Here is a 144,179-nt window from a genome sequence, read left to right on the forward strand (position 1 = left end):
GGTTTGAGCATACCATTAATCCAATTTTTAATAATATCATATTATTGACTATTTAAAGTTTCCCTTTTTTGTACCTATTGAACTTAACCCAAGGTCACTTTTCTTTGTTGACTGGTTCTGATAGATTACAGTGCTGAGCTGTTATATATTTCAGTATAACAATAAAATAAATGGAGACTGACTCTTGGTTTTTGCCTCTTATATATCTAACTAGCCCTTGGGGAAGCCTCTAGGGTGAGGAGGTATCTCTGAATTTTCAGTGCCAATGAGTTTCACATGTGCTGAGGTTTAAGGCACAGGTATGTGGGGGGCAGGGGCGTTCTTTCTATTATGCTGCTTCGGAACACTTCCATAGCTCTTTGCCAGGACCACCCTGCCTCAGCGATCTCTATACAAGATCATGCCCTCTCGAAGGCAAGAGCCCAAATGTTTAATGACTATTGAAAATCACAACTACTACCTATCCTCCTTACCCTCATTCCAGTTTTCGTTTTTATTTCTTTGACAAAGAGTCTCATGCAATTCTAGGCTGGCCTCATCTTTGCAGTGGGGTTGAGGGGTGACCTCAAATTCTTGATCCTCCAGCCTTCACCTCCACAATCTGGGAGTTATACTCCACCACACCCAGTTAATGTGGTGCTGGGGATCCCACTCAGGACTTCATGCGTGCGAGGCAACTATGCTGCCAACTGAACTACATCTCCAGAACTCCAGGGTTTTCCCAAGGCACTTGGGACCAACTACCATGCAGTGTATTGTGTTAATGTTTCATGTTACAATCTGTTTTCTCTACTAAAATGCAAGTATTGTTCTATACCAATTTCTGTCCTTGTCTTTTCAAATGAGTTCTGTATGACCTGCTTCTAGAACAGTATCTTGCCATAAAGGGAATGCTCAGTATGTTTTTCAGATGATTATTAATCATCTTTCATCAGATGAAGATAAGAAACGTTGAAACCAACCAAGAACAGGAGTTAATCTTGATTGACAAATCTCCCTTGAGAAATATATATCTAAGAAGATATTAAGCAAGATGTAAAGACTGTTGTAGATTAAGAAGGCTACATGAAGGCATCACTGGAAGCTGTGCAGTATAAAGAGATACTGGGTTATAATAGTCATGTGTTGGCCCATTTGTGGTGTTATGAGAGAGTGCTTGAGACTGAGTAACTTATAACAAACAGAAATTAGCTGACAGTTGTGGGCAAGGAAATCCAAAGTGAAGATGCCAGCATGTTTAGTGTGTGGTGAATGCAGAAATCTAAGATATTTAATTCTGAACCATCTTGATGGTACTCAGCATCAGTTTTTAAGAAGATAGACATTCAATTTATAGGAGCCAGTATATGAGGAAAAAAATTTTCCTGAGAAAAATGGATGCCATCTCTCACTGAGGCCATCTCTTGTCATATTTCATTAAGCATTTGTTTCAGGAAGACCCATTCAGTATACAATCTAAAATCTCTTTACAATATAAATAAACCCCTCCCAACATAATTTAATTCTGGGAAGCAATGTAGTCTGTGATATACCACAGAGGTGGCCATTTTCTGATTTGTCCTGCAGTTATGGGGGACTAGCCAAATATACACAGGATTACTGCACAGCTCCTTAAAGGGATTTTCCCTTTCTTCCTCTGAGCTATAGTAAAATTTGGATGTCATAACCTCCAGAGGTGATCCTGGAATGAGGGGTAACTGTAAGCAAGGAATGATGCATCAGAACAACATCTCAATCTGCAGTGCCTACTTCCAGACTTGCTGTAATGTGGACCAAAAGCCCCATTGCAGTAATTGGGTTTTTTTTGTAACCTTCCAATGATCCATTCCCCATTCACTCATTCATTACTCATCTCCGAGACACTGACATCCAGTTGTGTTTGGCCAAATGAGGCACCTGACAGGGGTCAGTGTGAGAAGGGACTACGATTATTCCCCTATTACCTCTGATTACATCATTTCTGGTCTGCCAGAAGCCCATTGCTCTGGTGGTTATGGTACCTGCCCAGAGCCTCCTCTTCCAAGTCCTCAGGTCATGATGGATTCCAGGAAAGATATATTTATGTCCCTTCACCCTGGGTATGGGAGGCAATGGATTCCTGCTGATCAACTCCAGAGCGCTTCACCAATCTGCTGTGCTTTCTTTAGTATCATCTACATCTATAAATAGTGGCTTCTTCCTACTTTGTTCCTTTAAACCCCTTTGAATGTGTCATGTGTTTCATGCTGGGATCCCCTACTGACAGAGCTTTGTGTTTAGGTGCTCTGTGCTATGTGCTAAATCTAATCTTAACTGTGACAGCCTACAAGAGCCAAGTGGTTTGAAAAATAACTATATTTAGACTTTTAAGATTTACACATAGTTCACAGAATGATCACTTTCTGAGTATGACCTTTGCCTTAATTTTTTTTTCTCTGCAAACTGAAGCAGGGTTCTTTTTTTTTTTTTTAATTTAATTTTTTTTTTTTAAGGGCCCAACTCTCTTTTACTAGGTGTCTTTTGGAGTTGTCCTTCTTAATCTCTGACCTTATCTTACACTTATCAGCCTAATTTCTTGCCGTCAATCCCCTTCTATCTGATATGTGTTTACTTACTGCTCAGGCAAGATGGGCTATTGACCTTTCAGTGAGGACATTAAAAACAATAGCAATCGTGTTTATTAACAGTACAGAGTAAAACATAATGAGTTTAGTTCTGATGTTTCCGTGCATGCTTTTGATATAGTTCGGTGAAATTTATCCCTCTGTGTTTTGGAGTCTAGGATCTGGCTAACACATTTTAAGAGAGGCATTTTAACTGGAGCGTTAAATAAGTAGTCCTGAAGAGTAAGAGAAATAAGAAGCATGTCTTATAAAGTGTGGTTGAAGGACTTCCATACTTCGCTAACATCCTGACACAGCATGGAAAGTTTTAGAGCAGGCAAAGGCAACAGAGGTTTAGGTGTTTGGTGAAAAATGAAAGGTGTGGGAAGATCAAGTAGAAAGTAAAGAATGCTGATGGACAGATAGAAAAATGGGGAAGGCAGAGAGAATGAAGAGATAGTTAAGATGTACATCATCACGGCTCAGGTAGCAGATTGGTGGGCTTTCTATTGAGCTTCTAGTTCCTGATTTTTGATTTCTTGTTCAAAAGGATGTATTGAGTGACTTGTAAACTAATCTTACATAGACCACATGGTAACTGCTATCTCCACAATACTCTTTGTAACACAAGCGCTACAAAGCACTCTATCCCCTGCCCACTGTCTTGGTGCCTACATAGTCATGAGTAGAGGCTGCAGGAGAAACACCCTACACGGTGCATCTCTGGGCCAATTTACCTTCCTGATCTCTGTCCAGTTTCAGTTGTACCCTGATATAAAACAGGATGATCTGAACACTGAATGTCCTGCTTTGGAGTTAGTTAGTGGGTCCCTTCATCTCCAGAAAGGGGCCACCAAGACGTGGAGCAAGAGGCTGAGTTGGAGTGTGAAGGTTGCTTATCATATCAAAATCTATGGTTGTTTTGGCTTAATTTTATGTGGATATTTACAAAGACTTTCCTCAAGTCTCCCCACATTTTAGACTTCATCAGATGACAACCAAACTATTCATTGAAGAAGAAAAAAAAAAGATAGAAGGGACAAAAACGGAGGGAAGAAAAGATGTGGATGAAAGATGACAGTTTAATTCCTAGCCAGTCCCTTTCAGCTTCAAGAACCTCAAAAGGAGACCACTGAACTAGGAGAAGTAAGCAATGCTGCACCTAAGAAAAGCTATCAAGGTAGCAGCTGACAGGTGAACTGTGAACATTGTCTTAAAGTGACTTTGCACAGAAGCTTGCAAGAAGAGAGGGGCAGGGCGGAACAGAAAACAAGAAGACCCACAGGTGGAAAGAAGCGCTGATAAAAAGAGTTAATACACAATGTTATTGATCACCTAGGCCATATTCGTACACTGTGATAAAATACCACAACCAAGACATCTTACAGAAGAAAGGGGTTTGTGGGGCTCATGGTTCCAGAGAGATAAGAGTCAGTGTGGTAAGAAAACATGACAACCAGCAGCAGGCTTGGTGCCAGGAGCATGAATGAGAGAGCACATCTTCTGTGGAAAGTAGGATGCCAAGAGAGTCAACTGGAAGTGAGGCATGGTTATGATCTTTCAAAGCCAACCCCCAGTACTTACCTTCTCCGGCAACGTGCACCTCCCAAAGCTCCCAAAGCTCCCCTCTGGGGAGCACATATGAAAACATCTGAGCCCATGGGGGACATTCCTCACTAAAACCAGCGCACTATTTATGAGTAAAACTTTAGTAGGAGCAACAGCATCCTCATCCTGCCTTCTGCCTTCTGTAACTTAAGACAGTTTAATTTGTCCTTACTGCAACTTGCTTTGAATCCGCTGTCCAAGATGATGTTACTTGGCTGTTTGCTCACCATGTGCCTTTACCTGGTCTCCTTATAGGGGAGAATCCTACACAAAAAGGTCACTTTTATCTTGGAATGGTAGTGGTGGTGAGTGTCCTGAAACCCTAGCATCTCTCCCCTCGGGTTGACGTGGGGGCTCAGTGTATTCAGATTCTGCTGTTAAGCTGTAAAGATGGAAACAAACATTATGTGGTAGTTCCTTGGCTTATTTAGGCATTTACTTATGGAAGTGTTTGTGTGCATGCATGTGTGTGTGAATGTGTGTGTATGCATGTATGTGTATGTGTGTGTATGTAATTGGGTAAGGGTTTTTTTTTACATGTATTGTAAAATGTATTGTTAATCCTCATCAGAAATTAGCTATTAGAAGTTTGTGAATACAGAGAAATATTTCTGTACTTTGAATGTTGTCCTTTTAAAATTTTTATAGAGCATCTGCTATTTTTGAGAATAAAATTTTAAATATGCTATTTGTTAATTGGTAATTTAAAAACAAAACAAATTATAACAAACCATTGAGGAACTCTCCAGGACTTCTTAATCTAAACTTGGTGTCAGGAACAATACAATCCTAGGAAAAATAGAAAGTCCAGATTCCTCACATTTCATCCTTCGAGGCACATGTTTGGCCCCACGATAGCTGCAAAATGACTTAAAACAGTGTGTGTGTGTGTGTGTGTGTGTGTGTGTGTGTGTGTGGTCTGTGTGTCTGTGTGTGACTGTGTGTCTGTGCGCGCGCAAGTGTGCGCGCATGTACTTATTATGCAGTTCTCCATCATGAGCTCTAGATGACATGGGTCATATTACAATGTCAAATGGACATGACTGCGTGTGGCTGAGTTCTGTGAGTGTAGCCTGTCACTGTGGGGCACAGGCGTCTGCCTGTCAACGTTCTCTAGCCTCTCTGCTGCATGCATTTGTACTTGCACTTTTGTGCCTCACACCGTGTCTAGCCCCACCTGGTCAGTACTTATGAATCCATTCACTGTTTGATGCTGCATTTGCTTACTTGCCCACTTTCTCAGGGATACAGCCTGGGTCCTAACTTCAACTGGGTTTCATTTGTTGAGAGCAGAATACCCTTCCTGTGAGCCTCTTCAGAGTGGCAGCATCAAACAATTACTGACGCTGACAGAAGAGAAGACCTACTTAATTGCTGTACAAAGGTGGTTTTCAGTCCTGTTGCTGGGGACAGTTGTCCTGCCAGATTAAGTGACAGTTCCTCTGGAGCTGGCTGCAAACCCGGTTCTGCCTCTAGTGGTTCGGTAGGTGGCACTGCTGCTCTCTCTATGAGCCGAAGGTGGCTGCCTTGCAGAGATTGTGTTTCAGCAGGCAGGAATGCAAGCCAGCAACTCAGAGTAGTAGCCTTTTAAGGCAAGTGGCAGCAAGGACCCATTATCAGTGTGACAGCAGCAGCCCTGTCATCTGTCCCTGCTTGCAGTAGGTTTTCTAGGATGGGCCTTAGAGTCTTGAGAGTGAGGTTGGAGATGCCGCAACATGAAGGAAATGGAGGGGACTAAAATAAGCAGGTCATGAATCAGATGTCGGGTTCCCTGCAGACACATGGGAGGTAGCTGTGAAGCACACAGGCTCCTCTCCTGAAAAATCTTACCAAAATGCCATTTTACTTACTTTTCATCTTGGATCCAAGCTAGTAAAAATCTTTTAGACTGTGCTGAATTGGTTCAGAACTCTGTCTTCTTGTTCGCTTTAATTGCTAATGCTTTGTTTTCTTGCCGATATAAGAGTATTAGGCCTTATAAGACAGGATCTCTGCTTGGCATGTAGTCATTGTAATTCTTTATTCCTGACAGCCACATCTCAGCTGATGCTGTGGACTAAGTGCTTGATTTCCTCTGTTGCATTTCTAGGTTGAAATCTTTACCTCCAAAATGATAGTACAGAAGACTGCGGTGTTTGGAAGGAAATTAGATCACAAAGATGGAGCCCTCAGAAATGGGGCTAGTATCCTTACTGAGGGAGACCCTGGCGAGCACTCTCCTTCCTTCTTCTGTGTGAGGTTACAACAAGATGGCTGCTGGTGAGGTGAGGAAGTGAGCCCTCACCAGACAGAAAATATTCTGCAACATGGCTCATGGACTTCCTGGACTCCATAATTGTGAGCAATATTTTCTGTTTATAATACACACACACACACACACACACACACACACACACACACACACACTTACAGTAGCCCTAAGGGACAAAGACAGTCAAAAGTTTGCTTCTTTTTCCTATCTGACTCAAACTTCTATCGAACTCATGTGTAAGTAATAAAATAGTATGAGTCAATGGAATCTGTGTTTTGCTAATAATTTAGTTAATGAGATAATTATCTGCCTTATTAACAAATATGTTCCTTTAAACCTAAGTGAAAACAAAGCAACTGTTGGGATGCTCTCTAGTTGTCAGTCACTGCAGTTGCAGTTGGGTTTGACAAGTGCTTGGCATGTATGCTGCTGCCACTTTCCTTCCTATAACAGGCACTATTCACATCGCTGTACAGCTTCCTCCTAAGCCACATGTGGCTTCCAATCCATTGTCTGGCTTCACTAATGGCATTATTTCCATTGTAATGGGTTTGATAAAGATCAAACTTTTAGTTAAATTAATCAAACACATACTTCATAGTTGGTTCTTAGAGAAACAAGAACTCAGGCCAATTTATGGGGAACCATTTAATTTGAGTTTAAAGAAAACATGGTGAATTATCAGAATTTTAGGATGATGGAATTGATATTCAAAATACAATCTTTTGCATGTATTGTATGCTTGCATGTAATCTTAGCATTTGGGAAGACAAAACTGAGAGAAAAACTATAAATTTGAAGCCAGCCTGGTCTCTCATTAAGGTCCCATCCAGCTTAGACTACACAGTAACATTGTCTTAAGGAAGGAAGAAGGAAGGAAGGAAGGAAGGAAGGAAAAGGAAAGAAATGAAGGAAAGAAGAGTTTGGAATTTTGCAGGTGGAACTGGTTGATGAAAAAAGAGAAATAAAGTGACCTTCAGGCTAATTTTCTCCCTCAAGGCACTTGACAGAGAGGCTGAGGAGCTCGTTAAGGCTTCCTACAGTTTCATGCACCACCAAGAACCCAAGAACAAAACTTGGAGTTTAGAGACAGCCACTGGTTTAGGATCCAGGCAGCAACATTCCAGGATCTTAATTGGGACCCTAAAATGACCCCAACACAGGAGACACCTCTGAAAAGGCTGGAGGCCAGCTTCAGGCCCCTCAATTTACGATTGGGCAGGTTAAGCTACTCACCTTCACATTCACCAAGTTTTTTGGGGGGGGGGAGGGGATGGAAAATAGCCTGAAATCAAGTAATTTTTTCTGGTACTGGTATAGGCAAAATTATTGAAAATCTATATAAAGTTTCTCAAGCACTCAGATGTTGTAATAATTAGTCATGGCTTTTAAATAATTGTGCTCAGTACATTTAATTAGATAGTTAAAACAAGAAAAGTAGAACATAAGTGAGGTGGAACATCTGTAACTAGAAACTATAAATACAATTAAGAGCTCAAAGAAGTGTATAACAATGGTTTAGGTAATAAAGACTGAGGGACCCTTAATTAATTAAATGAGGAATCAGAAGATAGTAGAAAAGGTATTAAGTGGAGTTTAAATGCCCTAAAGCCTTATTTGCAGCAGGAAGTTGCAAATACAATACTGTTCATTAGACATTATTAAGTCAAAGATGAATGTTGAAATCCCTATGGTAACCACAAAACATAATGAAAATTTATGACTAAACAGTTAACAGAGAAGGAATAAGATGATAAAATAAGTTAGTGTTTCAAGAGAACGTAAAGAAAGTTGAAACACAAATTAGGTGGGGCAGCTATAAGATAAATATGCTATTAAGTTTAATTATATATTAATTATGTTATACATAAATGAATAAAAAGTCAAGTAGACAAAGACTGTTGAACTATATAAAGCAGGACAAAACTCAATTCTATGTTTTACAGAATTCAGAAAAATTGAAAGCAGAAGAATTGACAATATTAACACACGCAAATGTTAACCATGATATATATATATATATATATATATATATATATATATATATATATATATATATATATCAGATGAAGTAGACATTCAGGCAACAAACTACTAATTTTAGGAAAGGATATTTCATAATAAGATTCTCACTTCCATGCAGGTTACCACAAATATAAATTCATATACAACTGGGAATATGTAAGGTAATATTTAAAAGAACAAGATGGATAACTATGAAAGTCTGAAATAATAGTAGGAACTTTGGCTCACAGATCAAATGGCCAAATGGATTAATGCAGCTGTAGGTTTGAATGGCATAGATTAGAGCAGCAGTTCTCAGCTTGTGGGGTCGCTACTGCCTTGGGGGTTGAGCAACCCTCTCACAGGGCTTGTATATCAGATAGTCTGCATAGTAGATATTTCCATTTTAGTTCATAATAGTAGCAAATTAGAGTTATCAGGAAACAATGAAAATAATTTTATAATTGGGGGGTCACTACAACATGAGGGCCTGTATTAAAGGGTCACAGCACTGGGAAGGCTGAGAACCACTGCCTTAGACAGTCCTATCCATGCGCTCTGATGGTGGCGCAGTTGTCAAAACTACCATGTGCTGGACTATGTAGCTTTAACATATTTCACGTGATTTTAAATCATACACTGTATTGCTGATGAGCATAGCAGCGTTAATTCGTTAATTAAAAGCTGATACATAACCGTCTCGGATGCTTTCATAAACTATGTAAAAGAAAAGATCATAACCATTGAGATGTAACAAGAATAAATTAATAAAGGAGAAAAAAATGAAAAAAAAAAAGAAAAGATTAGTGAAAATATTTGGAAGTTATGAGATAACATTGATTAAAAGTGCTGGCATATATTTAAAGCCATTCTTTGGGAGCCTTAAATTCCTGTGCTAGCGAAGAGAAATGAGGATTTAGTGCCCCGGAGAAGACTTGCCTAGTGTGGCAGTTTGAATGAGAATGCCTCCGTAAGGCCATGGATTTGAATGCTCAGTCCCCAGTTGTTGGAACTGTTTGGGAAGGATTAGAAGTGTGGCCTTGTTGGAGGGAACATGTATCACAAGGGGTGGGTTTGAAGTTTCAAAATCCCATACCATTCCCAGTGTGGCTTTCTCTGCCTTGTGCTGGTGGATCAAGATGTAAGCTTATTGCTACTGCTGCAGCCCTCTGCCTGCTTGTCTCCGTCGCATTGCCTGCCTTGATGGCCATGGATTTAACCCCCTGAAACTGTAAGCTCCAAATAAACTATTTTCTTCTATAAGTTGACTTGGTCATAGTGTCTTGTCAGCAGACCTTGGGTTCAGTTCAGAGGACTGAAAGTCCAACAAAATGAAACAAGCTACATATCAGGGTACAAACACAAATTGATGAGATAAAAAAAAAAAACAACAAATGTACAACAGAGGAAATGGAATACAGAAAATCAACAGTTAATAGTTGGTTTTGAGAACAATGTTTTGTGGCTATTGATCCTCTGATAGTGATAAAAGACCAGGGAAAGACAAACATTACTGCTTGAAATGAGGGCAAATGTAGAACCACTGAATTTTTAAAATTAAAGAGCATAGCATAAACCATTTGTGCTAGTAAACATGAAAATTGAAATGCAATGGATTAATTTCCTTAGAAATATAAAAAAATAACAAGGGAAACACACAAAAAATCAAAAATTTACTTTAGAAATCTAAATTCCTAATTTAAATCCTTTCTACAATACTCAGATCCAGATAGCTTAACTAAAGAATTCTTCTAAATATTTAAGGGAAAAGGAACACTTATATAAACAAACCTTCCCTCTAAAATACAAAAACAAGACATGCTTTCTAACTTGTAATAACAAAGGCATTCTAAGAAAAGAAAATTATAGGTAATCTCCCATGAACATAGACAAAAGGTTGCTAAGCAAAATATTAGCAAACTAGTTACATAAAAGGAGCATTACTTCATGACCAAGTTGCCTGCATTCCAAAGATATAAAATTAGATGAATAATTGAAAATCAATCACTACAATATACCACAGGAAAAAATGAAGACAGAAAGTTTTTTTTTTAATTGAAAAACCATATCCAATCATGAAAATACTAAGAACAGGAAGTTATATCCTTAATTTGATAGAGAATACTTATAGAAATTGCACAACAAACATTTCAACATTCCATCTAATAATAAAATGTAAAATTTCACTTGGAATTAGGAATAAGCAGAGCCTGCCATCGCCTGTGTTATCAGATTCTCATCCAAACAAGCTTTAAGAGACAAGGAGAGGTAGAATTTGAGGAAACCCCGAGAAAGAGTGGGTGGAAGGGTTCTAGGAGCCAGAGAAGTTGAGGACACCAAGAGAGCCTGACCTACAGAATCAACCAAGCAGGGCTCATAACAGCTTACGGAGACTGAAGTGGCAATCGCTGAGCCCGCATGGGTCTGAGCTAGGTCCTCCACATATACTGGATGTTCTTGGGGGGCTCCTAACAGTGGGAGTAGGAGTGTCTGACTCTCTTGCCTGTTCCTAGACCCTTTTCCTCCTACTAAATTGTCTCTTCCAGCCTTGATATGAAGATTTGTGCCGAGGCTTATTGTAACTTGTTATGCCTTGCTATGTTCCATAGAGATCCCTAGGAGACCAGCTCTGTTCTGAAGGGAAACAGAAGAGGGATGGATCTGGGGAAGGTGGGTGGGGAAGTGCTGGGAGTAGTGAAGGGAGGGAAACTGCAGTTGGGGTGTATTGTATCAGAGGAAAAAAATTAAAAGATGAGAAATAAAGTTATTGTTTGTAGATGTCATGGTTGTCTGCCTAACAAGTCCCAAAGCACCTATGGGTAACCGTTAGAATGTGTTAGTGAATTTGATTAAGATGGCTAGCTATAAAATTAACCTATAAAATATTCAGTTTCATGCAACAACTCAAAAGTAAAACTTAAATAATTACATATTACAAAATAACTATATATTACAAAATAGCAAACAGTTAGAATGAAACCTAATCAAAAATGAACAGATTCCTCTAAGACTGTACCATGTTATTGAGAAATAATCAAAGAATGAAATAAATTAATATATTGTCATATTCATGATTGGAAAACTCATTATTGCAAAATATGAATTCTCCTCAAATTGGTGTATAGGTTAAGTTCATTTTCCATGAAAGCCCCACTGTATGTATATGTAAACTGGCAGTTGATTTTAAACAACATATGGATATAAAGAAATTAAGCATGTCAATACTACAATAAAGATACTGGAGATAATTAGAACTATATTGAGGAAAACTATGTTAAAAGTGGAATGCCAGGAGGAAGACATATAATGTCAGCTATAAAGCTTATAAAGTAGCAATAACTAAAGTAATGTGGTTTTAGTACAAGAACAAACAAATCACTCAAACAGAATAGAGTCTTAAAAAAGACCTGTTTACATATGACATTCAATAGATGAGAAAGATTCCACTAAAAAACAACAGAGGAAAATATTTTGTTTAAATAGATGCTTGATCAGTTGCCTCATCGTATATGAAATTAATATGGATGATATCCTGTGCCACATTAACCCCCAAATCAACCCCAGGAAGATCACAGATCTAAGTGTAAAAGATAAAACGAAAGAGCTTCTAGAAAATAACAAATGAGATCTTCACAATTTGAATGGGACATAAACAGGTTAGCAGACTGGGTAATATTAAAATGGAAAAGTTCTGTTTATCAAATTGTCATTGAGAAGCTTTAAAGGGAGAGCCACAGAATTTATTGACAACTGTATCAAGCAATTAAGTCCACAGGAAACGGCACCAGCAAACATGATGCTTTCTGATAAGAAGGGGCAGCTTCACCACTGCTGTTACTTAAGACTGAAGCTGAGAGGAATAAAAAGCAGGCAGGCTGGTATTGTAGTTTATTGTTGTTTTAATTGCCTACAGACAACACATCACCTGACGTGGATCCATCATCTTCATTGTTTCTTCTGTGTTGTTTGCTTTGCTTAATGCTCTGTAAGATTTCTATCTGTGTTCTGGATATATATTTCTTGTCGTATCTCCTAAATGTCTTTGTCATTGTCCTTTGATTTTGTTTATTGTTTATTTAGGTCTTTCCCTATAGCTTTTGAAGATTATCAGTTCCTTGAATGGCACACAATAGACATTGCTTTGAATTACTCCCAGATTGAGTTATAAGAGTCTTGTATCAGTTCCCTAATAATGTCAGAGGAGCAGGCAGATGATCCAGCTGTGACAGCACAGCGAGTCAATACTGGGTATTTTTAGGAGATGAATTATATCACAGGAAAAAAAAAACTTTCCCCACAGAAAGAATGAGTCATGGGCATGACAGATTGGCGCGTACTATTTGCAATAAACTCTGGCTTGCCCCCTTCTAACTCACTGATTAAAGCAGAAATGGATTAAAAACTGTTTCTCTTTGCCTTTAGTTTCGGGGAACATTCTTAATATCCAGGGGTTCAGTTATAAGTGCAGGGTGGTGAGACAGACATTGAGGAGACTGCGATTCTGCCTTCAACATTGTCACTATAATAAGAGACTGTAGCCAAGGTGCTATTTCTCTCCCCAAGGAAGACAGGAGTGAAGACAGCTTGCTTGCCAGCAGTCCCCTGCTCCTTGCTCCAGCTGCAGATCTCTGTGAGGAATGGCACAGAGTATTTCTCAAGACATATTCTCTGCCTTCCTGGGGATGAGAGCTGTGATAGTGATAGTTGTCACCTTGGACTGGTGGCATGTGCAATTATTTAATGAACAGCTGCCACTGTACTGGCAGCCTCACCCAACCTGACTGTTTGTGTAAAAGGCAGACAGCCAACAAAACAAAACACAAGCAACCAAACCAAACAGAACCAGTAAGCTTGGTGAAATTGTAAGCCAAGGAGGATTTATTTTATTTTATTTATTTTTAATTTTTTGTTATTTATTTATTTGTATTCATTTTTTAAAGGAGGATTCATTGAACAAATCAAAGTGCAGCAAGATATGATCCTCTGAAAAACCTGTTAACCACATGATCAGAATAACATCTTTAGAGTGGAACTTTTAGTCCCCACTGCCCAACACACACACACACACACACACACACACACACACACATTATATACAAAATATAACTACACATACTTATATAAGCTTATGTTATTATGCATATATAGGTCCATATCTGGTCATAAATGCCCATAAATAACTATATACCTACAATATCCCTCCACAAAACTACACATATACACTAGCACATATTATGCATACACTCATACATGTCCTTATGTGCACACACAAACAGCCATGTGAACTATTAGAAAGCATTCATTTTCAGAAGAATAATCTCCACTTGGAGATTTGAGTAACCCATTTGTAAGAAAAAAATATTTAAAAGGTTCATCTTTGCATTTTTCATTGCTAAATGCTGTAAGGTGAGGGGACTGGCTAGTCTTTCCAAGTCTTCTTCTTTGTTTTGAGCTCAAAGGGCAGGTGGTTGGAGTCCTTAGGGCTGAAACATTTCCTTTAGTGTTGTTTTTACTATCATCACGGCGCTGGCACAGAAACTCGCATGCGGGAGAAACTTGGTGTATATTGGAAAATCCTTAATCCTTCTGGTGCCTGAGTTTTAAAATTAAGAGGGTGGGGATTTCTTGTGTCCTTTTCCTTGCCTGGTCAACGATAGAAGGGTCAAGGCCATGCATACTCTTAGAGGGAAACACTCCTCCAAGACCAGGAAACTTCACCTACATTTTTGTTCTTGAAGATTCAATCAAAAAATCCTCAGAGGTCATCCAGTGCAAGAGAGCTAGTCAACTGTTGCTGTGTACGGACCCGTAAGGTGTGAATTTAAGGGAAGGAGGGCCTTATTTTTCTGTGGGTCTAAGAGGTGTCAGTCCACCACAGCAGGCCAGGATGCTGGAAGAGCTCCCATCATGGTGGCCAGGAAGCAGGCGGAGAAAGGATGCCCTCAGTGCCTTGCAGTCTCTCTTTCCCTTTTTATGCCATCCAGGCCCCTAGCCTATGAGATAGTGACAACACTTGTTTAGGGCTGCTCCATCTTCCTGCCTCAGTTGGTCCCCTCTGAAAAGGTTCTCGCAGCCTCAGCCAGCAGCATGCTTCAATTTCCATCCTGTCCAGCTGACGGTGAAGATTAGCCATGACAAAGTCTCCTCTTCGTAAGTAAGCTTCATACAAAGGTATTTCCTTAAACCGCAACACTGACGTTCTCATTTTATGGACAAATGAATGGATGCCCAGAAATTTTAGGCATTTCTCCAAAGTAACCCAGCTAGCAGCAGACCAAGGACTAGGAAGGAATCCAATAGCGATTCCTGCAGTAGTAACTTCTATTAAACTCTGGCAATGCTATGCTAGGGTAACTCCTTGGTTAAAATGTTAAGTGAACTGAATGTACTTAAGTTCTCTCTCTCTCTCTCTCTCTCTCTCTCTCTCTCTCTCTCTTTCTCTCTCTCTCTCTCTGTCTCTCTCTCGCTCTCTCTTGCTCTCTCTCTCTCTCCTTTTTCTTTTTCTTTTTTAGAATTGCAACTCTGCTTAGCCAATGCTACAACTTTTGGAATTATCTCATAAAAAGGAGTTTGATTCTTTTTTAAATTTTGTTATATTGCATGTGTATGTTTCTAGAACTGGCTAGGTTTTGTTTGTTTGTTTTGTTTTGGTTTGGTTTGGTTTTTGAGCTATTGCCAAGTTTTGCTTTTCTTTGTTTGTTTTTCCTTACTGGCTTGCTCCGTATGACTTGCTCATCCTGCTTTCTTATAGAAACCTGGACCTCCAGCCCTGGGCTGGCACCATCAACACTGAGCTGGGCCTTCCCCCACCAAGCACTAATTAAGAAAACGCCCTACAGGCTGACCCACAGCCCAATCTTATGGAGGCATTTTCGAAATAGATGTTTCCTCCTCTCCGATGACTATAGTTTGTGTCAAGTTGACATAAATCTAGCCAGCACATGATACAAGCATGGGGACCTGAGTTCGGATCCCCAGCACCCATACTGGGCACAGCAGAATGTGTCTGCAGCCCCAGTGCTGAAGTGGGGGAAGGCAGAAACAAGAAGCTCTTCCAGGCTTGCTATGGCAAACTCAGCATTTGATGAGAGTTTAGAAAATAATGTGAAGGGCTGGTGAGATGGCTCAGGGAGTAAAAACACTTGCTGTGTGAGCCTGATGACCTAGCTTGATCTTGGAACCTCTGTAAAGGTGGAAAAATAACTTCATAAAATTGTTCTTTGACCTCCACATGTGTTCTGTGACACATGCACATCTGCACAAATGCCATATACAAGTATAACAACAACAAATGAAAAAATAAAATTAATAACCACAACAAAAATAAGATGAGGCTAGCCTGGGTATGGTGGTGTGTGCCTCTAATCCCAGCACTTGCTAGGCAGAAGCAGGAGGATCTCTGTGAGTTCAAGGGCAGCCTAAAACCCTGTCTCCATTTTTTTTTTATTATAAGGGAGTATTCTCATGGTTGATAACATTTTTTTGGTTGATAACATTTTGGGGTTCAAATATACGGAAATGCAAATTATTGAGGCCTTGTGAAAAGTTAATTTGAGCCTACTACTTCCCTCATAAAGGGTCCTTGTCACTTTATGATGGGAATAGATGTTAGAAGTTAGAGACATCATCTTTTAGTGAATTATTTGTACTTTATTTTATGTTTCTTAAATATTAGATAAAACCACAGATTTCAGAAGGAATGGACTGAGGAGCTTTCAGGACAAGGGCTCTTTCTCCTGGTTCTTAGTCTTGGTGAAAAGCAGCCTCAGTTTTTTTTTTTTTTAATTACCACATGCTACTTATGTAATATGAGAGAAGGGAGAGAGAGAGAGAGAGAGAGAGAGAGAGAGAGAGAGAGAGAGAGAGAGAGACAGAGAGACAGAGAGAGCTATTTTTAAAATGTCAGCTGGGCATTGTGCATGCTTTATATCAGTGTTCAGGAAGCCCGGGTATGTGGATCTCTGTGAGTTCCAGGTCAGCCATGTTTATATAGTGAGAACATGTCAATAACAGCAACAACAACAACAACAACAGAAGGCACAAAGGCCAGGGGCTCTGGATGTAACCCAGTGATAGAGCACTTGTCTAGCATCTGTGCGGATCCTACCTCACACCAAGTCAATACCTGGCAAAACAGGCAGACACATTGACAGAGAAAGAAAGAGGCCTACAAGAGTATATCTAACCCTTGCTAATCGATCTTTTCAAACCCTGCCAAGGAATTCTGGACTCAAAAAGTCCCTTCCAGATCAGGGTGGACTCAGCCAAAATAAATAAATAAATAAATAAATAAATAAATAAATAAATAAATAATAACCAAGAGGCAGGATAGCTCAGGCTTTCAAGTCTTGTTAGAGAAAATTCTTGGAGTAGTCACAAGGACGGAAGACAGGAAAAGCTAGGTATCTTTTCTTTGCCCTTCCTCGCTTCTAACTGAGAGAACATTTGCCAGAGGAATTGAAAACATGGTCTCCTGGGAGACGGCTACTGAAGAAAACCATGGAAGCTCAAGAAAATTGTTGAGCAGCAGTCCTGTGCCCAGGCAGAGAGTCTGTTGGGTCTTTGTTATTGTTGTTGTTTTGTTTTATTTGTCTCTTTGTTTCATTTATTTCATTAACTAAGGCATTTTAAATCTATTTTCTGTTGCTGTAACAAAATGCCCGAGACTGAGTAATTTATAGAGTATAGGTTTATTTGGTTTGCAGTTCTTAAGGCTTAAGAAGATGGTGCACCTGACCCCACCCCATAAATAAATAAGTAAATGTAATTTAATGATGCCATATCTGCTCATCAATGGAGAGGCTTACTTGCTACATTGTGGCATGACAGCATGTACCATGTGATTAGAAAGCAGGGCTAGCTCGGGTCTCTCTTCCCCTATAGAAGCCACTAATATCATGATGGATGTCCTAGTCACAGCTTCTAATCTCAATTGCTTTGCAAAGGCCCTACCTCCACTCCCATGTGACTTTGGAGATTAAGCTTCTGGCACTTGTGTTTGCAGAGAATGAGGTCAAACTAGTCACAAGGGCATCCTGTTTGTAGCTCTTCTGTCACAGATCACAGTGTTCTTTACTGTAGCCTTATTTATTTCCATGATATCTCCCTCTCCCTCTGTTCCTTGGCTGCTTTCCCCTTTATGCTCCCAAAAGATTTACTACATATGCATTTTATTTAAAAAGCCTAAACTCAACCAAAAATAGAATAATGCCATATTTTAACTGGGTGTTGATGAGTCATGGAAGAATAAACAAAAATTAAAAATTAAAAGAAATCTACTGGAAAACTTGGGAGAAATGCATTCTTTTTTTTTTTTTTTTTTATTAATTTATTCTTGTTACATCTCAATGGTTATCCCGTCCCTTGTATCCTCCCATTCTTCCCTCCCTCCCATTTTCCCCTTATTCCCCTCCCCTATGACAGTTCCTGAGGGGGATTACCTCCCCCTCTATATGATCATAGGGTATCAAGTCTCTTCTTGGTAACCTGCTGTCCTTCCTCTGAGTGCCATCAGGTCTCCCCCTCCAGGGGACATGGTCAAAGGTGTGGCACCAGAGTGTGTGAGAACGTAATATCCCACTCTCCACTTTACTGTGGAGAGTGTTCTGTCCATTGTCTAGATCTGGGTAGGGGTTTAAGGTTTACCGCCTGTATTGTCCTTGTCTGGTGCCTAGTTTGAGTGGGACCCCTGTGCCCAAATCTGCCTATCATAATGTTCTACTTGTAGGCTCCTAGGACCCTCTGGGTCCTTCTACTTTGCCTTTCTCTCATGAATCTCACATCTAGAGTCCCACTAGAATGTCCTCTCCTCTGTCTCTGTTTCCTGGTAAGTGAAGGCTTTCGTGGGACATGCCCGTTGGGCTAATATGCAGATATAAGTGAGTATATACCATTTGAGTCTTTCTGCTTCTGAGTTAACTCACTCATTATGATCATTTCTAGCTCAATCCATTTATCCACAAATTTTGGGAATTCCTTGTTTTTAATAGCTGAATAGTATTCCATAGTGTATATGTACCACAGTTTCTTTATCCATTCTTCTACTGAGGGACACTTAGGCTGTTTCCATGTTCTGGCTATTATGAATAGGGCTGCTATGAACATGGTTGAGCAAATTTTCTTGCTGTGTGCTGGAGCATCTTCTGGGTATATTCCAAGGAGTGGAATAGCTGGGTCCTGAGGAAGCCCTATTCCCATTTTTCTGAGATAGCACCAGATAGATTTCCAAAGTGGTTGTACTAGTTTGCATTCCCACCAGCAAGAGAAATGCATTCTTAATCGGAATAAACATTATATTGTTACATTTAAAGCGCAATGGTTTCAGTGTTTCTAGAAGGATTTGGCATCTCTAAAAATGGTTACATGAACTTGATAAAGAAGATATATATTTTTCTTCCTTTCAGAGCTTATGAGTTGTTATGAATAGTAAGGCCAAGTTTGAACAGAAAGAACTACAATAAAACATTCTTTGACTATTAAAATAATTCTCCCAAAGCCTATATTAAAGCTTTACAGATTTCAGGGAAATTACAGCCTCTGAAACTGTGCCAAAGGTACACACAGTTGTGAAAGATGTGTTGCTGTGAAACTCTTTTGGATGAAAATAATAAACGTTGAGCGTTAGGATATTTAATTTATTGGATGTCAGTGCCTCTTGCCTTAGCTTTTGCTGAAACCTAACTGTGATGATCCTACTCCGTTCTTTGAAGCTCAACTCCCATAAACAGAGAGAAGGGATTATTATAGTGAACATTTGGATTTCAGTTAATTGAATGTCTAATTTCCAGTAGTGTTGAACTTGGCTGGATACCAATGTGCTTATAATATGCAGTCTCTGAAAACACCCGAGTTCTCAAATAACGGCATGCTTTTTTCCCCTGATTTTTTTTTCTCAAGTGGTATTTTTGTTCTTTCCCTTACTGTCTACTTCAAACAAATTTTATACAGTTTTATAATTCTTTTAACATATGGCTGCTGCCTACCAGCTCCTTGTGTGCCTTGGCAAACAGCCACGTGCACCACTGAAGAATGAGTTCTGGATGAGTTTTCAAGAATCATCTTTTATCCATTTTACTACCTGAGTTCAACTTCTTAACATAGAGTTATATTGCACAGCCCTCTCCACCAGCTCCTTCTGTCTCCCAGCTTCCCACCTCTTCCTGTTTCCTTAGCATAGGCCTCTTTTAGCCTAGGCAGGGCAATTTATGCTGTCAGTTTTATTAGAGGTTGTTGTCAACAATGAGAGTTTTAAAACTCGTGCAAACAATCCCATGTGCTTTTAGCTTTTGACTTCTCAGCTGTTGTCTTTGAATTATGAGTAGAGACTCCCCCTCTTAAAATTTTGTACAAAATCCTTTGAACAGAAAATGTGTTGGCTTTGTAAGCCTTACCACTCCTACTGAGGGTTTGTATGGATTTCTATTGGAGAAAAATATATTTTACTTAACATTAACTGCAATGTGGGCCAGGCATAATTACTTGATACGGAGGAGAAAATTTGGAAGGAAGAAATGCTTTGAGATAGAGACAAGGTGAGAGACAGCAAGAAGTAAGTATTTTCTTGAGATATCAGTAGCCAAAGAGGCAGGAACCAGGGCCAGCCTCTCCTAGGTTGAGGCCACTCAAACCCTTCAAATCGTAGATTCTTTCCCTATTTCCAACCATGTGCTCACAGGTAGCCAGGAGGAGGCTGCTTCATCCGAGGGAAGTGATGCTAATGAAGTTGGGAGAAAGATGGCTGAGAGGATCAAGAAGCATTAGAAGAAGGAAGCAGCCTCCTTGTGCTGGTCAGAGACGCCTGTGGTCCCCGGTGTGTACATGCCTTCTGCACAGGCAATTTCTGTCACTTCATCAGTTGGTTGAGTTTATTTATCTCAAGTTGGGTTTCTTTTTTTTTTTTTTTTTTACTGCCAATATAGTGATGGCCTAAATATTTCTGTTCTGAGCTTATTTCTGATTCATAGAGCATTGGTCTGCTGTAGTCCAGAGAGAACTTTTTGATTAGCATGTAAATATCTTGCAATAAAGAAAAATCTGTAAGGAGTGAACTATACTTGCAATGTATGATAACTTTATATACATGTATGAAAATATGTGTATGTGTACACATAAACATATCCACACATGTACACATGTGTAGTGTATACACACATAAGCATAATGTATTTTATGCTATTTAAATGGAACCCCAGCATTCATTATACAGATCTTACTGAGTTATTTGTGGAAATAAATGTAACATCTCAGTGTATATATGTTGCAGTGGGAGTCCTTAAATACCAAATCTACCAAATCTTACTGCTAATAAACTGGATTAAGGCACTAGCTTAATGGAAAAGAAATGTATATTTGCTCTTGATGTGTTTGGCTGCCGATGTGAAAATTATACAATCACAGAGAATTCCCAAGTTCGTTATAAATCGCAAACAACAGCAAAGGCTCAAACTGTTCTTTCTGCACAACATTAAAAATGTCTTGACCCTAACTAACCCTCTTCCTAGTCCTCGAGGTGTCTTTTCACAGACATTCTGCTCTGAGGAAGATGCAGTCAGGTTAACAGCCGGAAACCTCGATAAGGCTTAGTCTACTCCATCCAGAAGGACCTCAGCCTCTGTGGGGAGTCCAGTGGAAGGGCCTAGGGTGATGTCTGTGACTGATGGTGCAGGCTGCTCCCTAGACTGACAGCCAGGCACCACAGCAGGATCTCCCTCACTCTCTGGTGATGGTGGAGGAGCATGTTTTGTCTCCACTACAGTTGGGGAGCTCTGGGCTGGGCACAGTGAGGCCTGATCAAACCCTTTTGCCTCTGGCTGCTGAAGCTTTAGGTCCGGGAGGTTCCCAGCAGGGAGACCCTGGCTTTGGAGCTCTGTCTCTACAGGTGTGCTGTCTGTAGGGGGAGGGGCAGCCTCACAGACCCCTTCGGCCCTGGCCTGAGAACCCTCAGGAAGCTGAGGACTCCCTGAAGCAGTGGAAGGGGTCAGACGGGCTAGTTCGGACTGCTGGGGGGTGATGTCACTTCCGCCCTGAGGAGAGTTCACTGCAGCTTGTCTTTCATCTGGTTGGTCCAGCGTGGACTCTGGATGATGAAGGATGGTTAACGCTGTGGCCAGGTTTTTCACGGCGTTTTGAACACTGTTGGCTTCCTCGGCATCCATCTCTTTGTCTTCAGAGACATTTGACTCTGGCTCTTCATCAGAGGTAGGCTGACCCTGGTCTTCCTTTTCAGGCATTTTTGCTTCTCTGATTTTTTTGTAGAGTTCCTTTCTCTCTTCTTGTAAAGCGCGACACAGGTTCTCCAGCCTTTGGATTTTCATCACAAAACATTCATATTCTTTAGCTCTCAGGGCTTTCTGTGACAAACACACAAATAGCATAAGAAGTAAATTTCCCAGGATGCTGTCCTGGGAAACCATTCGTCCCATAATTTGTTTGCTATGTTTGAATCAACATTTAGGGCTATCACTTTGTTTTCCCGTTGTTTAGGGTGTGTGTGTGTGTGTTTGCACTCAATATTAGACTGTGGGACCAGAAAGCCATGCAATGCGGGGAAGTGGGTCCAGAGCAAGAGTGAGGCTGACATGTGTCCAAACCCAAAAATCTCATCCTGAGACCAGTAGGAGTAGGTTTGCTTCCTCTACACTCTGGGCCTGCATGTCCCAGCCCACACAGCCTGTACGACAGGCTCTGCCACCCTTGAGGAAGTCACGTAGCTTGGTGGCCAGGTTTCAGCCTAAACGTTCTATTTCCTTATAAGGACGTGTCCAGCTAGCAGCTGGCATTCCTCTTCACGCAAATGAAATATTCCCAGCACCTTGGCCCCAGCCAAGGATGTACACTCACCCCCAAAACCCCTACCTACTCCCCAAGGTTTTTATAGTCCTTATTCATCCTCAATAAAGAGATCTGTTTCACTGAAAACCGACAGGAGAGGCTGTTTCCCCTGCACTCAACCGACTGAGGTCCCACGTAACCCATCTGTCCCGGCTAAGTTTCATTCCTTCCAGCCTTGCCCAGTGCACACTGGTGCCTGGACACCCGAGGGGAAAAGCAGACTAATAGAATTTTAATCGCTAACGCCTGTTCTGGGGGAAGGAAACTTGGTAAGCTTTCTTTCTGCTTCAATGAAGAACCTCTTAAAATTTAACCTACATGAATCTTCTGTTTCTAAGAATCGGGAGGCTTAAGCAAAGGGATTCCATGAAATAAGATGAACTGGGACTTCACCCTCAGCAGTGCCTCGTGTATTCTAGGAACTACGTCTTCTTGATAAAACGGCTATATGCTAATCCTAGCAGCGATTTGATTCGTGTTGATGAGTCATGACCACACGTCTTGGGAATTGGTTGCAACTTGGGATGAATAGTTAAAGTGGTAATTATAACCGGAGAAACTCGTCACATACTAATTCAAGATGCTGGCCGCTTAAATTGTCCAATTCTTCTTTTCTCTGGTAATAGCGGCGTGAGTATGAGCCGGCACCTGCTCCTAGTCATCTCACTACACACACCCACCCTAACTACCCTGTATGCGTAAGACCCTTTTCACTTGTTAACTTAAGGAGATCTCTACTTTGTAACTCCTGGCACTCAAGCTGGAGCTTCCACACCATACCTCCACGCTGAGTGAGAGCTGCAACATCTGCAAGTCTTGGCCTACCATCTCATCAGCAACCTAGTACCCGTTGGAGGAGTTTTCAAAATGATTTCTTCACATTTGTCTATAAAGCACTCTATATGTGGGCTACCTGGGCTGTTGTCTTTTCCCAGCACAGTCAAACCATTAATTGTACTTTCTGGGTGCTAAACAGAAATTTGAGGTCAAGTAAGACCTTCATCAAGACCTTTACAGTCCAGGGCTGGAGAGTTGGCTAAGTGGTTAAGAGCATCATATGCTCTTCCAAAGGACCTGGGTTCAATTCCCAGCACCCACACGGCAGCTCACAACTGTCTGTAACTCCAAGATCTGACACCCTCATGCCAATGCACATAAATTAAAATTAAAAAAACAAACAAACAAACAAAACCTTTGCAGTCCAGCAGGCAGAGTGTCACTCTAGGGACAGCTTCCTATTCAATAACCCTGTGACTAAGGTTTACAAAGATCTTTCCCTGTAGATTTCTAAAAGATTCTTGCTCGTATTATTTTTTACTATATTTTGATATGTCACAGCTCCCTTGAAATGCAGCCTGCTTTCACACACGGTCATTTGCACTCCTGGGTTATACTGACTGTTTTGCCAGGGTTGGGGAAAGGGAGATAAAAGCTGAGAGAAGGGACTTCCTCACCTCTTCAATCATGTCCAGCAAAGCTTTGTTACAGTTCTCAAATCGAGCTTTCCACGTGGCTGTGTCCCTCTCCAGCTTCTTCGTTTTCTTAGTCGTCTGCAAGGATGAGAATGTCTTAGTGTTAACCCTGAAGAGTTAATGTGTCAAGGAAGCACTTAGCTCAGCATGTGACACCAAGGGTACTCCTTTTGCTATCAGCTGCCGAAGCAAACAAACGCTGCATGTCAACAATGAGGATTGCACAAGAGCAATGACTTATTTCTGAGTCCCCTAGATCACTAAGGAACAAACTGATTTGCACTGGAGCCAGTTCTGGAAGAACGAAACTGCTTGGGAGCGCGCTGCATTGGTGTTGGCTCTTCTTTCATTTAAAATTCAAAAAAAAAATCTTACTGAGAACCATAAATAAGCTTGCAATTTATATCATTTGCTTTATCAAATAGAAGGCTATCACGATGAGAAAGTAGACGTTACTTTTAGGCAGTAAACTGTAGATAATAATTTGTGTACATGCAAAAGGCTGCTTGCCACGTTCTCTTGATGCGTGTTTATAGGGGGAAGGGAAGTTCCCAGAATGTGATGATTACACATTCATTTAATCTCTGAAGCAGCCCAACAAGAAAGACTTCATTTTCATCCCTATTTTACAAATGGTGAGACTGAGGCTCAGGGACATGTGTTAATATCTCAGTGAGTCAACCAGAGAGTCAGACTGGAGATACCTCATTTCCTGCAACAAGGAAAGTGTCATTTAGTCACCAGGCCCTAGTATGAATGTGGAGGACAGAGAACTGATCGAACCTTTTTTGATTATGAGATTATTGGACATTATTTACTATAGGATCTCCTCTCTGATTTATAAATTGGAGGTTAAGCTCAAAGTCAGGAATTGTTCCCTTTCATGAGCCACACCTCCGTGCCTGCCCTCTTTCATATTTTTATTTCAGTTATTTTGAGACAAGGTTTCATTCTGTAGTTCTGGCTGCCCTGAACTTGCTGTGTAGACCAGGCTGGCCCGGAGCTCACAGAGGTCTGCCTGCCTCTGCCTCCCTAGTGCTGTGATTAAAGGCGTGCACCCACATGCTTGGCTATGTGCTTGCTTCTTGAGCAAAGCTGTCTGAGGCACCCACTGAAGCCTGAGGCTGAGCCCAGACCATCAGCTCTTGCTGGAAAAGAAGCTAAATGAGTCTTGAATGGATTTCTTATTTGGGTCACGTTAGCCTGATTAGGCATTTGTAAAGCTTAACTTTAACAATTCGATGGAAGATATAAGACCATATTCAGAGCTACACAAACATGGGTACCAGTTTTTTTGTTGTTGTTGTTCTTTATTGTCAGGGAGTTCTTGAGTAAACTAATATCCATAAATGAATTTCAGATTAAGAACAGTTGATTTAATATCCCAGCCTCAAATATGCAAGTCTGAAACAAAATTCAAATTGTATAACTCTAGAATGAAAAGAAATATCCAGAACCAAGAAAACTAACTTAACAAACATTAGTGTAAAAGGGTATCTCACTAAAATATATTTTGAAAGATACTTTCTACACTTATAATTATTGCCAGTGCCTGTATAGAAACATTATTTGTGTGTGTGTGTGTGTGTGTGTGCATGTGTGTGTGTGTGTGCATGTGTGTGTGTGCATTGTGTGTGTGTGTGTGTGTGTGTGCATGGATTTACCTGTGGATATGTCCATGCTGTGCTGTACTTGTGGATGCCAGAGGACAACTGTTAGGGATCAGTCATCTTTAGTCATCTTGCTTTGAGGCATGGTCTCTCTTGGCCTCTTGCTGTGCTTCCTATGCTAGGATAGCTGGCTCATGAGCTTCCAGACTGTTCTCCTGTTCCTACTCTCCATGTTGCTAGACAAGCTCTAAGATCACTGATGTACCCCACCTCATCACATGACTCTCGGGCTCTCAACTCTGGTCATCAGGCCTGCACAGCAAGTGGGTTCACCCTCTGCCCACAGAGACCGAATGTGGATGCAGATTTTCTGTCAGGAAGATACTGAACTGAATAAAATGTTGATGCTATGTCCATTGATAATATTTGTACCTTATATTTGTAAAAGACTCACAAAAGCTTTTAATGCACCAACTTATTTGCACTCTACAGTTTTGTGAGTTGTACAAAGAGATCAATTTATAGAAAAAATAAAACTCAGGAGATGTAAATAAATGGTTCCAAAGAACTTGGAGGATAGTTACAAATGTAGAATTTGAATTTACTCTTCCATCTTCTTATTTGGGGATCCATCAATTATATCACAATTATGAGAAGGAGTCTATCAACTCTAATGTATTAATTTTGGTATTTAAACCTTTTTTAGCCTATACAATTGCATTGAATCATAAAACGCACTGGAGTATTTTAGCCAGAGAAAAATGAAGGCAAAGAACTGTCTGCCAAAACAAAAAAGGTCAATATTCATAGATATGCAATACTCACTTTATCCATTTCCTGCTTGAAAGTGGCAAACACTTCATTGCTTTTTGTCAGTGTATTCTGGAACTCCTCAAACCTTCCTGAGTAGAGAGTGAGCTGTAAACAGAGGGAAAAAAATACATCGATTTTAGGGTTGCTTTCAGAGTGCTTCCAGAAAAACAACATGTCACTGTTCATTATTTGAGAAGAAAAATGACTTAAAAATATTCGCAGCACAGGGCTGGTCACAAGTTTAGTTATTTTATTTACTACAAGGTCAATCTAGGTTGCTGAACATGATTAAAAATCTTCATTTAAAAACTGTGTCTGTCTGTCTGTCCTCAGATGTCTTCTTCTCCTGTTCTCCACCTTGCCAATCAGGAGAAGATCTCACGGTAGTGGTACAGCTTGTCATTTAGCTGCGCTGGCTGGCCAGCCAAGTCCAAGCCTTCCTGTCCCTTCCTAGTCCTCAGTGCTGCAGTTACAGGCGTGTGTCACCACACCTTTCTTTCACACGGCTGCAAGGGACTCAAACTCAGGTCCTTACGCTTTTCCAGCAAACACTATACCCACTCAACCATCTTTGCAGCTGGGATGTGTTTCCTTCCTTCCTTTCTTCCTTCCTTCCTTTCTCTCTCTCTCTCTCTCTCTCTCTCTCTCTCTCTCTCTCTTTGAGAATTTCATGCATGCATGTATGTTATGTGTTCTGATTAAATCCTCTGTCATTCCCTACCTTCCAGTTTCTTTCTTATCCCCTTCCACAACTTTTCCCTTCCAATTTCTTATGCCCTATCTTCTTTTAAAAGCCTATTGAGTTCACTTAGTGTTGCCTAAATTTTTTTAAATAAAATTACAGCTTTATTGTATCATATTTTATAAATATTTATTGGTCACTGAACATATGTATGTACCACATATATAAATATATTTATTTAACACCTGGGTCCTGCTTTTGAGGGACTTCCTAGTGGGAAGACAATTTGGCTAAATGACCAAGTCAGACAGAACCTTACTTGTCTTGGATTTCCTATATAATCAACTTTTACAACCTAAGCTAATGAGTAGCTGTCATTTTAAGCTGTCTATGCTTCCATGCCTCTGACCCCACAGTAATGCATGTGTGTTTTTGTACATGTGTTGTGATACCCATTTGCTGAAAACAGAAATAGGGATCAAAAGCAATCTTATAAATAAATATCTTCCATAAATGTTGGAAGGAGCGTTTGGATATTACTTGACAGTACTTGTTTGTTTGTTATCTGGATGGGCTGGGGTCAGTTGGAGTCAGTGACTTATTCCCTTGTAAGACTCTGCTAACAATTTCCTTAAAGTACTCCATTCTTTTCCCCGATGTGATGCTTTCTGTGCCATTCAATAAAGACAGAGCAAAAACACAGGGACAGGGATAGATTCCAACACAGCTTTCAGGCAGGCAACAGATTTAGGCTCATGCAACAGACAAACCATGAAAGAAGACAGAGTGAAGTAGAGAATTCACATCTGGGCTCTTTGGACTGGAGAGATAGCTCAGAGGCTAAAGGCTTGAAATTACAACCAGACCATCAAACCCAGACTTACTCTTGGTTAAACAATAGCAAGGGGAATTACTTTGATTTCTTTCCTTCATGAGACACTAGCACAGCACTACTGACTCACAGTTTATCATTTTTTTAAATTTATTTTTTATCTTATATGTATTCATATTTTGCCTGCATGTATGTGACTCACAGTTTATTATTTTTTTAATTTATTTTTATTTTATATATATTATATTTTGCCTGCATGTATGTCTGTGTGAGGTTGTCAGATCTTGGAATTACAGACAGTTGTGAGGCTGCCATGTGTGTGCTGGGAATCGAACCTGCATCTTACAGAAGAGCAGTCTGATGGTCTTAACCACTGAGCCATCCCTCCAGCCCCCACAGCTTATTATTAATGTGTTCAAATTGATGCGCAGAGACGATAGAAAATAATTATTTTAAAATGCTTTTAGTATGTGGTGTGTTTGTGCGCGTGCATGTGTATGTATGTGCATGTGCCACAACATGCTTGTGCCAAGGACTGCATGTGGAGATCAGAAAACAGCTCTCAGGACTTGTCTCTCTCCTGCCACCCTGTGGAAGAGTGCCACGAATCAAACTCAGGTGGTCACACCTGTGCCAAGAATTGGGTATTGCCCTATCATCTCTGAATTTTACTACATTATTCCAATTGACCACTTTTCAATTGCTATGCTCCCAAATTAAGTTGCATAAAAAATACACAGAAAATGAACCTCCCCTAACCACGTGAGGTATACACATCAACATTGCTATGCTCATGTTATTGTACAGCTAGTCTCCAGAATGTTTTCGTGCTGCAAAATGGAAACACTGTACACATTAAGCAACTTCTCAGATCCCCTCTCGAGTGGTCAGGTTTTAATGTTCTCCTCTTCTTCCTATTGGACATAGACGGTGCAATTTGAGTGGTGTATCCCTTGCTCAGGAAACCGGAAGCAGCATTATCTTATTCTAACTAAAAATGTTGTACTGTTCATTTTGTTAGCAGATATTTATACTATAGGGCTGGGGTGTGATTAGCATTTTGACATAGTGCATGTTTGGTTTGACAGGAGCTATTCCCACTTTCACTTTGGGATGTAAGAGAAACATGGAAAGGCCATGCAGAAGTCATGCACAGTGTTTTTTCTTGCTAGGAACGGAAATAGAAGCAAACTACCATGGTTAAAAGTAACAAAAATTGCTGCAGTACATCACCTTAAAATGGGCTTAAGGGCTCAGTTGTTTTTTTTTTTTGTTTTGTTTTGTTTTGTTTTTTGCATTTACATTTAGTTATTTGGTTTTGGAGGGGCATGCACGCCATGTGAGTGCGTGGAAGACAGAGCCTCACTTTCCAGAGTTGGGAGCCAGCTCTTTCTACCACATGGGGCCCGAGGATTACCAAGCAAGGGCCTGTCCTCACTAAGCCATATCAAGCTGGTCCTCATATGTTCCTTTACCTGAACACAGAGTCCTAATTAGAGTAGGAAATGGAAGGAACTGTTTCTAGAAATTGTCTTACTAGCACTGTGAGGCTTGATGTGGGAGCAAGTCCTGTTTACAGAGTTCTTGCAGAGGGCCTCCCCCTGGTCTAAGGATAAAGAGAGGACATCTGAGTCTAAAGACTATGATTATACTTTTTAAAGAATTTACTTCCCGATCATTCCCCTTGAGTGGTTTTTTGTGTCTGTGCTGTCAGATACTGCTGACATTCCCCATTTGCTACTATCTTCATTCTTACTGATCTGATGACACTTCATTAGTTATGACAATTGTATCCCACTGGTCATCTGTAGTGGCTGCTTTACTGCCTTGGTTTATGTACCTGAAAGCCAAACACAGCTTTTCTACCCAATGCACCAGTGTTGTCTTATGACTGACAGTGACTTCAGTGTAAGGCAGTGGTTCTTAACCAGTGAGTTATGACCCTTTTGAGGGGTGCATATCAGATACGTATGATCAGATACATTATGATTCATAACAGTAGCAAAATTACAGTTATAAGGTAGTTGTCAAATAATTTTATGGTTATGAGGGTAGAGGTTGGGGGAGGTCACCACAACATGAGGAACTGTATTAAGGAACTGTACTAAGGAACTACATTAGGAAGGTTGAAAACCCCTGCTCTAGGAAAACATGTGAACTGCCCTTTGTGTTTTTCTTGCTCAGGTCTTAGACATGAGCATCAAGGCCTTGACGTCCTGCTGTTCCTACTTTTTAAAGGACAATTAGAAACAAGGCAAATATGTGAGCAGAATAGGGTTTCCAAGTTTATGTAAGTTGAAAAGGGTCACACAGCATCTCTGTGTGATGAGCCAGTGCCCTGATCTTAATATCTGGACTCATTGCAGGATCCGTGTGGGAGTCGGGGAGTCAGGAATACCTGGTACATCCTTCTCCTGTTTGAACGGGTAGAGTTGAGGAATTAGATCGCATCTTTTTGTTTTTATTTCCCACATCACTAAGCTCTTAGATCCTTGGTTCTATGAGACGCCTCAGTCAGTAAAGTACCTGCTATGCCAGCCTGAGGATCTGACTTTTGAGCCACAGCACCCCCGTTATCGAAGCCAGGCATAGCAGAACACTTCTGTGATCTAACCACCAAAGGAGTAGAAACAAGGGGATCATCGTGGGGCTTGCTAGCCAGCTAGTCTGGCCAGACTGCTGAGCTCCAGATTTGTTTTGAGGCATGTCTCAAAAAAAAAAAAAAAAAGGTAGACAGGGAGTGAGGAATACACTTGATGTTGGCATTTGGCCTCCACATGCACATGAACAAATGTATACACTTTAACACACGTGGACACGGACATATCACAGAGACACACCCAGGACTCTGAGGGAAGCTGAACAAATCGCTCTCTAGGATAGAATCTAATATCAATCTACTCTTTTCAACTTCACTATCATCTTTTAGCTAAGTAATTTCTTGTAATAGACAATGTAAACAATGTCTAGTGTCAAGTAGTGTCTACTGTTGCTCTCAAGATCTGGGCTGTTGCTGAGCACAGATGGACCAGAAGCTCTGGGTTGATTCTCTCTCGGCTTTCTCTAGGAAGGCAGAAGAGTCACACTTCTTTCCCAGTGTCCATAGCCTGGAGACCCACGACCACATGCTGCCCCTGACACTGTGATACAATGGGTTCTACATCTGACTCAAAAGGCAGTGCTGAGTTTGTAATTCTGAACCCTATGATTGGGGAAAATCCAGAAACATTATGTTTCAAACCTCTATCTAATTAGTTTGAAAACTTTTCAAATAGATTATATTGAGGAAAACAATTATCCACTGCATTGTCTGTAGGCATTGTGTGAATATGCTTTAGGAAGGTGTCTGTGACAATGTCACCTTAATGTGTGTTTGCTATAATTTGTTATTTTAAGTTTATTCTTGATATACTTTACAAGAAAAAAGTATTTACTGAATTTGCTGTTTCATACAATAAGAATGCACTTTTTAAAAAATAATAAATAGGATTTTTAAATCAACATATAAGCATTTCCAGTGTTAATGCTGCCCCACGTGGAAGGTTTCTGATGTCTTCTCCTTGTATCGATTGCCTCATGAAACTCACCATCCCTTTAGAGTTTGGGCTTTTCCCCAACAGTAGGGCTGGAGTCCTTCTCTGGCCTGTAAGAAGGAATGTTTCCCAGGAGGGCCAGAGCCTAATGGCAATAGGGAAGATAAATAGGCCTGGCTTTTGCGTAGAGCCAGCTGTGGCAGGAGGCTATGTTTTTGAACCTGAAATAGGAACTCTAGTAGTCTAATAAAAAAATATGCCAGTGACACTTGAAGCCAAATCAGAAGGACTCCTGACTTTCCAACCATGCCTAGTCATTCAGTATTGACCAGGTCAGTCTTTGTCAATAGTTTGCTCTCTATTTTTCTCATTTTCTTTATATTATAGATGGTATCAAAATGTGAAGACTTTAGGATTGACAGCCATAAATGGTAATTTTGCATTTTTTTTCTCGCCTCAGTCAGGCAACGGATCAGGTGACAAAGAAGAAATGTGACAGAGCAGTAGGAAGCTGGAAATCAGCTTGCCATGACTGACCACAGTAATGGCATCATTTGCCTACAGACCTCTTGGCTTCCCAATGTTGGTATATATCAGCTCTTTTGCATAGACACAGCACTCTACGTCCTGAAATATAATGACTGGGAAGTTGCTCGCTTCTCATGCTGCATCCCCTGTCACCTGCTAAGCTTTGTGCAGAGAATCTTGGCTCCTAGTTTCTTGGTACCAGAAGGAGGCTACCCCAACCCTTCCTCATGTTCCTTCACCTGAGCTTGCAGCACTGTCTCCTGTTCCTTGAGCACTTTGGCTTGAAGTTTCCACTCTGCTGCCTGGTTCAGCAACTACGAGAAAAGAGAAGGCAGGGGAAGAAAATCTAGTTGTTTTTAAATTTGCCATTTGTTAAATTGCTATACATATACATATATATATCATATATGTATAAAACTAATGTTCCTTTTATACCATCTCCTTTAGATGTTTTTTGAGAGGAGGGACGTTTTGCAAAATTTAAGTTGACAAAGTTGAAATTAAGAAACACTTAATTTTATATGTTTAATTCCCAAGGAGACTAGAGGAGATAATTTTTAAAAATTAAGTATCCAAATCACCTGTGAATCACACAAAATCTAACCTCTCACCAATCCCACTGGTTAGAAGCTTCCCAAGCAATCCTCTCCTGCAACTATCATCAACCTTAGTTGAGCATCTCCAGACTTTCCCACCTGAGCATGGCTGTTGGCAACTGGTCCACTTTATTAGCACATAGTTATTCCCCATCACAGCACATATGATGCGTTAAAAAATATATACACCCCCCCACCCCCCCACCTCCCACCCCCCACCCCCCGTCTCCCTAGTTCATGACAGCACTTCACACATGTGTCTAACTTTCCTTAGGGCATCACTTAAAGGTAGATTTCCCCCTTTGGAGAAGATACTCTAGGACGTATAAGGCCTGATTGAAATCCGTGCTTTTCTATGAGCTGAGAGGGTTTGGCTCTCAGCTACTCATCAGCACATTTGAGAAACGGAGAAGCTCGATGGGTTGCTCTGAAGTCTGCCTCTGGCACTAAGAGGCCTCATCCCACTCCCTCGAGGAAGCCTTTCACGTGTAGCCACTGTGGTTAGACACAGTGGAGCAGGGCAGTGATGGGTGAGCAAGTGGTTTTAATTTGAGATGTACGTTTACCTGTTCATCAGTTTTGATGTACAGCTATAGTCTTTGGTTTAGGCTTGGATCTTTGGATCAGCGCTCACAAGATTTTTTTTTTTTTTGCTTTGTTTCATTAAATAAGAATCATGCCTACAATGTGCCATGAGGAAGATTTGATTGATTCAGAGACTTGTACAGTAACCTAGATTAGTAGTAACATTTACCCTATTGGTCCTATGAGAGGCCAGGGCACTGTGGAGTATAAGACCTGCAGGCCCCTCTGGCCATCTGAGGGTGTGGCAGAGCTGTGCTTGCCCTGTTTTGGAACCAACAGTGCCAGCCTGGTGGATGTCTCTGATTATCCTGTTTGCATGGAAAACCCCCCAGATTGGAGTTGATATCTCACCTTCCAGAAGTGAGATGCCATTGCTACAAGCTGAGAACTGGGGGGTGGGCGAGGGGTGGGTAGGCTTTAAAAACTAGCCATGAGGGTTTGTGGTCCAAATTCGCTTTTTTTTTCTGTCATATTTGAAAACTAGTTGTTTTGCAGTTTTCTATGTTGACAAATTAAGTGATTCGAGTCTGGCTTCAGTCAAACAAAAAGCTTCTGCTTGTGCGTATGTATGTATGTATGTATGTATGTATGTATGTATGTATGTATGTACGTACGTACGTCTCATTGTTGTCCTCTCTGGTTTAATTGATGCTTTTACCTTGAAGTAACGTTCTCCACAGCTAGAGATGACTCCCAGGAGGCAGATCCTTAGGAGGCAGAACATGGTTCTTACATCCCCCCTCCCATCTGTCTTGATCACTCAGTCCCCTCCTTCAGCCCCATCTCAGTTTCTCCTCGTTTGCCTAATAACTTACTATTTTCTAAACACCCTCCCCGCTTGCTTGCTACTGCTCCTCTCTTCCTACCCAACCTCTAATCTGCCTGGTAGGAGATGGCCCTTCTCTGTCTTATTCACAGCTATAATCTAGCACCTAAAATGCTCTCAGCAGATAATAGCCACTTGAGGAACACTTGTTGAGTATGTTGAATGACTATTTTGCGTGAATAATGGCACAGGGCCACTGTTTCCTACTGGGCTAGCCCATTTACTTCTCCGTAGATGCACGGGCTTTTGTGTGAGTGAAGTGATCTTTAGCCTTCGTCAGACAGCTTCCCTAGAGAGCCTCTGACAAAGAGATGAATCACAGATGCACACTGGTTAAAAGGACAAGTACATATTCCTTTTCCCGTCTGTGCCGCTCCTCTGCTTCCTGCATCATTTCTTGAGCTTGTTCAAGTTTCGCATCCACCAGCTTCTGCTGCAGTTCTCTGTGTTTAAATATCTTGTCCAGATGCTAAGGAAAAAGAAAGCACAAAAGCCAAGCCTATGTAGAAACGTAACACTGGAAAACAATTCGCATGAATACAGATGTCCCAGTCTTTAAAATTCTAAGGAATAAACACCCTAGCCTCACTGGAGGCTTTATATTAAAGCCATAACTTAGCGAGAGCTCCCGACTTACTTCAAAAGGTGGAGGTGCCAGAGGTCAGCAATATTATTACCTAAAAGGACCAATACGATTTTTCTCAATTTGGAGGCCAGTTGCTATGATGCTACTCATTATTGCCAGACTCCCAGATGGTGCTGTGCTGTAGTCTAACTTGGTACTGTGGCCTTTTTCGTGACTGTAGAACTTCTTTTAACCACAAAATGAATATAATTTATCATAGTGAATTTTCAGCCTTAGAGAGCCAGCGTGGGACAACTTGGTTGTTCTGATGCTGCTGTAACTTTGATCTGAATGTACCCCTAAAGGCCCACTAGGTAAATGCTCCATATCAGCTTGACACTATGGGGACGTGGTAGAAAATTCAAGAGGCAGAGCTTGCTAGGACGCCATCTAGTCTTTGGCAGTTAGTGCCTCCCTTCCCAGATGACATGAAGTGAACATCTCAGCTCCGTCACACCTTTCTCACCACGATGTTTTTTCTCTAGGCCCAAAAGTGATGAGGCCACTTGCTTCTGGCCTGAAACCTTCAAATCTGACTAACATGTAGAGATGACATGACCTGGGCTCATCCATGAACTGATAAGCAGCCATTCTCTGTCCTCTAGGCTACCTCTGTTTGAAGGATATGTTTACTCTTAGAATACCCTATCAGAAAGGGCACATGTGAGCTGTTGTATTGGGCTTTCCATAGAACCAGTGCTGGGAATATACAACTAGTATTTAAGGCTATTCCTGTCTGAGCTCTCTTTGAGAAGAGCAGACCTTTTCCATTTGGTTCTTCCTTTCTTCTATCCCGGGTGGACTTGAACCTTGTGGCAAGAGACTATGGTAGCTAGGCTACACAACTGGCTGTGAGGGATTCCTGATTTACCCAATTCCTGTGATCATGTGCTGCTGACTCAAACATTATCTGCTTGATAAAAATCTTAGCATATTACCAACCCGGCTGCTTGTTTTCTCATTAGTGTAGAAATCTCTGTGACCGTAAGCGAAATTTTCTCTAGGCCACTGCTTTCATACATAACATTCAAGCATAAAACATGGAAAGTATAGTGCGCTGGTTAATATTAATAATTTAATTCCCATCAGGAATCACCAGGGAGGAAAGTCTCAGGGCATGCCAATGAGGGGCGCTGTACATTGGGTTACCTTCTGGGCTGGCCTGCAGGGGATTCTCTGGCTTGGTTCAGTTAATTGAAGTGGCGAGACCCACCTTAATTGTGGCTGATGCCATTTCATGGCCTGGACTTTGAACTGAATTAAAGTAAGAGAGTGATCTGGGCATGAGATTCCTTTATTCTGCCTTTTATCTGTGGATCCAGTGTAACCAGCTGGCTGCCTGCTCTTGTCACCATGTCTACCCCTCACTGCCATGCTTTCCTTACCACAGTGGGATAATCCTTCCTGCCTTCTATAGTGCTTCTTATAAGATATTTGATCACAGCAACACACAAAGTAACTTATAGAAATTGCCTTTTCTGTTTGATAATAAAGTTGAGGCAAATGACATATTGTGTGCAAAGAATACGACCTAATACATTGCTTGACACAAATTAAGCACTAAATAAATGATATTATAATTACTGCATTATTTATGCTAGTATCAGCTTGTTAATTGAGATGACATGGTGAGCCTAATAAAGAGAGTGGAGTTATCTTTTGCCTACATGGAAAGGGTTTTTAAAAGACCGAAGTATTGTGCAGGGTAACTGTGCCCACAGCCTACTACTTTCTGGTTACGGCTTTTATTTAGACGTGAGCTCAGCCAAGTGTTTTATAGGATTGTCTGGTTTTATTTTGGTTAGTAAAAGAAATCTATTCTTAGCTATTAATCGAGTGAGAGGGCTGGCCATGAATTTCTTCTTTCCCAACCTCCTCACGTTCACAACTTGGAGCTGGGCCTGTGTACAGTCCTGCAAGCCCTTTGATGTGGATCTCACCTCCTCTCTGAGCTCATACTGGTCAATGATGCTCTTCAGTTTTTCTGCAAGCTCCGTGTTCTCCTGGCAGAGCTTCATATTTCGCTCACTCTGCTGCTCGATCTGAGTCTGGATATCTGTTAGGGTGGTCTGAAAATGACTTGTGATCTCTTTCCTCTTCTCCTCTTCCTCGCGTGCCCGCTGGAGGGTTTCCTCCTGTGGGTGAAGAGAAAGGCATTTTGTGTCCGTGTAGAAGTGCCCATGGCTTAAAGTACTCAGGGTAAGCTCCTTGAAAGGAACAGTGTGCAGAATAGGTGGGGTGCTTCGTTTCAGTTCTCTGTAGCTAAAGTTGCCAAATCCCCAAATAAATGTATGAACCGGGCTTCAGTGGTGAGCGCAGTCACTCGGGGCAGTGGCTGTGCACAGTGATGAGCAGGCTTCCTTTAAAGATGACGAGTTTCCTACTGAGTGAATGACCCGTAGTGACTTCTGGCAGTCACACAGTCACACAACTTTGATCTCTTAGTTGTAGCCTGGAAAAAAGGCCACTGGGATTTACTGAGTGATGGGACACAGACCATAAGTTGTTTGTGTGTTTGGAGGAGGGGTGTTGGATTTGGTATGTGGTGGAGCGCAATATTAAAATATTATATATTAAAAATACAACTATAAAATATTCTATAAAACCATGGAATATTAACCACATAGTTGTAACACCCAGATTTTATAAGTGATCATAATATAAACTTTTTCTTTTAGGTTTTATTTTTATTTGTATTTATGTTTCTGTGTAAATGTATGTCACATTCTTTGGGGCACCCAGAAAAGCCAGAAGACAGCATCAGATCCTCTGGAACTGGAGTTACAGGTGGTTGTGAGGTACCTCACATGGATGCTGGCAACTGAGCTTGAGCCCTCTGCAAGAGCAGCAAGTGGTCTTAATGAGAAAAATGTATTATCAGGAAGTTCTACTACAAACTATTCAAAACTATAAAAGGGAATCTTTCCAAATACACTGGATATTTTATTTCTGGACAGAACAATCACTTAATGTATCAACTGGGATAACTAAAATATGTGCAATGTAAATTTTGAATTAAAAGGTAAATTTGAAGTCTCTTTAACTCTAAAATGAAACAATAAAACATTTATTACCACCCCCTTACCATTTTTTTTTAACCATCGAGGAATTAGAAATTTGCTTTTATATTATTTCTGTTCTCCTTTTCTCTTACGTCAAAATTCCACATTCATCACTAACCACTAATAAGGTGCCCAGATTCCTCTATCTATACCAGGAATTATCTGTGTTGTAATTGTTCCTTTCATCCTTTTATAATAAAGGGCTTGCTCTTGCTATATTATCCCAAAGATAGACACATTTACACTGCTGACAGATGATACACACATTTCGGATTCCTTTCAGTCCTGGTTAATTGTTAATAGGAAAGCTTGCTTCATTGTTGGCAAGTAAAATTACTCTGCATTTAGTTGCCTACCAACTTCAAATTATGTAACAGGATTTAAAAGGAGAGAATTATTTTAGCAGAAGTAATTGCTCAAGTCTTTATTAGGAGAGCACAATGAGATCAAAACAAAAACTGATCTGGAAAATATATGATCTAGAAGTATTTTAATTTATCTCCCATTTCCATCCCTCTTATATAATATTAACACATTGCCTGACTTCTTGGCCATCAGAATTATGATTTCATCATATTGTAGCTTCTCAGAGATATTATAAGATACTTATAAGACCACTTGAGATAAAATGTATCTTTGTATACAAATACTTACTACATATGTCACTAAAATGAATTGCAGCTAGCAGATAAAGAGCAACTGGACATACTGTGATGGCCATCGCCACCTCACTGCTCCTGATATGCTTAGAAGTTCCCAGATTATGAATTATATGACCATAGACCATAATCTTAATTTCATTTTAATTTTTTAAAGATTCTAAGTGTGAGTGAAAAAAAAACTATGCCATGCTTCTGAGAAAGTCTGAGATTTTCCAGATCTTAGTAAGATATTAAACATATTTCAAGCTACCGAGCTCTGGCTTATTAAATGGCTGTTTGAATGTCATATTATATTGCCCTCTTTTAATATGAGGAAGAGTCCAAGGTCTTGTGAGGTAGCCCAGACTATCTTGTGATCGTCCTGCCTCACCCTCCCAAATACCAACATTCCTGTTTTTTTTTTTTAACTAAAATAAAAGAAATCTCGCCAAATGTTAATAAATTGAGTTATTGATAAGGAATTTGTCATCTCTTGAACAATGTCTGAGGCAATTTTTAGATTAATCAAATGTATTATGCAAAGTGGAAATTACTAATGCAAAGAAGACTTTGAGACAAAAGATGAAAACAACTTTACAGGTATCATCATATACCTTAGAACTGATGTCATGCAAGGCACGTAATCCATAGGAATTTGGTAAATGTTTATTTAATGATTAATACATTATTAATTTGTGTACAGACACATGAGAGGCTTGTACTTGATGATTTCTGTAGTCCTTTCCACATTAAAATTCTGTGATATTCTGATAACAACTACTACTTATTTCTTTACAAAAACTATGTTCCTTAAACCATCTATCCACATTGTACTAGAACGTTCTTCTTCAATATAGTTTCAGGTTCAAATTTACTCCTTCAAGTATCTGTAGGAGTTGCTGAGAGAAACACATGTCTCAAACCTTCACTGGCCTCTATCTAACTTAACCTAACTTGTTAAGGTTTGTATTTGTGTTTAACACACCAAAGGGGGAAAAAACCTTTAAAAAGAATGTAAAAGTTAAACTGTGTCAGGGTGGAGAGACCTGACTACGTATTCAGCTGTCACTACTAGCATGGACGAAGAAGGTCATGCCCAGTTTAGTCTTCTACAGAGAACATCTGTAAACTCTGGAGGCCAATTGGCACTTGATGTAATGTAATGCAAGTTTCTTGCCTTTTTCCCTTTTAAGTTATTTCAGCTTGTAGGAAGATTAAGAAACAAGATGAGATGTGTTAAATTTCCCTAGAAAATCTTCCATCTTTCAGATAAGAGTGAGAGTGTGAAAATTTGGGAAACTGTAACCACTGAAAGATGAGAGGTAAGTTTCAAGAAAAGAGTCAGAGAGGAAGAAAACTCTGAACTCTGTGGAGAAAGTACTTCACTGTCTGAGTGACACTGATCTGCACTAGCAGTCCAGCTAAGGAAAGAGAAATTCCGTGGACATTTGAACAGCTGTCCAAGAGACAAAAGTTTGTAGTTTGAAGCTGACTATACTAATTGAATTAAAAAATAGTCAATATTTTTAGCAGGGTACAGTGATGGCTTAGACATGTAGTGTGTACTCCAAAAGCTCGTGTGCTGAAGAGTATGTCCTTCAGATGACTGGTTTTTGAGCAGTGGGTCTACCATAACAGTGCCAGTTCCATCAATGGATTAATCTATTGATGACTCATAGATAAATCTGCAATTATAGCTTCTGGGATCCATCATCCTTTTCTGGCCTCTATGGGTAACTGCACACATGTGGTGCACTTAAATACATGCAGGCAAAGCATTCATATACATAACATTTTTTTTTACAAATTAAAAATAAAGAAACCATTAGTAAATACAAAGGTTCTAAATGTTAAAAAAATTACTAGAAATATCTTGAAAATAGTCATAGAAAAATGACAATGTCACGTGAGGGGCTGTAACAGCTCATGTTATTGTCACTGTCATCAACAGAATTATGGAGTCCAGAATAAAATAGAAGATCTGTAAACAGATCCCATCAGTGAACAGTTTCAACATCCAATAATTACAGTTCTCAATAGAAAGAGAAAATAATAAATAAGAGACATCTTAAAGATAATGGACAACCATGAGAAGTGACTGGCAGCAGAGCTGGAGTCTAACAGCCCCTAACAGGGAGACGCTAGGCTGACCGGTAATGGGCCAGACACGACACCAAATTTTTAAAAAACATCAGGAAATTCAAGTATCTATGAAAAGAGAAAAACACAGTTTTTCTTTTCATTTTTCAAGGAATACAGATGATGCTAAAGACAAAAGCATAATATTGTCATCTCATAGGCTTTATAAATGCATATAATTTAGACATATAAAACTCTAGCTTAGAGATAGGAGAAATGACCCAGGTGTCGTGGCACATGCCTGTAATCCCAGCACTCTGGGAGGGCAAAGGTAGATGAATCTCTGTGAGTTTGAGGCGAGCCTGGTCTACAAAGTGAGTCCAGAACAGCCAAGGCTACACAGAGAAATCCTGTCTCTAAAAACAAAAAAAGAAAAAAAAAGATGAGAGAAATAGTGGAACTTAGTTTCAGTGTTTCTACATATGTGATGTGGATAATATTAGCCCTGGATAGACTAGGAACAGTTACAAATGTTGATCGCAACCGTAGATTAACCACTGTAAATAATAATGCAAAGAGGTATAACTTAAAAATCCAAGAGACAAGTTAAAAATATGACTTAAAGAATCTTCAAATAAGGAGGCAGAAATAGAAGAGAGGAACAGAAGAGAGAGGTACAAAGTTTGTTATAAACAAGTAAGCTCGGTGTCTATTTACCGTAGTCATATCAGTCATTATGTGCTAATGGACTGTCTCCCCAGTTAAAAGCAGATGCTGTGCATATAAAAAGAATCAATGTGCAGCCTTATCTTGTCTTTGTGAGTTATATTTTATAGACCCAGCTAGAAAATGAGCAGATTATAAGAGATATCCTGTGCAGACAAACAAACAAACAAATGGTTACGAAAACTTAAGAGGCTGTGTTGATGTTAGATAACGTAAATATCAAGATAAACACAACCAGGAGATGTTCATGATGATAAACTCATCGTGTATTCGGTGCTATCTCAGAAAAATGGGAATAGGGCTTCCTCAAGACCCAGCTATTCCACTCCTTGGAATATACCCAGAAGATGCTCCAGCACACAGCAAGAAAATTTGCTCAACCATGTTCATAGCAGCCTTATTCATAATAGCCAGAACATGGAAACAGCCTAAGTGTCCCTCAATAGAAGAATGGATAAAGAAACTGTGGTACATATACACTATGGAGTACTATTCAGCTATTAAAAACAAGGAATTCCCTAAATTTATGGATAAATGGATTGAGCTAGAAATGATCATAATGAGTGAGTTAACCCAGAAGCAGAAAGACTCAAATGGTATATACTCACTTATATCTGCATATTAGCCCAAGGGGCAGGTCCCACGAAAGATTTCACTTACCAGGAAACTGAGACAGAGGGGAGGACATTCTAGTGGGACTCTAGATGAGAGAATCATGGGAGAATGGCAAAGTAGAAGGATCCAGAGGGTCCTAGAAACCTACAAGTAAAACATTATGATAGGCAGATTTGGGCATAGGGGTCCCGCTCTAACTAAGGCACCAGCCAAGGACAATACAGGCGGTAAACCTTAAGCCCCTACTCAGATCTAGCCAATGGACAGAACACTCTCCACAGTAGGGTGGAGAGTGGGATATTACTTTCTCACATACTCTGGTGCCTCACCTTTGACCATGTCCCCTGGACGGGGAGAGCTGGTGGCAATCAGAGGAAGGACAGCAGGTTACCAAGAAGAGACTTGATACCCTATGATCATATAGAGGGGGAGGCAATCCCCCTCAGGAACAGTCATAGGGGAGGGGAATAAGGGGAAATTGGGAGGGAGGGAAGAATGGGAGGATACAAGGGATGGGATAACCATTGAGATGTAACAAGAATAAATTAAATAAAAAAAAAGATCAAAGGTGAATGTGAATAAAACTAACATCAGTGCATTACATACAGATTGATGCATTTGAGAGAAGCAGACTGTTCAGCAGCTAGTACTGGGATTGTCCTGATGGTTCCAAAGCCAATTGCTGCTTATGGAATACTGCATGAACATCTGAACAGAACTCGTTCCGAGCATACACTGGTTGTTCATCGAGAAAGACTATACATGATGGGCTATACAAATTAAACACCCTAGGCATGGATAAATAAAGATAAATTAGTATTTTGGATTTGGATTCTTATCTTGACGCTTCAAATATTCATGGCGTTAAAACGCCTGATTAGAATAGATGAGTTTCCTCATCAGTAGAGATATGAAGTCTCGTAAGGCCACTTGTGCAGAACAGTTCACACAGAATGCAAAGTCCTACAGGGTCAAAGCTACACTTTTCTCCCTTTTAAGTCTTTTCAGTGACACATTTCCCACCTATCTGATTTAATTTCCATTTCTTTACTGTTTGACATTGTAAGCACAGAACACTACCCCTTGAGTTGAAGGTCTCCCTCTAACCTGGACTTCTGGTGGTTCCTAGTACCATCACTAAAAACGCTCAAATTCTCGCTGGGCATGGTGGTGCAGGCCTTTAATCCTAGCACTCTGGAGGTAGAGGCAGGTGGATCACTGTGAGTTCGAGGCCAGCCTGGTCTGCAAAGAGAGTCTGGGAAAGCCAAAATACTAATTTATCTTTATTTACCCTGTCTCAGAAAACCAAAACAACAACAAACAAACAAACAAACAAACAAACATAAAACCAAAAATACAAAAAAGAAAGAAAGAAAAGAAAAAGCCCATATTCCCATTCCAACTTGTAGTGTGAGAGGGTCACAATTCAGCACACTGGTTTCCCATTTCCCAAACATGACAGGATAATTTAGCAATGAGGAACTACTATCTTTTCCTATTTGTAAAAGTGGTTAATGATAATGTCTGAGTTTTTTTTTTTAAAAGTATCTCCTTGTAAACACATACAGTAATAACCTCCTTGCACGAATATCATCTGATTCATTACTATGTGTCTGAAACTTTGGGATCTACCACCAGAAGGGGGAATGTGGATTCAAACAGACTGTTTAAAAGAACCCTACATCTTACTTTTGAATGGAGCTGGTAATCAAAGTAGATACACTGCTAGGGACCATGCTGTAATTAATGAAACCCGTGTAGACATAATGAAGTGATCAGTTTATTATTTTCAGATTGAATAATTAGGTCTTAAAGAGCTCTACAGTGTTTTCTAAATAGCTTTTCTCAGACAACTATTGGTAAAATATGACTCTCCACTTTATCATGTCAATTAGCTTTACGTCTATGCCTTGTCGTGTGGAATTCATTATAAATATATAATGTTGAATTTTCACACACAAAAAAAAACTAAGAGGAAACTAATGTATGGAGAGATGGTTCAGGAGTTAAGAGCATTGGCTGCTCTTCCAGAGGACCTGGGTTTGATTCCCAGCACCCACATGGCAAAGCACAGCCTTCTGTGATGCTAGTTCCTAGGCCTTCTTCTGTCTTCCTTGAGCACTAAGCACGTTTGACATGCATTGACATGTATACCCAAGCACATAAAGTAAAAATAAAAATAACTAAATAGTAAAGTAAGGACCATTGATAATAATAAACCTCTTGGGCTGCACTGTTGTCGCTGTGTATGCACCTTGCATGTGGAATCTCATTTGCTTTTCACCCTTCCGACCACACAGTCAGATGATGGGAGAACCATTCATGAAGATAGAAATAACTAGAAAATCACAAATGAGCATGTGGCAGAACTAGTATTTGACTGCACTGCTCTCTGGTTCTAACTCTTGCTCTCTCCAGATTGTGGAGGCCTGTGTCTATTCAGCCTGCTAAGAAACGTGTGCTTCCAAGCCAGGGTGCCACATACCTTCAGTGTCTTGTTGTGCCTCTGCAGCTCACGACACAGACTCTCGAGTTTGCTGCGGGCAAGGATGGCTCTGTTGTGCTCGCTCTGCAGCTGGTCTTTCTCTCTCTGGGTTTGTGCCTGCTGTTTCAAGAGGAGCTTTAGCTGCTTTTGCTCAGTGCGATGCTCATCCAGCTAGATGTGGGGGTGCAAGCAACAAAGAAATTGGCAGGGATGCCTTTGTAGCTCACAGAAAAGAAGCAAAGCCTAAGGATGTTCTGTTCAGTTGTTTGGAACTATTTTTCATCATTATCTGCCTCCCTGGCAGCTCATGATCTTCATAGGTGCCACCACTATATAATGTGTAGGTATAGTTTGTAGGGCATAATATATATATGAGTTTTTACATAACTGTTACTTCTATAGTCTCCTCTTTCTTTGCCTTTTTAAAATTGTTTTCTAGAAATGTTTTTCTTGTTTTTGCCAAATGATATCATCTGCTACTATGAGAGAGAGAGAGAGAGAGAGAGAGAGAGAGAGAGAGAGAGAGAGAGAGAGAGAGAGAGACAGAGATGCTCCTGAGAATCTGGAAACTGATGGAATTCATGGCAATAACTTGTATTCAGACTATGGCCAACAACTTGTTTGCTTGGCTTACATTTCACTCTCATAGTTTTTTCTGAAAATAAGCTAACGGTGACATTTTTTAAAATATCGAAGAGAAAAACAGCTTCCTGGTAAATGTAAAATGAATCTTCCTTATAATTTTAGGTTTTTGATGTGGTGGATTCTTCGAGTATAGGAAAGTAAAAGAAAGTATACCTCTAAACCCTCAAGCTGAACTGGGCATGGTGGCACACACTGTTAATGCCATGACTCAGAAGGCAGAGGCAGGTGAATAGCTGTGAGTTCAAGGCCAGCCTGGTCTACAAAGTGAGTCCAGGATGGCCAAGGCTACACAGAGAAATTCTGCCTCAAACAAGAAGAAGAAGAAGAAGGAGAAGGAGAAGGAGGAGAAGGAGAAGAAGAGAGAAAGAAAAAAGAAAAATAACAACAAAAACCCAAGCCTGGATGGTATTTTTTTTTTTACTAAAACATTAGAAACAGTCACAGCACAGCACAATGGCATGAAAGCCAAATATTTTTAACATTTTTTGCTGCTCATCAACTTTGTCCCCAAGCTTTCTGTGTCCACAGCAAAGACATCATGACCCTTGTTTATGGCAATCCAGATGCATGAGACTGCTTTACTCCCATACTGTCCATGTTAGGATGCTTAAATATGAGTGTAGGATTGCTCGATATGATATAAGATACTTAAATAAACAGAAACTTCAGATATCAATGAATAATTTTAGTATATGTAAATTCCAAATATTGGATGGGCCATGTTTTTTTTTTACCAAAAGTTGTTCATTATCTAAAATATAAAGTTGATTTGATCTCACATATATTTATTTGCTAAATATGGTAACATTATCATGAAATCTTAGTTCTAGTGGAGGAAGCATGAGAAACAGCCTCTGGAAGCTACCAGAGAAAAATTAGTAAATTCTAGCAGGGCCAGTGCCAGTCTGAACACTAGTGTAGCCACATGCAAGCTGAACGTGGTCTATAACTGTTCACTCCACTGGACTTGTTTTCTTTAGTGCCTGGGTGTTTAAGCCAGGAAAGGACTGGTTCTATTACAAACCATGTTGGCTAAGATCAAGAAAAATCTCTGGGGAGCCATTGGGTGCCTCACATGTCAAGTGTTCCACTGCCTTACAGAGCATAATGGAAATATATGTACACTCCACATGAATCTTGACCACGTCTTAGTTTCCCTATTTTAAAAATCTGTTGGTTTTTTTCCTCAACTATTTGAACATTGTCATACTTTCTTCAATTTATATTTTGTTTTATTATTTTTCTTCTATGTTGAATAACCATTATAAACCCTTTACAGATTAAGTTAAGAATATGCACATTTGATTTTCTAAGTTTGTACCCATGTGCAGTTTCCACTTTTTAGCAAATAAAATTGGAAAAGGCAAACCATATTGCTAGAAATATAGATTGTTAACATCCTTCTTGAAAAGCCAGGGGTCCTGCATTATGTATTTCTCATGCTAAACTCTTGCTCATAATATAGATGTGGTCCTTTAATTTTGTACCATAGTGATTAGACAAGGTAAAGTTTTCCGTGATTATAACAGAATTTTTCTTCCTTGAAATTGATGTATTGTTGCCATTATAGATTTGGCTTTACTTTTGAGAATTAAGCTGTATGTCAAAACTTTTCAAGTTCATCACTGTTGACATAATGGAATATATATTTGTAATGTGCAAAATCCTCTGTGTCGTGGGCTATTTAACACCAACCTGAGCCCCTCTCTTTCTGTATGGCAGTAACAATGTGTAATTGTGACATGTAGAAATATCTCCATGCAGAGCCACCTTGGTGGACAAGACTGCCTCTGTCTGGCAAGCACTGCCCTATGTGGCTTTCTTTGTGTGTCAGAAAGCAGATACACTTTGTAAGTTTATAAGTGTTTTGTAAGTAGGAAGACATGATTTATGTTTTGCCATATTTAATCTGTGGCTATGTTATAAGATCATGCACATTTAGCTTTTAGCCAGATCTAATTTCCTTAGCTTTAAAATAAAATACTCCAATTTTTAAAATATTTTAATGTCTGGATTTTTTTTTCAAACAGTGCAGACTTCTGTGCTTTTGTATGGGTGTGGGGCTTTTTGCTTTGTTTTTTAAGAATGAAAGTGAACATATTGCAACCAAGTCAACCTCAGACCAGTGTGGTCCTTGGGGTTTAACGATTCATGTAGGCATAGTTTTAGAAATTTGCAACAGATATCTAGAAGTTTATCTCAAATGTCTTATTCTTTTTGGTTAAGTTTTTTAAAAAGCACAATTAGTACCAATTGCTCAATTAGAATTGTATTTGTGATTCTTTTTTTAAGTATATAGAACTTGAGGAAGTTTCTGGAAAATATTTTTCCAAGGCCATTTCTCAATGTAGTCATAAAGTTTCCTTACTTATTAATGAACATAGCCTTATTTATTGATGAACACAATGGCAGATAATGTTACACGCTTCAGGCTCTGCAGGCATGAGTGAAGTAGAGTGGCAGTTTGATTTATAGTGTTGGAGTTGACAATATGCTCCACATTATCCATTGTATTTCAGACACTTTCTATACTAATATCCTAATCAGTGAGCAAGAAAATAGACTTTTATCTCTAATTAACTAATTAAAATTTTAAAATAATTTTCCTTCCCCGAAAAGGAAATGTAATTGGTCTTTTGGGTCACTTTTTGTGAGTGATTTTTTTAGGTCTGAAAGTTTGTTATAGGGGATAAGACAAATGGTAAGTGTAGTAAGGCTTGTACTGTCTTATCTCTGTTGAGGTGACTGTTTAGTTAGAATCGTGAGTAGGCACAGGGAATTTCCTGGCACCCTCGTAAGTAGCTCTGGCTCCTAGAGAAAGCTCCCTCGGACCAGAGAAACAATTCTCCACTGTGCTGCTGTGGCAACATAGCACTGTAAGAGATGCCGGGTGCCGGTCAAGAATAGTCCTCCCAAGCATAGCATATGGTACTAGAAAATGAGTGATGGCCTTGGTAAATAGTCGTTTAGTTAAAGGAATGATGGACAGATGGTACAGAAAATACTAAGAAAAGAACAAAGGGGTGGTGTGATGTGCACGAGAGAACGTGGCCCAGATTTTGGGAAAAATATCTTTGACTTCCAACTTACATTATGTTAATTTAAATTGCTAATAGTCAGTATTAAATTGCTTTGTAAATTTCTACCCTTATCTTGGCAAGCAATGTGGCTATAAAACTACGAAACAAAAAAGCACTCATTCTGTTTGCTTCAGTAATCCTCTTTCTAAGAATTTTTTTCTTGAAATCATAATGGAGAAGGAACATAGCTAATAAATGATGGTGTTCACAACCACATTATTTTCCGAAGTGGAAAGACACTGTCTCCAGAATTAGTGAATCCGCACAAAGAGCCACGCAGTGGAATATGACACAATTTTAACAAAACGTGCTTTATGTAGACTCAACTGCTTGAGAAAATGCCACATGAACCAAGAAAATGAAATTTCAACTCATATGTGCAGTATGGTAATAGTTCCTCCATTTCTGACTGCATAGGGCTGGAAACGAGCACACATAGCACAGAGTTTATATTTTAGATGATGGATTAGAAATAGTGTTTTGTGTATTGGGAACTCTTAGGTCATCAAAATGGAGTTTGTGTGATTAAAAGTAACTGAAAGTTAAGCAATCAGCCAGGCACTCAAGGTTTCAGAATTGTATTATGTTCATGGCCTCACAATTCGGCATAACAGGGTGTGTCAAGGCAGAAGGACGGAGAGAACACAAGGATTACAGGACTACAGTCAGGGAAAACAAACCATCAGCCAGCGTGGAGTTTGTGGGGTTGGTGCTTATTCAGTTTGGGAAGCTCTCTTAAAAATATAATTTAAAAAATGAAGTTAGGCCCAGGGCCTCCTGGAGACGAGGAAGGGCAGGATGTAAGGGAATCCAGGGGATATGGTGCTGGCGGGAGGCTGCCAACTGGAGTATCCTCAGCCTTAAAATGCATCTACCTCTGGAGGGAGGTGGCTCAACTCTTGCCTGGAGGAAGGTCTGTGTTCCTTGGCTTTCTTAAAGTAAAGAGCACACGCACACACACATGCACATGCACACGCACACGCGCGCGCGCACACACACACACACACACACACAAGTAAAATGCAGTTTTCTTTATGTCATTTCTGGGGATGCAAGGGCGGAGTGGTCCATAGACCTCAGATGTTTCAGTTCAGCTGCCTTTTCCCACTTATATCCCAGAAGGTTTTGGGGAGGCTTCCTTGGTACTGGAGTACCGGCCTCACAAAGTCCTTCCCTTTTCTCCACTGGCTGGTTTGGAAGCATGAAAGAAAAGACAGTGACCTTCTGGAATTCTTAGATGGTTTGAAGTGGCTTCCCTTGTTCCAGGATGGAGGATGAGGCTGTCTGTGGAGGATGTGGAACCAGGGACCAAGCAGGACACATGCATGACTTTATCACTGTAGGGAACGGAAAGACTAGGAACCAAAGAAGAGAACTGAAGAAATGGGTCAGGCCAGACAAGAATGAGCTGCAAACTGTGGAGTGGCATTAACTCCACTCTGAATTTTCCCTCATAGCCCTTGAGAAGCCTGGGTGTAGAAGAGGAAGGAAAGTTTAAGATTCATCCATCCTTATAGAGAGGATAACTTAGTTTTAAAAATTAATAGGAACTTTATAAAATGCCAATGAATTTCAGTTATCTGTACTCTTTCTTGTCCCCAAAACTTAAACACATAATTGAACACAGAGACCATTACCTTCTTTGTCCTTTCTATTGTTACATGTCAGATGTCCTTTTTTTCCCTAAAAAAATCTTTTTTTTTCTAGCATTCTGTCTAGCATTGGCTTGTTTGTGATAACTAGCCACGTTCTATAATGATGTTCACGAGAAGCCAGCCACATTCTCCTCTGTTCAGCCCTGACTAGAGCTTTGAGCTTTCAGACAGAAAGAGCTGATGAAAGAGCTTACCAATTCAGCATACTTCTTGAGTAAAAAGTCAAGCTTTTCTTCAGGTGTTTTCAGCTTGTTCAGATTTTGCATTAGCAAGTTAGCTTCTTTCCCTTAAAAATAAAAATAAAAATAAAACATTTAAAAGTGAGTGTTGAGTATGTGGTCAGGTGACGGGGGCTGGTATTTTGAATTGATCGCTTGCAAATTAGGACCAACGTCAGCCAAACCAGTAACTTCCCTGAGCCTCAGGTACAATTGGCCCTTCCTGTGTGTAAGGATGACCTCTGCCTTTCAGAGTGAGGATTAGTTAATGTGGTGCAGCGTCAAATTCATGGTAGAATTTCAATAAATGCTTGCTAAAACAAGTCCCCAAGTTTTCTTCTCATTATTTCCCCTTGTGTATCCTTACTATTTTAAAAGTATGTCACAACACCAACCTTATGAAATGATAAATTATCCATTTCCTATGTTAACTAATAAAAAGAAAGAAAAATAGGAAGAGAACAGATAAACAGAATTACTGATGAGCATGAAACGGCCAGTGTCAGTACAGTATGTTCCTGGAACTTCAGCCCAAGGCAGAGCCTTGACAAGCTAGTGGCCTCTTCCTCCCATATTTTCTTGGTACCTTCTTTTGAACCAATCCTCTCCTTTTTGTTCAGCCTATTCATTAGGTCTGGGTGGGAATAACTCTAATCATATTGCCTACCAGAGAATAAAAATCAATATATACAGGGAAAGGACCCAAATCTGGGCAATGCTTCATAGGTGTGTGTGTGTGTGTGTGTGTGTGTGTGTTGTTCATAAATTTGTACTCAGCCTTCTCAAGCAGTCATTTCTTTTACCTAGACTTGAATCTCTGCTGGTAGACAGAGAGAGTTTATTTTTCCTCCCTAGTTGGACGTCAAGCTATATTTTAAAACTCATATGTTCCTGATTATTTAACAGGGAGATTTAGGTTCTCCCCGCCTTCTTCCTTCTGTCTTTTTAGCTTAGCCTCTCTGTGGTGCAAGTGAACCATCTGGTCAGTGTCAGGAGGAATGTCTGGGATGCTTAGGCCCACATTTACTACTGGTTACATCTTTGCAAACCATCCTGCCAAGGTGAAGGATTTTTCCCATTCTCACCTATCTGTGACAACCACTCTGTCTGCTCACAGGAACGAGGTCGAGCCACTGAGGACAGCCCGTGTTTTGTGATGTATATGAACTTGCTGAAGGATGTGAGCAACTTTGCAACCTTTTCACTAAGAACCAGTATTTCCCCTTGGCTAGAATACTCGCTTTCATCCTGGAGAAGCAGACCCATCAGGAATTAGGGTTGCTTTTGAAAGACAGGGCATGGAGCATACTTGTGTACAGTTATATGCATTGTTTGCTTGAAATTCAACTCTAGTGGACATCTGTTACTCTTCTTTATTAAATATAGCAAGATTACATGGGATTACAAAATTCTAGGTCTAGAAGGGTAGCAGAGACATCCAGGTTAGCCAATTTAATTTTCTAGATGAAATACCCAAGGCCCAGAAAACACCCACATTACATAATTGCTGGCATTGCAAAGACTTTAATCCAAGGTGACTTGCTCTAAGCTCTCTTGTGGAATGTTGGTAACATAAAAATCTAGTGAAACAAAAGAGAATGCCTTTAGAAGAAAATGAACTCATTCTTAACGTTTGGTCTATCTTGGCTCAGTGAGTCATCTGTGAGTGAGGCTCCACCCAGCTCCTAGCTCTACTCCAAAGCCGTTGTGGATGACTAATGTTTGCTCCTGCTGCTCTTCTGGCAGCTTGGGTGATCTACCCTGGCCAGACCATTCTTTAACCCTTGACTTCAGGGCTAGGAATGTAAGCATGTGAGGGTTGCTCTCCTGGGTCTTTTTTTTTTTTTAACCTATGAAAGGCAGGGAAGTGCTCTTGTCCATCAGGTTAGGACCAGGGCCTAGCATAGCATTTGGTCCAAGACAAATGCTAAGTAATTTTAATAATATAGTAAAATGAAGCCAACCAGGAGACACACAAATCAGGTAAATCAAATAACACTGTCCTGATGCAGTAGAGGAAGGTGAGACTTTATTCTCACCTGGAGATTTAGTGTGTGGGGACACCTCACGTGGTGAGCACCAACATATGAAGCCATTGGTTGTCTTCCTGGAAGAGCAATGAAATGAGGGACTCCAGGGTTTTCCTCTTCTCAAACTAAGGATCTGTCTCTTTATATTTTCTGTAGCTTACAGAGGGCATTTGTTGTTCGTATTGTATAATCTTCATGTTAATCAGCATCCCATTCTGCTCTAGAAATTTGCTATTTTGTATAGATGTTTGTCTGCCATTCCTGTGTGCCAATACACCTTCAAAAATTGTTCTCAGCTTCAACAGAAAATTCAAGGAACTAGAGAGAGCCATGTGTAGAACTCACTAGAGACATTAGGTTTTAAACTTGCATGGGTTCTCTTGGCTAGGGTGCCATGCGGGACACCTGTGGAAGAGAGAAACAGAGATATGCTCAACCTCTGAGAAAACTGAATTCCCATGGAACTGGGGCCACATGCTGACATCTTAGACACAGCAGGAAAACCTGACGTTGCTCCAGGTCCTTTTATCAGGTGGGCATTATTGCTTTCTCCTGAAGGTACCACTCTGAAGGAAGCTTCATGCCTCCCTGTCAACACCGAGAAAGGCATGCCGTGGGTAAATGACTACCACAATGCAAAACGCCACTCATTGGAAGCTATATGAAAGCTGAAGCTCCCGTGCGTGAGAACAACGCTGTGATATTTGGCTGTGAACATTGGCACTGCTGTATTGGGTGTAAAGCAAATATTTTTATATCGAAAGTGGGAGTTTTGTCAATTATTTGGAAAAGAAATTAAAAACCTTAAATTTTAGACAATCTGTAGACACGTGAACCAAATTTTTTCCCCTCAAGCTATTAGTACAGTAATGCTTGCTTCTACTAAATGCTGTATTACTTGCATAGATTTAATGTATCCATAAACTTATGCTTTTTCTCATCCAAAAGGTTTCTTTTATTACATTTTTGGTGGCTGGGATATGATTTGTTCTTGCATACCCACGTGTACAGTTCTGTATTTTCTTCTTGTTGTTCACTTATTATGTAAGAGTGTGTGTCCTCTTTCAAATGTTATACCCAGATTCACGTTTTAATGTTAATTTTTATTCTCCTACTAATGCAATTGAACATCACTGAGTGTTTAAAAAAATTTCTGAACATCAACAGATATCTTCTCAGGAAAGTTCACATCTAACTAGGAGACCTAAGTTCTAAACCTGCACTGCCATCAAGAAGCTGAGCAACTTTGTAGTTTTAGTTTCCTTGCCTAGCAGGTTAAATTAATGAGATGACTAAATGGATTTTGAATTCAGTCCTTAAGGTTTCGTAACTCCACGAATGAAATAGCTTTAACCATTTATAGCCTGGTATAAATAGCAATAAAGGATAAATAGCAACATTGTTCAGGTGATACATTTGTCACTCTAGAATCTTAAATGCTGATCTACCTTTTAAATGTGTATTCCCTTACCCTCACTGTCACTCTCATGCCGCAGCGTTTGATAGTTTTGCATGGTTTTAATACCACAATCAATTTTGAGAAGTCTACCCTTCCTCTGTGTTCCAGTCATAGCATCCCCCCTTAAAATGACATTTTTGTGCCTCTGGGATTTCAGTGATTATTTGGAACTTCAGTCTCTCACTCACTTAGAGAATAGACCTGGACTTCTCATGAGGTCAGCTAGTGATATGTTTACACTACTAGTAATCATTTAAGAAAAATAAAAAACAAAACAAAACAAAATCAAAAGAGTGGTGGGGTGTTAACCTGTACACTCCCTCCAGTGCTCAAAAGCCAGAAGGAATCATTTCGCTCAAAACTTGCTTTCCTTCTAGGTGGTGGTAGTATATGCCTTTAATCCCAGCACTTGGCAAGCAGAGGCAGGTGGATCTCTGTGAGTTTGAGGCTAGCCTGGTCTACAGAGTGAGTTCCAGGACAGCCAGGGCTGCATAGAGAAACGCTGTCTTGAAAAGCAAAACAACAACAAAATACAAAACAAAGAAGACTGTTTCCCCACAGTCTGACTCTGTTTCTCTTATACTTCTCTCTACTCGATTCTGGCCCATGTGTCAGCTTTTGTGAACCTGCTCATCTGTCTTTGAGTCCCACTAATTTGTCTTTTCCTTGGGCTCCTTTGGTCTCTTATCTTTTTCTCAAGAACATTTAGAATTTATGTCAGAGCTACAGGTTGCTGCCCTCTCAGAATACGTATAAATCATTTAGAAATGGATCAGGCCATCAGGGAAATGTGTGTGTGTGTGTGTGTGTGTGTGTGTGTGTGTGTGTGTGTGTGTGTGTGTGTGTTCTAAGGAAGATGAGGCACGGTAAATGGACATCTGAAGACATTAAAGAGCTCATAGTGTCCTGGTTATGGGTTTCTCAGTACCTGTAGTCTGTGAAGGTAAGTAAAATATCCCACAACAAACCTATATTTCTGGCATATTTAGAATTATTTTCAGAGAAATGCAGACCTCTGTAGTCACAGAGATACCTCTAACAAGCTTTCTCTTATAAAAAGGCAATTACAAGTCTCTGCTTTAGTAACTAGTAGACGCAGGTGGAGCCTTATCTTGTCTGGTAGCCTCCTTCTATCCAAGGAAGTACTTTCCTCAGGAAGAAGTCCACAGCCATAATTTTTTTATTCTAAGGTTGGAAGAAGTCATTTCTGGAGCCATATCACCTTTTTATTCCCACAACTTGCTTTCTGCCAAGTTGTCATAGTGTCTTGGCCTGACACGTGTGTACACCAGTTCTGAATTGCTGTGCACTTCAGGGTTTTCGACAAGTTCGGAATTTGATTCAAACACACACTCAAATTTGTAGACGTTATTGCAGCACCACTTAATTAACAAGTATCCAAGAAGGTTCCTAAAGCCACCTGTAAGCAACTGAGGTGGAAGTGGTGGTTGTGTGTCTGGGCGTGCCTGAGAGAGCTGCTGTAGCTATGAGTGTAGCTGAGTCAGTACCGTGTGTGGGAGAATATGCTGATGGTAAAGTGTGGGGTAGCACGGGAAGGCCAGCAGCCCACACTGCTGTGACTGGGCCTCTGGTGCACAAACAGAAATTCTAGCCAAACATGTTGGGCTGGAGCTTGATAATTTGTAGGGAGTGGCAGAAAAAAAAAACAAAAGGAGTATAATTTTTTCCTCATTCTGAAAAACTGTCCTAATTATTTGGTGACTGTAAGTATTATACAGATTCAGAAAACAACTCGTGGGAGATAATATAGAATCTCCAACTGCGGTTGTCTTTAATTTTCTTTTCTTTTTTTTTTTTTTTTTACATTTGTCCCTCAGTACAGCAGATACACAGAAATGCCTATGTTAGCAGTTTAGGGTGATGTGCACAATGATTCAGAGAAATTCTGGATTTTTAATGTGACAGTGCTGAGGAGTACATCCACGATGATTTGATTGGAGAGGGAAAAAATGCCCTTTAATTCGGAGGAAAATTATTATGACTCCCAGTGTCCTAGAATGACTCAGCATTATATTTTTGGAATGTGAAAATATAGTAAATGTTGTGATCTTTTTGTTGGGGGTGGGTCAGGTGTATTACTAGAAGGTATCATTTAAGCCTTCCTGAAAGCCCTTTTCATAATGAATTTTATGCACACATCGGTACCCTACTCTAGTGCAGATTATTTGGGTTTACAGATAGAAATCTGTTTCTGGAGTGTAAACGCAGTTGTGATGCAGTGTCCTTGGTATTTCATTCCATCACACTGTACAAATAAACAAGATATGGTTACTACCCTTAAGACTTACCCATGTAGCATGGTAGCTGAAGAAAACTTAATGGAGACTCAAAAAAGTTAATGCTAGCAAGGTCTCACATGGGGGACTCTTTGATGCGAGTGCTCTAGGGGCAGTCACTAGTGAGGACAGACTGAGGGGCTTTCCCATGGGCAGTAATGCTTTCAGCCATAGCTGCAAACTTACTATTCTTTCCCTTCATCCACGCTGTTGTTGGAACTGCCAATCCCATGCTCTTCAGAAGTATTTCCTCCTCTGCCTGTTTCTGCTGCATAGTGGTTCACGTGTTTGCTTTTCTCTTTGTGCCAAAATCCCCTTAATAAAAGGATCGTGTGTGTGTGTGTGTGTGTGTGTGTGTGTGTGTGTGTGTGTGTGTGTGTGAGCGCGTGCCTCACAACCAGGCATTAATAAATAGTCACGAAACGAATGAATGGATGAGCAGACAGGAATGTGTCTTCTGCAGTTCTTGGCAGATGTAACCACATTTTTGTGACTTGTGCTTTATCAAAAATATTTTATAAGTGATTTAATTGACAATTTTATTTTTATCAATAAATGTATCCCTATTTATTATTGTTTGTTTATCTGCTTATTTACTAGATTTGCTTTAAATTTCTTGTTCCTTCATTCATTCTTATAGCAAATATTGAGCCTTTAATGTGTCGTCTCCTGTCTTATACCACAGACATCCAATGATGTCAACACACACACACACACACACACACACACACACACACACACACACACACTGTTCTAAAGATTAAAAAGAAAATCCATTTGTGAATTAGATACATTAACCAAATACTCTCCTACAAGATGTACAATACAAAAAGCTCAGTAGTACTATGGACATACATACAGTACAAAGCAGACCAAAAGAAGTTACAATGTTAGGATTGTGCTTTAAAAAAAATTCCATTTGGTTATAAGCTAAATGGTAAGTAGGAGTTTTATGCTCAAAGGGCTGAAAGGGTAGCAGTGAGAAAATGGGCAGGTGTTTCTAGGTAGAATGCGTAGAGGCCTTTGGAGAATGGAGCAGTGGTGTTCAAAGAGCCAGAATAGAAGGTGAGGTGGCTGCAGTAACGGTGGTGTCAGGGATAGAATTAAAAGAAAGATGTTGGGGGACACAGTGAAATGAGTTCACACTTAAACTGGCTAAGGTTAGACCACATGGATTAAAAATGCCTTACTAATTTTAGTTTTTGGCCTGGAGAGATGACTCAGAGGTTAAGAGCACTGACTGCTCTTCCAGAGGTCCTGAGTTCAATTCCCAGCAACCACATGGTGGCTCACAACCATCTATAATGTGATATGATGCTCTCTTCTGGCCTGTGGGTGTACATGCAGGCAAAGCACTGTATACATAATAATAAATACATCTTTAAAAAATAAAATAAAATAAATAATTTTGGTTTTCTTTCTAAGAGCAATGGGTGCCCATGTGGGTAGATTAATTAGATAAGCATTATGTTAAAACTTTCACTTTAGTTCTATTAAAGCAATGGGCTAGAGACAAATAGAGCAATAGAAAATTTAGAGAAACCCAACAGGAGGCTATGATATTAATCTGAATATATTAGATATGACTTTTTATTAATGTTAAGGCAAATGGAATAATTAAGAGAAAAGTCATATATTAGAACATAATACTTGCCTAATCCTTTTAGAATTTTCTTTTCGAGCTTTTGCTCTTTATTGCTGACAGGCTCTTTGGTTGTGGCTGGCTCTTCAGAAGCAGTGGGTTCTCTGTCTGTCTCTTCGGTGGTTTCTTCACAGTCAGCATCCTCATTGTCTGCTGTGTTTTCGGGATGCTCCTTCACTTCAGAGGTGCCCTCTTTCCCTGTGGGACTGGCAGCAGACCCGTACATGCTTATGATGTCTTCCAGCTGTCGGCTCAACTCTTCAGAGATATCATGGGCTCCCTTCTCAGGACGCACACTTGTCTCTTGTTCTGCTGCTTGGACTGAGGTTGAGGACTGATGGCCATCTTGCTTTCCCAGGCCACTTTGATTGAGTGATGAACTGTCGCCTGGTGAGGTTGACTGTTCTGCTGAGAGCTGTTCAGGGTGATTAGCCTCCATATGGTATCTGGTGGGAAGCACAGATAGTTTTATGTAATGAATTGCTTACATTTCAGTGATAAGGATATCCCTCTGATAGGTACCAGCTAATTTTGGTTTCTGCCATAGAGCAAATGAACTTTCACATACTGCTGACATGAAAATTCATGTCATATTACTGTCCTATTTTGAGTGTAATGTTCACATTTTAGTAGTAGCCCTTTTTGTTGAAATTGAGTCAACTCATGGTATTGCCAATTTGTGTTAAGATTTTTATATGTAGACTTTGCAGTCCTTATAAGAACATGCATAAAGACATTTTCTTTTAAAGTGAAAATGTTATCTTTAATATAACAATCATTATGCTTACTAAAATCATTCATAAAATCATTCATATTTTAAAATCTTTAAGACAAATTTAAATTTGTATAATTTGATATAAACACATTATTAGATAAAGTCACTTTTCTAGTATTTTTTCTTCCTTATAATGAGCAGCATGAAATTATCAATCAACAAAACCAGTTTTTGAGGTTCATTTTTTTAATTAAATCAGGGAATGAGGGAATATATAAGTAATCCAATAATATGGGTGAATGATGATCCTTATAAACATATTTTCATGTACACATATGTGTGTGAGTGTGGTGCAGTCACACACATGTGTGTGTGCACACGTGGAGGCCAGAGGAGGATGTCTGGTGTCTTCCTCTATCACACTCTCTCATTCCCCTGAGACAGAGTGTCTCACTGAACCTGGCACTAGGATGGCAGCCAGCAAGTGCAGTCATCCTCCTGTCTCTGTCCCTGACGGCACTGCCATCACAGCCGCACTCGACTACACCCGAGTTTTCACATGGTGGTTAGGATCCGAACTCAAATCCTCATGCTTGTATAGGAAGCACCCCTACCCACTGAGCCATCTCTCCAACCCTCGTATAATACTAAGTCATTAAGTTTCTGTAATATTCTTCTTCCACTCTAAAAAGCGACCTTCTCTTAGAACAAAAGAGATTATAATTTTCTAAGTCATAAAGTTCTAGAAAAGTGTAAGAATTTTTAAAGAAATACCAATGTTTATTAAACAGAGAGATCAACTACAAAATTAATTCCAAATACAATATGGACTCAAGTCAGGCATGGTGGGGGCATGCCTGTTATTCTTCATGGAGGCAGGAGGGTCACAAGTTCAAGGCTGCCTTCAGCTACATAGTGACTCCCAGGCCTGCCTCCGCTATTCAGTCCTTTGGCACAGCAGCTGCAGCAGCAGCAGCAGCAGCAACAACAACAACAACAACAACAGCAACAACAACAGCAAGAACAACACCCAGATACAATATGGCCTCTGGAAAGTATGGAACAATACACCAAATTGCATTGAGGCTTCCAGGCTTTGCTTTCACCACTTTGATGGATAGATAGATTTGGCTTAAGTTTTGGTACACTTCGTTTGTAAATAGAACTTAATAATTATGCCGCTAGTTAACAGCATAAAAAAATATAGCGAAATCCTCACACTTCACACCTTTTGCTGTTATATTGGCATGAAAGTGAAAACAAAACATGCTGTTCCCCAAACACAGCTTCCCTGTACCCCTTTTAGGGCAAGAGTCGAACACTTGACTGTACTAGGTGTTGAACACATGAATGCCAACAAGAGAGTGGGAAAATCCAGTGTGTGGCCACTCCCCACTCACCTGTGGTGCTCCTTACGCGGTCTTCGCTGACTTAGAAGGAAGTTCACCAGTTTTAGTTGGTCGACTTGGCTATCACATAAGGAGGCAATGCCTCCGTGACTGCAATTTCTACGCTGACCTCCACTTACTCTGTCCTCATCTATATATAACCCCTGCCTCTCCCAAGCACAGAGAAAGACACGTGTCACCTGCTGTCCAGCCAGAAGTTATTTTAAGTTCTTCTAAAAATGAGTTCTGACATTTAGCCCTCCCATCCCTGAAGTCAGAGACTAGGCAGGCTCTAACTCACACTAAAAATAGTGAGCGTTTACTGGTTTGATTCCATATGTGAGCTTGTAAGTGTAGGGGAGATTATTGTTGGGTGAAATGTAAAGTCAAAGCAGTTATTTGAAACAGTCCACGGACATTTTACTGTGGTTAGGCTACATGAAAGTGTTCCTGGGATGTATTCATCCACCAAGCTACAGTTGTTTTTTATGCTTAGGTCCATGGTTATTCTTTAAACTTCTGTTCCACGTTAATTGGCGCGCGCGCACGCGTGTGTGTGTGTGTGTATGTGTGTGTGTATATATGTGTGTATGCATGTGTGTGTATGTGTGTGTATATGTGTGTGTATGTGTGTGTGTATGTGTGTGTATGTGTGTGTATGTGTGTGTATGTGTGTGTATGTGTGTATGTGTGTGTGTGTATGTGTGTGTGTGTGTGTGTGTGTGTGTGTGTGTGTGTGTAGCACTGGGGACCAGTCCCAGGGCCTCAAGTATTCCACTATTGTGATGTGTATATATATATATATCCAAACCCCAACTTTCCTTGAAAACAGAGTAACCTGCTTTTGTTCATAGGACAATTTCCTTCCTTAAAAAAGCTCCAGAACAAATTAGCAAGAAGGAAAAACAAACAAATATAAACAAAGCCAAAGAACTTTTAAATTGTCCCTCTTATAGGAATTTGTTCTCTAGCAAAGAAACTCTACAATCTGTCTTTTACAAACTTTGTTGGCTTTGTGCCCCTCCAGCAAGGAGGGGGAATGTTTCCCCTGTCCTAGCAGTCCCCGCAGCTGCTCAGGCAGCCCAGCTCTTCCTGATCGACATGTTGTCTTTATAAGTTAAACAATGGAAAACCCTTCCACCATCCACTGGTATCTGCAAGTTTTGAACACTGCAGACTACAGGCTGCACACCTCGAGGGCTTGGGGGGAGTGTTTGTCACACTTACCAGAAGAAGGAGAGCTAAGCAGGAAGAGAAAAGAGAGGAAAGAGGTGGCAGAGAGTCAGAGCAGCAGCAGCAGCAGCAGCAAGCAGCAGGAACAGGCGGCAGGGCTGTGTTCTTACAGGGAGCAAGAAACTACACACACACACACACACACACACACACACACACACACACACACACACGCCCACAAAAGGAGGGGGTGGGGAAGGGAACATCCCCTGACGCAGCAAGAGACAAGTCTGCCCATGTTTCAATAGGTGTCGCCAGGGGAACATCGTTTCAAAGAAAAGCAGCTGGTAGATTGTGAGGCTCTCCAAGCTTAGACCTCTTCAAAATTCAAGCCCAGATGAATGGCCCCCTGGTGCAGTTTTCCACTGTTGTTATTTTTTGGACACGTCAGGGTTTTTATTTCTGTATTAATTTATTGGTTTATGACTCAGTCCCTGTCTCTCAGACTGGACTACTTAATGTCAGGTTTCTTTTAAGAATCACTTAAGATGAAATGACACATAGCGTAGAAGAGGAGGTGCCAGAGACCTTATTTCTGAGGCCACTGCTTTCTTGTTGTTACTATTTTTTTTTTTTTTTGGAACGTTCGAAATACACATTTGGGTGGCTTTTATGGAACTGTGGTTTAAACACTCTTCACAAGTGGGGTGACAAATGTAGTGTGTCCACAGCTGACATCTCTATGAGCCCCCTTGCCATAAAAATGCCTTCCTCTGGCCTGGAGGCAAGAGGCAGGTGACTCTCTGTGAGTTCAAGGCCAGCCTGGTCAATGTGGTGAGTTCCAGGACAGCCAGAGGAAAGTGGTAAAATACTGTCTAAGAGAAATAAGACTTCCAGGTTTCTTGATTTTTCTGGAGAATGTGTTCCCAGGCTTTACCATAACAGTTTTTTCTTTCTTTCTTTCTTTCTTTCTTTCTTTCTTTCTTTCTTTCTTTCTTTCTTTCTTTCTTTCTTTCTTTCTTGTCATTGTTTCTGCTCTGGGTATAGTCTGGGCACAGCAGCTCTAAGAATTCAGTCACCCCAGAGGTGTCCATGTCCTCACGGAGCAGCTTTTGAATCTGTTCCTTTCCATGAGAAAGGGACCTGTAGATGTGATTATGGACGGTGAGGTGAAGAATCATCTAGAAGGTCTTAGAGGGCCCGCTAATCACAGAGTCCTTACAAACAGGCTGAGACTCAGGACAGGAGATCTGTTGATCTGAGGCGGATATGTAATGGGGTAGGGTCACGCACCAAGGAGCGTAAGAAGTCAGGGAAGGCAGCAACATTGCCCACTGGAGCCTCAGGGGGATGCGGTTCTGCCAACAACTTCACTTCAGACCCCGTGCAACCCACTTTGGACTTTTAAACTCCAGAAGTGCAAAGCAGTTAAGTTCATCCTGTTTTAAATCCCCTACCGTGGTGCAGATTGACAAAAAAAACAGCAAAAGGAAGCTAATGCCTCCCATGCCCAAGCGCCTCCCTGCTTTCCTCTGCTCGCTGGGTGAGGGAAGTCACAAAGAAAGGGGGAAGGAAGGGCAGGAAGAGAGGAACCAGCCTGACAAGAGGAAGCTGTGACAAAGACATCAGAGTCATGAATACACCGAAGCTGATGAAAGAAACACTCTTCTCTAATTTAGCAAATATTTGGTAAGCAGAAGACACCCTGATTGTCACAGTCAACCCAATCAGATCTCTGAGGAAACGCAAATTACAAGTCAGTACCAATCGAATTTTAGTAAGGCGCAGATTTGTTTAACAAAATAACATCGAAACTAATTGAAAAAGGAAATCTAATGGCTGGACTGTATTTTATGTTACCATGTGTATCAGGATGTCCTAATATGAAAGCAGGCATAGCTTTCTTATGCCTTTTTTTTTTTTTGAGGCAGGGTTTCTCTGTGTAGCCCTGACTGTCCTAGAACTCACTTTATAGACCGGGTTGGCCTCGAACTCACAGAGATCTGCCTGCCTCTGCCTCCAGAGTGCTGAGATTAAAGGTGTGCACTACCACCTCCCAGTCAACCTTTCTTATAGTCATTATAAAATACCCATTTTCAGATATGTATTACTTTAAAATTCCATAAAACTGAGTCAGAGAATGACTCAACTCTCGAACGATTTCTGCATAGGAGTTAGATGCTGTTAAACACTGTTAATGCTGATTTCCTAGGGTTTTGCTGTAACCATCCTTTGATATTTTAAATGTCAGATGTGTGCCAGTCAGCTGCTTGATTGATTGCCAGCTGACATATTCTCTGCCCTATGTGGCTGCCTGGAGTAGGGAGGATCCCAGTTTCCCAAACAAGCTTCTTTGGTTTGCCAGGAATCACTTTACTTGAGCTTCAGGAACCACTGTGATCACAGCTGCAAGTGAAGCCAGCAAGGCCTGCTCTGAGAGAACGTGCTCCAGCTGTGACCTCTCTGCACAGTTTGTACCAGCTTAGGAAGACTATAGATAACAAGGCTAGCCAAACCTTGGTGAACTCAGCAGCTCCTCCTGCTGTGACTGAGAGGGAAAAAAACCCAAACAAACAAACAAAAAACAACAACTACAACAACCCTGGGATTGGTGCAATGGCACCTTGTCATGGTCTTTGTGTAGGTCTTGGGAGTGGCAGAATTGGCAACTGTGCGTATGTGCGATTATGACTGGTGGAACAGGGCTGAACGTGAGTGTATGGGCATCTCTTCCAGCTGTGTAAACCAAGTACTCTTTTTAGGTAAGTCTAGGTAGCTTCCACCCTGCTCTGCTGGTATTGCAATATTAGGCTTTGATAAAGACATCTCTTCAGTGGTGTCTTTACCTAGTTGGTATTTTTTTTTTTTTTTTAATCACAAATAGACTAGGATGGGATGGTTTCACACAGGGAGTCAAGTGCTCAGGCATTATAGCTCTGGTAGCAGCCATGCTGGTGCAGAGGCCACTAAGAATTCCAGAGCTACGAGCCTGGTACCCAAAGCCCAGAGCTGTATCTACAGGAGGCTGCTGAAAGAGTTCAGAGCTGCAAGCAATTAAGGGTATTAAGGACATCAGGGATGCTGAGACTATGGAGGACAAGGGAAAGGGACTGGGAAGAGCTAGATGCAGGAGCCAAGATTATAAGGACTGTGAGCCACGGTTGCTGGAAGAGTGTGAGCCGACTTCTAAGGGTATGGAGCTGAGGGTCCTAACACCAAAGCTTGGGAGATGCCGGGCAAACTGCATTAGTGCTCTAAGGGACACTGATGTTCTGCCTTGAGTAGTCCCAGCAATAATCTGGGTGGACAACTTGGAGTCACTGTGATAAGGGCCCTCCCAGAACAAAGGGAAGGCAGCAACACGGCACAATCGGTGTCTGTGTGTGCATGTGTGTGATTCTGGCAACTCTGTAATATAGACCACCCAATCAGAATGTATGTTACCATGTAAGGGAGAGAAAGAGGGAAGTAATGAAACAGCTGTACTTAAGGTTCAGCCTTTAGCTGTGACTCCCCTGGGTCAGTGCTGGCATGAATACGTGCTGTTTTCTGGTTAAAAGCTTCAGGGTTCTGTCTGGGAATCCCATAGCATCATGAGTCTCTGGCTTGGAGCCTTCTACCTCTGGGTTTAAAATCCAGTTCGGGAGAATAAGCCTTTGGGAAGTCATTAGGTAATTTGGATGGAGATCATGTAATTTCAGTTGGGAATTCCCTTCAACAGAGGCTTAGAGAAAAATCCCTCCTCTTGTGAGATTCCAGTGGCAAGATGGCTATCTTTGAGTCCTCACCACATATGGAATCTGCCTACATTTTGATCTTGAGCTTCCAAGACTACTAAATTGTAAGAACTTATGATATCTTGCTAATGATAGTTAAGTAGATGAGGGTTAATAAAAAAAAAAAAAACAGCTATGTGATATCTATCCAAAACATCCAGAAAGGGTTCGTATGTTTTCAAAATTCATAAAGGTGTGACTTATAAGAATCCACCTATGGTCCAGAATTTTGAATAGGTTAATAAATGTAAGAGGTAACTTAATACGCCTCTGTTTATTGTGACATCCCTTTTCACTTGTAAGTGAAATGCTCACACACTCACACACTGATATCCTTGGGCACTTGGTTTCCAAACACTTCCTCCCTTACTAAACTCTGCATACGTTTCAAAATTCTCATATGAAATGGTGCAGTGTTTACATACATTATACACAAAGTCTCCTGTGTGCTTTACAACATTTCTGGGTTATTTATCGTACCGAGAGGAGTACACATGGCACACAAATGGCTGTTACAGCATATTGTTTAGGGAGTAAAGACAAGGGAAAAAGCCAAATTGTACATGTTCCATTACAGATACCTTTTTCCCCTTTCCCTAAGGTGTTAGGGATCAAACCCAAACCCTTGTATAAGTACCCTCCCATAATTTACACCTTCAGCCTTCAGGCACATTTAAATGTCTTTGATCTGTAATAGATTGGGTCTATGGATCTGGAATTGGCAAAAGTGGAACACTAATTGTATTGCTGCCAACTGCTTTTTTTTTTTTACATTATCTCTTGTGTTCCCATAATTATAAAGATGTTTTTATTTGCACTCACTTCTTGTTCATTTTTTCCAATAAAATTGAATCTCAGTTCTTTATTTATATTCTGTTTCCAGTGCTGAGAGAGGGAAGTAGACATAGGTTTCCAACCCTGAGCAAGAAGCCATTTGCAATTGACATGGCTTGCAAAAAAATAAAAAATAAAAAATAAAAAATAAAAAAAATTCAATCTTCTCCAATGAAGTCTCACTGGGTATGCAAATCACACCTAAGGGTAGGTCCAAAGCAAACTCAATGGTATTTTTGTAGACCTTTTTCTCTTATTGCTTTGTTTGGGTTTTTGTTGTTGTTGCTGATTTGTTTTGTTTTATCTTATAGGTGTTTTGCTTGTGTATTACTACATTATTTTATTATATTATGATTTTGTGTTTTTGTGGATGTGTGTGTGTTTGATGCTTTGTTTGCTTTTTTTTTTTAAGTGCCTGTTTGTTTTCTAAAGAAAGAGAAAAAAGATGAACAGTGGTGGCCCACACCAGCACTATGAGAGGCAGAAACAGTTAGATCTCTGAGTTTGAGGCCAGCTTGGTCTACAGAGTGAGTTCCAGGACAGCAAGCGGCTACACAGAAATATCCTGACTAGAAAAACAAAAACAAAAACAAAAAAAAAGAGGGGGGGGTGAAGGGGGAGTAAAGATGTGGAGTTTGGTGGGTGGGATCTGGGAGGAGTTGGGGGAGGAGAATTATGATCAGAATGCAGTGTATGAAAAAAGTATTTTTGATAAAAAGAAAGAAATGTTATTTCCTGCTGACTGGAATAGCGTATTGTGACCATGCGTGCACCCACCACGTCTGGCTTTGTTTTCATGGACCTAACATTGGGGCTTTTCTATCTTCCCTAAGATGCGCAAGAGCTCTGTGAATTAGATCTTCATATAATATCCCCTGAGATCAAAACGGTTAGATAATTCACACATGCTAGTATTTCCGTGGCAAGTCCATCCCCCCCGCCCCCCCCCCCCACACACACAGCCTCTGAGCTTTGATCTCTGCCTGCTGGTCAGGTTCATCCTGGGCCCGCTACGCAGCTGGGCTGGCTTTCCCCTTCTGCCGTTCTAGGAACTCTCTTTGCTTCTCTCATTTACGGGTTTCCCCGTCTTCCTCTTTCTTGACTTCACTTCCTTCCTCATTTGGTGGAGCGCAGCTCCTAGTGCAGAGCTTCTCAATCTGTGGGTCCCAAATGCCCCAAGGCCATCAATGGAAAACACAGATGTTTACATTATGATTCGTAACAGTATCAAAATTACAGTTAAGACGTAGAAGTGAGGAGCTATTAAAGGGTCGCAGCATTAGGGTGGCTGAGAACCACTACCTTAGCTGCTTCTTGAGACGGCATTTATTATGTGAGACTTTGCATCTGAAATGTCACCTTCTAGCTTTATGTCTGATTGACTCTTTGGCTACATAATAACGTTTAGGTTGAAGATTATTCCTCATGTTTTAAAAAAGTGAAGATACCAGGTTCTTAGTTTTCTTTTCTTCTTTTTCCTCTTAGAAATTTGAGGTCGTTTTTAATTTTTGTCCCTTTGCGTGTGGACTTTGCCCCTCTCTGAACACTTTAGAACCTTCTGTCTGAGTTTCTGGAGTTGCACAATAATAGGATTTGATGTGAACCTTCTGTGAGTCATTTTGCCTAGGATGCAACTTTGTTTTTTCGTTTTGTTTTCTTTTCTTTGTTTTCTATCTAGAGTCTCAGCTTTGAATCTTCTCCTTTGTCATTGTTCGTGTGTGACACCTTCTGGGCCCCTCTACTGTGTTTCGGTAGAGAACAGTCTTTAGGTGCCCTGAAAGAGACTTCTTTTTGTGGTATGGGATTGTAGGATTTTGTCCAATTTCTAATGTTCCTCTTTTCATTAACATTTATTTTTATACAATGTAGTTTTATCATTCCTCTCTCTCCTAATCCCTCCCAGATCCTGCCCACCTCCCTACCAACTGAACTATAGGCTCTTGAAAAAATTAAAAGTAAAAAAAAAAAAAAGTCATGGAAACACAAAACAAGCAAAAGACCAATAATACAAGAAAAAAAAAAGCCAAACCAAGAAGAAACAAAAAGTACACACAAAAAACAATTGAGTTCATTTATGTTGGCCAACTACTCCTGGGCATAAGGCTTCCTCTAGAGTGTAGTTGATAGACCTAGTGACACTGTAATGGAGAAATCTGATTTTTCTTTTGCTGGTGGACACCAGTTGTAAATAGTTTCTTGGTTAGAGATGAGACCCCATCACTTTCCCACCTCAGTGCTGGAACCCTGTGTAGGCCCTGTGCACACTGCCGCAGTCTCTGTGAGCTCATATATGCATCCGTACATTGTGTTTGGAGGACACCGCTTCCCTGGAGTCATCCTCACCTCTGGTCCTTACAGTCTTTTTGTCTTTTCTCCCACATAGATTCCTGAACCTTGAAGGGAGAGATTTGATGGACACATCCCATTTGGGCCTGAGTGCTCCAAAGTCTTTTACTCTCTGCCGGTTGTCCAGCTGTGGATCTTTATGTTAATTACCATCTTCCTCAAGAAGAAGTTTCTCTGATGATTCTCGAGCAGGGCCCTGATCTGTGTGTATAGCAGAATGTCATTAGGAGACATTTTATTGCTATGTTCCTGTAACAGAATACTAGTACTAGGTTTCCCACCCGCCCATGGCCTATCCAGTCTCAGGTTCTTGGCCACTTTAGCAGTATTAACATTTCTTCTTTCTATTCGAGTAGACAAACACACTGGCAGCCACCAAACAGTACCCTCATGTCTAATCTTATGCTGTGTCATTCTGGTAGCATTTGTGTTCATTTCAAAGTCATTAATGTTTCCAGTTTATCGCTGCATTTGCTTGCCTTTCACAGGGAGCCTTTCTGCTGCCAGTCAATTCCACTCCTACAAATCCCTCCCCCCCCCCCTCTCTCTCTCTTCCTGTTGAATCATTTACCACTCTATTTTCTAATTCTTACCCACTGTGGCTTGGGGTTTCCAGATTCAATTCTTCTCCTTTCTCTGATGTTATAGTTTCTTTTACTGGTTCTTGCTGGTTTGGGGTAAATTCTAGTAGAGAAAGAGGTTATGAATATCATTACCCTGTCGTTTTTGGGTCAGAGATTTCTGTTTAACCATTTTAGTGGCTCAGCAATAAAATGAACTAGCCTCCAATGTAATAAACTTCAGCCATGAGTGTTCCAGGAATAAGGAAGTAGAGATTTCTACATGGAGCTAGGTGGGGGGAGGGGGGGCAGATAAATAAATGATCCGTTTAAAGATCTCTTTTAACTATATATTTGCTATGATAATATTATATTGATAAGGTTGATGATTAAGATGATAATCCCTGGCCTGCTGACATGGCTTAGTGGGTAAAGTAAGTTCTATCCATGGGACCCAAATGGTGCTAGGAGAGAGCTGACTTCCTAAAATGGCCCATTTGCTTCAACATGCACACACTTCCACCCCCTCACACACAAATAATAAACAAATAAATGTAATAAAAGAATGGAAAATATACATGTTGGATAGGATTTCGATGAATAAAAACTCTTATACAATGTTTGTGGGAACATAAATTAGTACAACCAATACAGTGACTTTTTTATTGTTTTTTGTTTTGTTTTGTTTGTTTGTTTGTTTTTTGAGACAAGGCAGTTGTGGACTTGCTTTGTAGACCAGGCTGGCCTTGAACTGGCCTTAAACTCACAGCGACCCTCCTGCCTTTGCCTCTCGAGTGCTGGGATTAAAGGTGTGCACCCCTACACCTTGCTTCAATACAATGACTTTTAAAAAACAAAACCCTGTGCTGAAGTGGGGACTCCACAGGTAAGAGTATGCACTGCTCTTGTAAGAGGACATGAATTCAGTTCCCAACATTTATGTTGGATGGCTCACAATTCTCTGTAACTCCAACGCTGGAGGCATCCAATACCTCTGGCCTCCATGGCCATATTCCCATGCACATACATACAAATAATTACAAAATAAAATAAAATTTAAAACTCTTAAAATAACCATCAGAAATCCCAGAAATCCCACTATTAGTTGTATGTTGGAAGGAGAATAAATTAGTATGTTGAAAAGATATTTACAGTACCATATTTACAGCAACACTTTCACGGTGGCTACAATACTGAGTCAATACAGATGCCTTTCAGTGGATGATATGATACAGAAATACAGTCTGTGCTCAATGTGATACAATTTGTTCATAGAAATGAATGAAATTCTGTCATTTGCAGCAGTGTGGGGAGGAACCACAGATTTTTATGCCAAGTGAAATAAACCAGACACAGTAATAGCACATGCTGTTACTCATTTGTGGAAAGTAGTGTAAATCTTGTAGAACAATGGAATGGAATTATCAGCATTAGAGACTAGAAGGTCAAGATGGGAAGGAATTCAGCAAGGGTCACCAAAATCAAGTGAAGAAGTTTCTTTTGGCTCCTTAATTAAAACAAAAATTACACTTATTTATTTATGTGTGTGTGCGCGCGCGCGTGCATGTGGCATACTATGTGGGGGAGGGGGGGTCACAAGAGAACTTGTGAGAATTGGCTGGTTCTCTCTTACTACCATGTGGGGCTTGGAGATCAGACTCTGTCTGGCTTGTGAGCGAGCATTTTACCTGCTGAGTCGTCTCATTGACCCAGGAGTGCAAATCTTTGAACGCCTTGTACTTGGCAAACAGCATCTCTGCCTTTTCTAAAATGAAGCTAACTATGGGCTTATGACCAAGGATTTTTTTTTTTTGGTTTAAATACAAACCATGCTCTGAATTGCAATATTCATTTCCTATGATTATAACTATTTAATTGGTGCTAGTGGTGTGCAGCCAAACTCCAGATGTGAAAAGAATTTGGTTGTATTACTTTTAAGCTGCAATTATACAAACAAAGATTATTTCCAATAAAGGGTAAAGTGGACTAGCTTTCATGAGTATAATAAATTGTTTGAAATTTGCATCAATATTGGGCTCTGTAATTGCATGTACCTGGAAAGATCTCCACTTCTTAAGCAGCCCTTTTAAATTACACTTAAACTTTTTCACGGTAACAAATTAATCATGGACATCTGATAAATAATGCAGGTAAGCTTCGGTTTAAGCTCTTTTTTATTGATTCTTTGTTTAATCAGAGCTAAGAAGATTTTGCTGCTGGCATTCTCCATGGGAGCATAGGCACATGTTAATATTTCCTTGCAAAAACAGGATGAAAGCTGTCATACTGCAGTAGTACTGGGTCTCACAATTTTGAAGAATCCTTGCTAAGTCTGTCGCTGGATACTATGGAGATTAAGGAGCAGGGCACTGCGGTCACCTTTGTCTAGAGTAAGCCACTGGCTGTGTGCTGTAGCGATGGCATCACATATTCAACTCTTGCATACCAGAGGACTCCAAGGCTACATGATGGAAGGATGAGGAAATTTCTTCTATTAGTCCGTTTAGAGACATATATCAGTGGCTTGCCCAGGAACATTTCTGGCTACTTCTCTGAGCAGGGAATCTGCTTGTTTCTGCAGATGGTGGGCAAGACCAACAGGTGTTTGTACATTCTTAACATAACCCTAGGGTTGTGTCCACCTGATCCATTCTGGGCAGATGACATTTGATGGGAAGAAGTCATCCCTCCCCGCAGTGAAATAGTACACTTTGGGTCCTAAGGTCATGGAGTAAAGTCCCCCAAGTTGAATGAGCCACAGTTTTGTGCCATACAAGATCTGAGGCTCAAATAGGAATTTTGAGAATTTCTAACTGACTGAAAAGTTTCTCAATCTGGTATCATAGCTCTTTTGTTTTCTTCTACAATGATCACAGATTCTTCTGTCCCTTCCTTAAGTTCGAATGGCTCTGTTGAACCTATGTTTAAAGGAAGGCCTATTGCTGTATGTGTTTAAAATCAGAGGTATGGTGGCCACCTACTTGTGAGCTGATGGCTATTATTTCCCTTATTGAAATTCAGTTATATTAAAAAGCATTAATTTATTTTTAAAATCTGAGAGTATTGTTTTTACTATATAATACTTTGGTGTAGTTTTGATAGACTCAAACAGGATAGGCCCTGACAATATAACAGTTAGTCACCAGGATGCAGACTATGTGAGCAAATAGTTATACCCTCTTGGCTTACGTCATTATATTTTTATTTGCATTTCCTCTACCACGACGGTATGCTGAGGCTAATGCTGGCCATTGTCTTAGCTAATGCTGTTCTCTTGTCTTAGAAGCAGATCAGTAACATTCTCTCTATCGTCCAGCCTATTTTGAAAACCTTTCCAGTCCCTACTATCTCTTCTGTGATGGGTTCATCCATAGATTAGATTAATTTATCATGTTGCCTCTTGTTCCAGTTCACAGACTCAGAAGGAAATAACATCAAGCTATTCTATGACCCTAATTTTATATAAAGTTGGAATTGTTCCATTAATGGTCCCAAACTATAGTCAAAGTATAGCTGAGTTAGTTACTGCCTATTTAAGCAGAATAAGTGTAGCTCATCCTGAACTTGAATAACATGGCAATTCTAGACTAAGCCTGGAACCTATGAAATATTGCCAGATAGAATCATAAATTCCTAGTTTCTTTCCTTATTGAGACCCAAAAGACATGACAAAGCATTACAAAGATGAAGAAACATGCAGCTATTATTTAAAGTCATGATACTTATTACTGGAAATGTGAGTATTTGAGTGCTCATTCTTACACTCACTGTTAAGTGGAACTCTCCACTCCAAATCCAGCAGGGAGTAGTGGTTGTCCAATTTTCCATATTTACTGGTGTGTAATAAAAGATGGGATTTTATAAAACATGGGGTATATGTTGTTATTGTTGTTGTTATGGACAACAGCACTATACCAACCGAGCTATTGACCCAGCCACAATCCTTTAAAAAACTTAAATATGTTATAAAAGAAACCTAAATGGATTTCTTTCTCCTAAATAACAGGAAAGAGAAAGCCCTCAACAAGACATTTTATGACACCAAATGAAACCTACAGTTCCAAAAATGAGCTACATGTAATTGAGTTGTTGGCCAAAGGGGCGCCAAGGATACCTCCAAACATCTCAGGCTATTCCTAAGAGTATTATGTGTCTTCTATGAATTGATGTAAGGCCCTATTGCTGCAGACAACATTTACATGTCTCATCAAACATAAAGACGCTGAGATGGTGCCTCAATAGTGGCTTCTTCCCCACTTAGTAGAGTTGTTGGTACTAGAAAATACGCTGCATACTACAAGAGGACAAAGGTAATCATCAACCCAACTATAAATCCTGTGGCCTATGATGATGACCTCCCTGGGAGATACTGAAGCAATAGTGGTACAAACATTGTGGGAGTCACTAATCACTCTCTGATTAACTTTAAGGCCTAGGCCATGAGATGGAACAATGCCTGACACTGCAAGAGTAGCCAAGAACCTGAGACTGAATAGGCCGCGGGCCTATGGGAAAACCAAATATTGTTGTTCTGCTAATGGAACATAGCAACAAAAGGACCCCTAATGGCATACTGTTCTACCCATAGATCAGTGCCCCTCTCAGCCATCACCAGAGAAGCTTCTTCTTGAAGGAGATGCTAACTAACACAGAAACCCACAGTTGAACCATGTGCAGAAGATCAGAGACATAGGTACATTCAGTTCTCAATGGGATGTATTTATCAAAACCTTCCCCCTTAGGGCTCAGGGACCTAAGCAAAAGAGGAGGCAGATGATTGTAAAAGCCAGAGGTGATAGATGACTCCAAACAGTGTTCTCCAGCCAGACACAGTAGTACTGGGTGCATGTATGAGCTCACAGAGACTGTAGAAGCATATACATGGTCTTCACGGATCCAAACCAGACATGGTCCCAGCACTGAGAGGAGGAAGTGGCCATGGGGTCCACTCCTAGATGAGAAGCCGTGTGTAACTGGTATCTACTTGCAATGGGAAAATTAAATCTTCTCTAGTGGAATCTTACTCGGTCTAACCATACTTAAGGGCAGGGCCCATGCCGAAGCAGGAGATGTTCAATATAAAACAAGGTCTATAATAATTTTATTATCTTATTGGTCTTTTGCTTTTATATTTTGGTTTTTGATTTTTGTGTTTTTATAAAGTAGGTTTTTTTTCCCTGGGTGTTGTTTGTTTTTTAAAAAGAGAGAGAGAAAGAAAGGACATGGGTTGGGTAGGTAGAAAGGCAGTAAGGACCTGGGAAGTGTTAAGAGAAGGGAAAAGGTGTCATTATAGTTAAGCAAATTTTTTCAATATAAATATTAATGTGTGATATGTATGTATTATATAACAAATTGGAAATATATTATGGATAATATCAATATTTTAAATATTTATATTTATATAACATCATCAATGGCAATTTTTCTGACTAACATTAAAAAGGAAAGTCACTAGAAAATTTACAGTGTATTATATATATCTGTATACATTAATACTATATACATTTAAATTTTTCTACTATTCTATTAGAAATGTTTTATAAATGGTTGAATAACATGGATTGAACACTGGAGAAATCTCAAGTATAAAAAAATAATTAAAAGCATTACTTGAACGTCATCTGTATATTTTACTATATTATTAATGGTTAGAGTGGAAACCATTTCATAAATGGAAATATAAGTCACACAGAATGGCTAATCCTGGGAAGGAAGTATGGATTCCTACAGGAAGTTGGAATAAGTAAGTGTTGTGGATAATGCAGGCCCAAGGAAGTGGGCTGTAGAATAGCTTCTACCTGAGTTGGAGGTTAACATAACAACTGTAAGTATGTCTCCTCAGTGTTGGGAAAGAATCCAGATCTGCCATCTGCCTCTGGTAGGAAATAATCCCAATTAATTAGGAAGGCATTCATCTTCTTAATTAGCATGCATCTTTTAAACCCCAGAATATTTGGAATTAAGTATAGATAAATGTTCAAGAATCAAGAACAACGTATTGATGTTCAAGTCAAGTAGGGGATGATACAATCGGCTTACGTGAATACCCCAACCAGCATCCATCAGTTGCGGTTACAGGATTTCGTGCCTCTGTCTCCCTTTCAGACTAAGGTCTTTGAACACACTAATGATAGTTTTCAACTCAGCATTCTTACTACAGTCCCTGGCCCTGAGTCAGTGCGCTGTAAATCATAATGAATGGGTGGAAAGGGTCCTTACAGTTGTAAGGAGATTTGGTTCTCATCAGTCGCTCCTTCTGAAGAGAGCAGAGACAATTTGTCTCTTCCCAGTACCAAGAGTCTCTCTGAACTTTCTTCCTGTAGCACATCTAAGAGAGGATTCCTCTGACTTAAAAAGAAAAAAATGTCTGGTCTAGCTCATGTTTGCAGATAGAAAGGGTCAAATTTCTGGAATGCTCTGGAGACACAGCCCTCAACATTTTCTGTGAAAGGATGTGTTGTACAAAATGTGCCTGACAGCAACAGGACAAGTTGCAGACAGGTTTCCTCACAGACTCTGGCTAACCACTTATTAGCAGCCACCGATAACAAGCCCACAGCTGTTTCTTTGTGGCGGGCTTTCTGATATTTGAAAGCCATGTGGGCTTCTACCCAATCATTCATTTTCTTCATTTGTTCCTGTGTGGCCTGATGGTTCATCTTCAGTGTCGGTTTCACTAGATTCAAACTCATCTGGAAGATCAAGATATCCCTCTGTGCCTACAAATGAGGTGCTACAGAGGATGAAAAAGGGGTAAACCCGGAAATGTGCACAGCACCATCTCATGGCCAGAGGGTCCTGACACAATAAAAGGGGCTGGACTTCTCCTCTATGCTTCCAGGTCCTCATTGATGTGAACAGTCTCTGCCACACATTCCTGCTGCCACAATCTGTGCTGCTCCATCACTGCCATAATGAACTGCAACTGGGAGCCAAAATAAGGCATGCTCTGCCTGCAGGTACATCTGCGGGCCAGAAGAGGGCATCCATGTGATTGCTGGGAATTGAACTCATGACCTCTGGAAGACCAGTCATTACTCTTAACCGCCCAGCTTAAATGTTTTGTTGTTGTTGTTGTTGTTTTGTGAGGGCTTTGACCACAGTGTTCAAAAGCAATGCATAAATAAATATCCTACAATCTCCACACCTTGTTCCAATCTCTCTTTCTTCCTCTAGGTTGTATCTGTTTATTCTACAATAACATTGTTGTAGATATAAGATGTGAGCACAGAATCTGTCTGTAGCATGAACAAAGCCAAGAACATTGGTGTAAATCCTCAGGGCAGAGCATTTGCACTGCAGCTGAGGTGGCATCATTAGGGCTGGCGGCCTGCACAATCATGTTCTTGCCTCTCACTGGACTCACAGCTACCCCAAGTTTTGTGCTTTATTTTATGCTGTTTTGTATGGAGTTTTTTAATTTAATTTTTTATTTTATGTGGTCTCTCCTCTCTCTCTCCCTCTTCCTCTCTCTCTCTCTCTCTCTCTCTCTCTCTCTCTCTCTCTCTCTCTCTCTCTGTGTGTGTGTGTGTGTGTGTGTGTGTACACGTGCGTGTGTGTGTGTGTGTGTGTGTGTGTCTGTGTGTAATGGTATGTATATACTTTAATACCTATGCTGTAGTAGAGGACCACTTTCAGAATCTGTTTTCCCCTTCGGCCTTTTTGAAATAGGGTCTCTTTTCTTGTTTCTTTCACTCAGTGTACTCCAAAATGACTGCTCTGTAAGTGCTGTATTATTCTCCTGTCTCTGCCTCCCATCTTGACATAGAACTCCTGGGATTACAGATACGTGCCACTGCATCCACACTTTTTGACATGGGCTCCTGGGATCAAACTCATGTCCTCAGCCTTGTATGTCAAGCTCTCTTACCTGCTGAGCCATCTAGCCAGCACTCTTGCTTACAATTTTTTTTTCTTGAGCCTTGTTAGTGGTAGCTCCTCCTTCTCCTCCCTCTCCTCCTCCTTCTCCTCCTCTTCCTCTTTCCTCTTCTCTTCTTTGAGATGGGTTTTCACTGTGTTAGTTATACTAACCTCAGTTGATGCTTTTTCCATGTCAACTTCATGAGTATCTAATAGTACGTATATACCCCATGCCATTTCTTAATGCAATGCTTGTAAGGCATGATTCTTCAATTCTGTATTGTGAACCTAAAGATTTAGCTTGTGCTTGTATTAAAATGATATATTTGGCCCATTTTTCGTAACTATTCGAACATTTTGTAATTATGACTCAGTACTCAGTATTTTAAATTCTGAGCTGTTGGCATATATCCTGTTAATAAACTTATCCCACATCTTTATCCAAACATTAATAAAACTATCAACCAAGACAGGCTGAGGGGGGAGTCCATAGAAGACTACAAGGGCTCAGTAAAAGTCTATAAATCATCTGAGGGAAAAGAAGCCTGTGCTTTCTCAGTCACTACCACATGAAATAATATCCTTTCTCAAGAAATAACTGTCTTGAATTTCTAGAAATTTTCCAACATGACCTTACTCCATTCTTAAAATCCTCTATTCATTTTGTTTTTTAGATAGTGTCTCACTATGTAGCCTTGGCTGCCCTGGAGCTTGCTATGGCTGGCCTCAAACTCATAGAGATCTGTCTGTCTCAGCCTCCTAGATTTCCCTCTCTCTCTCTCTCTCTCTCTCTCTCTCTCTCTCTCTCTCTCTCTCTCTCTCCCTCCCTCCCTCCCTCTCTCCAACACAAACCCAGTATGAGTACCACACAATGTTTGCATCAAACATCTGATGCTGTGTAACTCCTGAAACACAGGTGCACACATGTGGAGGACAGAAATGGATGCCTATCTCTGTTGTTCTCCACCTTATTTTTAGGCATGGGACCTGCTAATTGGCTGTACTTGCTGCCAACAAGCCCTAGGGATCTTTCTCTTTCTTATTTGCTCCATCACTAGAATTACAGTCATGAACTGCCATGTCTGGATTTATTTAAATGTGGGGTTGGGGATGGGAACTCAGTTTCTCATGGTTGCATAGCAAGCACATTACCAACTGAGCTGTTTCCCTAGCACAAAACTTAGGAGTCTTAAAACTTCAAGAACTTACTTAAGACAGGTCAGTTGGTAGTGCTCTTAGAATCACCTGGGCTCCACTTGAGGAGGCTCATTTGAGTGTTTGGCTCACTTAGGCTAAGTAAAATGGGCGAGATTCTCCCTCTATGCAGCTTCATCTTTCAGGTGGCCATTTAGACTTCAGCACATGTCAACAGAAGCAAGAAAGCCTCTTACACACAACGTCTATGTATCAGCCTTCTTACATCACTTGATGATGCTCCATTGGTAACAACCAGTCACAAAGCCACACTGAAAGTCAGGCACAGAGAGAGCAATTCAAGAGCAGATACTAGGGAATCTGATTCATTTGACAATATCAGCAATAACAAACATGAGTTCAGGATTTAGGGTTGACAACACCTTGTAATCTGTAAAGAAAATCTCTATTGTTATAAAATTTTTACTTAGTATGAAATAGGAACCTTTTTATAAAAGAAGTGAAAACTTGATACATGTAAAAAAAGCTAAACTTATACATTATAGGATAAATAGGAATTGTTACAGATCATTGTCCCCTGCATCCCTTAACTGGGAGGACTTCCAGGGTCAAACTCTGATTAGCTTTGGCAATCCTGAAGCCATCTGTGATACGGCCATCTGCAGGGTGGTCCAGGCAGAAGAAAAGCAGATACACACTGGCACTTCTATTCTTGGCTCGTTTCATTTTTAAAAAACAAAAATCCCAAGATGAAGGACATCATAAAAAGATAAAACCTAAGGATAATAGGAATAGAAGAAAAAGAAGATCCCTGGCTCCAGGGTCCAGAAAATATATTCAACAATATAATAGAAGAAAATTTCTGCTACCTAAAAGAAATACCTATAAGCATTCAAAAAACCTACAGAACACCAGACCAGAAAAGAAAATCCTCCTGCCACATAAAAATCAAAACACTAAAGGCAAAGAAAAAGTATTAAAGCTGCAAGGGAAAATGGCCAATGGGGCTTAGAGTTCAGTTTCTCTGTCATGTGAGAACCCAAAAAGAAGCGTCATTATAAAGCACAAAGGCTCTCACCAAGAGTCTGGCAATGCTGCCCTCAACATCTTAGACCCCTAACCCAAAAAGTCTGACAAATAAATCTGTGTTGCTTAAATCAAAGCTGGTAGCACTTTGCTGATAAAGCTATAGTAAGACAGCACAACAATAATACACACACACACACACACACACACACACACACACACACACACACATCTACCTAGTAGTGTCATACAACATCTGGTCCTGCTCTTGTGGATATTTTCTTCTTCATGTGAACCAAAGCCTCCCTCTAAATGTCTTTCCTTCTGCCTTCTCCAGTTCAGTGCACCTCATATGAAAAAAAAACTAGCAACAGAAAAGTATGTAGGGCCCCACTGTCTTCTTATAAAGGCACAATGTTCATCTTGTCAACTCTGTTCTCAAGGTCTGATTCAATCTCAGGTTTTATCACACAAATTTTTGAAGTATGCAACCATATAGTTCATAAGCCAGGTTATAAATTAAGGGAGGAATCCAAGCTGGTTGAGAGGTTGGGGCCAATGCCCAATTATTGAAGAAGCTAAGGCAGGGGGATTACTTGAGACCAAGAGTTAAGGCCAGCCTAGGTTACATAGCAATACCCCTTCTAAAAATATGTCTGCCTGTGTGTCTATCTATCTATTCATCTATTCTGAATAATTCAAGGTGATTGACTCTACTCTATTGTGTTTGGGTGTCACTGTTCCAATGAGGCCATGATATAAAATCAAGATATACTTCTATGTGAAGAGGCATACTTTCTTATGAAAAAATATATTTCTATATAAAGGAGCTACCACAAGAGCCATTAGACCCACAAAAAGATACAGAAAACCACCATTCTGGTGATTGGCCAGAGTAACCCAAATGACTCCCAAAACAATATAGATTATCAATGTAGTCCTCAGTCACTTCTCTGGAGTTGGTGGTAGGTCCCTATTACTGAAGACACCACACATGTAGGACACACAACTTAGATGACTTGAGTTGGATCTGACCTGAAAGCTGCTTTCCTGTGTGTGGTCTAGCATCTATGGTTCTAGAAAATACTGTGCAAACTGCCAAGGGAGGAAAACAATTAAACAGTTCTACCAGCTTCAACACCTATAAACCATGACAATTAACACCATGGCAAGATGTGCATAGAGGTGCAAAAAGCCACTCAACAGGAGGGAAATCCTGTTTGATACTGGAAACCTTCCCAGTGCTAGTTAGATCATGGATCTTAGAAAAGAATAGACTACCGCCTCTTTGCTAGACCAGCATAGCTCCTTACTACATTCTAAATCTTATCATTAGATCCATAGATAAGTGTAACTACAACCTGTCATCAAAGAAGCCTGTCTCGATGTGCCTTGTCCTGCAGTGAGTTAATGTGCTCTGGTGGGTTGGAATCCATTGGGGACCTCCCTTTTCTCTGAGAAGAAGGAAAGGGAAAAATAAGGGATGGAGACTGGGAGGAGAGGAGTGGGGCCTTTGATCATGGTGTAAAGTGAAAACATACATACATACATACGTATGTGCATACTTACATACATAAGTGGAGGGGGGAAAGCCTTTCCACAGCAAATAGTGGTCATCACAGAAAACCACAACTGGATCCAATGCAGAGATCAATGGATTGTGGGAAGCCCAGCCCCGATGAATATATTGACATGGCAGCTGCTGGGTCTATAGCTCTGGGAATATTATTGAGGAAGAATCAGGAAGATTGTAGGGGCCAGCAAACCAGGAAGCCTTCTGCGGAACCATCTCTCATAGAAACGGCAGAATGAACAAGACTGAACAACAGCAATATCGATGGATCCGCCCCACACAAACAGTCACGAGCAACTATTGACTCCTAGGAGAAAGAATTACTCTTTTTCTGGGATGAGCCCACTGATTGGCTGGCCAGTGCACGGTGGTCAGCCTTGAAGCCATCCGTATATACACAAATGACAAAATGTACCCAGCAGGTTGTATTTGTGTGTGTGTGTGTGTGTGTTTATACAATATACATATTGTATAAGTAGATTATTTATACAAATATGGTAAAAGAAAAAAAGGCTGTCAACTTGAGAGAAAAGGAAATGGACTTGACGGAGGGTAGCTGGAAGACGTTGGAAGAAGGCAAGGAAGAGGAGTGATGTGCTGCAACTCTATTTCATTTTAAAATATTTTTTAAAAAAAATTAAAGAAAATTAGGAAGTCAAGGAGGCAACTGAAGATCTTAGGCTAGAGAATGAAAAGGCAGCCCTCTACCTTCCTTCAACGTGGCTGAACTCTTAAGTAGATACATCCAGTGAACTCCTCTTGGTTAAAATAGCCAAGCCCTTTCATGCTGGAGAGTAAATTCTGGATCCCAGTGGAACCACAGGATTGCATTTAAATCACCTGTGTGGCAGACAGCACCACTACTACTCCGTTATAAGATTTCCTTTGAAGAAGTGTGGTTTTAGGCTTCATAGCTGTTTCTGTATCACTCGATGCTAAATAATTTTCCCCATAGTTTTTACTGACATAAGAGATCCTCAAGTCTGAGAAAAATTCATGAACTTAGTAGGTCTTTAAAAGGATCTGTAGCCATGTAATTATTTGTTACATGTCTCACTGAGAAGACTACCCATATGAAAGATGTAGTAAATAACTGAATATTAATTTCATACAAATATAATATTTATAACAACCTAGGAGTCTCTGAGCCTCAGATTCTCTGTGAAAGTAGAATTTATTATAAAATTGTGAAAGGTGAGAGCAGATATTCAGGGCTTAAATTTCTCTGGGAAAATAAAACTGGTAATAGAAAAGATAACATAAGTTAAATAAAATTACAATTATATTAGAAATAAGCCACTTAATCAAGAAAATTCCAAAGGGAGTTATTTTGGACATAGAATTTAAAACAGGGAATCTGGATTCTGAGCTTGATTTTAAGCTAAAAAGAAATGGAATTAATAAATATTATAAACTTAAATATGAAATGTATGGATTTAATTATAAACTCTAATAAATGTAATAAACTTAAATTAAGTTTAAGTAATTAGTGAAATGGAGTAAAATATTTAAAAAGACAAAAATGTCTCTTCTCGTTCTTTCACCATAGGTTACATTAAACTAAGATTCTCCGCCTGACTGAGCCTTAGTCAGAGTCCTGAGCCTTCTCAGGCTTATCTGAACGTTTTCTTGCAAAATCTAATTTTAACAAACAGCTCTGATAAATCAGTTGGCTGATGCCAATCACTCTTAATATACAACATCTGACCACCAGGACGTGTGGTAGCATCTCATTCCGCCTTCCCTCACCAGGTGACGGCAGATGACCCCAGGCTGTCTTTAGTGAGAATCCTGCTAGGTCGGTTTAACTACATTTTCCCAATCCTTGCTGTTTCCTCTTAGCAGTTTTCTAACCACTAATTTCTGCCTGGCTCCTTGACCATAAATTTCTATTTACTCAGGCTAGATCTGGAGTTAAGGCCGATGTCACATTACAAGACCCCATGGAGTTGTTCCTACACCTATGTGATTGATCTTGATCAAACTGCCTAATAAAACAGCAAGTATCATCGAACACATTTTTCTTTAGAACAAAAGCAACAGTAAGAAAGTCCTGGTCAAGTATGCACATGTTTTAAAATTGTTTTATGTTCATTTATCTTGTGTGCGTTTGCCTGTGGGCGAGTGAGCGCCTCGGCGCCGTGGTGTACACGCGGAGATCAATGAACAACTTCAGGGAGTTGGTTCTCTCCTTCCACCATGTGGGTTCCAGGACAAAAACTTTTTCCATCAAGCTTAGAAGCAGTTATTTTTACCCCCTGAGTCAACTCACTGGCCCCAAGTCAGTTTATTTTTTAAAGAGCAACAGCCTTTGGAGACTTAAGAGAACACCTAAGACGGCTGCAGTCAATGGGACAAATCCTGGAAGCAAGAGAATTGCATGGATATAAGCCTGTCTTCTTTATTGGTGGGTCTGTCACCAAGTGCCCTAAGGTCACTCTAGGACGTCATGGAGTGAGAGGAAAGCAGTGGAGGAGGGTAAACCCTCCGTCACATCCCTTAACTCACAGTTCAATAGGCAAACAAGCATTTCAATATTACTGTGAGCTAGGGGGTTAGGAACAGGGATTAGGACAGAGAAGCAAGACTGGAACTCTTCAAGTTTGCCCCTTGGGGTGATTTTTCAGATAACAGTGTGAAAATATAAGCAATAAAGCAGAAAGCGGAAGCTATGAGGTAAGAAAGGAAAATCAACTTCCAGTAGTTTTACAATGTTTGGAAGATTTAGAAACTAGTTTCCGCATTCCAAGGACCTGGTGGACTTCAATCATCTGAACCCCTAATTGGATCGAGATAACATTCAACTCTTCTTACCTTTCAATGGCAAAACTTGCTTTCTAAGGATGAGATAACCAAAGCCCTTATAATTCATCATACACGCGACTGGTGTTTAGTGAAAAGTTACCAGGCTCCCCAGGAAATAGGAAAACCTAATAGAAACATTATAATCTGTACAATAGAGTTGCCAGACAGAGCTTTAAAGTGACTATGACTAACAGATTGAGGAAATTTAATTTTTAAAACGTGAAACATATGAAACAGTCCTTTGGATATTAACATTAAAAGTACAAGAAAATTAAAGTTTCATCAAACAAGTTCAACAGCAGAATACAGTATCTATGCTTGTTGAACTGCTGACTGACCAGTGTGAGCTAAAGGATGGAGAAAACACAAGTGAACAAGAGACGTATGTGGTGCAAAGTTCTTGCATTTGTGGTAACTAGAGCCCCCAAAGAAATGAAACAGGGAGTAGAGGTCAGTAGCACTTGAAAAAGCACTGGCTAGGAAGCTTTCCAAAGTGATATAAACCACTAAGCCAAGGATTCACTGTTTCTATAAAACCCTAACACATCTGCACATTGTGTAGCAAAACTGCTCAAAACAAAGATAAAAATGTAAACAACAACAACAAAACCACACCAACCCAATTATTACCATACATACTGTACTAACTGGGAAAAACACTTTAAGTATGAATTAAGAAAATGCTTGGCAACTTAAGCTCTGTAAGCAGTCAAAATATATCCTTCAAAAGCCAAGAAAATATTATGGCTTTTCTCAAGTAAACAAAATGAACGTATTTGTTGTCAGTGAAACGACATTAATCCAAATGGAAGTTGATATACACAAATATTAATTGATATAAATTAATAGTTAAAATGATGATTTCACTAATAGTAGTTGGCTTTTTTAAGCTTAGAAGGTAAAACTGCTTAGGATTTATTAGGATGTCATTCTCTGTTCTGAAAGGTAAAGCATACAGAAAAAACTTTATGAATGATTACTTCACATTAACTCATGAGTTTGAAGTTTACTTAAGGCTACAATAGGAAATGATGGGACAGATTTAGAAAGGATAAGTGATATACAGCATATTAAACTGGTTAACAAGTCAAAATATTACCATTTAAAATATGTTTATAAATAATTTCCTTATGCTCATATACTTGGAATATCTTATAATTTGTAGTAGTTGTTGAATATAGTGTACCATGTCTTTAATTTTAAATGAAAATAATATTAAATTGTTAACTCTTTAACTACCAGTAGTGCCTAGTACTAACTTCCTTTTTTTTTTTAATATTTTATTTTTTTTAATTAATTTATTCATATTACATCTTGATTGTTAGCCCTTCCCCTGTTTCCTCCCATTCCTCCCTCCCTCCCACTTCCCCCCTTCTCCCCTCCCCTATGTCTGTGATTGAGGGAGACTTCTTCCCCCTATGTATGCTCTAAGATTATTGAGTCTCTTCTTGGTAACTTGCTATCCTTCTTCTGAGTGCCACCAGGCCTCCCCATCCAGGGGACATGGTCAGAAAAGGGGCTTTTTTTAAGATAAAAAGTTGCCTGAAAAAGTCAGGCACAGTGGCTCACGCCTTTAATCCCAGCACTTGCGCGGAGGAGGCAAACATATCTGAGTTCAAGGCCAGCTTGGTTTATATAGAGAATTACAGGACAGCCAGAAATACAGAGAACGACTGTTTCTCCTGGCTGGAGAGATGGCTCAGAGGTTAAGAGCCCTGACTGCTCTTCCAAAGGTCATGGGTTCAATTCCCAGCAACCACATGGTGGCTCACAACCATCTATAATGAAATCTGTATACATAATAAAAATAAATAAATAAATCTATATTAAAAAAAAGACTGTGTCTCAATAACAAAACAACAGTAACAAGAGCAAAATGCTGCCTAAGAAACACCCTTTGGCTGGTGGGTAAGTCCCTGTCTCCGCTAAAGTACTGTATTACACATGTGTCCTAATTTGTAAACTCTAGAGTTTAAAATTAGATCTCACTTTAAAAAAAATTATCGGTGGTTTTCAGCACTAATTCAGTCTTCATTTAGGTTTTTGCTTTTCAACAATTTCTGGAACTACAAAGAATATTTCCACAGTGAATGAAACTTACTTTCACAGTTGTATCAATTTCAGATGTGGCGTTAAATGTAGCCTGTGAACTCAGCTTTCCTGAAATGTTACTGTCTCAAGATTTCATTTTTCTTATTTTCAAAAGACAACCCTGTAACAGACATTCATCAGCTGGCTCACAGCCACATGACCATTAGTGGGGAGAGGCAAATGTTATTTGCATTTACCACAATGCTTGTAGGTTGAATCTTTTCTTTTTCTTTCTTTCTTTCTTTCTTTCTTTCTTTCTTTCTTTCTTTCTTTCTTTCTTTCAATTTCTCTTTGTTTATTTTGTTATTGAGACATGATATCACCAGCTCTGACTGGCCTGGAACTCTATATAAACCAGGCTGTCCCTCACCTCACAGAGATCTGCCTGGCTCTGCCTCCTGAGTGCTGGGGTTAAAAGTTAAACTTTTCACAGCCAGGATTGGGTCTTAATTAATACACAGTTCTAAGTGTGGAGTTGTTGACCCTCCTATGATCTGAGTGTCTCTATATTCTCTTCTCTGCCCTGTAAGTACATGTCAAAGGGGGTGGCACTGAAGGATGGTCTTTCTGCAGGCGATGGGTTGATTGAGTGATGCCTTCTGGGAGATCAACGCCCACACAAGAGGCCCAGAGAGCTGGTTGACATCTGCTACCATATGAGAACACTGAAGAGGTGCATCCATGGAGTCAGGAAACAGGCTTTCACCAGTACTGACTTGCCTCTCTAGACCTGTGAGAAGTAGATTCCATTGTTTATAATTCTCCCAGGCTACGTTGTCACATTACAGCAGTCCAAGTGAACTGAAAGAGCTTTCTTTTAAACTATCGGGACTCCATTTACATGCTGCAGACTTTTACATTGACATTTTTTAGCCCGGACTATTCAGTCAACTTTAGATTTATAATTCAATTACTTAATGACCTTTCTACTCAAGCGTATAAAACTTTACCTGTCCAAAACTTATCCCTTCATCTTTTCTTCTCATCTTCCCTACTTTACGATGTGTGTGTGCGTGTGTGTGTGCTTGTGCATGTGTGTGTGTGTGTGTATGTGTAGATCCCAGCCAGGGATGGTGGCATAGGCATTTTCATTCCAGTATTTAGGAAACAGAGGCAGGCAGATTGCTGAGAGTTCCAGGCCAGCCTGATGTGCACAGCAGGTTGCAGGACAGCCAGGGCTACACAGAGAGGCTTTGTCTCAAACGCTCAGGAGTTATGTCCCATTCTTTTCCTTTCTGATGACAAATCTAACACAAAGTTTTACTTGTTTTGTCTTTAATAGTGGTACAGAATTCAGCCATATGCTGTGTACATGGCTACCATTCTGGTCCAATCACCATCATCTCTTCTGGAGTTATTAAAATCTCTTAACACATCAACTTCTACTCTTAGTTCTCCCATCTACTTTCACCATATCATTCAGTGTGGTCTTCTTAGAGTGTGGGTCTGGTCCTTGCACTCTTAAATTAAAGTGTAAGTGGCTTCCTGTGGACTCGAGGTAAAAGCAAAAACCTGTACAATGACCTATAACATGACCTGTGACTTGGCTCAACTCTGTTCCCTCTGTCTCCACTGCAGCCAAATATACTTTCAAGCATTTCCACCAACACCACAAGTGGGCTTGTCACTTTTTCTCTGCTCTGCCTTGAGAAAGTTCTTTCTCTCAAATTCCTGTAGGGAGAGTGCCCTTGTCTTGGTTGCTCATATTAAAGTTGCCTTAGCAACTGCTTCTTTGGCCACTCCCTTAACAGCTCCTATGCCACTGCCTCCAGCCCAGCTTTGTATTTCAATTGTTTGATTTTGCTCTTTAGAGGAGAAACAACAACGAAACAAACCAAAGGCTGGAGTTATGGCTCAGAGGTTAAGAGTATTGGTTGCTCTTCCTGAAGTCCTGAGTTCAATTCCCAGCAACCACATGGTGGCTCACAACCATCTATAATGAGATCTGGTGCTCTCTTCTGGCGTGCAGGCATATATACAGTACAGAATACTGTATACATAATAAATAAATAAATCTTTAAAACAATAGTGCACATTTTATTTCATTGTTTTGCTTATTCCATTTTCTCTAGACAGTATGTTCTGTTGGGACAGTCATTTTTATTAAGTTTACCTCCCCACCAGCTTTGTTGAATCTTCTAGAAATGTTTGTTGATTAAGTCCCAAGATAATGTTCCCTGATAATTACCTCTTAATGTCCATTATCCTTTTATTCCTATCATCTATTTCTTCTGAATCTTTCTGCATTTTCAGCTGCTGAGTTAAGACTTCTGTCGGACACCAGTAAGAATTTCAACTCTCTCCTCAGTAAGAAGCTCCATTTTGGGGCCTGTCCCTAGGAGTGATCTATCTTAAACACACAGGAAGTCATTCGTGTGGTGCTGATGATGATTCAGCACAAGATGAGGTTGAGCTGCGGAGGGGGGTGTGGCTAAGGCCAGCTTCTTTACAGGGAGTACCAAAAGATTTATCACAGTGACCCCAAGACAAATTTTCATCTCTGCGTTTACTTAGAGAGCAATATGGGCACATGTGGATGTGAGCTGGAAAGAAGAGAAGAAGAGCCACTCTGCACCATGCAGCAGAGCTTGTCTAGGCATCTTTGTGCATCTGTGGCTCACTTACCAACTTCCGCTGCTGACTCATAATTTCTGTTTCCTGTTCAGTGTGCAAGGGCCATCGTCTGCCGGGGCTTCCGTCTGAGTCAGTTCCCATGCTTTAAATTTCTGAATGGTTCAGCCTTTCTCAAAAAATTTACCAGCGTTGATTTCCCATGGGGGAAGGGTCTGCAGACTGATCTAGCTAGTGCGTTCGCCATATGTATCTGGTGTGGGCAAAGTTTGTAGAATGCCTTGCAAACTGAAACATGCTCAAAAAGCTGTCATCTTTAGGCAAACTAGCACCAGTTCATTTGTATTATGATTTATTTAACCCACAGAACTCTGTTTTGGCATTACTTTGGGACATAAACACTCGTTTAAAAATACCATCTTTGTAGTGGCACATACCTTTAATCCCAGCACTCAAGAGGCAAAGGCAAAAGGATTTCTATGAGTTTGAGGCCAGCCTAGTTTACAAAGCACTCTCTAGAACAGCCTGGACTACATAGACTCTTTCTCAACAAACAACAAACAAACAAAAATGTTAGTTCAAATAAAGTTACCATCCTTGATTGCCTTATCCTAGTGCTAACTGGTGATCAAGCCTTAGCACTTAAGTATGCCTTTGTTTTCAGAAACCCATGAGCAAAGCTTGCAGCAAGGTCCTTCAGCTTCTCTTATGATGAACAGAAGCCGATGTCTTGAGCCTCAGTACTTATTTTGCTGTTGTTCCAGTTTGGGATCACATTTTATAAAATGTACATTAGCATTTCAGGAAAGAAGATTTATATTAGTTTGATTTATTTTGAATGTGGAGTTTGTTTGTTTGGTTGGTTTTTATGATTGGGCCTTACTGTAAGGTTAAAGTGCCTGGAAAGGCCTGCAAAAAGTTATCATGTCAGCTGCTTTAATGTACCGAATGCGTTGTAGTTCTAAGCCAGATCTGAAGAACTGTTGCCCAATTCAACAGTGCCAGCACTGCAACTTTGTTAAACCTACCAAAATCTTAAGTGGACTTTGCTGGGGTGGTACCTTTAAGAGGTGGATGAAAGCTGCTGTGTCAGTTAGCACATTCTAAATCACTTTCCAGGATCAAGAGAGATTTTTACTTGTATAATAATTCTAGAATGTACAGCTGGTAAACCCAGAGGCTACATCCCGTATTACTGCTAAGAGACATTCTTCATCCACCAATGTTGCACATGTATGAAAATGATGTACTGTGTACTTTAACACACCTCATACTTTGTATTGGCGAGTACCAGAATGCAAATTCCCCAAGGCACCACTGTTTTAGCAAAAGAAAAGAACCAAAGAGCTCCTACATAGACTACTCCAGAAAAAAAAAAAAGTTTGGGCCTACTTTAAGAAAATTCTAGGTACTGGAGAGATAACACAACAGGTAAGAACAGTGGCTGCTCTTCCAGGAGACCTGTGTTTATTCCCAGACCTCACATGGCAACTGATAGCCATCTACAACTCCAGTTTCATGGAATCCAATTCCCTTTTCTAGCTCGTGTGGGCACCGGGCATACATGTGGTGCCCAGACATACCTGCAGGTAAAACACACAAACAAAATAAAATAAAATAAAACTCTAAATTTATCTCAAATACATGCCAGTATTTTCCAAAGTCAAGCAGTACTACCTCAATCAGATAACATAGAGAAAATTCTGGAATGTCTATGACACAGATGAACCATTGCCCATATCTGGGCTCAGGAAACAATGTCATGGTGTGGGCTCTGAGCTCTGGCATGCTGGGAAGTTCAGCTGAAGGACTTTGAAAGGCCTAAGGAGCCATCTCAGAAATACGCTTCCCTGAGCTTCTGCCTTCCCATCTGCCACTCTCATTCTCTGACGCAACTCATAGTAACAGGAATCCCAGTCCCCACGCCAGGTCATTGAAACTAGAACCCCTCCCCCTAAAAAACAACCGCTAAAGTCTAAAAAACATTACCTTAGCTTTCCTCTATCTTTAGGCATAACAGCTGAACATAAAGAAATCCTCAAGCCTACTGTGTCTCATAAGAAATCCTTGAAAGGGGCCTGTCTCATCCTCAAGAGACAGACGCCATCCAGAGATGCTCAGGAAAATCGGAGCAGAAAGCCACACTGGGATACCCCAGTGGCGTCTCTCACATTAGCACAATCAGTTTGTCCCTCTGCTCAGTCAGTTTCTAGCTGGCTATCTGTTCATCATCAAATCTGACTATAAAAGTGATGGCTTTTACTGGGTCTTTGGAGTCCTCAATCTCGGTGGTTAAGAGCACTTAGAGGTTTGATTTCCAATTCCCACCTGGCAGCTGGCAACTATCCTTAACTCCAGGTCCGGTGGACCCAATGCCCTCTTCTGACCTCCTCGGGCACTAGGTATACACACACACACACACACACACACACACACACACACACAGAGTACACACAAAGTACACATACATACAAGCAGGGAAAACACTCATTCATGTAGATCAAATTTTAAAACTTAAAAAATTAATTCAATAAATCTGTTATGCTTTTATTAATCTCTGTTTGGCTGTAGAGCATTGGCTGTGCCTCTGCCAAGTGGAGCCCCACCTTCTGTTAGCATGTAGAAACAAACATAGAAAACACATATGGAAAAGGAGGGAGCTGCATACACACTTGACACCCGTCTGGCCATTTTGATTCTGAACATTTTTTTGTAGCTTGAAGATATGTTTTTAAGACACTGTTTGGGTCCTAATGCTCTTAAGAACACCTATTTTTTTTTCACAATGAGATTAGAATGTGTTTCCTTTAAGAAAACAACAAGCTGAGCCCAACTGTAAAAATTATATTTACTTTGCCAATCAAATTTGTTGTCAGTCTCTGCTTCTGTGGTTAGAGACGAAAACAGTTTGTTAACTGCAGGACTCATTTCCTCATTCTTCAAGAGACATTTGGTTTTTGCATGTTTACAACCTCTAATACCAGCATCAAATGACTGGACGCTCCCTTGTCAACTACTCAGTCCTGCAGTTATAAAACGTAATTGTTTTCTTAAAACATAAATTGCTTTCTTAAAACAAAGGGAAACATTTAAAAAAAAAATAAAAGACTTCCCTGAACTTTAAACTGCATGGCTTCTGAAGTTAGTAATACTTCCATTTCATGACAGGAAGAAAACCAAATACTTTTGGACGTTGAGAACCAGGGTGGAACTTTCTCTGCACAGCGCAGATGTAGCATTACCACAGCAGCCCCCTGACTCCAGCTGACCAGTGTGGGTTTATGTCTTGTGGATATGGAGTATTTCCTTTGCTGCTAGAACCTTGATTTGTGTACCATAGCCTCAGTTGCTTTGACTGTCCCTTGGTGGCCCTGTTCACCACGGTTTCTGCTCTGTGGAATGGCCTCTGCTGTGCAAAGGCTACCTACCTGCCCCAATTCTGATCTATCATGTTTGTTGTATTTACCTTCTTTTTCCCAGACATGTAAGTTGCATGAGGAATAGGGCAGTATATACTGTTTGTGCTTTCATACAAAGTGCTAACATAATACAGGGCTCAAAAAATCTATTGCCAATCAATCAGAAAACAATAGCATAGATTAGAAGCAAGTAGCAATATTAATCTTTAATTTAATAATTAACAGTGAATGCCTGAGAGCAACTTACTCACAATATCTACTGTTCTCTGTCCTATTCTTGGCTGCGTTTGAAGTCTCTGGCAGTTTAAACAGGTGTTCACTTCCCCTCATTTCAGGATGCAGCCTAGTAGATTTTTCAGTTCCTCAATGCAGCAGGCTTTCTTGCCTCTGGCTCTTCACACCACGTTTCTCCCAGCCTGAAATGTTCTGTCCTGTCTTCCTTGACGTGGCTCACTTGCTGTTCTTTTGGAGGCCAAGATAGATGCTGTATCCTCAGAACTAAACTCTCTGATAGCCTTAGATAAATGATCTCCCGTGTGTTTCACTCACACTCCGCATTTGAAGTCCACACAGTACTCATCACTTTAACGGTCTATTTATCTAATGTGTTCCTTCCCTCTGTTTGATAACCTGCTCTTGCATCCCTAGAAACAGGGCTGACACTTCAGTGCCTTGTAGCTGGCAGCTACTCGGTGTGTGGCTGTTGAAAGAATGAATAAACCATTGGTGGAATATTCTCTCTCTCTGCCTCCCTCCCAGCTCTGTGTATGCTAAATGTCGAACTACTCTATAAAGGAAAGCCACTGTTCTTGCTGTCAGTATGGATAGAGTGCTGCTAATCAAGGAATGAATAAACTACAACAAATTTTAGAAATAAGTGTCAAGGGAGAGTGTGGAATTTCATTTCAGATCACCCTACTATTTGGTTGGGAGGTCTAATTTTTTGTCTGTTTTTAGGAAAAAGCTTCAAACCTTGCCTTATTGTTTGTGGCCCTCCTTCAATACTCTCCATTTCCATAAGTCTTTTGGCTTTAGTATAAAAAAAGATTTAATATAGCATTATTTCAATTTCAATTTAGCCATGTGGAGCTTGAAAAGTTAACCTTAAAATCTATCATTCTACCTTTGTTTCCAAATAAAAGTTGAAACCATTGTATTCTGCTAATACATTTTTCAGAAACCACAGAAAGCAGTTGATATGGACCTTAAAGGGATAGTTAGAATTATAAGGCCAGGAAAATCTAGCATTGTGTCAACTGTAATTTAATGTTATTTTATTAAAGATATCCATTTAACATATTTTGATATATTATATAGTTGATATATAATATATTTTGATATATATAATTGATAATAAATTAATCAATATTTCAGATACACAAGGTCAAACAAAAATGTAGTGGATTTTAGAAATTCCCTTAGATGTTATTAAGAAGCATATGCCAGGAGGAAAATATTCCTCCTAGCATTGTGATCAAGGCAAGAATTCTGGCCTAATATGAATTCTTAGCATAGAACTAAACACAAGAACAAACGATAACCCAGGGAGTGTAACCTTTAAATATTATTACGTAGAATTTTTTTTTAAAAATCTGTAGATGGACATTCTTGTGGTAGGTTGTAAGAAAAGAATACCAAGTTATCATAAAGGCATTTCAGCACAGAGCTAGGAGATGTTGCTTTCTGCTGAAGCAATCCAAGAGAAATGGTTTATCAGGAAATGGGGGAGAGGCCCACACACGCCTTTCACAGATCACCCCTATACAGCCTTCTAAAACCAGGCGGGTCGATTCCCTCTGTCTTCTGCCCCGTTTCTGGTAAGCCGAACATTACTCTAAATCTGAATCCTACTATAATTAGATTCTGAAAGTCATGTGCAAAATGTATCATCACCTGCAGGATAGATAAACTAAAATGTTAACGTGTTGTTTTCATCTTGTTCACTTTGATGTGAAACATTTTGCAGCATACAACATACTGTGTATATATAGCTGATCTGAGGCGATCCTCCTGACCCTGGTTAAGCTGTAAATTCAGTTGTTTTCTAGCTATAACTCAGAGATGTTTATGTGGTGAATCCCAAATGGAATATGATCTTTTATTACCTGAAATGGAGATTTCAGGAGATTTCACAGAAGGTGGTGTCTGGCTTCCTGTCTTGCATTCGAGATGTCTGTAATAGAAACTTGTGCAAATTACATTCTCCAATTGGTTCAGAGATTTTTCCAATCAACCAATCTGAGCCACGGAAGAATGGTGAGGAGTGCTGGTTTCTGGATGAAAATGTTAACTTCTCAGCTCCTCCGGAAGCCTCATGGAGTGGAGGGCCCAAAGTCACACCTTATTTTGATGCCAAGAAGATCCAGAGACAATAGGCTGTATGACATACAATTAAAGAGAGAGCAGCTTGGAGACAATGTTTTAACCTTGAATCAGACATATAAAGCAATCTTTCGTTTAGCTCAATTTGGGTTCATTTTTCTTGTAGCCAAAAGCACTTAACTAAAATATGTTCCTCCTCAGGAGGATTGGATAGATATGAATAGAAAAGTAGCCCTGGAGTCTATCTTACACTTTCAAAGCCCTAAAATCTCTCTATAGTAGTACTCTCTTGCTCATGGCTTCAGGTACCCTTGTCATAACCAATCCAAAAATGTTATTTGTCTGCAAACTGGCTCAAATCTGGAAATTGGTTCAAAGGCCAAGATTGGAGTGGGGGGGAGCATTATAATATTGTTCTGTTTTGGTTTTAATTATTTCTATTCTTTTTTGTGTGCTTGTTTGTTTGGTTTTTCAAGAGAGGGTTTCTCTGTGTAATTGTCCTGGAACTCTCTTTGTAAACCAGGCGGCCTAGAACTCACAGAGGTCCACCTGCCTCTGCCTCTGCCTCCTGAGTGATGGGATTCAAGGTGTGTGCCACCACGTCCAGCCTGTTCATCTCTTATTGTGCCTAATTTATAAATTAAATTTATCATTGGTCTCTGTGTAGGAAAGAAACGGTGTTGTGGGGTTTAGTATTATTGGCAGTTTCAAGCATTCACTGGAAGTCTTGGATTACTCTCCTGAAGATGAGGTAGGATTTCTGTGTTTGCTTTATGAATTCATCTTGAAAGCTAAAATGTGCCCAACTTCTAAAATATTATAAGGAAAAGTCTGCCCAAATGCCAGTCTTCCCCATTTTCATTCTGTCAGGATGTTATATTCTGGCTAGAATAGAATTCAAAGGCTGGCTTCGACACCAAGATACTACATGTGGAAAGAAAGCCAGTAAATCTGTGCAATGAGCACCTGCATGATTCACATTTATCAAATGACATCAACTAACACTTATCAAATTATGCCTAATAGAAAAAGGTATCAGTAGTCAGGTGGTTGTGTTTGGATTTTCCTACCCCGCTGTCAAATTGAAGAACCAAATCCTTGACTGAGCTCTGTCTTGTACTCCTAAAGGAGGGGACTTGTAACCAATATATACTGGTGTTAGCTTCTCAGCAGAAGATTGCCTACACATTGACTCTATCTAAGAGAATGTCATTAAGGTCCCAAAGAGAGGGGATGTTTGACTACAACTGGAGTGCTCTCTCTCTCTCTCTCTCTCTCTCTCTCTCTCTCTCTCTCTCTCTCTCTCTCTCTCCACACACACACACACACACACACACACACACACACACACACACACACTATGTATGTTGTTCCTAAATGCTCTTCTGAAAAAATGATTTTCAGGCAGTTTTGAAAGGATGTGAAAAGGGAACCATTGTCTCTTGGGTCCCTGTCCCTCTGGAATGACTAATGGACACCATCAGTTGGCTGTAAACCTTCATCCACATGCTAAATTGTTGAACAACAAGATTGCTTGGTGCTGTAGAATGAAGAGGAATTTCTATGAAGTTCAGAACATGCTAAGCAGGCCAAAAATTGGATTGTGGGATTTCACAGTGTTTCTTGAGTGACCACGACCCCAAATCTGCACTCACTGATCCTGTTAGAGTCAAGTTCTTTCATCTTCCTTTAGAAGATTAAATATTGAAATTTAATACATTTCTTTTTAAACTACAAAATTGGAAGGCATGAATATACTTTTTAAATTACAAAATATGGTCCTCAGTATTTTCAGTCATATATTTTTCTTTTTAATGAGTTTATTTTGAAAATGTAGTTCTAAGAATTATCAAATCGGATGAATGTGTTGCTTCAGGAATAAAGGAGATTATCAATATCATCTAGGATTTTCTTTTTTCTTGCTAACAACTTCTTGAATATAAACCTCTGCCTTGTATCAGATGTTCCTTTTGATGCATTGAAGCCATATAGTAATAGACCTAGTTGTACGAAGTTTGATTTTGTATTTAAACCATGCCACAGGGTCTATTTCTGGTCTTTGCATTATGGGCATATCATGTCTTACAGTCTTACAGTTACACTCTGTGAGATGGAGCTCACACCTAGGCTGAAGAGGACAAGAACTTGAGACTAGATAGGTCATGAACCCAGAGAAAGACCTAATATTATTATTTTGCTAAAGAAACACAGCAAAAAAAAAAAGTCCTCTAATGACACTATGCTATATTCATAAATTAGTCCGTTGCTCAACTTTATCAGAGAAATTTCTTGCAGTAGGTAGGAAAAGAGTGTCAGATCCTAGAGTGGTTGATGATGCCGACACAAAACAGGACTGATATGTGTATCAACTCATAGAGTCTGTTTCAATATAAAGAAGACTTGCGCAGGTTCAAAACAGACAAGGGTGCCAGAAATGAGGGAGGAAGTGGACAATGTGTCCCACCATTAATCAAGAACCTATCTGCAACTGATACAGACTGGTAAAGGGAAAGTCAGTTTTCTCCAATGATGTATTACTGGGCGTATCAACCACACTCCAGAGAGGGGCCCCCCATGCTAGTATTCTTGTGGATTTTTTGTTTTTAAAGATTTATTAATTTATTAGTTATACAATATTCTACCTTTATGTAGGCCTGCAGGCCAGATAGGGGAACCAGATCTCATTATAGATAGTTGTGAGCCACCATGTGGTTGCTGGGAATTGAACTCAGGACCTTTGGAAGAGCTCTTAACGGCTGAGCCATCTCTCCAGCCTGGACTTTTTGTTTTGTTTTGTCTTTATTTTTTTTTTCTTACTATCTTTTGCATGTTTGCTTTGATTTTTGTTTTTGTGGGATACATTGTTTCCTTTGTTGTTGCAGTTTTTGTTTTGCTATTTTGTTTTTTCGAGACAGGGTTTCTCTGTGTAGCTTTGGCTGTCCTGGACTCTCTTTGTAGACCAAGCTGGCCTAGAACTCGTAACAATTGCCTGCCTCTGCCTCTGCCTCCCTGAACTGGGATTAAAGGCATGTCTCACACTATGACTGAGAAATTGTTTTTTTATTAACAAGTTTGTAGCATGATGCATTTGTTTCATAGCCTGAACTTCCCTGTGGTCCCCCCCCCCCCCCCCGCCGCCCATCTTTAGTTTAAATACTCCAGGTAACAAGGATAAAATGAATCATGCAGTCCAATTAGCAGATTCTGCATGAGCTCAAAAAGGAAAGTTCTATTTTAGAAAAATCGTCTAATTCTAAATCTTGTGTGAAGAAATGCCTCATGCAGGCCTTCACTGGGTTTAAGGGTGTGGAAGCATTCCCCATGGTTTTGATTGTGCTCGTCCTGAGAGTTTCAATTTAATCGTGGTAAGGTTTGATTTTTTTGAAAACAGCAAGAAAATCAATTATCAGGGTTTCAATTTTCTCTGGGCAATTCCGCCACTTTAGCATGCCCAAGAGAGAAATGGCCTATAATTTTGTTATGTTGAAAACTTTGGCAAGCTGGTTAATGGTCTCACTAAGAGTAAAGAATCCCCTTTGGTGGCACCTGCAGGAAGTTACGTGGGAATCATTTGGAGCCATGGTAGAGAAGCCTCTGTCCCTGAGGAAGTCTGTGGGGATTTTCTGGGGAAGCAGAGGTGTCAGAATATTCTTAAACCTTGGACCCATTCATCAGACTTACTGTTTCATTTAAACCTTTGCAAAATGTGACTCCCGTTTCATCCAGCAGGCCTCTCCCACGGCATCACCATCTTCACAAAACCAACACTAAAACCATCGTCTGCTTCTTTCCTTGCTGTGATGATGAAATCTGTCTCAAATGAAAAACACCAGTATTGATTTTATGATCTCATTCTGTAGCTCATAGGTAAGGCTGGCACTTAGAAAAATAGTTTGAAAGTGCCTTCCTTGGAGATATTTTATTGTTGTCGTTGTCATCTTGTTTTGTTAAGAATGAAAGGGACTGGTCTATGAAAATGGGTTGGAAGAATTAGTCAAGGTAAAAAGAAAAAATAATGTAAAATTATTTATTATTGGTAGGTATAAAAAGAAGCAATCTGACTATGGAGAAAATGAGTAAATGTTATGTCCAGAAACGTTCTGCTTTTTACAGGGCTGGGCATAGAATCCAGAGTCTTCTGAATGGCTCTAGCATTGAGATACAGCCTTTGTCCTCAAAACACAATAACAAAAGGTTTTAGGAGCTCACCCCAACAGAAGCAGATGAAGTGATAGCTTCCGGAAGGCGGGGCCAAACCTCTGCGCATTCAGAACTGGTCTGAACAGAGCTCTTCAGGCTTGCTGTAGGGAATAACACAGAACGGAGGAGCTGAGAATGCAAGTTTAAACACCCTCTTAGCTCCCTCTGCCTTCTACCTCATCATGTCTAGGCAGTTCAAAAATCCTATTGCTTGTCTCTTGCCAATTCAAAGTCAAATTCCAATTCTCTCTGGCTAGGAAACTGTCCATTTGGCATATGGAGTTCTTGGTTGAACACATTAAAGATAAGCTTCTTTGCCTGAACTTCAATTTTTCCCAAAGGTCATCTAACTTCAAGAAGGCATTGTAAACAGAGAAAGAAAGAAAAAATTGTATGAATCTCTTCTTCTTCTTCTTCTTCTTCTTCTTCTTCTTCTTCTTCTTCTTCTTCTTCTTCTTCTTCTTCTTTTTAAAGAATAGAGACAGCAAGTTGTAAGGTGTAAATGCCCAAATTACATAGTGTTAGCTCCAAAAAGACCATGAAACTGAGTGGGCAGAAGAGCCCTGAAGTTGGCAGTGGCTGCTGTAGCCTGGAGGTAAGGTAGGTCATTGCCACTGGATCAAAAGAGAGACTCTAATAAGCTATGGGAGTCCTAGAGATTTTTTTTGTAATTAAAACTATTACAGAACTTGAATTTTGTTTAGAATACTCTTTATACTAACCAAAAGGAGAAGAAACACGTTGACACTGGTGTTCACTCTTTGCTTTAAGAATACTGGAAGGTGGACAGTTTTGGAAATATCTAGAATTTTCTTAAAGTTAGTGCTAGAATTCCAAATTATCATTGATGGCATTGGACAATTCTATGAGATGTGTAAAGTCAGGAGTCCAACAAAGGAACAGACGACTAGCCTGACAGGACTATAAACATGGACTGAGACAGCCCTTGGAAAAAAGATCATCATCAGGTGAGTGGATGTGTTGATTATCCATTTCATGTGCAGAGCCCTAACCAAAGGGTGGCCATGCCTTGTAACAGTTAATGGTGTGGAGAAAGACCTATTGCCTACAGCAGGTAGGAATGCTCCAGGAGTTGTTTCTAAAGCAATGCCTGTGGGCAAAGGAACAGCTGAGACTACTCAGGAAGCCTGTAACTACTGGTGTGGGAAAGAACTTTCAGAGTAGACATTTCTTGAGCATGCTCCCTTCAAGTGTACATTATTGAGCATGTACAGTTTAGTTCAAGGAGGGAAAGGTGGCTACAGGGAATGCTTCTGCGCACGCTTGTCTTGTGTCACAGAGATGGTGGATAGTCATACCCTTGGGACGAGAATGTTTGGCTTCCTTGCCAAAAATTATTTTAAAGAGGACACTTCCAAGGTATGTTAACAAAAGAGGAGGTCTGCCTTGCTCAACTGCTAATAATTCTACATCTGTGTTATCCCTTGGTGGAATACAAACACCAAGCAGAAGAAAAGTGGACTTTATGAGGTTTAGGTTGGTGATTCAAAGCAAACCATCTACTAGTGGACATCATATTCTTTAGAAACTTTTTCTAAATTGAGGGCTGAAGTTATCTGGGAAGGTAGAGGCAGGATGACCTTGAGCCTGGGCTGCACAGCAAGAGCAAAAAATAACAAACAAGCAAACCAGTGAAACTGGGAGCTGGGCCTGTGAATTAGCCTATGTAAGGCCTCTGGCATTTTCCCTCTATTTTTTCTTAGAGGCTGCATAATTGTAAGGCTTGCATATTGCACTATGATGCATTTGAATTGAAGTTTTGACTATGGAGAAAAGTATGTGTTGAAGTTTATATTTTTGCCTCCGGGTGTTCAGTTTGTGGAAACACATCCTTTTCCTTTGCGTTGTTGTTGTTGTTAAAAATCAGTATTATGTACATAGACAGACAGGCTAGTCCTGGACTCTGTATTATGATGGCCCATTAAGGAATTTGTCTATCTTTATCTGTAATATGCTTTTCCATCTTTATGCTATACTTGTGATCTCAATTACTGTAAAATTATAATAAATCTAACATATGATCGTGACAGCCCTGCAACTTTGCAATTTTTCTTATTTATTTGAGTCTTCTGGTTTCTTTGCACTTCATATGGATTTAAAAATCAATTTTTCAATTTCTACAAATATGTCTACTGGGATTTTGATTGGAATGGCCTTCAATCTGTACATCTCTTTCAGAACAATTGACAATATTGAACCTTCCAACTCAATAACATGGTATCATCTCTACATTTTTATATGTTTTCAAACTGTCTAATATCCCCCAGCAATGTTTTGTAGCAAATCTTTCAATTTTTTTCTTTATTCATTTTTACTATTTTAAGTTTATTATTTGACAGTTTCATACATTTATATCATGTATTTTGATTATATGCACCTCCCATTTCTCTTTCTATCCCTCTCCCACATCCTCTGGAAGCCTTGTTCTAAATGCCACCCTCTTACTTTCATCTCTTACTCTTTAAATTGTGTGCATGCATGCATGCGTGTGTATGTGTGAGTGTATGAGATGTATGTGTGGGCACAAATGTCACAGTGCATGTGCAAAAGTCAACAGACAACTGTATAGACCTGATGCTCCTTTGCCACCTTAAGGTAGGTTCTGGAGATTGAACTGAGGCACCAGGCTTGCAAGGCAAGCATCCTTACCTGCTGAGCTACTTCACTAGACCATTCTGCCTTCTTGTTTAAAAAAAAAAAATCATACATAATTATATATCTGTAGTGTGTTGACATACTGATTTTATTAAGGTTGGTTTCATGTGCATGGATGTGGATCATGAGCAATTTAACAGGCACTGCAGCCCTAAAGAAAAATGCCTTCTCTCCTCCAGGAGCCATCAGCTACCAATAGCTCCTCAGCTAGCGGTAGGGCCTCATGTTGTCTTTCCTCATCCATGCTGGAATGTTGGGAGACATTGTCCAGGTTTTCCGTAGGTAATCATAGCTGCTCTGAGTTTGTGTGCAACAGCTGTGTCATGTTTAGAAAGCATTGCTTCAGCCGGGCGGTGGTGGCGCACGCCTTTAATCCCAGCATTCGGGAGGTGGATCGCTGTGAGTTCTAGGCCAACCTGGTCTACAAAGTGAGTCCAGGACAGCCAAGGTTACACAGAGAAACCCTATCTCAAACAAACAAACAAAGACACCAAAAAACAAAAAACAAAACAAGAAAGAAAGAAAGAACAAGAGAAAGGATTGTTTCATAGCACTCCTTCCCATCCTCTGGCTCTTACAATTTTTTGTCCCCTTCACCCTTGCTAGTCCCTGAGCCTTGATATAGATATCTCATTTATGACCCCAGAACTCAGCAGTCAACTATTCTCATCACTATGACCAGTTATAAGTTTCATAAGCCACTAAGCACTACTAAAATTAGCTTCTCTCACCAAGATTGGAAGCAGCCGGTGTGTATAAACATAATTATTTAGAAGGCAGTTTGACAATATGTTCATTTAGAAAAAAATGACAGAAGTTGGCTTTCTCTTTAGTGCCTGTGACCCCCAAAGCCATGGACTTTTGGCAAGGTTTTTGTTTGGTTGGTTGGTTGTGTTTTGTTTGTTTGGTGTGTTTTGTTTTATTTTTTTACTGTGCTAGAAATGAAATCCTTTAGGTGGTGTGGACTTGAAATCCAACTGGGAAGTGTTGGGTTGCATTCATGCCACTGTTGCACCAGTGGTCACATCTTGCTTGGCACATCGGTCCTGTGCCATGCCAAGTTCACTACTGGGTAAAACTGTTGCTTGTTTGTTTTTTTTTTTCTCCCCTCAGAGACAGTTTGCTGCCTGAACAGTCATCTAAAACTCTCTATAAAACATTAGAGCATCATATTCAGCCTTCTGGCCCAGTATATCTGACAGCATATTTGTGAGGGAGGAACTATTGAGGACTTGCTTACCCTGTCTCTGCAGAGATTGGCCATTGACTCTTCTTATGTTCAAGCTTGTCCATTTTAGGCATAATTCTGTCTGTTGCAGAAATGAAGACAATTTCCCCAGGGGCTTGTTCGTCACATTTGAGTCCATCTCCATAAGGAGGTTCATTGATGCTCAACATCTTCTTTGAGGTAGGCTGAGTGTTGCTAGGAGTTAACATGTTTTATTGTCAAGGAATCTTTAAAATAATAGAAACATCTTTAAATGACAGATTCTTTAGGTCTCTGAGGTTTTTGAAGACCTTATCTAACTATTTTACTTTATCTATCTATAGAATCATATCTATCTTTTAAACCTAGGATGTATATGCCTGTGATAAAAATAGACTATTAATTGACATGACCATTATTTTGTCAACTAACAATTAACTTGTATTACTTAATTATCCTAAGTGGCCTGCAATAGCACTTTCAATGTATTGGAAGTAAGCCTTGTATTATAGTTGAATTGTATGGGTATAATACTTCATATTAGAGTAGAAATATATATATAATATGTATGAAGAATAGTCTTAAATTTGAATTCTATACCAATGTATCAAAATGAAACCGATTTTGCATCATTAAATAAAAATCTATACCAGTGAATTAAAAATAACCTCATGAGTAACAATTAAGGCATTACGTTCAGGAGTAGATTCAATAATCTATTTTTTGCCCTATCCTCCCTGTATATTTCCATATTACCCCTTCCTTCTTTTCAACCCCTGTCTCCATACCTAAGAAAGGAAGATAAAGGAAAAGAGAGACATCCCTGAGTCCAACCTCATTTTCTCTCTGAATATGACTAATAATAACTTATAACCAACTCCCAATGAAAATAAGCATCTATAGCCCAAGAAAGCAACCAAAAACCTACCCAAATCTCCTTAGGACAAATGGGGCATCATTGCCTTATGGTTTATTCCATCTGATTTGGGGCAATTAATATCTTCTTAGGGGCCCAAATAAAATTGGGGAAATGGTTAAACAAGCCAGGAATAGTATTTGTGGTCCAGTTTCTAAATGTTGAGAAATTCCAAGGCTCACTGTGTGCCCTGGGAAGGCGTGTACCCCCATGTCCTGTTTTTGTTTAGACACCCAGAACTTTCAGTGGGTGGGTTTTCTGAGTGACCTGAGGTCAGATCTATTTGTGATCCAGACTGTGGTTTCTGCTCTGTGTTAGAACCCACAGATGCTGATGTATTTGCAAGCCAAGGCTCGCTGTGCATGCCGGGATTCCTGTGGCGACCTGGGACTTTTCTATATTTTTGTGCAAAGTGGCCAGAGGTTGGACCCAACAGTTCTCCACACATTTTGGACCCCTCTCACCTGTGGGTTACTTGTACTGGTGTCTTATGGTTCTCAAATCGGTCCTTATGTTGTTGAATAGTCACTGCTGTCCTGCTGATCAAACAAGATGTGTTAGGGGTTGCCATTTTGGATCCTCCCTAATTTTTGAAATTCATCTTTGATATAAAACTCCTTAAATTGATAGTTCTTTTCTCTATATATATTAAAGATATAGTTTATTGTCTTCTTAATTGTACTTTTTTTCCCTTACAACAAAACTACTATACTAGATTTATCATATCATATAATGTGATGTTTGTCTCTGTTTTTACATTTTTTATCATTGTTTTAGGAAAATCTGATCATGGTATGACTTGCTATAGTTTTCTCCTATTCCCTGTACCTTGGGTTTTTCAGATCTTGGATATGTGAGTTTACTCTTCATTGAATTTGGAAAACATTTGGCTATAATTTTTCCCTAAAAAAACTTCTCTCGCCCTCTCTTCTCATTTTTTTTTAGGCTAGACATTTAGAATTTGGTAGCTAACACATTCTTCTCTATTTTTATTTTGTTTTATTTTTCCTATTCTTAGTTTAGATGGTTTATGTTGTCATGGCTTCAAGTACAGTGTTAACTTTTTGCTTTAAATTTTAATTTATTATTTAATTTTTCATCATGATAAAAAAAACTCTATAGCATCAAATTTCCCAGTTTCACCATCTTATAATGTATAGCTAAGTAGTGTTAAGTACTCTGACCTTCTTGTGATACATCTGACTTTGTCTTAGTTCTATCCAGTGTGTGTGGTTTTTTTCTTATCATTAAAGTTTTTATCACTTGAAGTTGGAGTTAAGTCTTTTCTATGATATTTACATTTTAACTTTTGATCAAATAGGAAAGTAACAAATGCCCTTCTCTATTTTCAGTTGATTTCTTTCCTTATTAAAACTTTTTTTCCCTTTTTGCTCACTTTGAAAGCTAAGTATTGTAGTTTTTTTAATTTGGCGTGGAATATTTTATTAGACCTAAAAATATTCTTGGGAACCAATTGTGGTGTCAAATATCTTTAATTCCAACACTTGGGAGGCAGAGGCAGACAGATAGATTTCTGTACATTCAAGATCAGCCTGGTCTACATAGGGAGTTCTTGAGTATTTTCTGTATTCAGTTAAGTTATTTGTAAACTTATCCCTCCTTTCTGTCTTTTAGAGTTTGCTTAGCAAGGCCTAGAGAAATGGCCTAGCAGTTAAGAGCATTTGCTGTTCTTGCAGAGGCCCCTGATTCCGTTGTCAGTACTACATAGTAGCTCACAACCATACCATCTGAAAATCCAGTTCCAAGGAATCTGATGCCTTCTTTCAACCTCTGCAGGCACCAGGCATCAGCATGATATGTAGTCATAGATTCTGTCAAAACACTGATACACATAAAATATAATTAAATAAAATTTAAAGATTTTTGTTAGTCTAGAATGAATGACTCCCCTCTATTGAGGCAAGACACTTTATCAAATGCTTGTGAATTACAGGATTTTACAGTATGACAACTGGAAATAAGCACTGTTCCTGGCCCATGTGAATCCGTTATTGTTAGCACCAATCCTTTGGGCAGCTCTTTCCAAACAGCAATCTCCAGTAGTCTGACCCATCAATTTTAGCCACAGTGCCAGCTCCCTGACACCCTATCAAGTGTTGGTTCTGTATCTCCAGCCCAAGGAATTTGCGATAGCTTCCCTGGCTTTCTTCCTTGTGCTTTGGCTTAGAAGTTCTCAAGGATGTAAACTGAGACAATCATAGAACTGTATTTGATTGTTTACCATCTTTTGACAGAGTTCTTTATTGTTAGATACCAAGTAACTATAAATCCTCCCCTACCCCTACCAGAGACAGAGTTTTCTCTGTGTAGCCTTGTCTTTGTAGACTGGGATGGCCACAAACTCAAAGAAATCACCTGCTTCTGCCTCCCAAGTACTGGGATTACAGGTATGTGCCACAGTGCCCAGCTCACAAATCCATTATTTAATGTATTTTATCTATTAGTTTTGACTATCTATCTTATTCCATTTTGGCCATAGTTGGAAGTTCCTGGGTTGTCTCATGAATAGACTTACTGGTATTCCATTGGTTGATCATTCTATGTTCTTTTCCTCTTTGCTGGTAAGTAATGTTCATGAAAAAACCACCCTCAGATGGATGAAGTTAAAGAACACATAATCACTAAGAACTTCAATAATATGTCTCATTAGAAATTCTAATGTACCAGCCAATCGTGGTGGCACACACCTTTAATCACAGTACTCGGGAGGCAGAGACAGGCAGATCGCTGAGTTCGAGGCCAGCCTGGTCTACAAAGAGAGTCCAGGACAGCCATGGCTACACAGAGAACCCCTGTCTTGAAAAACCAAACCAAAACAAACCAAAAAAGAAATTCTAACATATCAACAAGTAAAATATGATTTTTTAAAGAAATATAACACTTTTAATGCTTAGAAATATCAGCGAAAATCATCTCAACCCCAGCATGTGAGTGAACTCTCCACCACTAGCCGGAAATCTTGATTAGAAGAGATAAACAGAGCTTTGAACAAGGTAGTCAGGAATTGTCTGTCTCAATGATCCTGCCCGCGATTCAAGGGTAAGGGTTGAATCTTGATAGGTTTTCCAAAGTGAAACAGTGGGCTGGGCGTGGTCATTCACGCCTTTAATCCCAGCACTTGGGAGGCAGAGGCAGGCGGATCGCTGTGAGTTCAAGGCCAGCCTGGTCTACAAAGAAAGTCCAGGGCAGCCAAGGCTACGCAGAGAGACCCTGTCTCGAAAACAAAAACAAAAATGAAAATGTGTTCAGTAAATGTAACCTGTTATAGTATAAAAATGGCGTTTATAAGCTCACAGAAACAAAAGGAGACACTTCAAGTAAACAAATGTCTAATTTTTATTGGCTGGAATTAGGAGATGGAAAGTCAGTAAAGCCTTTGGGTTGGTTGGTTTCTTAAGGACTGATGCCAGTACCATGGTGTTTTACATGAAGAAGTAAATATTGATATATTCTAATTGAGGTCCAAAATAGTGCTGGTTCTTAGGACTGCATGGGAAGGTGGCTGTTCTGGTTCTAACCTGTGAGGTTACCACAGAGGTAAGCTCTCTGTGATACTATAATGGATGCAGATAGTGAGGAGCAGCCAAGCAGACTGTGATCTGCACACATGTGGCTGTGTGCCTTTGTGTGGAATACCTACATGTTCTCCTCTGCACTGTTCGGAATCTGGTTGACTCTATGCTGCAACCTGGTGGATTTTTTATTATGTGGATTCTTTTGATGCTGTTTATTTTATGCTTAGAAACCAGACTGATGACAGAGTCCAAGGAAAGGAAAGTAAGGAAACCTTGTGCTGCATATTAAAATGCAATTTTTACATGAACCGAGGGAGCCTTCCAAGACAGAGATATAGAAACAGGCAGCCAGAGGCAGGTCACAGTCTAATAGGAAGTGAAAGCCACTTATATTAGCATCCTGAGAAGAATGGCCCTAAGTTGTACAAATAAAGTGGAGAAAAACACATTCAGAGACATTTAATATGGCCAGGATGATGCAAGCCAACATATTGTGCTAGGGAGTGTATCTCTCTGGGGACTGTGCCATAATAATATCAGCCACGACTGGCGTAGTTAACACTGTCATATATAATAATTAATCCCAAATCCTCTGTGGATGAGCACAACAGAGATTTATTCATTGTCAATGCAGTGTGTCTTACAGGCCTAGGGAACTGTCCAAGGCAACTGCTATCCATATGGTGACCCAGTGACCTAGCTCTCCCAGCTAGAGATTAGGGGAAGCAGCACTCTTTCAGATTGGAAGTGAAGTGCGCATGCTGACCTTGCTAGCATTTTAGTGGACAGGAACAGTCACATGACTTTGCCCAGGTGAAAGAGGCAGAGAACTAGAGGGGTCTGTGAGTCAGCAACAAAAGGAGGAAACAGCTGTTGGTGACGCTAGATACTGACTATGATGGATACTGTCCTATGCCTGACTTACGTGTTAGCTTAGTTGGCTAACACACACTGATCTGCTTTCAGGTTAAATAATCACTGGCGCCCTATTTAACTCTCCCTTTTACACTATAAACTGCATCACTAAGTCTGGCTTGTTTCCAGTCCCTAACAAATAAAGTAGCCAATATCTAATTAGAGACATATTTATTTGTAAATGAATACTTACTTTACATAATAACAGACAGCATCTGGAAAATTTTTCTTTTTTTATTATGTCAGTTTTTGTTTGAATCAGTATGGAAAAATCTAAAGTTATAAACAGATTTCACCGGTAGCAAACAAATGGGTGAAAGACATTATTTACATGGCTGTAGGGCATGGGTGCTGTAGACAGTCAACATCGATTTTCTGATATTGCATTACTAACTAATTTATTCAGAGTATATTCTTCTTCCATAAATATTAATTGTTAGAAAGACAGAGTCTTACAATTAATAAGATATTTAAATTTTTCTTCATTTTTTTCTTGTAAAAATATTTTTACTCAGGCGGGTGTGGTAGTTTATGCATTTAATCCTGGCACTTAGGTGGCAGAGGCAGGTGGATCTCTGTGAGTTTGAGGCCAGCCTGGTCTACTAAGGGAGTCTAGGACAGCCAGGGCTGTTACATAGAGAAACCCTATCTCGGAAAAAAATTTCTCAGAAAATTTCATAGGTTATTCTAAATATAACATGCAGTATTATTTTAATGGAAAATATATTAACTATAACATCTTAATGCAAGTGTTCAAAAATCTACTGTTTAAAAACTCATTAATTCTCTGGGCACGGTGGTGCATGCCTTTAGTCCCAGCACTCAGGAAGAAGAGGCAGGCAGATTGCTGTGTGTTCAAGGCCAGCCTGGTCTACAAAGTGAATCCAAGACAGAGAAACTCTGCCTCAAAAAATCAAAACAAAAAATGCCAAAACCTCATTAATTCATTGCTCAAAATAATTGTGGAATATTTATGTTCCAGCTTTTGCCTGTACATATATCTTTATATACCTGATCTCAAACAGTATAATATATTTTAATCTTTATTTTTTATGTTTTCTTTTTTAGTATTTGTTACATTATTTTCATTAAAGTTATTAATAATATCATTTTGGAGACTGGAGAAATGTCTCAAGAAGTAAAATCTTTGCCACAAGCATAAAGAACCGAGTTTGGATTCCCATCAGCCACAGACATGACATTATACACCTATAATCTCAGCACTGGGGAGGCAGAGACAGGAGGGTCCCTGGGGCTTGCTAGCTAGCCCGTCTCACCAATCACTGTGAGCTCCAGATCCATTGAGAGACTCTGCCTCTGTTAACTGACTGCTGTCCTTCACACACATACATGTGCACACACAGAAACATATATATACACACATCATTTTAAATGGCTACGTAAGTTTTCATGTTATGTCTAAAATTAATTTACAGAACAACTCTTAGATAGTTAAATAGGAGACAAGATTTGTTGAGGACCTAAAGATTGCTGCAGTTAAATATAATGCAGATATAATTTTTCTATATTTTAGGCTATGTTCTCAGGATACATTCATAGATCGGAAAAATTAGAGGTTGTGGACATTCATACGGCCACACACCACCACACAGAAGATATGTTAAATCCTTAGGAATCATCGTATCTGCTTAGCATTTTCCAAATCAAAAATATGAAGTCTGAACTCCAGAGTGTTAAAATTAGTTAGTCTTTTATGTAGCAATAAAAAAATTAAAAACTAACTCCTATATGCTCAACACACCCTCAGTGGCTGGGACAATAATAACGTGATTAGTATTCCACACTGCCTCGGGTAGCAGGTGCTTAACATTCGAGACAGAAACATCTGAACCCATCTGGAACCCTGAAAGTTGCAAAACTGCTTTCGTTCATAGTTTTTCCCCTGCATATTTCCATATTTGTGTTGGCTGAAGCACTTGCTGAAATGATTGCTTCAATCACCTTTTTTCCCCCCATTTCCATATTGAGTAAATATGGCAGAAGCCTGCTCATAATAGAGTCTAGACACTACTCAATCCAACATTCTACACTTTATTCATAACTCAAAATTTCTAAGCAATAGCGACCGTCTTCTTTTGCTGTGTTATCCTTGCCTTTTCCAATATTGCAAACAGCTGGCTCACTTTGGAGGTCCTAATGAAGAAAGAAAGTTCTTGTCCCTTACTGTGGGTCTTCAAGTGAGAAACGTGACCATGGGACAATCACTGGACAGTACAAGAAATGAGGCTCTGACTAGGTGGCTATCTCAGGTCTCATTGTCAAACATCTACCAATTTAAGATGACAAACTACTCTATATATCAAGGGCCTCTAGGGGTTATGCGTAAATGCATCACCAGGAATGGTACATCCACACATTCTAAGGATCCACAGTGATTTTTCAAAGCCCATTAAGAAGCAGGGGAATTAATTATAATTATCCTCTTTGTTCAGAGGAGGAAGACAGAGCCAGTGAGCACATAATTGCCTTAGCCAAGGTCATACTGTCCATAAGTGAGGCTGCCGAGATGAATCTCAGATCAAGAATAGAACACATCGGAAACAGAGTCTTCACTGTATACCTGAGCAGATGGAGTGGAGCCGAGGAAGACATGACTCCTGAGAATCAATGAGATGTAAATAGGTAGAAACGAGAGCAGACAAGAGAATAGGAAACCAAATTATCCTTCAGGACAATCCTGATGAACAGTGAGTGCTCGGGGATGACCTCAGTTCACTTGTGATGGGGAGAGAAAACAAACTGATGCGTTTGCCATATGCTGGCAGAAGACACGTGGAGGAAACAGCAAGCCGATCCGAGCTGAATGCCATTGCAGGAACTGACAGCCCAATTTCTTTTCCCATCAGTTTCCGCCCCACCCCCACCTCCATCCTACAAAGAACCGGCTGATACAGACATCCAAGAAACCAGCACATCTCGGTAAGGAGTAGCACGCCACATGGGACAGCAGAGCAGAAGCGGACAGGGCTTTCCAACAGAATCTGGTTTTTACTCTGGAGAACTGTGGGATTACAAACAATACTCTAAGGGAAGGCAGTAGAGATATTTGCTATTTAGAATGCAAAGTACATGCGTCTTCAAAACTGAGTGCAGTTATATATGTAACAGTCCTGTGCCGCCTTGGTCTTCTTGTGGGAGTTCTAAGAGTGCAAGCAGAGGCATCTCTGACCTTTTTTTTTTTTTTTTTTTTTTGCCTGCTTTGGGGCCCTTTTCCTATTACTGGGTTTCCTCTGCCAGCCTTAATATGAGGGGAGGTGCCTAGTCTTACTGCAACCTGATTGTTGTTTGGTTGATCTCCCTGGAAGGCCCGCCCCTTTTCTGAAGGGACCTGGAGGAAGAGTGGGTTGGAGGAAGAGGGGGGGGGGAGGGGGAAGGGGCCGGGAGGAGAAGAGGGCGAGGAAACTGCAATCAGAGTGTATATATGAGAGAATAAATAAATAATTTTTAAAATGAGTGCAGCTAATTGTCTACTTTTCTGCTTTTTAAATCACAATTTATATCTAAATGCACCATTTTTGCATCCTGTAGGCAACAGGACACCTTCCTTTTGCTCAGCTTGGTGTGACCATTATTGAATTCAAAATGAATGTGCTACCATAACTGATTACATGAACTCCTTTTTTGCTGATATAAACTTGACTCCTAATTATCAGTATGAAACTAGATTCCATGAACCATGTATTTTAAAAATAACAGGTTTGCAATGGGAGTAAGATTTCAATTTTACTCTTATTTCTAACATGTAAGCCTTGGAAACATCACTGTTTCAATCTGGAAATGTAGGATTTAGTGATATCTATTTTTTTCCTACCCCTCAGAATGACCTGAAGATAAAGTAAGGTAATATTTATGGGTGATGAAATACTCTGTCAAGGTAACTTTTGTGAAGGTTACACAGTTTCTGCTGCTTATTATTAGACCTCTTTCTTTTTTTAAGATTTGTTGATTTATTATTATGTATACAGTGCTCTAGCGGCATGTACACCTGCAGGCCGGAAGAGGGCATCCAATCATATTATAGATGGCTATGAGCCACCATGTCAGTGCTGGGAATTGAACTCAGGACCTCTGGAAGAGCAATCAGTGCTCTTAACTGCTGAGCCATCTCTCCAGCCCTAGCCCTCTTTCTTGACAAGTCACCTGTAAGGTAGAAGTTGTCTGGTCCACATCAGCCATTCTGTGAGTGTGGAGCAGGTTACATTGTGGCACATAGAAAAAGGGCTGTCCCCTTACAACAACCCCAACTGTGTGTGTGTGTGTGTGTGTGTGTGTGTGTGTGTGTGTGTGTGCTCACCACCCTATGCTTTGTTGTATAGGGTAGGCTATGGCTAAGTGAGTGTGTGGCCTGTTCGCTAGTTGCCTACGATCACTTCGGCTCATTGCATCTTGCACTATGCTCATGTAATGGCTCGAGTTTGCTGCGATCGATCATGACATACGTAAATATGCTGCACCTCTTGACTCTGGACAGCAGCCACATTGGGCTTCATACCCCTGAGAGACCCTAACTGGAGGTCGATAACACAGAAGAGCATGCTGTGCCATGGTGGGAAGAGAGTAGCTTTTTCAGTCTGTTTCCTCTTCCTCAGGATGACCATTTACCAGTGTACTCTGCAGCCTGTCCTTTTTTTTTTTTTTTTTTTTTTTTTTTTGGTTTTTCAAGACAGGGTTTCTCTGTGTAGCCTTGGCTGTCCTGGACTTGCTTTGTAGACCAGGCTGGCCTCGAACTCATAGAGATCCACCTGCCTCTGCCTCCCAAGTGCTGGGATCAAAGGCGTGAGCCACCACTGCCTGGCTGCAGCCAGTCTTCAGAGCTGCTTATGGGTCCAGGGCTCCTGGGAGAAATAGTGAACAGAAGAAAGATGGCCACGGTAAATGTAGCTTAGCCTCATGGGAGTTTTTATTGTCTAACCCAACTCACCTATATCCCTTACTAGTAATTAATTATTATGTGCATTCATTTATTCAATGTTTATGAGTCACTGACTGCCTAACAATTTCTTTTCCTTCTGACGTTCCTTATCTGATTTATCACTGAGCTGTTTGAAGACACGGTCTAAGCTGTTTGTCTCCATCGAATCTGTCATTAAAAATTTAGTGTGTTCTTCTTGTAAGGCCACATAATATTGTCCCAGTTTGCTTGTTTGTTTGTTTTGTTTATTTATGTTTTTTTCCAGACAGGGTTTCTCTGTGTAGCTTTGGCTGTCCTGGCTTAACTTTGTAGACCAGGCTGGCCTCGAACTCACCGTGATCCTTCTGCCTCTGCCTCTGCCTCTGCCTCTGCCTCTGCCTCTGCCTCTGCCTCTGCCTCTGCCTCTGCCTCTGCCTCCCGAGTGCTGGGATTTACAGGCCTGCGCCACCATGCCTGGCTTCACTTCCTGAGTCTTAATGAACTTCTTTCCCCTCATGAAGGAATATGTCAATTTTGAGAAAATAAGTGCGTATCGGTGTGCTGAAAGAATGGTTTTGACCCATCTTTTAAAACCCAGTTGATTCAGTTCGAAAAGTGGAACTGTTGTATCTCAGGCAGCCACTTCAAGGAGGGTAAAGTTGCATCTGGACTTCAGGAGTCGGAAGTCTTCCCAGTATCTTTACTTTCAGAATAGCATCTTGCATGCAGCAAGGTATTTACCTAACAGCAGGCTCCAGGCTGAAAAACAAGGTGTCTCTGCTCTCAAGTTAAACACTTAGAGAGACAGGAGCCTCTAGCACGATACAGCACCCATGTACCAGTCACCATGGCCAGCAAAGGAAGGCGTGTTGACCACCTTCATTGGGCCCCTTGACATAGCTGGGAAGAAGGACTCAATACGCTTATGAGGATTCTCAGATATGATTTTGAGCATCTTCACGCATGATCACATGACTACAGTGGAGAAGGAGTGTCTTGTGGGTGAGTAGGCCAGTCAACCTGGAGACAGAACGGTGTCCACTGTTATGTCTTAGGTATCTCTTACCAGATCTTGCCAGACTAATTAAGTAGTCTAGTTTTACTCTGATGTACGTACTGATGCGTTTTACCATAAATACTAGATTCTGTTCACATTGCACTAAGATTAATAACCTGCCAATGCATACATGATTTTCTTAGTTCAGTGAAATTATCTATTAATCATCTTAACAGGGGAATTTTTAAAGGGTTACAAATGAAGACATAATGATCATATTCTTCTTTTTAATAGGATATTTATTTATATTAACAAATGTCACTTTATAAAAAGACACTTTAATTTTTTTCAAGTAAACCTGCATTAAGTGATTTATAGCATAATTCTGCTAGCTATAGATCTTTCTTATGTTAAGAAGCTTTACAAATATAAAAAGCTATTTTTTTTTTAAAGTCCTTATTCAGCCTGGTGTGGTGGCACACACCTTTAATCCCAGCGCTTGGGAGGCAGAGGCAGGCAGATTTCTGAGAGTTTGAGGCCAGCCTGGTCTACAAAGTGAGTCCAGGATAGACAGGGCTACACAGGGAAACCCTGTCTCGGAACACCCGCCCCTCAAATCTTTAATCAGTTCCGGGATTTATTTATTTATTTATTTATTTATTTATTTATTTAAATCTATGCTTTGGGGCCAAACTTTCAGAAAGGGACTGTTCACTGTTGACTCTCCTCTTGGAAGTAGGTTGAGATAATGCTGCTCCAGCGCTGATTTGATTCAGAAATGGGTGTGGCTGGGACCTTATACATGAAAGGAGAGTTGCATTTCCCAAAGCTGTTCTCTACCACATATCATGGAAGCTTGGCTAACTGTACCTGTCACTAGCTGGAGGTTCAGTCAGTGTCAAGGAGGGCCCAGCAGAGAAGTGGTAAAAGGTGTGAGTGCCTGCCAGCATCACTGAGTTAGGAATTAACCAATCCAATGACTATCCTTTTATTGCCTGAGAATAGGTAATATAGTGGGCATAAGTAGAATCAGAGTAATTGTAAATTCTAGCTAAAAATTTCTAAATCTGGGCATTGGGGTTCCAAAGTAGAAGAAGTTCTATGTAGCCTAGATGAGTAATAAAGGTATTTTTAATGGGAGTAGTGTTGTAAAGGAGGAAATTATGGGAGAAGTCTTCTCAAAGAAAATCTGCGATGAAGGGTACCTTGACTGGGAGGATGAAGGCGAGCCATGTCTATTGGGCAGACGGAGCCATGTACAATACAAGCAGAGTTCTAAAACAGAGTGCCAAGGTCACTCGCATTAGTAAAGAAACATCTGCAGGCACCTCTCAGGACTGATGGGGACTGAATTAGCTGGAATACTGTGAAGAACAGATCTGTCTTCTCTCTCCACTCTCTCTTCCAATGTTTAGGCTAAGAAGAGCCCTTAATATTGCTTTGATCAGGTAATAGCTCCACTGTCTGTTGACATCAGCCAAGCAGTTCCTCTGTTCCTCAGTATGAGCCTGTGGTCCCCTATCAGCATACGACTTCAACTATAGATAGTTTCTCTATCACAGTTTCTGCTTCGTACAACTTTCTTGGTCTGTCATGTACTACCATTCCCTCTTAAGCCCTGAGAGGCACTTGTCCTATGGCATAAGCCTCATTGTGGTAGCAAGCCTGACTACCCAGTCCATTTCATTGGCCTGAGCTATAGGACCAAATTTTTCTCTTCTCTTTTTGCCTTCTGAAATACATGGTCAGTACATTTAGGTAATAATATAGAAATTTATGAACAAAGACAACAGGGGTGCAGTAGAGAGAATAAATATATAGTATAGAGGAAATCATTGATTCCTCCTAGTAAGAGAATTTAGGGATAAATATTTACTAAGCATCTGCCATGCGTTAGCATTTCTCTATGCTGGTGTGCAATGAACAAAATCAAAGATGCCCGTTCTCATAGAGCTTATATTTCCAATTAAGGACAGTAACCAATTCCCCCCATTCTAATATGAAAAGATATTTTAAGAGAAATGGTGATGGGTATGATTCAGATGCTGCTGGTATTTACCAAACGATTCCACAAGTTTTGTTATGCTCGCCGATGCTGTGGAGCACAACTGTGGAGGAAGTCGAGGCTCGTGCTGCTCTCTGCTCCATAATATCTGAACTGGGATGACTCCGAGCTGGAGGGTAGCTCAGGAGCTGAGATCGGAGGTGCCTGCAGGCATCTTCACTCACATATAGAGCAGTAGGCAGACTCGAGGGGGAGAGGGGTGGGTGGTTTGGACATCAGTGCTGCAGATCTGGGCTGTGGGACCCTCAGTGGCTTGATGTTCCCTGAACCTTGAGTAATGGGGGAATTGGCTGGTGATGATGCAGGATTGAATACCCTTATTTAAGGTTGAGTAAAGGAGCAAAGCTAACCACAGAGCTTGCTGGCTTGAAGGATGAGAGAAGAAACAGGGGGAAGGAAGGAATTTAGGATCAAAGATAGAGGGAGGCACAAAAGCCTTCCAATATTTACCTTTGGACTGATACATAAAGTCCTACCAATTCTAATTTTATTTGTTTCTTCATTCTCCTTTTTTTTCCTTTTTCTTCTTTTTCTTTCTTTCTTTTCTTTTCTTTATTTTGTTTTTCCTCAAGACACAGTTTCTTTGTGTAACAGCTCTGGCTGTCCTGGAACTTGCTCTACAGTCCAGGCTGGCCTCGAACTCACAGAGATCCACCTGCCTCTGCCTCCCAAGTGCTTGGATTAAAGGCGTGTGCCACTACCGCGGGGCTTTGTTCTCCCTTTAAGATACAAAGTTCATCGAGGGGTATCAAATCGAGCCACTGGCACTTGAATGAAGGCAAGATGGAAGACAGGAGGAAAGTACTTCAAAAAGGAAGGCAATGCTCAGGAAAGGGACACATTTTGTAAGTTCTAATTTTGGTAGAATGTAGCAAGAAATGATGCTGGGGAAGAATGGCTTCAGGGACGCCCTGATTTGGTTCTGCTTTGAAGTTTCTGGTAGGTCATAGAGAATCTATTATGGTTCAGTAAAAACAGATGGGGTGGAGGGTAGTTCTTGAAGCAGTGTCAATCTAGCAGCTCAAAGGAATGTGGAAAAAATTTTATAGGAACTCAGCGCCACCTGGTGGCCAGAAAGTGAAATGTTCATTGTACAAGAAGAAACATTACTTCAGCATGCAAAATCAAGAGTCATTTCCTGGGTAGTTACACACATGACGCACAGTTCCTCTTGTATAACTAGTTTTAACATGTCAATCTGTCATCTATACAAGAAATTGATTGACCAAACTGGAGGACTATGATGGTGAGATGTTGGATAAGGGAAACCAGATGAATGGACAGTGATTGTTGGCTCTTTCCAGCTTAAAATTCTCAGTTGCCACCTTTGTTTCTTCATGTTAGCATCAATTATACGATTTTCTGTATGAGAAATTAAATAACAATGACAATGATGGTGATAATTGTGGGTCAGGGGAATTGTTTGAAGAAACCAGAACCCCACTACAGATTGAATGCTTTTTATTTATAAAGTCTGAGTGGCTAAATTAATATGTAAGAAAGTGAGACAGAACTTAAAATGAAGTGTTGGTTGAATTTTTCAGTACACATAATTGGTGCCATGTACCGGCAACAGATGTCATGTAGTCACCTAAAGCTTTAATAGTGTTGTGTACAGGAAATATTTCAAGGCTGGTAAATTTCTGATATTTGTTGGAAGGTCAGTAAATCTCGGCAGATGGCAAGGTAGGGAATGAGAGAAGAAAGATCAGCCCAGCGGGATCAAGTCTACGGCACATCGCCAGGCTCCCATTTACCCTGGAAAGAGAATAGTAAGAAATGATGTAACCGGGTTTGAAGCAGATCACCATAGTCCATCTTTCCACAGAAAGAAAAACGATAGGAATGAGTCAATGTTTCTTTCATGAGAATTTGAATACAAGATATATTAATTAAACATCTTCATTTCACTGATGGAGAAACTTAAGCCAGCAGTGATTAAATTACACAGCTATTTAGTTGCAGAGTAAGACCCATGTTTTTTAATCCTGGTCTACTGTTCATTTCACTACAACTATTAATAGAAGAACCCTTCATGTCTGTGACAGGCCAGAGCAGGTGAGCAGGTAGGCTCCCACCTACAGCAGAAAAATCTGATTATGTCCAGGAAGATAAGATAATTTAAGTGTAAACATACTGAATTCTACATTCTTTCTCTGTCTGTCTGTCTGTCTGTCTGTCTGTCTGTCTGTCTGTCTCTCTCTCTTTGTCTCTCTCTGCCTCTCTGTCTCTGTCTCTGTCTCTGTCTCCCTCCCTTCCTCCCCCTCCCTCCCCTACCCCTCCCTCCCCCTCCCCCTCCCTCTCTCTCCTGCCCCACCCCCTCTCTGTCTGTCTCTCTGTCTCTCTCTCTCTCTTTCTCTGAGATAGGGTTTCTCTGACTGTCCTGGAACTCACGCTATAGACCTGGATGGCCTCAAACTTACAGAGATCTGCCTGTCCCTACCACTGAATGCTGGGATTAAAGGCGTGCACCTCCACAGCCTGGCCATTTCCTATAGTTTAACATGTTCATTTTCTTACATCAGCCTGAAACTTAATCAACACTGATGTATAGTTGCTGCCAGCCACTGGAGCAAGTTACAGAGCGGTCATTTCTCACATGGGAAAACTCAGCCACAAACATTTGTATTCATTAGGTTTTGAATTGGCAAATCCAAGGTAGTGGTTTTGGGGAGAAACACCATCATTCAGTAGTATGGAATTCCATTAAAAACAAACGAAACAAAATTACAACACAACACATAACACTGATACGCTTTGATCTGAGTTGGCATTCTGATGAGGTCAAAATGCTCAGTATGGTCTGGACTACATAACCTGTGTCCTTTCAGAGCCACATTTATGTTGGCAGAGTATTTTGACTGGGTCTGGAAATGTGTATAGCCAGATGTAGAGACCCCTACAGGGTCAGATGTCTAATGGGATTGGCAGACGCACTTGTAGCTGCGTGCGTTCTAACTGATGAACATGCAGAGCCGTGGTTCTCGCCCTTCCTGATGCTGTGACCCTTAGCACAGCTCCTCAGGTTGCGGTGACTCTCAACCATAAACTTATTTTCATTGATAATTGTAATTTGGCTTGTGTTTATGAATCATAATACAAATATCTATGTTTTCCGATGGTCACAGGGGGGACCCCTGTGAAACAGTCCTGACACGCAGGTTGAGAACAGCTAATAGGGAGCTTCTCCTCCTGTGGTGATGTTAAAGTTACCATTTTGCAGTCAGTGCCCTCTAAGAAATATGGCTTCTCTTGACTTATCTCAAGAGTGCTGTGGTAAGAACCACCTCTCAGCCCCCTGTCAACCTCACCACCTTCCTATATCTCACTTTTTTTTTTTTTTTTTTTTTTTTTTTTTGTCTTTTGAGACAGGGTTTCTCTGTGTAGCCTTGGCTGTCCTGGACTCGCTTTGTAGACCAGGCTGGCCTCGAACTCACAGCGATCCACCTGCCTCTGCCTCCTGAGTGCTGGGATTAAAGGCGTGCGCCACCACGCCCGGCCTATCTCACTTTCTTAATTTACATTGGAATGATATGACCTTGGCGGGACTGTTGTATTAAAGAAGTGTCTATGTGTGAAGTGCCGTCTCCAATTGCTGAAGTGCAGTAGATGCTCAAGCAAGCAGCCGCCAGAAATTCAGTGTCAAGGAAGAACGTGGCTAGGATTGTTTTCTCCGACTCAGTCCCAGGCAGCCTAAACAGTGTGTTTCTTGCCATCTTAAAATCCTTGACCCCATCACGTGAGAAAAATGCGTCTCCTTATTTTGAAGTGGTACTTATTTAAATGTTTTTCAGGAATCCCATGGAATTTTTTTTCATGTTGCTGCTTTTTGTTTTCCTTTCCTAATTTACCTCTTTGAGGGGTGGCTCCAACCCAGGTGGGAACCTTTGTTTGACAGGGGTCTCAGAATTCAGGGATGCTTATTTTAGAAACTTGAGAGGCAGTAGAGTCACGTACCATATATCAGTTCACCACATCATATGAAGACAGAAGCGTGCGAGGGACATCTTGCTCAGCCTTCCTCCCAGAGCTTTGCAAAATATGTACAGCAAGGCAGTGCTTGCCAGGCAGCCTAAAGATTTGCCTTCACAAGTTAATACTGTGTATTTGACATCATGGGGATACTACTTGGTATGAACTGTGTGTATGGGGAGGAGGGGCTGCCAAGCAAAGTCCCAAACAATAGCTTGGGGAAAAAAAAACCATGAATGAATGATGATAATGATAATCTTGGTGGCCAACTAATTTTTTTTTTTTCCAGACTAGGTTTCTCTGTGTAGGCCGAGTTATCTTGGAAGTTGTTCTGTAGACCAGGCTGGCTTCAAATTCAGAGATTCTCCTGCCTCTGCCTTTTAAGTGCTCGGATTAAAGGCTTGTGCTGCCATACTTAGTTGGTGGCCAAATAGCTTAAAGGAAAGCAAAAGCCAAATTTTATGTCAGTCCCTAGGGAGACACCCTGAGAGGAGACTTAAGTAGCCTTAAACCACACTGCGGTCACTCGCCTCCATTTGTAATTAGCTTTTAAAGTTATTATTATTTTATGCTAGTTTGAGCTTCCCCTCAGCCTAAATGGTGTTTTCTACGAAGCTTTCAGGAATGTGTGGGGAGGGTTCTTTCAACCCCAATAACTCACCCTCTGTGTCTCTATCTCCTGCAGTGGTACCAGCTAACAGTACCTGGCTGCAGGCTCCATAGGGCACAGACTCCCTCTTAGCTTTGTTCTGCAACCCCCAGTGTAACTACTCTTAAAGTAAAGGGAAGAAAAGGAAGGATTTTAGGGCTTGTCCTGGGAAAATTCCAAGCAGCCTGTGAACCCAAGTGCTCAGCCCTCACCGAGCAGCTTCACTAATCCTTCAGGCTAGTTCAGCCTAAATCCACAGTACATAAAGGATCGCCCATCTCTGATCTACTGTGGACCTCCCACGGTTCCGGAGTTACCCAGGAAGGATTCTCAGGAAGCACCAGCTGTCACCTGGGCTACTTCTGACATTTCATGGTTGCTCTTAACATTTGTGCTTATCTTGGGGGGCAAGAAATCTGATAAGGATCCTTACACTAAAAAGGTATTGTTTATTTATAGAAAGTATGGAAGGAAGGTGGCCTGTTAGTATCTCCTTCCCAAGGTCTGTGCAGTTCCTCAATACAACAGTTCCCCAGTTTTCTTAGCTTATATCATGCCTATAAATAAATAATTAAACATGATAGGAATTCAAGCTTATGACATTTAAACTATTTAAAATTCATTATTTAGCATTACTTAGCATTCCCATCCTGTGAAAAGAAATTTCTTTCTGGTATCCTAATATTTTTCAAAATTATATACATACACATATACATACATACACACACTATATATATGTATATATATATATATATATATATATATATATACATACATATATCTCATGCACTATAAAGCAAACTAAATTATTTATCAGCAGCTTGCTGTTTGGTAGAAAATGCCCTTATATTTCCTTTTCCAATAAGTGGTCATTGGTTTGAAAAAAAAAAAAAAGAATCATTTCTCTCCTTGCTGCATTAAAAATAGGTCAAGTAATTTAAGCCAGTCCATTGCAATTAAAATTCAGGCACTGCCATTGTTCCCTCTATTTTAGGGGGAAAGACAAACAGAACACAAGCTAATAGGGTTTCACGGGCTAAGGCCTTTGATGTGCTGTTTAGTGTCCTTTTGCTGAGGTTTCCCTCAGCCTGTCTGGGAGCTCAGATTTTGATGATAGTGGTATAATACTGAACTGGTAAATACCATCTCTGAAGCTACAGGAAATAGTCCCATTATGCAAGCAAAACAAAACAAAACAGAAAAAAAAATTGCCAGTGGCTTAGAGTCTACATTCTTCAACTTCTAAATTTATTTTTTTGGAGACAATGTTATCCACCAGGTTTATGTTAAAGTAATTTTTCCTGACTCAATTAGACAGCAACATTTATTCTCATTAGAGATCCTGTGGCCCTTTTCACTAGATTAGAGCCAGTGGCTAGGTCACATTCCAACATGGATAATTGCATTCTGCATTCCTGAATATTTCCCACCACTTCTCCAACGTCACCCCATGCAATGCTCCCCACTTGCCTCCTCCCTCTTGCTCCCCACCCCCCCTTCCTGTTTTCTGACAGGCTGAGAAGCCTTGGTTCAAACCTTCATTCCTGCTCTTTCAAAAGGAAAATCACTCCAACTGGTGTGTATTTCCAAATAGGAAGCCAATCTCAAATTATACACTTTTAATCATAGGTTAAAGTCTTTGGTAGGTAAGATACTCTTATTTTTATAGAGTGCTTAATCTCCATTCCTCCTGATAAAAACACAAAATGGTTGAGCAAACATAAGGTATTTGCTCAAGGAAAAAAGCAAAATCTTCAGCAACGGCAAAAAAACAAACAATTAAAAAAAAAAAGAAGAAGAAGAAGGAAAGAAAAACCTCCTGAGAGGAGCGTTCCCTTAACCTTCTGAATAATTTCCACAAGGGGGCGGAAACACCTAATGGTCCAGAGCTGCAAAGTTTGTATTTGAAAGCCAGCCACCCATAATAGATTAGTGGATTAATATTTTGCTCTAAAGGATCTGGCCTTTAATGTTGACATCAATTTATAGCCATCCCAGGCGTTTACAGTAGTAAAAGTCACAGAGACCGTAAACTTCACAATAGATGTCAGCCTTCTGGAACGAGTGCTCTAGCCTAGCACCCCATAAACAGTGGTGATTAGGTAACAGTTCTTCAAAGACAGTTCTTCCAGAGTTCTAACGTCTTTATCAGCGGCAAAGACGCTGCCACTGGGATTTTATCAAGCGCTCTGCTGACCCAAACGATTATATTCCTGCAGACATATTTTTCTGTTATGTATCAATGGGGCTTTGCTTATCACGGATCTCGTCTTGAAAAGCAAGCATGGAGTGTCTATTTGTGAGCAAAACCTAAAGAACAGAAGCCCTCTTGTACCACATTAGAACTTTTTGACAAACAGCCAAGGTACAGAGGTCAAATTTCCCCATATGCTCTAAGCAACTTAGTAGGAAGCAAGACCACAGAAGGTTTTGCAAGTGTCTGCCAGGAGCCGGGTGATCTAGGTCACTGTACAGGTTTCATTAATCAGGTTGTTTAAACAAGGGCTTATTTTTCTCTGCCTAAAGCGACCTGCAGCTATCACGTAGGATCTGCTCAATTGTTGATCAAGAGAGTTTTAATGAAATAGAGATGGAGGGGGGAGGGCGTTTGTATTTGTACTGAGGACAAATTGTGCTTTTAGCCAGCTCCTCTGTTTGAGTCCTCTGTTCTGGCAGGGATGGGTCCAAGTTCTAATAATAGTTCCTTGAGCTCTGCATCTCTACATACGTGTCCGGCGTTGGAGCAGCAGGAGGAATTTAATGACAGAGCAGGTGTTATGGCTTATTCCCTGGCAGAATAAATGAAGAAGCATGATAATTCTTTGCTTTCTTCTTTATACAGAAAGAACCAGAACTTGCTGTATTAATATGTATGCAAACATTGGGTTTTTTTTTTTTTCACTTGAGCCTGGGGGAGGGAGTAGGAAAGGAAAAGAAAAAGGGAAAGAAAAACTTTGAAAAATGCTTAGCTAGGAAGATTTTACTGCCTGATTGCAGGTACAAAATTGACACATCTTAACTGAAGAAAAACTTCAGCTTTATCGGAGAAATGGGATTGTTTGAAAACTGGGGTAAAAGAGCTTTGGGTAATTTCAAAGGACATGATATTCTAGTAGGATGGTGTCAATTATAGAGATATAAAAAGCCCTGTGCAATATGCATCTTGATTTCACCTATCCTGCTTGGAAATAGAACTTATCAGAGTGGAGGCCATCTGGGTCCTACTCCATCAGCCTATGTGCCAGATCCCAGTGCAGCAGCTGGGCAAAAGCTACCTGCCTGTTCTGACTATGAAGCATGCATGCAGTTTACACATAGAAAGGACACCCCCCCCCCTTTTTTTAAGCATGGGAGTTTTTTGCAAGGTTTTTTCACTCTGCATGTCCTTACTCTCGCCATAGGTTTCACGTGAGTCTGTATTTTTTCTTGGCTGTGAGTATGCTGCTCTTAAAGGCACGAAAACATGACAGGAAGCAAAATCAAACTCCTTCTTCTTCTTCCACCTGGGATGATTTGACACGTTTGCGGGATTTCTCCTCTGCTTGGTTATGTAAGGTCATCCCTGACACCCAATGGACGTGGGGACGGTCTGCTTAAACACTCAGCTCCTCCAGGTTGCTAAAAATCATTTTATACAAAGGTGCTTGGCACCTAATACAGGAGACAGCAGCAGCTCAGAATTCTGGAAAATGGGGCATGCTTGGGAGGGACCATGTTATGAAGGTTGTAATTTGACCTTTGAATCTGAGTAAAATTTAAATATTATTGGAAGCCTCGAGGTAGGTTTCCACTCCCTCTTCAACTCAGAACTGTTAACCATTCAGAATCTATTTAAGATTAAGCTACAAAGTTTCTATCCTTAGTACCTTTGTTCAGAAATAAAATTCATCACCAGAAATAGTGATTTATATTTAATGCCACCCCCATCAATCACTCAATATATTATTCTAGTTGATTCAGAAACACTTGACTCCCCCCTTCCACCCAGTGAGAAAGATCTGTTTAATATTGCAAGCCTTCCTGGCCAAGGTTCACTGGAATTGGGTGCAGTTAAGAAACAACAAAAAGCACTTTGACAACTTTTCAGCCTTTGATTAAACCACACCAAGAGGCATGCTACAAAGGTAACAAGGCAGCATTATGCCAATTATCTTAAGTCCCGGTCTCCCTTAAGCTCCTGGTGACCTGTTTTAGTGTCCTGTAACTTGCCCTTTGGAAAGCTTACTCTCAACAAGTCCAACTTAAAGACAACCCCCACACACAAATGACTGACTTCTAGAAAACAAGTTATTTCTTAACCTTTTATTGACATTGGCAAATTAAAATAGAATAAATTAACAAGTATTTTTTCAAAAAAATGTTTTGTACAAAAATACTGTCAAAATTTCCTAAAAAGCTTTCAACACAGTAGTATCTTTTCATGTACTGAATATAACTATTAGCACAGTGTCAAAAATGTTGAAGACAGAAACAAAATAAAAATCTGTGAAATGTTTGCCACTGACGACAATTCCACACCCTATTGTCTGTACATACGGGGGAGGGGAGACAGCCAACTTGAAGTGAACGGTATGACTTTTCCTGATCCAGAACGGTTTGGCCCACATCTGTTTAATCTTCCAGTTTAGCATATTTGAAAACTTAGTCTGTACTCAAATGCATAGTTAAAAAAAATGAAGCGAGATGGCAGTTTGTGCAGTAATATCTGCCCTTCAAAGTTCATGCAGCCAACAAATGCAATTTTTTTCCTTTCACTCATAAAATGAAAGCAGCGCAGTCATTTGAAACCATCTACAAAATCCACAAGATTAAGCAGTTTGCCAAGCTTAATATCTAACAGTTAAGCACTGGAGAAAGTGAGAAAATAAGGAGTAAAAACAAACAACAAAAAAGACCAAGTTAGCTAGATATTTCAACTACATAAGGGAGGTGAATGTCAAGGCTACAAAAAAAAAAGAAAGAAAGAAAAAAAAAGAAACAAGAACAGGAAAAAAAGTGGCAGCAATCTTTTTTTTTTCTTTTTTTTAAACCAATTTGTACAAGTTTATAGTTTACTTTGTTTCCATGTTCTCAAACCTTTCAGGATCTGAAAAGCGAGATACTGCGTCTAAGGGAATGTTTTTTAATTCACACCGAAGAAGTTGGGGGTAGGGGTGGGGGTGGGGTGGGGAGGGTGATTTCTTTCGCCTGCGAGGTTAACCGAGTCAACAGCTGACTCTGCTGGGCTGCTGTTTGCACACGAAGTCCGTCATGAAATCAAACTCGTTTTGGCCCAGCCAGAGTTCAGGCAGCTCCTTGATGCGGTCCAAACCCATTTCTATCACTAAGGACATAAGCACTTCCTCGTCGATGAAATCAGTGTCTATGACATTGGGCGGCAGCATTGCCGAGGGGACGTGAGCCACCGAGGGGGGCATGGTACTGCCACCGCCGCTGCCGCCCGCGCCGCTGCCGCCAGCGCCGCCCGAGGTGCCGCCGGAGCCTCCGGGGGTGCCGCTGCCGCCCGCGCCGCCAGGGGTGCTGCTGCCGGCGCTGTGCTTGGGGTTGCAATCTCGGAAGTGCTGGTTTGTCCCGTTCATCTGGTGGCCTGCAGCGGGGTGCAAATCCGGCATGTAGTGGTTGTGGGGGTAGGGGTGGTGGTTGAAATACTGGTTGTTGAGCTTCTGCAACTGCATGCTGGCCGGCAGGGAGCCTCCCTGGCTGGCCACCGGGGGACCCATGAACTGGGAGTTGTTAAACCTGGCGGCGGGGGCCAGAGCGCTCGGGGGGTGGCCCCCGTTCACAGTCCCTGGCCCCATGGCGTGCCTGATGCCGCTCGTGGCATTCATGTTGCCCGCGCCGTAGTGTATATGTTCGCCCATGAGGGCGTTGAAGGCATGCTGGGGCTGCTGCTGCTGGTGGTGATGCGGGCTCGGGAACTGCCCCATGCCCATGCGGTGGGCAGGGTGGTGGTGCAGCCCGTTGGTGCCGTCCGGGAAGCGCCCGTGGTTCATGGCCATCATATGGTCTGCCATTTCCAGTCCTGAAAGCGAAACGAGCAGACACTGAGACCCGCGTCACACACGTGTCGCCCACCAGAGCGCACCCCACTTCTGTAGCCTCCGTACCCGCGCGCACGTCTAGCTGCAGACCACCACCCCCGGAAGGGAACCCACCGGCAGCCCGAGCACTCGAGCTCGCCACCTCGGCGGTCCTGCTGCTCGCGGGACCCGCACAGCCTGGAGCTGAGCTAACGGGGACCCCTTCCCCTACGATCTAGGAGGAGGAGGGGGGGGGGACCGGAGCCCACACCCCCCTGGGTTCTACGAAGTGGCTTAATAAAGGAAGTGCCCCGGAGCCCGGCCGCGAACTTCAGGCATTCAATCAGCCCTCCTCACCCTGTGGTTGCACATCCTGTTGTTATTCCCCAGCTCCGCCTCGCGCCCGTCCCCGGGGCCAGCCCTGCCCTCGGAGGACGAGGCTGGCAGCAGCCCTGGCCAGCTTCGCCCGCCGCGCTCACCTTCCGTCTTGGCGATTTTTGCTCGGAACACCGAAGGCGGGCTCGTCGGGTCCAGGACCGGCTCAGCAGCACATAGAGAGACAGCAGAGGAGCTGTGGGGCGCTCGCCGGTGCGAGGTTGGCGCCGAGGTCGTGCAGCAGACGCTGGAGCAGATTCCGAGCTGAGCCGTTCCCTTTTCTTTTCCCTCCGCAGCACTCACCACTCCGCAGGACCGCCCGGCAGCTGCCAACAATGAGCTGTGTTTCTTAGGGCTTTGGCCACAGTTAATATAAGGATCTCAGGAAGGGCGGAGCGAGAACCTCCCGCGGCAAGCGACAAGACACGGATTCCGGAACTTCAGCGCCCTGGATTGGGTCCCCGAGCCGCGTCCGCGAGTCAGCGCTGCACGTGCGCAGAGGCTGCGCGCCCCGGCGCCGCCCTACAGTTCTCCGGACTGTCGTGTCTTTTGGGCCTCCAAATGCAAGGGTAGTGCCTGCTACCCCCGGGGCAAGGAGCTAATCCTCCCGGCCCCCTAGTGCAAGGGAGCGCCTACAGGAAAGGAGCAAGGAGCACTCCCCTCCTCCCTCTGGCCAGATCTCCCCACCCCCAACTCGCTCACCCGGCTCACCTAGTGATCTGTCCTGCCCTCTACAGGAAAAAGAGATTGGTTCAGCCTCCCCGCCCTGCAGAGTTTTCTCGGGTGCAAAAGCCTCCTCAACCTGAGAAAATATGGGTGTGCTTTCCCGAGTTGGGGATTTTTAAAGCCCTGGACCGATCCTCTTGTCCTTTGAGCGCGCTTTCCTGAGCCGCGCCTTTGTGTTTTTCCATGGGCAACATGTAAAACTAACTGAGATATTTTCTGCGGGTGTATGCATCCTCGCCTACCCCACCCCTTTCCCCGCCCCGCACCTCCACTCTTTTCAAGGACAGGGACTGGGGGCGGGGAGCGGCAGCGGCTGCAGGTGGACCGTGCGCGCTCGCAGGCCAGATCGGCTCCACTCCTAGGTTCGAGGATCCACTCCGTACTTTTCGGCCTGCTCCACGCTCCGGGAGTACGTGTGCTTCTGCTAAGTTTGCGTTTGCTGCTCTTGGTAGCTTTGGCATCCGAGCTGAGGCGTCCCTGCTCTGTAAACAAACTCAGCGATCCTCGTCCCCAGATCCACCTTTTTGCACATACACAGTTACTTGCTTCTGCTGTTGCCCTTGATCCAGGAGGTGGGGGTGTGTGCAAACTTGCACAGCCTCCCTCCGGGCTCTGCCTGACGGTTTGGGGGTTGATTTAGAAGCAAACGGGTTTGTAATTAAGAAATTCGAGGGCTGAGTAAGGCTGCTGCTGCAGCAGCAAAAGGAAAACAGATAGATAGCTTGGTAATCGCTTTGTAAATAAAGTCGGTTTTGAGGTGGGCACGTAGCGGCACGTCCTGTATGGCACAGTGCGCGCATACACGGCTAGGACTCTTCCTTTTCAGTGAAATTGTTCAGTGGAGCAATAGGCGGCGATAATAATAACCTTGCTAGCAGAAGGAAGCACAACGAGTCGGGTCGTCCATTTGGCTCATTGACTTGCAAATAAAACCCCTAACACTAGTCAGTCTGAGCCACTATCCAGTCCGAGCTCTCCAGCTTTGCAAGTTGGTTCCCTTCACCAGGATGAGGCTGCTTGGAGCGTGTATCTCTCTCTCTCTTTAAGTGGTGAAATCAAGTTTAGCGCTCCGAAAAGGTACTTCTGTGTACGGTTGTTTCTTCATAACTTGATGTCCTTCTTGCTGTAAAGAGCCAGTACCCCTCCCCCTCCCGTTTCTTTTTCTCCTTTCTAGCTCACAGACTTTTTTTTTTTAGGCCATATTTCTTGAGAGCTGGAAATTCTGATACACTGCCTGCCCCATCCAGTAATTTTTTTTTTGCGTTAATCTTATGTCTTCCTAAAGTTGATCTCACTCAAACACCCAAAACAACAGAACATTCTGTCTTCTCTACCCCTTTTCCAGGCTGACCAGCGTTTATAACCCTGTATGCAAATGATTTTGAAACCTCAAGAATGTTTACTTTTTGGAGAAGTGAGCAAGAGACACATAGCTTTCAGTTATAACAATTCTCTATTTTGTCCACTTCCTAATTTCGCCTGTAGGTCATGAACATGCAGTTGAAAATCCAAGAGGTTTGGAGGCGATCAGAAGAGACACTTCCTATCAAACAAACAAACAGACAGACAAAAACTGCATTCAAAAATATTGGCCAAGGCAAGATAATTTTTTGAATAGATGATTTGCCTCCCTTCCTCGTTGTGCAGTGTCCTGCGACACAAGGAACAGCTTTTGAATGTCTAATCTAAATTCCTCTTGCAACCGTTAAGGGAAGGTACCCCCCACTATGGAGTTCCAGTGTTTCTACAGGCTGTTGGGCAATCGCTGGAAAGGTCATTTGCCCATCCTCCACCACTAAAAGGAAAAATAAACACTTCTGGATCCAGCTGGTTGGATGCAGAATGCGTTGCTCATTTATTCTGCCATTGCATGTTCTCCAGGGGCCAGGCACTTCTTCGTGCCCTACGAGATAAACAAGGCAGGAACAAGATTGGAAGGAGACCTCAGATCCCGAGACCTGTGCCTCTAAGGCTGAGGATTCACACTGGGTCCCAGAGACACAAAAGGGGAGGTGAAAACTTAACAGCTCTGTGAGGTGCATTGTGGAGCATGTGAGGTTTCTCCCAGCAGCCCGAGGAGGTGTGTGGCCTGTCAGCACTAGATGGTTGTATTCATTTTCTCTAGGACTGACATAAGAGAACACCTTGTTTAAGCAACAAAATGTTATTGTCTGATATAGATATTAGGGAACCAGAAGTCCAAAATGAAGAGTTGGGCAGGATTGGTCCCCCACTGTCTGTCTTTGTATCTTTTGGCAGCTTGCTGGCAGCACTTGATAAACACATCGATGTGGTTTCTAACCTCACCTTCACCCAGTAGGTCCTTTCATATGTGTCTCTCTGTACCACCACCTCCCGCCTTCCTTTTCTAAGAGCATCAGTTGTACCGGATTAAACCTATCCTAACAACCTCGTTTGGACTTGGTGACCTCAAGATATCCTGTATTCAAATCAGATCCCATTCTCAGGTACAGGAAGTTAAGACTATGTTATAGCTTTTTAGAGAGGGAGGCTCCAACACAACAGTGAAGAACTTAGTGATCTGGGATCCCCACTGACCAGGAAGAAACTGTCTAGATTTTTTTTTCCCCCAGACACTCTGATGGCCCTTGTCTCATTTCTGTGTCTCTGCTTAAATTCCACCCAGAGGTCTTGCTCTGTATCCACCCAAAGGACAATATTCCTCTTTGTTGCCTTACTTAACCCCACTTTGCATTTTTCCTTTGTTCCCACATGTATGTTGCATGGTAAAAACAAAACACAACGCCCGACTGGTTACTGCCTTCCTCCACTAGGAAGGGGCCTCCAAGAGAGCAGAGGCCAATGTGTTTGGTCTTTGTAGATCTGAATGCCTGAACGAATGAATGCGTGAATAAAGATTGATACATCCTCCAATAGCTATCAAGGGAAGGAAAATGAAAGGTGAGGGAAGATTCTTCTAGAGGTTGCTTTTAAGGTAGAGGTAGAAAATTCCCATGGAGGACTGGGGATGTCGCATAATTGGTAGAGTACTTGCCCAGCACAAAATATTGCACTTCGTCTCGAATACCTTGTATACTGCATGGGGGTGCAAGACTGTAATGGTTACACTTGAGAGGCATCAAGCGTTCAAGGTAATCCTTGGCTATGTAGAAAATTTGAGGCCAGCCTGAGCTACGTGAGACACCAGCTGAACAACAACAAAACAACACCCACCACTGACAGTCCAGTGAGAAAGAGCAGCTGCTCGCTGCAGCAATGTGAACTTTGGCCTGTCTTTTACTTAAGCAAGAATGTCCTCTGAGGGAGGTGGCTCACCAGGGGCTCACTGGCCGATTAGTAACAAAAGTGGAATCAAGTCCTCACTGGTGTGGGATTTTGACTGACACAGAGCTTTTAAGTGTGAAGCTCCAGATTTAGCTAAAACACAAGCTTAGAAAACAAAACAAAACCAACCAACCAACCAACAAAAACCCTAAAGTAAAGAACTTATTCTCCCATGTTCGATGAATGTGCTGTGGGAATCTTACATTTACCTAAATTACCTCACTTAATCCTTTAAAAATAGCAATATACGAGCTGGGTGTGGCATGCCTTTAATCCCAGCATTCCGAAGGCAGAGGCAGGTAGGTCACTGTGAGTTCGAGGCCAGCCTAGTCCATAAAGAGAGGCCAAGACAGCCAAGGCTGCACAGGGAAACCCTGTCTCGAAAAACCAAAAAAAAAAAAAGAAAAAGAAAAAGAAAAAGAAAACAAAGACAAAAAAAAGTAGGAATATACTTTTTCTAAAAGGAGACCTTTGAGTTTCAAAGAACTTTAAGAAAATGAAAACAAAATAACAACCACAAAATGGTACCTGGTAGCTTTTCCAGTAAGGAAGAAGGTTACTTGGTGAACTCTCAAGTGCTGTCCAATGCTGTGGATAAAATAAGGCCAATATTATATTAGATGGCTAATACCACAGTAACAAAATCAGACTGAGAAGGTTATCAAAAAAAAAAAAATGTGTTTTCTCACAGTTTTGGAGGCAGAAAATCCAAGGTCAAGCTTATAGTAGATCGTGTTTTGAGCAATCTATTCTGGATTTGCAGTAGGCCATCTTGCTGTGTCCTCACATGTTCTGCATCCTACTTGTGTGCCCTCTTACAGATGCACATTGCCTTTTTTTTTTTTTTAAATAGACTTCGGCCAGATTAGATAGGGCTTGCTCAGATGGCTTCCTTTCAATGTCACCACCTCTTTACAGGCCTTATCTACAAACAGTGACATCCTGAAAAACTGAAAAACAGAGTTAGCACTTCATCACAGGAATTCAGAGGGGGGGGATGTAGTTTAGCCTATGTGCTGCTTCACGTGCAGATTCCGTTTCGTTAATTGACATCTTATCAGTTTGTAACTTTTAACAGCAAGCTGTTAGGGGCACTCACATTGGTTTGGAAGTTCGGTGAGATCTGTTGAAAACCTTAAGGGAAAACAAAATCAGTGGCTGACTCATGTAGGCAACGTCTATATCAACACAAGATTTTATTCAGTAAGAGAACCTGGAGAGGCTCCCCAAGCACAGCACAGCGACAGATTATGTGGGTATTGATTGGATGGGAGGCTACTGAGTAGATGTAACAAGTTCAGCCAAAAGAGAAAAAGGTGGGTCACTCGGAGCTATTGGTTGGTTGAATCAGATGCACCAAGAAGATGTTATTTAAAAGGGAAACAACTTGAAATGTGTTAGGCTACCTCATGATAGAGCTGGAAACGAGCCTTTTGCCGGATTTGGCTCTTCTTCCGTTGGTTTGAAATGTTTCATTTTAATAAAGAGCTGCAGAAACCAAAGAAGGTTTGTTTATTTTTCTTTCTTAAAAAGAAATCTATTTTTAAAGAGATGAGAAATGGGGCCTAGCATGGCTATTTAATCTGAAGAAAAAAGACGGCTGTCAGGTGACTTGATACATATGTTACTGGTGTGAGCAGAGGCAGAGAAACATGGTGGATCCTTGCCAGGTGTTTTCTTTTTTCCACTGAAACAAAGTTTAAAAAAAAGAAAAAGAAAAGAAAAGCACATTAGAGGAGAGAGCTTGCAGTCATGGGTTCCCATCCTGTGTTCTTTAGATGCAGACTATCCACGGATTCCCTTTTATGTGCTTTATGTACTAAGAGCTTCCGTTGTACTGTGTCAAGACATTTCTTCTGATGTTAAATAGTTAGGAAAAAGAATGCTTTGGATAACACCTAAAAAAAAAAATGGAATTGTACTTGTAGGTGGAACTTTAAAAAGAAACATTTGTCCCAATTCTTTCATTTTCTCTATGAGAAACTCAAGGTCTTGAAAGGTTAAGTGACTTCCTCGTGAGTCCCTAAACACTAGGATTTCCAAACACTGCACATCATCAGAGGAGCCTGTCTTCACAAGGACATCAGTGAAAGGAATAGAGTGTTCAGAGTGGCTGGATCAAGCCTGTCCTAGGCCGTAATTCTTATAATTAACTGAGCTACAGAACAAGTAACAGTATCTGTAAGGATTTCCACTTTTATACAAAAGGATTTATTTTTCTGTTCAAACAGGAAGTGTGAGAGTCTCTGCTGGTGTGGCCTGAGAAGCAGTTGCAGACATCCATGTGCTTGGCTTACCTGCTGTGCACAGGTACATCCTCTTGCTGGAGAGGTAGTTTTACAGCTTACAGCTGGTGTTTTGTTTGTTTTGCATCTTTGAAATAGAGTGTCACTATGTAACTCAGACTGGTCTCAAAGATCTTCCTATGTCAGTCTCCTGAGCACTAGATTGATTTAGATGACTATGCTACCACACCTGGCCTTAAATGTTTTAATTTCTATGTCATATCATATATGTGTGTGTGTGTCTAACACACACACACACACATATATCTATACATACATATATCTTGAAATTGAAATATGTATATCAAGATATATATATTTTTTAAAGAAAATCTTAATTGTCCTTTGAGAAAATATTTTATTTTCCTAGCTAATTTTGAAGTATAAAACTGAAGAATCAAAATGAGGAGATGGAAATGTTTTGTCAGTTTCTGATCTTGTAGTATGGAGTTACATCTAATACATTTATCTAAATATGTTTAGATAATGTATTTAATCCAAAAATTTAAAAAATATGTATTTCAATTTTGAATTTGTCAACAAATTATGCAATGCAAGCAAACAAACAAAACGGGTTAAAATAACCTTCACAAACCAATTTTCAGAGGGAGGAGGAGCGGGTAGTGGCGCACGCCTTTAATCCCAGTACTCAGGAGGCAGAGGCAGGCAGATCACTGTGAGTTCGAGGCCAGCCTGGTCTACAAAGTGAGTCCAGGACAGCCAAGGCTACACAGAGAAGCCCTATCTCAAAGAGAGAGAGAGAGAGAGAGAGAGAGAGAGAGAGAGAGAGAGAGAGAGAGAGAGAGAGAAATATAGAAAGCTCGAAAGAACACCTTCAGATTCTCAAACATTTAGTTAACTGATCTTCATTAGTTTTATGTAGATGAAAATAGAAAATGACAGTGACATCCTTACATTTATTGCTCTTGTGTAACTACATTACTGAATACACTCTCCGTGCTAACTAAAAATGAAACTGAAGAACCAATAACATTTGAAATGAACACCATTCCCATAGCAAATTTTCAGTGATTCTAGTGGCAACTGCTGCCGCATATCCTTTTTCCGTGGAGTTCAGTGCCATGCAATGCAATTCTTTTATTTGGTGCACTCTAAAAACCTGAATTAAGAGACTTGGGAGAGACAGTCTAGTCTGTAAACTGAGTAGCCTCAGTAGCGTGCTTATGTGAGTTTCATTTCCAGGACTTGCATAAAAATTCTTGGCATGATGATGTGCACTTGAAATCTCAGTGCTCGGGAGGCGGGGGCTGGAGGATTTCCAGAACTCACTGACCAGCCAGAGTTTTCTAACTCATGACTTCCAGGGCAACGAGAGACCCTGTGTCTAAGGAAGTGGATGGCGTGCTGGAGGTTCTCTGGCCTCCACGTGTACCCACACATTCATGCATGCACATCCCTTACCCTCCAAATTACTCAAATTAAAGATTTTTTTTTTCTTTCTCCCCACTGCAACCCCCACCACTCTGCCTCAGGGTATCACTGGCTGTCCTAGAACTTACTGTATTGTCCAGGCTGTTTCCTTTGCCCCTGTATGGAGATTAAAGGTATATGCTACTGCACTGGGTTTAAACTAAAAATTCCTCTCTCTCTCTCTCTCTCTCTCTCTCTCTCTCTCTCTCTCTCTCTCCTCTCTCTGCTTTGTTTTGTGGTGTTTTTGCTTGTTTGTTTGTTTTTGAGACAGGGTTTCTCTGTGTTGCCCTGGCTGTCCTGGAACTCGCTTTGTAGACCAGGCTGGCCTCAAACTCACAGAGATCCTCCTGCTTCTGCCTCCTGAGTGCTGGCACTAAAAGTGTGTGTCACCACGCCTGGCTTAACTAAAGATTTCTTAAAGCAGAAAAGAGAACTCCTAAAAAGTAAAGACAGTAAAGGGGACATGAAAGTCAATGAAATAAATAGTGGTGTGGGTGATATTCACTATAAATACTGTGGATCTTATGATTATTATCATAAATAATTTGAATTAGTGGATGGGCTAGAAAAGGGATAGAAAGGCTAATTCAATGGGAAGTTTAATGTTACAAAATTCCTTTTCAAAGTGCTAGAGTTCCCCCCTGTATCAAGTAAACACGTGATCCCTCAAAGTTGTCTGTAAATTCATTCTTTCACAGATATTCTTTTTTTTTTAATGCATTCAAATACTAGTTTGTCAGAATTCTTATATGATCTGGGAAATAATTACATAATAATGTGTATATTAGTATATAAATTACTTTGAATTTAGATATTATCTAGAATGCTTGTAGGTATAATTCCTCTATGAATCTTAACAATCTTGTTTTCACCCTCAGTCTGTAGTAATCAAGGACTTCTAGGCTAATTTGATGTGCACTGGGGAAGGACCCACCGAACTTGAAGTAATATTATCATCTGTGACTGAGAGAAAGGGGCATAAACATTTACAAGAGAAGATCAGAGTAATTAGGAAGAAAATTCCAATTTCCTGGCCCCTCCTGAACCTTGGGAGTTACAGCCTAGAAATCAAAGATAGTGGAAGAACAAAAGACTCACTGTAAATCAATCAAGGTCTTTTCATCCACCTCCTATCTGACTAGTCTAAAAGCCTGTAGGGCTCAGGCTAGATGGGCCAGCTGAGCTGAAGACCAAGCTTGGTTTGTAGTGGCCTGCTACTGAAAAGGCACAGGGACAGTGACTGTTGGTTTGGCCTCCCTCCATCTCTGTGCATTCACAACTGCAATAGGACTGTAGGGGGTGTGCTCTGAAACTCTGAATTAGTACAACTCTACTCCCTGGTCGCTCTTACAGTTTGTCTTTCTGTAAAGCTTCGCGGCAATTTTCCCTGTAGTAAATCAGGTCAAGTCCCCATTATTGCCCTTACCATGTATGCAGTCATGGGTCATTTAACCATGGGAACATGCTTTGAGAAAGTCATCATTAAGAGATTTCATCATTGTGCAAACATCGTAGAGGCTACTTAAGTAAACTAAGAGCTAAGGTTTACTACTTGGTATAATCTCTGGGGACCACTGTCTTGTGCTTGCTCCTCTGTTGATTGAAGTATCACTCTACAGTGAGGCTGTAACACCTGGTGCTCTCCTTCCAGAGCCCCTGTTACAGTGTATACTTAATATTTATTGCTGCTCCTTGTCTCCACAGTGGCAGGGACAAGGATTCTTTTTTATCCAGAGTGCTGCCTGTGTCATCCTATCTCCAATAGGAAGTACCCGACTAAGCACAGCGATCATGAAGCTGAAAACTTGAGTTTTTAAAATTACTTTCTGTTTAAGAAATTTAGATATTGTTTTATGCTTCCTTGTTGTTGTTGTTGTTTTGTTTTTTGTTTTTGTTTGTTTTTTGTTTTGTTGTTGTTGTTGTTGTTGGCTTGCCACTCTGTGGAGCCTCCAGGTTTTATTCCATAAGCAATAATCCATGCTGATTAGTTTAGGGAGAAGGTTTAGAAGCTAATCATTATATTTTCTTTTTTTTTTTTCAGTCTTTCCTTTACAATTATCTCAGGATTCCAGATTCTTTTATCAGTCAACCTTGTCTCTGAGACACTGTTCCCTGTTTTTTGTTTTTGATTTTTGTTGCTGTTTTGGTTTTGTGGTTTTAGGGGGGTTTTTTTTTGTTTGGTTGGTTGGGGGGTTTTTGTTGTTGTTGTTTTTTGTTTTTTGTTTTGGTGGGGGGCAGTGGTAGTGGCTTTTTGGCTCCTTCAAAATGTATCATCAGGAGGAAGAAAATAATAATAATAATAATAAAAGAATCAGTTCTTTGACCAGAAGCTATCAGCATTGCTCACTCCATTCCTCCCACAATTAAAGACACGTTGCAGGCATACCCAGACCCAGCAGACACATCACATGCCATTCCTCTAATCCCAAAGCATTCACGTGTTCCTCAGTTATCTGGTGTTGTGGCAGATTGCAATCAACCTTTCTACGAATTGTGAAGAGATTCCCAAGAATCGTGGCACCAAGGAGCCTTTGTTGCTTGCAAGGTAAAACATGCAAAGGAAGTAAAGTAAACCATCGCAGACGTAAAGGGCCAGAGTTCAGGAGGCTCCAGGACTCTGCTATCTGAGATCTTAGGTGATTAGATAAAGGGTGTAGCACTGGAACCCTCACCCTCACCCTCACTCCAGTTGTCCTGGGTGCTAACCACCCCCCCATCCTAGACAGCCACCAGACGCCCTTTTATGTCCTAGCACATGAATTCATAGCATGGACTGTGTGAATCTCTAACCTGACACAAGGACATTAATTCAGGAAAACCATCTTCCTTTTTCTTTCAAGTCATCAAGTTGCGGTGCCATAAAAATTCTGTGAGGTGTTTATCTAGTAGTAGGCAAAAAAAAAAAAAAGTGCTTAAAGAGAAAAGAAGGAAAAGATTTCACAAGCACATGCTAGATGTGCCCCACTGAGACCACTTAAATGATGACGGATACTAGGGATTAGTATATATGTATTTATTTCGTTAGTTAGGGTTTTTGTTGTTGTTGTTGTTTTGAGACAATATCACTCTATAGCCTTGGCTGATCTGGAACTCAATATGAAGCCGATGCTGGTCTCAATCTTGGGGTAATCCTTCTGTCTCAGCCTTCTGAATTCTGATATTATAGACACCAAACCTAGCCACTATTTTTAATTTTATTTCAAAATAGGGTTTTACTATATAGTTCGGGTTGACTTTAAACTCTCTATATAGTCCAGCCTGACTGTAAACTTATGACCCTTCCCCCCACACACACACTTCAGCTTCCCAAACGTTGGGGTTACAGGTATGTAGTACCTGTAGTTTATGGGGAACTTTGTGTACTAGAATTGTATAATTGCAGAAAGTTACTGATTGAAAGTCCTGTGAGCATCATCCCGTCCAACCTATTTCAATTAAGAGTTTTGCAAAGTCACACTAAGGGAAGCAAAGTGACTTGCCCAAGGTCACAGAAGGAAGGGATTGTAGAGCCAAGCCTGAAGGAATTGCAGAAGATTATAAGAACTGTGTGCAGAGTTCACGCCCCGTTGTTTGTGTCCCTCTGATGAGCCTGAAGGGATCAACTGTACACCAGCTGCCACTAGAAAAACCTATGTGGAGCCAAAAGCTTTGTTCAGAGTCCTGACCAAAGACTACTGTCATTAGGCTTGTTAGGGAAATGGCCAGCAAGCCAGCTCTGTATCAGAACTCAGACAGGGCCTATGTATAGGCCAAACTGGTCATTGTCAGTGTGTTTAGAGCAATGAAAGATCGAGTTCCTCATTACCGAAGGCACAAGTTCTTAATGTGTTGCTTTCACATTTTTTTTTTTCATGAAGCCACTTATGATTGATAGGCAGAACTTCTGGGAGGTCGAAATCCATGACTGGGAGTTACACAGATTTCACTGACCAACTGACCAGACATCTTCGTACTCTAATTGTGTCCCTGTGTCACTGCTGCGAGTGACCACTTGATCACCTTTCTTTTCAAAATTAGGAGAAGGTTCTCTAAATTCCCAGAATGTGGAGGTAATGTATGGAATCAATGGAATGTTAGAGTGTCAATAGATACAGGAAGGCCAGTGCCGTAAGAGGACCACATATTTGTAAGACTAACTGTCTGGAGACATAATGCAGACGGTGTATGCAGTAGCGGCTGGGGGAATCAGGAATGCCCTATCTAATCAGCGCAACCAGATTTATCTTGGATTGGGGGTCGGGTGAAGGGCTGGGGCAGGCGAGGGGATAACTGATGACACAAGAGCAGTGAAATCACTTTCCGAAAGCCGCAAGATAGTACTGAATGACTTGGATCGTAACTTTCGAAAGCTGGAGTACAAAAGTTGTCCGAAGAGGCGTCACACTGAAGTAGATGGTCAATACCGGGGCTTGACTAAATGGAATCTGAAGAGCAAGAATTTTGGTGAAATTTATCATGTGCTAGCCAAAAAAAAAAAAAAAAAAAAAAGCCTGTATGGCTAGAGAAGTGTCTTCGTGGCAGGGAGAGAAGTCATTGTTCTTTGGCTTAATAATGACCTTTGCTCAATGCCCCTCCCCCCACCCCCTGCCCCGCCCTGCCCCGCCCCGCCCTGCCATTGTTCTAGTTTCATTTCTGTTGCTGTGATACAATATCATGACAAAAAGCGAGGAGAGAAAGGGTTTATTTTATTTTACACTACCATGTTATAATGTATCATTGAAGGGAAGTCAAAGCTGTAGGAGTTTGAAGTCGTTCGTTCATATCCACAGTTAAGAGCAGAGAGAAATAAATCCATGCATACTCATTTGTTTGCTCGGTTGGCTCGGTTCAATTTCTCTACTCTTACATGGTTTTAGCACCAACCCAGCTTAGGGAATTGTTCCGCCCATACTGGGCTGGATCTTCCTAAATCAATTAACTTTATTAAGACAACCTCCCCACAGAAATGCCCTTAGTCCAACCCAAAGTAGATCATTCCTCACTGAGATTGTTTTTCTAGGTGATTCTGGATTGAGTCAAGTTGACAATTAAAGATTCCTGTCTCACTCATGATCACTCTTTGCCCAGGGTGTTTCTGATAAGTAATTTAACCTCTTGGAGTTGGGAAAGAGTGATAAACACAAAAAGACAATCTACTTTGTGGCCACAAATATTTTAGTGTCCCTTTCTCATTAAAAATGAAACTACATCTTGAGATGAATAAATATTTTACATTTGTTTTGCTAGCACATGTCAGCTATGTAAAGTCTGCCCTGCATTAGAACAGCCAGCCAGCAAGGTGGGAATCAGATTCTGCAAAATGGCAACTCCACTGACGTCTTATCAGATGATCAATGGGCCTCTCTGCAGGGCAAACTACTGATTGTGAAGAGCATACCATCCCTGTTGGATGCCATTACTGTCTGTTTACTGCAAGCCAGGTAGACTTTTTCAGAAACTGCTGACACATTCTCCAGTGTGCCATTGAGATGTCACAGGTAAGTCTGACAAAGGATATTCCTGCTAGTGGCTTTCAAGACTGGGAAGCAAGCCCACAGGTTGTTTGGCTGTGCCAAGCATGCTAAGTAGTTTTGTTTTTTAATTTATTTGTTTTAACTGATTTGTTGTTTGTTTGTTTTTTGTTGTTTTTCAGGGTTTTGTTTTTGTTTTTGTTTTTTTTTTTTTAGATGGGGTTTCTCTGTGTAACCTTGGCTGTCCTAGACTCACTTTGCAGACCAGGCTGGCCTCGAACTCACAGCCACCCACTTGCCTCTGCCTCCCAGAATTCTGGGACTACAGGCATACCCCATCATGCTCCGGTAACTGATTTGTTAAGAAAAGTAACCTTCAGCGGATTGGGAATTTGAGTTGGAAATAATGTATTATTTTATAAGTTTAAGACATTCAATTTTTAATTTAGTTGGATTTACATGTGTGTGTGTGTGTGTGTATATATATACATACATACATGTGATTGATGGAAAAGTCGTATTAGGTCTTTAGTGATGGCCGTGAGTACCATTGGCTGCCATATTGAGTTGTCTTCTTTGTACTAGTTTTGCTAAATAACTGCCCTTGAGGGAAAGAGAAGAAAGAAGACACCACACTCCTGTCACGTAGGCTGTCCTGTGGACTCCACCCCACCTGAGGCTAGGAGAGGTAGTCAGCCAGCAACCAAACAGACCAGGGAAGATTTTCGATAAATTTGCCTGACAAGGAAGTTGGAAAGCTTCCTGTTGCTATGTAATTGCTTTTTAGAAGACAGGGGGGTGGGATATGACTCCAGATCCCATTTAAAAGTTTTAGTACAAGGGTTGTTTTACTGTTTTCCTAAGCCCAGGGAAACTGTTCCCGATGTCTTTAGCTTTCCACCTCTCTTTTTTATCTCTCAAAGGAAAGGCCGTAGTAATCAGCATCACTCTAAAGAGGGATACATCCATCCCCTTTCTCCTCTTTTCCAACTTGGAATAGAATAAGCTTTCAGAAGATGTACTGAGACAAAGCACAATGAATGCACCATGCTCTTGGTAAACACTGGGGCAATGCAAATCTCCTTCCAGCTTCCTGGTGGCTGAAGAGAGGGGGATGATTTATGCTAGAGAAGAATTTAACATTTAAAAAACTAAGATAATTTTGGCGGGGCAGAGTGAGGCCAGGGTGGGGGGGTGGGGGGGTGGGGGGAGGTGGGGGGTGGGGGGAGGTGGGGGGAGTGGGGAGAAGACAGCTATCCTTACCATTAGCAGAAGGGTGATTTTTGGTTCTTTGTTCAAGTTAACACAATAGGTTTTGACATAAAACTCCCAAAGAAAATCTTTCCTTATCTTTCCTTGGAGGTCTCTAATCACTTAATTTTCTTTCTTTCTTTCTTTCTTTCTTTCTTTCTTTCTTTCTTTCTTTTTCCTGAGACAGGGTTTCTGTGTGTAGCCTGGTTGTCCTAGACTTGCTTTGTAGACCAGGCTGGCCTTGAAACTCACAGAGATCTGACTGCCTCTGCCTCCTGAGTGCTGGGATTAAAGGCACCCCTCACTTCTTCTATAGCTGCTCAATTGGTCTTTTTCTGTGTGTTGTTAAATTTTTTTTTAGGGGCTGGAGAGATACCTCAGAGGTTAAGAGCACTGTCTGTTCTTCCAGAGGTCCTGAGTTCAATTCCCAGCAACCACATGGTGGCTCATAACTGTCTGTAACGGGATTTGATGCCTTCTTCTGTCATACATGCAAATAGAACACTCATACAAATAAATAAATATTTTAAAAAATTTTTTTAATGTTCTTTGTCCCATAATTTGGATGGGAAATTATTGTGAGATGTTTCCACATTGGCTTCTTATGCTTTGAATAATAATGTGGGTTCCTGTGTATATAAGTAGTATGCGCAGGTTTTTACCATAGAGGGAGAGGACTCCACAGTGTCTGGCCCTTTACAAGCATGTTTTTTGCTGAATGTAGTAGCTCAGGCCTGTAATCCAAAAGTTCAGGAAGTGGAGTCGGGAGGATTGCATGAGTTAGAGGCCAACTTGGGTGCCATAGAAAATTCCAGGCCAGGCCCGCGTCACTGTGTGAAACACTTTCTCAAGAAAGCACCCACACGCCCTTGTGCACTTGCATGCAGGCACACACACACGCACATGGTCTTACTGTCATCTGTTTAGGAAACTGCAATCACAGAAGTCATCAGTGGGTTATCGACTGGATCTATCACCCACACTCCTCCTCAGCAAAGCTCATGTTTATAGTTGTTCATAGAGGCACTCGGGAGTCCTTCTCTTCCTGTTTTGTTCCTTGTCGGATGTCGGAATTTCTGACGGGGTTTCGCTTCAGAGCTGGGTAAGTCATGTCTTCCCAGAATCCTGAGAGGGGTGAGACAACCATTAGTCCCCTAGTTTCTATTACTGAAGGTCACCCTTCAGTCGGGCTTCTACATACAACTTTCTCTGAGGATCACTCTGTCTCCACTGATGTTACATATCTCCAGTGGGCTTCTCACGTACACCTTTTTTGACATGTAAAGTTTAATCAAACTTCCAAGAAGATCGAGGGAATGTTCCTGTGTTGTCATGGCACACATATATTTTCAAGTGATTCCTAAGACATTTTATATGATGGTGGTGATTGATACAGAGAAGTGAACTTTTGTTCCATTGTAGAGAAAATTGTACAAAGGCCTATTAAAGAAGGGAGGCAAAATCATTTAGGGTTCCATACATTTTGACACTTCTGAATATTTTCTTCCAGAGTTTTTCAAGAGGACTTTCCAAGGACTGCCAAGGGAGCTGGGGGCGGTTCATATATCTCTTTTTAGCAGCTTTACTCACAAGGCCCCGTACCTTGAACTTGCATTTAACTGTGATTGCTTTGTCAGTTGCTTCTGACTCCTTGGCTTGAAGGCAGCTGTCTTTGTAAGTGCCAGAAAGATGAGTCGAACACCAAGTTAACACATCTGGGTGGTCCTTGGTGTGGGAAAGAGCCTCAGCTGTTAGCAGGCTTCAGAGAAACCATTTGGGTACAACATACTACTTTAAAAAACACTCTGACACTTTGCCTACGGTTCTCATGTTGTTCTCTGAATAGCCCCAACTCACCCTTGCCAAGTCTGTTGGGCTTTCTCTTTAGATCTCTATTGTAATGGTTTATCATTAGGGGGTGTCCTTTTGGAGAAAGGCGTGAGTGGTGACAGCTGCATTCCTGGCAAGAACTAAGTTTCTTCTGCTCCCCACCCCGAGATGGCCTAGCTTTGATGGCTCCATCCCACCTCCCTGCTCCCACTTTTCTGCCCTACAGCTCTCAAGGCTCCCACCTCCCTTGCCAGCTTTGTGTTCATTTGTCCGAATCCCAGAGAACTCAGGTTGTGAGAGGTACTTTTCAACAAGCTCAGCTGTTGTGGGGGTGGGGAACAAAACTGTGGAGATTCATTCTGAAAGTGTTCTTGCCTGGCTGGAAGACTTGTCACACCCACTCCCCACCCCACCTCCCTCCCCCCACGTCAGTCTCTAATGGGAGTCTCAGAGAAGGAAAGTAGTTTTCAAGCTGTGTGTGCACATCAAACAGGACTTCCTGGAGGTTGCTTCTGAGCCACTTCTGCATCTCAAAGAACCTTTATTTATCCCATTAGTTGAGTAACGACAGTGAAGCAAAGGAGGCTTTTCACAGGTGTGGAACTCTTTAAAAAGGACTTTCTCTACATACCCTTCCCGCCCCCCCCCCACACATTGGTTGTTATGCTGATTACAAAGATGCCTTGTTGCTCTAAGGAGAAAAACAAACACCCCAGGGAAAGAAATTTTCACAAAGTATTGTAGATCTTGTTGGAGGGGTTGTAACTAATATTTTCTTCCCTTGATAGAGCCATTTAAGAAATTAGAGTCACAACCATTATCATGGTGTGTCACTGAATGTTCTTTGGTGTCATTGTCCATTTGTTTTAAGAGGTGTTGTAGCGGTGGGTTTTTTGGTTTTTTGTTTTTGTTTTTGTTTTTGTTTTTTTTGGGGGGGAGAGTAAGTTTTCCCTTGTCTAGGCTGACCTTGAATTTATAGCCATCCTCCTGTTTTAGCTTTGTGAGTACTGGGATTACATTATGCCCAAATGTTTAGTGTCGTTGTGATAGATTCCTAATAGGCCTCCCATCTCTAGCTTCCCAGTTACCAATTCATACTTGATGCTAAGCCACAGTGATCCTTCTAGCCTAAAATCACTCTGTATTATTTCCTGCTCTGTGGCTTAAAGTTCTTCAAAGGTGCACAGACGACAACATTAGCATCACAGCGAAACCCATGATGTCCTGGGCCCAGGCTCCCTGTCTACTGTCTCTGCCCACGATGGACATGCATTCTGAAAGCGCTGCGTAACCAACATGAACAGGCAGCAACAACTCAGGGAACAACTTGAAGGCTGAATGCTTTAGGATGTGCTTTTATTCTCATGGTAACTCCCCGAGGAGGGGGTGGGGGTGGGGGACACTGTTGTCAAGATCACTTTTCAGGTGATAGGGGAGTAGAGGCTTAGAAAGATTCCAGTTTCCAAGCGGTGACACTTGGAGTCCCTCCCACATTTGGCATCATAGCCTGGGTCATACCCCAAACTGCTTCTCCTGCTAACTTGGCTACTTCACTGTCCTAAACATGCTTTTCTGATATCTTCTGATATCTTCTGCATGTCCCCTAAGGCAGAGTTAGGAAACTGTCTCCACAGCCTCCCAGAGCAATTAGTGGGTGATCAACCCAGTATTCGAGTACACTGGGATCTTTTATACTTTTATCTCCCTGGCTAGGCTGTGAGGTTCTCTGGACTAAATAAGATATCTTTGTGCCCCAGTGTGTACTTTAGTGCCTACTGCATAACTAGTTGATGCTCAGCCAATAATTGCCAAGTGGAATCAATGCGTAGAAATCAGGGGATTGTCATGTGCACAAGGCTTGCCTTCCCTAATTCAGCCTTGTTTATTCTCTAGTGGGAAAGTTCCCTGTGTAAAAATGTTACCGCCCTTAGGGTCTTTGAAGATGGCAATGGACTCCTTGAGCTATTTTCAATATTTTAAAAAGGCTAGCAGAAACAGGTGCTTTTTCTTGAGATAAGTCCCTATGGGCTAAATAAAATGTCAAGTTTTTCCTCCTTCTGCCTCAAATCATATCAACTTGGTGCAGTAACAGAGATCCTTTCCTAATGGTCAAAGACTCCAAATGGCAGGGAGAGCTGTGGGTGATGAACAAAACAGTAAGGAAAGAAATGATCTGTTACTTAAATGCGGCTTGCTTGAGGAAGTTTCTCACAGGTCCAAATCACAGGGAGACATCTGTTAGCAAAAATGATCACTCATGGCATAAATGGGGGGAGTTTCTGCCTTAATTAGCTAGCTAGCAGATTTCCTTCATATATATACACATATATATGATTATATATAGATATCTGTATATATACATGTGTGTGTGTGTGTGTGTGTGTGTGTGTGTGTGTGTGTGTGTGTGCATGATGAAGAACCACTTTTATTAGCCCTAAGCCTTCTAGTCTCACAATCCCCTTTTCATAGAGCAAATATGGCTTCAGCAAATACGGCTTTTCTACTGAACACTGAAAAAACATTCCCATTGACAGTGGGATAACAGTGACCTGGTTCTCTGTTATCTACTGGCCATCATATCTAGTATAGTGGACTGAGTCAAATTTATATTCTTCTCAATGTTACTTTTTTTTTCTAAAAAGGAAAAGAAAATAACAGACAAAAGAGTGAAGGAGACGAATGAGTTTTCCTCTCTCCATTGTACGGCTTCTGGTCAGTGTAGTTGATTATGAAAACTGCCAGCAGGCTAGTTTATTCAAATAAATTCCAAACACCCAATTTGTCAGGTTTCTTACAGACCGGTTTTGGAATACACCATTATTATAAATGATGTCA

General features: G+C 40.8%; 2 protein-coding genes across 3 annotated transcripts; both read right to left on the reverse strand.

Moving 5' to 3' along the window:
* Positions 1-20,771: 20,771 nt before the first annotated feature.
* Positions 20,772-60,474, reverse strand: TXLNB (taxilin beta). Of its 2 annotated transcripts, none has more exons than XM_084777482.1 (10): positions 60,342-60,474; positions 57,024-57,457; positions 49,560-49,651; positions 43,986-44,156; positions 36,318-36,512; positions 34,102-34,221; positions 31,985-32,059; positions 26,183-26,275; positions 23,730-23,825; positions 20,772-21,794 (listed from the first exon to the last, which is right to left on the reverse strand). In XM_084777482.1, exons 2-10 carry the CDS (start codon positions 57,448-57,450, stop codon positions 21,024-21,026), a joined length of 2,040 nt encoding a protein of 679 aa, XP_084633608.1. In that variant the 5' UTR covers positions 57,451-57,457; positions 60,342-60,474; the 3' UTR covers positions 20,772-21,023. The 2 variants fall into 2 exon arrangements, with proteins under 2 accessions (XP_084633608.1, XP_084633607.1); XM_084777481.1 differs by lacking the exon at positions 60,342-60,474 and adding an exon at positions 59,127-59,256.
* Positions 60,475-122,952: 62,478 nt separating this feature from the next.
* On the reverse strand, positions 122,953-125,426 carry CITED2 (Cbp/p300 interacting transactivator with Glu/Asp rich carboxy-terminal domain 2). Its single transcript, XM_084774659.1, has 2 exons — positions 125,170-125,426; positions 122,953-124,692 (listed from the first exon to the last, which is right to left on the reverse strand). Exon 2 carries the CDS (start codon positions 124,682-124,684, stop codon positions 123,875-123,877), a length of 810 nt encoding a protein of 269 aa, XP_084630785.1. The 5' UTR covers positions 124,685-124,692; positions 125,170-125,426; the 3' UTR covers positions 122,953-123,874.
* Between the last annotated feature and the right edge of the window lie 18,753 nt (positions 125,427-144,179).

Source organism: Acomys minous, assembly GCF_964271855.1.
Source record: "Acomys minous genome assembly, chromosome: 3".
Taxonomy (NCBI): domain Eukaryota; kingdom Metazoa; phylum Chordata; class Mammalia; order Rodentia; family Muridae; genus Acomys; species Acomys minous.

Excerpts from the sequence above, each read along its gene's own strand:
- CITED2 (XM_084774659.1), bottom strand. The coding sequence starts at position 124,684 with ATGGCAGACCATATGATGGCCATGAACCACGGGCGCTTCCCGGACGGC.
- TXLNB (XM_084777482.1), bottom strand. The coding sequence starts at position 57,450 with ATGGAGGCTAATCACCCTGAACAGCTCTCAGCAGAACAGTCAACCTCA. Across the intron at positions 32,060-34,101 it reads ACAGACGGGAAAAGGAATAT|TTGCTGAACCAGGCAGCAGA; the intron begins GTACTTGTCCTT and ends CTTTTCTCGTAG. Across the intron at positions 21,795-23,729 it reads TGCTGGACATGATTGAAGAG|AAAGCCCTGAGAGCTAAAGA; the intron begins GTGAGGAAGTCC and ends TGTTTGTCACAG.